This window comes from Azolla caroliniana, unplaced genomic scaffold (genome assembly GCF_043228905.1).
Source record: "Azolla caroliniana isolate FFs.n. ecotype wild unplaced genomic scaffold, voAzoCaro1.0.p SCAF_9, whole genome shotgun sequence".
NCBI lineage: Eukaryota > Viridiplantae > Streptophyta > Polypodiopsida > Salviniales > Salviniaceae > Azolla > Azolla caroliniana.
The window spans coordinates 3,219,789-3,341,684 of NW_028230444.1; the positions used below are offsets into that span (position 1 = coordinate 3,219,789).

At 38.5% G+C, this 121,896-nt stretch overlaps 12 protein-coding genes across 19 annotated transcripts in view; 6 read left to right on the forward strand and 6 right to left on the reverse strand.

The window, feature by feature from the left end:
* The window catches only part of LOC147859882 (uncharacterized), a 3,281-nt gene extending 775 nt beyond the window's left edge, over positions 1-2,506 (forward strand). For 2 of the 3 annotated variants that reach the window (XM_087324630.1, XM_087324632.1), the window contains 6 exons: positions 36-77; positions 164-226; positions 337-379; positions 496-1,268; positions 1,338-1,406; positions 1,946-2,506. In XM_087324630.1, coding sequence (XP_087180756.1) covers positions 36-77; positions 164-226; positions 337-379; positions 496-1,268; positions 1,338-1,406; positions 1,946-2,224 — 1,269 coding nt within the window. In that variant the 3' untranslated portion in view covers positions 2,225-2,506. Of the gene's footprint in view, positions 78-163; positions 227-336; positions 380-495; positions 1,269-1,337; positions 1,407-1,945 lie in introns of all 3 variants that reach the window. The other variant, XM_087324631.1, reaches the window with a different exon arrangement.
* A 961-nt stretch (positions 2,507-3,467) lies between these two features.
* LOC147859883 (LYR motif-containing protein At3g19508-like) lies at positions 3,468-5,736 on the forward strand. Its single transcript, XM_087324859.1, has 3 exons — positions 3,468-3,715; positions 5,231-5,301; positions 5,604-5,736. The coding sequence occupies exons 1-2, from the start codon at positions 3,527-3,529 to the stop codon at positions 5,288-5,290; spliced, it is 249 nt and encodes an 82-aa protein (XP_087180985.1). The 5' UTR covers positions 3,468-3,526; the 3' UTR covers positions 5,291-5,301; positions 5,604-5,736.
* An 11,052-nt stretch (positions 5,737-16,788) lies between these two features.
* LOC147859884 (hydroxycinnamoyltransferase 2-like) lies at positions 16,789-19,344 on the forward strand. Its single transcript, XM_087324586.1, has 3 exons — positions 16,789-17,415; positions 17,476-17,868; positions 18,088-19,344. Exons 1-3 carry the CDS (start codon positions 16,969-16,971, stop codon positions 19,327-19,329), a joined length of 2,082 nt encoding a protein of 693 aa, XP_087180712.1. The 5' UTR covers positions 16,789-16,968; the 3' UTR covers positions 19,330-19,344.
* Positions 19,345-62,101: 42,757 nt separating this feature from the next.
* LOC147859885 (rop guanine nucleotide exchange factor 9-like) lies at positions 62,102-66,261 on the forward strand. 3 transcript variants are annotated; one of them, XM_087324825.1, is made up of 8 exons: positions 62,102-62,378; positions 62,957-63,351; positions 63,640-63,756; positions 63,841-63,995; positions 64,081-64,155; positions 64,369-64,629; positions 64,936-65,307; positions 65,406-66,261. In XM_087324825.1, exons 2-8 carry the CDS (start codon positions 62,967-62,969, stop codon positions 65,820-65,822), a joined length of 1,782 nt encoding a protein of 593 aa, XP_087180951.1. In that variant the 5' UTR covers positions 62,102-62,378; positions 62,957-62,966; the 3' UTR covers positions 65,823-66,261. The 3 variants fall into 3 exon arrangements, with proteins under 3 accessions (XP_087180951.1, XP_087180952.1, XP_087180954.1); XM_087324826.1 differs by lacking the exon at positions 62,102-62,378 and adding an exon at positions 62,688-62,865; XM_087324828.1 differs by lacking the exon at positions 62,102-62,378 and having other exon boundaries at positions 63,226-63,345; positions 63,593-63,756.
* Positions 66,262-69,275: 3,014 nt separating this feature from the next.
* LOC147859886 (BOI-related E3 ubiquitin-protein ligase 1-like) lies at positions 69,276-72,079 on the forward strand. The gene is made up of 4 exons (XM_087324709.1): positions 69,276-69,367; positions 69,950-70,131; positions 70,583-70,959; positions 71,173-72,079. The coding sequence occupies exons 1-4, from the start codon at positions 69,276-69,278 to the stop codon at positions 71,734-71,736; spliced, it is 1,215 nt and encodes a 404-aa protein (XP_087180835.1). The 3' UTR covers positions 71,737-72,079.
* Positions 72,080-72,842: 763 nt separating this feature from the next.
* On the reverse strand, positions 72,843-76,902 carry LOC147859887 (uncharacterized). Its single transcript, XM_087324722.1, has 5 exons — positions 76,277-76,902; positions 73,792-73,854; positions 73,568-73,711; positions 73,054-73,229; positions 72,843-72,975 (listed from the first exon to the last, which is right to left on the reverse strand). The coding sequence occupies exons 1-5, from the start codon at positions 76,775-76,777 to the stop codon at positions 72,903-72,905; spliced, it is 957 nt and encodes a 318-aa protein (XP_087180848.1). The 5' UTR covers positions 76,778-76,902; the 3' UTR covers positions 72,843-72,902.
* Positions 76,903-78,484: 1,582 nt separating this feature from the next.
* LOC147859888 (histone H2B.11-like) lies at positions 78,485-79,090 on the reverse strand. Its single transcript, XM_087325041.1, has one exon. It carries the CDS (start codon positions 79,055-79,057, stop codon positions 78,617-78,619), a length of 441 nt encoding a protein of 146 aa, XP_087181167.1. The 5' UTR covers positions 79,058-79,090; the 3' UTR covers positions 78,485-78,616.
* Positions 79,091-91,462: 12,372 nt separating this feature from the next.
* Positions 91,463-92,163, forward strand: LOC147859889 (histone H2B.11-like). Its single transcript, XM_087324723.1, has one exon. The coding sequence runs from the start codon at positions 91,497-91,499 to the stop codon at positions 91,935-91,937; it is 441 nt and encodes a 146-aa protein (XP_087180849.1). The 5' UTR covers positions 91,463-91,496; the 3' UTR covers positions 91,938-92,163.
* An 827-nt stretch (positions 92,164-92,990) lies between these two features.
* Positions 92,991-96,507, reverse strand: LOC147859890 (putative protein phosphatase 2C 58). Its single transcript, XM_087324721.1, has 5 exons — positions 96,359-96,507; positions 95,922-96,173; positions 95,184-95,460; positions 94,631-94,785; positions 92,991-93,201 (listed from the first exon to the last, which is right to left on the reverse strand). The coding sequence occupies exons 1-5, from the start codon at positions 96,374-96,376 to the stop codon at positions 93,064-93,066; spliced, it is 840 nt and encodes a 279-aa protein (XP_087180847.1). The 5' UTR covers positions 96,377-96,507; the 3' UTR covers positions 92,991-93,063.
* Positions 96,508-101,420: 4,913 nt separating this feature from the next.
* On the reverse strand, positions 101,421-103,041 carry LOC147859891 (uncharacterized). 2 transcript variants are annotated; one of them, XM_087324144.1, is made up of 2 exons: positions 102,583-103,041; positions 101,421-101,926 (listed from the first exon to the last, which is right to left on the reverse strand). In XM_087324144.1, the coding sequence occupies exons 1-2, from the start codon at positions 102,840-102,842 to the stop codon at positions 101,638-101,640; spliced, it is 549 nt and encodes a 182-aa protein (XP_087180270.1). In that variant the 5' UTR covers positions 102,843-103,041; the 3' UTR covers positions 101,421-101,637. The 2 variants fall into 2 exon arrangements, with proteins under 2 accessions (XP_087180270.1, XP_087180271.1); XM_087324145.1 differs by having other exon boundaries at positions 101,421-101,908; positions 102,583-103,039.
* A 6,828-nt stretch (positions 103,042-109,869) lies between these two features.
* LOC147859892 (heat shock cognate 70 kDa protein 2-like) lies at positions 109,870-112,919 on the reverse strand. Its single transcript, XM_087324720.1, has 2 exons — positions 112,665-112,919; positions 109,870-111,700 (listed from the first exon to the last, which is right to left on the reverse strand). The coding sequence occupies exons 1-2, from the start codon at positions 112,876-112,878 to the stop codon at positions 109,953-109,955; spliced, it is 1,962 nt and encodes a 653-aa protein (XP_087180846.1). The 5' UTR covers positions 112,879-112,919; the 3' UTR covers positions 109,870-109,952.
* Positions 112,920-116,666: 3,747 nt separating this feature from the next.
* On the reverse strand, positions 116,667-121,574 carry LOC147859893 (auxin response factor 16-like). Of its 3 annotated transcripts, none has more exons than XM_087324297.1 (5): positions 121,480-121,570; positions 121,045-121,291; positions 118,919-120,308; positions 117,253-118,217; positions 116,667-117,182 (listed from the first exon to the last, which is right to left on the reverse strand). In XM_087324297.1, exons 3-5 carry the CDS (start codon positions 120,173-120,175, stop codon positions 117,107-117,109), a joined length of 2,298 nt encoding a protein of 765 aa, XP_087180423.1. In that variant the 5' UTR covers positions 120,176-120,308; positions 121,045-121,291; positions 121,480-121,570; the 3' UTR covers positions 116,667-117,106. The 3 variants fall into 3 exon arrangements, with proteins under 3 accessions (XP_087180423.1, XP_087180424.1, XP_087180425.1); XM_087324299.1 differs by lacking the exon at positions 116,667-117,182 and having other exon boundaries at positions 117,302-117,455; positions 117,608-118,217; positions 121,480-121,574; XM_087324298.1 differs by lacking the exon at positions 121,045-121,291 and having other exon boundaries at positions 121,480-121,573.
* Between the last annotated feature and the right edge of the window lie 322 nt (positions 121,575-121,896).

Genomic DNA, 121,896 nt, shown 5'->3' on the forward strand with positions numbered 1-121,896 from the left:
CTCACCTATATCTTGTCTTTTTCCCTCCTTTGAAGGAAGAGATTTTCTCTGCTATCATGGAACGGTTGCAGAAAATGGTAAATCTAATCTCAAATAGATGTGAATTTTTCTTGCCTGCCTGGAAAATTATGGTATTTCATCCCACTCCAAGTCTCTTTTCCAGGAGACAGCCTATGAGATTCTTGGGTCAACAATTCTGGACAGCTCGAAGGAGGTGGAGAAAATGGTGTGTAACTTACTGATAACCAAATATCATATCTATGTGGTTGAATTTCCTCACGTTTCTCCAGAAATTGCTCATCATTAATCACACATATATTCTACATGCATGTATAGGAAGAGGAATTTCAAATGCTGCAATTGGAACTTGTAACAAAGGGTATTTACCTTTTTGTTTTATAATATGCAACTCAATAATCAATTTATAGTCTCAAAAAATTGTGGGTTCTAATATCTAATATCTAATATCATTTAATTATGTTTTCCTTCTGTTAGGCTGCCCCTTGCGTGCAATCCATGAGATAAAAAAGGCAAAAAAATCATCTAATAAAAAATCAAAGAAAGCAACTCATTCAGACGGTGATGGTACAAATCGGGCATCAGAATCTGAAGTTTCATCGGCATTAAACAGTTCAAGACTAACTTCAGCAAAGTCTGATAAAGATGGTGGTAAAAACAATGGTCTAGATGAAGGAGAACAACCTCTAAACAAGGATGACACAGACGGAAGAAACGATGTAAAGGAAGGTAAAAAGAGAAATGATAATAAGGATAGGTCAAAGAAAGAAAAGAAGACGAATTCCTCTTCCCAGAAGGCTGAAAAACAAAAGGAAGTGAAGATCGATATTCGAAAGGGTGGAAACAGTGCTGAAAATTCAGGAAAGAATTCTACACAGAGTTCCAGCAGAAATGAGAAAACGGATTGGTCTGTGTCTTCAACAATGGTATCAGAGACATCTGATGGTAAAACTGTAATGATAAAGGAGAATGGGCATAGTAGAGTTGAGGATGCAAATGTCATTTCAGAAGAAGGAAAGAAGTTCTTGTTTCCAGACATTAAGAGAGTTGCTGATGATTTCTCAGAGTTCTCAAGACCTATTGAAGTACAAGAAAGCATGTTATGCACAGAGAATAAGGTGTTCCGTAGTAAAGATACCTGTAATGTGCCAAACGCTATGAAGTATAAGATGAAATCACATCGTGCGTCTTTTGGAGGATGCGTAGAGGAACTTGTGCAGACTGATGATGTTGTCATCATTTCACTAAAGGTTGGAATTTTTTTTCCCCCTAGCCATGAAATTAAAGAAAAATTTAAGTTCATCTTTCACTTTGTATAGGGTGGATTTGAGGATATACCTTCAAGTCAGTATCAACAAATGGACGTTAAAGATATGCTTGAGAATATGGTAATTATCTTATCCATCATCACACCAACATTATGTGGATTTTATTTTCCATATTCAGGTGTTGTCTGATATTTTCAAGGAATCCATCTGCCCTTTGCTTTAGAAAACAAAACAAACTATACAATTATACAAATGAGACACACTGGAACAAAGTATATAATAGTATAGAAAAGAAAGTACATTCTGCCCAATATGGCTGTATTGCTTGAGATGGATGAATGGCCATCATGATTCTTGAGTTCCTGATGCCACACCAGTTTGAATTTTCAGTTTTTGGTGGGATTTGATGACTTTCCTAGTTGGGGAGACTTGTGAATTGATGTTAAGGTGGAACTTCATGTGAACTTTTATTATGGGGATGAATAGAAACAAATGGAAGTGGGGTTTAGTAACATTGAAAAATGGTGGTTTATCTACTTCGTTAGGCAGCATCACTGGTGATTGGGATTGATATGTGTTTGTTGATTGAGTATGCTATGTTTCTAATATCTATATGTGGACAACTTCAGAAATGTTAATAATATGTTTTTTAATTCCAGAAAAAATTACAAAAGCAAGTGCAGTTCTGGAGGACAAAGAATTGGGCAGAGAAGCATCGTGAACATGGTCGATTTACACAAGCTCCAGTATACAGTTCTGTTAGTCAGTTTACTAAGCTTCATACTTCACCTGAGATGGGTTTGGTATTTTATTATAATCCACAAACAAGTATTTGTGCAATGAAGAGTGTATCGGATCTGGATTCAAGTATGCAACAAGCCATTCTGGGGCTTACTTCCGAGCCCAAGAAGGAAACATCGACAACCCCCAAGTCTTAGTTGATAACATGTTTTTGCTCAGCCTGATGTTTTGTAGAAGTCTTAGTATTTTTCATTAATGTTAAAAATAATGTTGTGCTTCCATTAGTTTTTGTACTGAAGTGGACTGTAATGATTATGTACTGTATTACTTCCTGGTTCTAGTAGAATAAGCCATAATTGCCATTAAATTTTTAATGTTTACAGTGCTTGATAATATCGTCTAACTGGGCAATGTTACCATGCTGTATCATACTTCTGAAAGAAAGCTCGTCTAATGTTAAATTTCTTTTCTTTTGGATTCTTCTTGATTAGCAGAAGTACTGTTTGGCTTTTGGTAATGCAAAGTAAAGTTTTCCTCTTGAAAGTGGAGCTTAAAGCTGTGTGTTCCCAATCCAATGCCCAATGTTTTTGTTTGTCTTTTTGCGGAACTATCCTTTCCTTTTGGGGAAGGACAATTTCTTTCTCTCTTTCAAGCGACCAACAGATTATTGTGAAGTTTAAAGTTCCATAAGAGAATACAGTGGGAATCCATAAAGATTGCCTCGTTCGGATCATTCTTTGCAACTCAAGAGCTTGAAAAAGTGGAATTGCTACTAATTGCATATCTTTGTATCATTCAATGAAAATGAAAACTTTTTGTCCATCTAGTTACATTTCCAAAGACAATATGGAAAGAGCAACAATTTAAAACTAGACTTCCAAATCTAGTAAACATTTGGAGTTTTGATCAGTAAATCCTATACTGAAATGCTTTAAAAAAAGCAACTTGGCAAAGCAAGGTAAGGTTTGCATCTCTGAGGTTGTGAACCCACATTGGGGCTATTGTTAGAGGTTTGTAGTCTTGATATATGGTGGATCAAGTTAACGCTAGATAGTGAGTCTTGATATACTGCATTATCATATCCAGTCAAGCTTGATGGTGACAAATATGTTGCACATAACGGAGGGGTTGTCTCAGGATGAAAACACGAAAATCCAATCGAGTCATATGTCGTGGCGATACAATGCTGGTCGGATCGAATCGAAGCCTTTTCGGTCTGAATATGACAATGTTGTGGCGACATAATGCTGACGGATCAAATCGAAGCCTTTCCGGTCTGGATATGACAGACAGACTGACAAAACAGATCATCGATGGATGGATTGAATGAGGTGTGACTGGATCGAGAGAGAGAGAGAAGATTCTATGGTAATGAGACCAAGACAGACGGCCGATTGATCGATCCGAAAGGCAATGAGTCAGTCAGTCAGTCAAGAGTCTGCAGATGCCAAAAGAAGAAGAAGGCAGAAGAGTAATTCGTGGGGACAGAGAAGACGGAGATGAAGCAGTCGCTGAGGGTTTACGCTGCGGTGCTGCGCCTTGTTCGTCTGCTTCCCTCTGAGACGCGCTCCTACTACGCAAGGTTCGCCAGGGAGAATTTCGCGACCTACAGAGATGAAGACGACGACGGTGTCATCTCCAACCTCTTCGATCGATCTTACCAGCATTCCTGCTGGATCCTTACCAAGGTACTCTTCATCTCCTGTCCATCCATCCATCCATTCAATCAATCAATCCTTTCATGTGTGTCTGTGTCTGTGTCTCACCCTCTGTCTTTGATTCTCCTTTTTTCTCTCAGTCAATTGTATCAGAGATTCTTCTTCCATACATTTTGCTCATACATCTCTCTTCATCCTTTTTGTTCCTGTCCTTTCTTTGGCTGATTTGCTGAAAATACCTTGCATTCCTCTGCAAGGTATTCACCTGCGTCTACATAATAATTTCTGCTCTTCTTCAGTTCAATTTGTAGACGCCTTTTCTTATTTCTCTATCCTGTTATCACGGTCTGTTTTTGTTTCTTGTTCTCATAGATACTTCACTGTTTTATTTACTTGCTTTCTTTAGCTTATCGAATGTAAATATTTCACATCTTGTCCTCCTATTCACCTCTGCCAGATCTCTGTTTATCTTTTTTCTCTATTTTCCTCTTTTTTTTCCCACTGGGTTCATTTGTTTCTTTAATGCATCTCCCATTTCCTTGTTCCTTCTTTTTTGTCTGTGTCAAATCATCCTTTTTTTTTCTTTGGCATATCCGATTCCGATCGTTATGCTTACTTTCCGTTTCTGATTCCTGGTTTTACTGTTTCTTCTTCCTGTTGCATTTCTGAATTCAAAAATTTTTATTTTCTTTCTTTCTTCTGGATGTCTGGATCAGATCTTCCATTTTTTTCCCTTTCAATGTACTCTTTTGCTTTATTTACTTCGTTTTTTACCTCTAAATTTCCAAAGCTTATTCAATTCTATCATTTTCTTACGATTGTTTCTTTAATGCTTCTCCCATTTCCTTTTTTTTTTTCTTGTCTATGTCAAATCTTTCCCATCCTTTTTTTTCTTTTCCGATCTTTATCCTTACTTTCCGTTTTTGTTTCTGGATTTTACTGTTTCTTCTTCCTGTTGCATATCTGAATTTAAAAAATTTCATTTTCTTTCTTTCTTCTGTATGTCTGGATCAGATCTTCCATTCTTTCCCTTCAATTTACATACTCTTTTGCTTCATCTATTTCGTTTTTTTCCCCTAAATTTCCAAAGCTTATTCAATTTTATCATTTTCTTACGATTATTTTGCTTGCCTGGCTAATCTTTCATTTTCTTCTTTTCTTTTGCGTATCTGATTTGAATCTTCGACTTTATTCATTTACTTTCTATAATTTATTCATTTACTTTCTATAATTTATTCAAATATATATTTGTTTTTCTTCCGTCCTCTCTTCATATCTCATTCATATCTTGCATTTTCTATTTCCATGTCGCATTTAAATATTTAATTCTCAGCCTTTTTCTGCATCTCTTGATTTCAGTTCATCCATTTTTTCGTCTCCTGTTTCCCTATTTTCTTTTTTCCTTCTGCATGTCTCATTCATATCTGACACATTCTTTCCGCCATTTCCAAAGCTCACTCAATTCTATCGTTTTCCACCACTATTTTTGTTTTAGGATAAGTGATTATGATCTTCTATTTTATCCTTTCTTCTGTTATTTTGTAGTATGGAGTTGACACAGAAAAAGCGGATAATCTGAAGCAGATCTGCAAATCTTTCTCGTAGACTACTAGTATGTCCTCTTTCCTATACGTTGCTCTTTACCTTCTTCCAAGCTTGGATTAGTGGTAGAACTTTCAGACATAATTGTATGGTTAGATAATATAGTATTCGAAAATGAGATAGAATTTTGCTGCATTTGCATTCTTTACATGCTTCCTCTTCTATTGTTTCATTCCTATTTAAGAGTGTGTTTTTTTGCTCACTAGGAACCAGTGCTGAGCTTTAGATTTGTGAAACGCTCTATTATTTGACTGATACGCATGAACCATATGCTCTGATTGTGTTCTAAACTTGGGACATAACAGGTCAGGCATAGCTCAAAGAGAGAGAGGTCCTTCAAATGATCGTTTAGGAAGGATGGCTTCAAATTAGAGTTTAGGAAACTGTTCGACAAACAATACTCAGAAATGGGCCAGATATGGCCTTTGCGTTTGAATTGTATTTAACAGTATATATACTCTTTTTGATGAATTGCGATGCCTCTACATAGAGATGATGAACAATCCAGTAAAGACTCTGAGAATTCAACTGTTAATACATGCGCAATGCTTGGGGTAGGCCATTAATTGGCCACCAACCACCACAGTGCTGCGTTCTTCATCGACAATCTTATGTCATGGCACCATGAACCTGTTATGTTTTTTTCTCTATCTACTTATCCTAACCCTATTCTAGGGGAATTAGGGAACACAACCATGTTTTTTTTCTTGTTTTCTACATTTACACATGTACTAAAAAAAAAAAACTCTCATCTTTCGGATGCTAACACCAATTCGACATGGAATTCCCACCATCATTCAATGATTACGACAGATCGGCAGGCAAGTACATATACATACCATACATACATGCATACAAATACAGATATATTCATCTATCATTGAAACATATGCGGTGATACAGTGTTGGGCATGAGTCTATGAACAGCCCATCTGCTCTACATGAACAACACATATGTCCTTTTAATGGGGACATCTCTTTCCTCAAAAAAGGCTGTCAAAGCAGGTAATGCTGAGAGAGAGAGAGAGAGAGAGAGAGAGAGAGAGAGAGAGAGAGAGAGAGAGAGAGAGAGAGAGAGACCATTCATCCTGACGTCTTTTTAGTAGAAAAGGTACTCTTGAAAATGACCAGAACTCTTTAAGAGTTAGGTGGCATTAGTGACGGGTGCTGCCACCATAGCCAGTGGTTGTTATGCCACTATTGTCACTTCTGAATCATAGTGAAAATGTATTCATGGATACCACCCTTGAATTTGTCTTCACTACTTCAATGTTTGCATGCCTGACAAAAGTTAACCCTGCCTTTCCCTTTCCAATGAAAGGGTGTGGTCCTCTGCTTTTATGGTTCCTTACAAAGCTGTTCCTCCTTTCCTCCTCAGGTAATCGGCAATGGTTCAGTTTCTGCTTAACCGGTTTTGGCTTTCTCCGAACCAAACTGGTTAAGCCTCAACCAGTTTTGAGTGTTTTCAAATCTTGAACCAAACCGGTTCCTAAACCAGTTTATTACACGGTTCTGTGCAAACCGTGTAAGCCTGAGCCAAATGGAACCGCCAAACCGTTTAAAATGGTTTAACGGCTCAGTTCAGGCTTGAGCCGAGTTGTTGCCGACTCCTCAAAAAGGATTCCTTTTCGAGATGTTTGTGTTCACATTATCACAAGTTGGTTGATGAATGATAAGATGCACAATTCATTTTGAGAGGGTCTTTTTTTATGTTGTATCGATTGTAGATCAATCTAAAAATGGCATACAAAGAATTCGATTTTCTCTAAATGTTATTTTTATGTGATAGCAACTTGTTATTTGTGGTGGTTGGTTGGTTACTCTATTATTTTGTGTGCTGTTGGGTCTCGAAATCACTCTCTTCTAGCCTATGTTATGTTTTGCACCTTAACCAAATTACAGGATAGCCTACATTACACTTTGTATCTTAAATCTTCTGTATCTCCTGTTAAACCAAATTCTTCTTTAATTTTGTCCATCTCCTAATGCAAAACCTCAAAAGATTACATCCTCACGTACATGGATCTGACACATTTGCAAGACAATGAAAGTCAACCGAATCTCACACACGTACAGTGACATAGCAGTTTATGTGATAATATTGTCAGCAACAATAGTCCAATGAACCAAAGTTTTTGCTTGTTTTTTGAGTCATTTTATAGATGGAAGTCTTTTCCAATGGACCTAAGTTTTTGCTAGTTTTTCGAGTGATTTTATAGATGAAGTCACCAAGTTACGCTAACCCTCAAGGAATAAATGGTATGAAAGTTTTGGGTACCCTCGAGAAAACATGCACAAATGTTGCACAAGTAATAAATAGGTATGAAAGTTTTGGGGGTCCTCAAATAAAACATGCACAAATGTTCCACAAGGAATAAATAGTATGAAAGTTTTGGGTATCCTCAATTAAAACATGTGCAAATGTTTGCATGTGATGGACATAAATAATTGGAATTTGGAAGATCATTTTACATATTTTAGTAATAATTAGGTTCTCTCTCTATACCATAGCATCAAAGTCATTAAATTGAGAAAACTTAGGTATGATACGTTCCATTGGCTAGGCCCCATCTCGTAGATTGCAATTGGCCTCTCTCTCTCTCTCACTTTGTGTGTGTGTGTGTGTGTGTGTTTCCAATGAATTGAATACAGTATACACTCTCGTAATTTTTTTTTTATGTTTTTGCAAATTTCCAATCAATTTTATTATCAATGACTCAAGAAAGGTGGAGAAACTTTTGTGGGTCTGTATCCAACAACACATAAACAAATCAAATGTATACATGACCATTGAAATGACTTTAAGTTTATGGTGCACTAGTATTTTAAGAACTTTTGGGCTCAACCTCGAGGCAATACAACCCTCAAAGCCATTTTCTATGATAGACTAAGTGGTATGAAGGAAATATCTTGTTTGGATGTGAATGGGTAATAGATTATAGTTATTTATTCCTAAGATGGGCCCATATAGATAAACATGAGAATTGGACCCTTACAATTGGTTTGTATTGTTGATATGGAAAAATGTTTCTCTACAAAATAAAGTAGAATGTGAAAGAACTTCACAAGAGAGTTAGTTTATAATGTCAAAATTTGACATGGATAAATGTTATCTTATGTGGAGGCCCACTGACTCAAGAAAGGGAGAGGACGACCATTGTTGGATAAAGGCTAATCGTTGTCTTTTTACTCCATTGGATCCACCCATGAGGCCATCGTATTGGCTCTTTAGAGTGGCTACAACATCATTCCATATCTCATGCAATAACACTGTTTAATCTACAGTTTGATTGAAAAAGACCCGTCAACACCGTTGTTTCCAGATAATTTAAAGAGCTATTGGGCTAACTAATTCTAGGACAACTTGAGCTTTGGCATTAATGGGAGTTGATTGGATATTGTCAATGGTGGAAAACAAAATCCCTTGTGCCTTTATCATCCCCTCCTCCCGATGTTGTATTTGTCAACTGGGGCTTGCCATGATAACCAACATACATCCCCCCACTTGATTGTGCCTTGCACCCGGTATAATTGCAATAGGCGGACAACCCCTGCCATATTCGATGGGTCTTTGGGTAGTCCCACAAAGCATGTCTGATTGACTCTATTTCATTTGGGCACACAACCACGCTCCAACCAGTATTGACCTATGTATTACTAGCCATTGATTGGAGCGTGGTAATTCGCCTAGCGTGGTGTTGTTTCTATTTTTTGCCAAAACTTGGTAATAATTACATGGGGAACATGATATGTGTGCCAAATCTTTGCAACAACCGGCTCTTGGGCGGTTTGAGCAACTAGAATGTGGCTTCCCAATCTAGTCATGAATTGGAAGAAAGGGATGACTTTGTTCCTAGACCCGCATAAGAATCGTGCCACGTCTATTGCAAAGGGGCCCAACTTACCTTACATAGTCATGTGTTTTCATGAATACACTTGTGTCATTCTGGTTTTACTTTGATCGGCTAGGGGTCTACAATCCATTTACGGCCTGTATATGCAAATACTCGAATTGCCATGTTTGATGTTGGTACCTCATTGTCTTATAGTTCATGACCTTGGATCATATCCGGTGTTTCCCTACCTCTTGGGATCAAGGAGCCCTCCTCCTCGTATCCTATCCACTTCTTTGTTGTGTTTGTTTGATTAACAACTTCCCCAAGCAATGGAGCGTTCATAATTTCAAATCTCATAGTCCATCCGAAAAGAAGAATGTTTTCTGTTTTAATGCTACTCACTTAAAGTCATAGTACAAGCAAATTATGGTGTCCAAAGTGTGGGGTCTTGTAATCTATGGGAATGTTACATAGTGAGGGCCTTTGAGTTTACATGGATTTCTAATTATTCTTCATGGAGATGCAAATATTTTGATGTTAACATGTTTACAAATGTTAACTTTAAATGTAATAAGTATGCTAGTAAGAAGATGAAGAAGAACATCAAAATATAATGAATTAGTCATGGAGAACAACTAACAATTCTTGGATGGTTTTGTATGGATAAAGGATGGTCACAAATGGATTCATACAAACATGTTGGGCCCAATATCAAGTATATAACATTTTCAATAGATTATGGGGCACCACACTTTGAACTCTTCGACATTAATATTCATCACAAATGGGTCATGGATGGTCACAAGTGGGCCATTGTGACGTAATAAATCATGTTTCCAAAGTCGTACACACGGTTTGGTTTTGCGAGATTGTTTATGGCTTAGTTAAACCCTCTACAAGAAAATGTATAAGCTTATTTGTTCATATTGTTGTCATTTATGTCTAAGATGGATTATGTAGGTGAACACTAGAACTCGACCCTCTCTATAGGTTTGTATCGTTGATATGCAAAAATGCTTTCGCACAAAAATAAAGTAAGTGTTCCACAAGTAGTGTCGGCTTATTTGTTCACATTATTGACATTTATTTCTATATGGGGTTATGTAGATGAATGCTCGAATCAGATCCTTTCTATTGGTTTGTATAGTTTATATGGAAAACCGTCTTTGCACAAATTAAAGTAAAACAGCTCTAGAGAGTATGAGTTTATAATTTCAAATTTCTAGATGGATATTATTAATTGACAAGAAGAATGTTTTCAATTGTACTAATACCTACATAGCACAATATGTACTAAGAATATCAATGTTGAGGGGGTTATGGGGTGGGGATCAGAGGGTGGGGTTCCAAATCTAAGGGAAGCTTAATTAGTCACATTGGGCCCTTCGAGTTTCACATGGACTTTTAATTATTCATCATATAAATGCAAATATGGTTTTGTTAGAATGGTGTATGCCTTAGTTAAACACTCCATTAGAAATAGTATAGGCTTATTTGTTCATATTATTGCCATTTATTTCTAAAGATGGATCATGTAGGTGACCATTAGAATTGGACCCTTTCCATTGGTTTCTATGTTGATATAGAAAATTGCTTTCCTACAAAGTAAAACATAAAAGAACCTCAGAACTTGAATTATAATGTCAAATTTTGACTTGGATAGTTATTAGTTGAAAAGAAGAGTGTTTTCCGTTTTAGAACTACTTACAGTAAATACAATCATAAAAATATTAATGTTGAGAAGTTACGGGGTGGAGTTCAAAGTGTGGCAAAATAAGTTTTTAGTTGTTCGTTATAGAGATGCAAAATAGTCCATGTTAAACATGTTTGGAAGCATTAATTTTTAAAATGATTGTCGATAAGCATGCTAGTAAAAAGAGAAAGAATCTTGAATTGCCATTGATTGATTGACTATGGGCAAGTCATGGAATTATCATATGTATTGATCATGGATGGATTGAACATATGGGGCATCGTGACCTAACCAAGAAAATGTGTATTCAAAGTTGTTCGCAATATTAGTTTCATTAGTAACAATTAGTGAGTTTAGTTTACCTCATAGTTAAACCCTCCATTGGAAACAATGTAGGCTTATTTGTTGAGATAGAGTAGACTTATTTGCTGAGATAGAATCACTTTAAATTGGCATTAAGCTAAACTCACAAATAAAAATCAGAACATTTGCATGCAAGCCATTTTGATTTTCTTTGCTTGATCACGATTCCCACAATCAAAATTTGGGCCCTCCATAAACGATCTACCCTGTAGTTGCTTAGCATACAACAATATACATAAAAAGGAAGAAGAATTTTTTCATATACTATTTATTGTTCCTCAAATACTATATCTTATTACGAGAAAGTATAGTTGATTGATCTTGTGATTATGTCAAAATAGTACGACTTAATTACCAATCCAAGATCAATCATATATTGGCATTCATATTAGTTTGAGCTCTCACACATGGTTAATAACATTATGCTCCCAAGAAACTATGGAATTCCTTACCACTTTCCACACTATCCCAACATTCAAAACAACGTCATTGCCTTTAAAAGATAATTTTGTGAGCAATATATTTAGAGAAGCTTTTACTTAAAATACTATTTCAAGATATGTAAGACAATTATATACAATTTTTTATCGAATCATGTAGCAATATCAATATTCGCACATATGCATATGAGGTTCTAAAGGCCTCAAAAAATTGAAGGAGTACGAAAAAGAAGGATCGTATCGTATTATATGTTTTAATCCTTGGAGCTTGAGCCCATGGGAGCTTCCCTTAATGTTTTCATTGAGAATTTATTTTGGCAAGCAAGTGGCATAGATGCGCTGCTAAACTCAAGAGCAGGACATACAATAGCTTTTTTTATCAACATTCATTATGTCATTCGAACTTAACAAAACTATAGAAACACATTACATAGAACTAATTACAATTCAAATTACTATAAGGATATGGCTACCTTAACAATGAGAACCATCAGAACAAAAGTACAATGAGAACTAACGTCATTACACATTTGTTGCTTTTTTCTAATAATTAAAAAAATAATCTTTCATTCAGCACTTAATTGGAACAAAGAAAACTTACAAGGGTCATGAAACGGATTCATGGATGAGTCATTGAAAGTGTAAAAACACAATTTTAAAAGCTTGTCTTTCATTATTCTTTTCCCTAAATTCATCTACCCCTTGTTTTCATTCATGAAACTCTCAACCACGTAGTTCTTTTGTTTTCATTAAAGTCGTGTATCATAATTTGCAAACCATAACAAATCAAACAGCTACTTGTTACCCAGTTTCCTAATTACTTAAATCCGTCACTATATTACGCATTGAAATGAGACAAGAGAATGGTAAATTGTTTACTTAAAATCATGTGAAGTTCTTAATGCTAGTTTCTTTCATCAAAATAGACATCTACATGTTATGTGCATGTACCACAATATAATGCATTACTTCTACCATTTTCTAAATACATAAATTGTGTTGTATATGCTCAAATTCGATGATTTATGTGTAATTTTCTATTGGTTAAACATTGTCTTTATTGGGGTGTCTTGTTGTTAGTGGAAGCTCCTATGACATGTTTTAACAATCCAATATGTCAAAAGGTAAAGTTGTGGTGAACGAGTGCCTCCTCAAACTTTCGGGTAACATATTCACTTTCACTCAACAATCACAAAAGGTACCATTGGTTGTTTTCACACTTCATGATTGAGAAATGCCCCTCTACTATTGTAACATGTCTCTCACACCAGTAGGAAATGACATTATCGGCCACAACTCTCAACACATCTTCTCTCCTCTCTACAAATTTTTGGCCTTAGAAGACGTTAATATATCTTTCGTTTCTTTCTTTCTTTCTACATATACAACAAGTAAAGAAGCACACGTATCTTTCATTCAAATTGTTTTTCTTCTAATGTCAGAAGTGCATAGCTAGAGCTTTCAAAAGTTACGTTTTTGTTTCCGTCTTCCAACCAATGTGAATAACTTCTTTCAAAGTGTAGGACTTCCTATTGGAGACAAACACTTTTATATGTTTAAAAACTAACGCATGATACATACATAGCATTTATTCGATTTTGCCTTCCATAAAGCTCCCATGAGCTTCGCATGTACCACAAAATAGAATCTAGTTTTTGACAAAACTATCACAATATGTCTTATGGTTATATAACACAATTTAGACCACCTAAATTGGAATCCACCTCACATGGGCCCGTAGTTCAAGTTTCCAAAATAAAATTGTGAAACTTCACAATATGTATGCAATACAAAAAAGATTGTCTATCAAATACATTAAGAGTGATATTCAACATAATGGTGCCCTTTGGGGTTGTCAAGTTCAATAAAAGAAAAATGAAGTGAACACATAAAATAAAATTGGGAAAAGTACCAGGATACCCCTAGAAGTTCGTCTATTTACCAGAATGCCCCTATAAGTTCCAAATTTACCAAACTACCCCTATGTCCAAAAAATTACACCTTATAAAGTAATTATACACTCAAATCTACAAGCCCTATTTACCAAAGATCGAAGAAATGGACCCAAACTAGCCCTATTTACCAAAGATTTGAGTGTATAATTACTTTATAAAGTGTAATTTTTTGGACATAGGGGTAGTTTGGTAAATTTGGAACTTCCAGGGGCATTCTGGTAAATAGACGAACTTCCAGGGGTATCCTGGTACTTTTCCCAATAAAATTTTGGTTCTACTCAAGTTTAAAACCATGTAATGCATTTGTGGGAAATGATCACTCTTGTATTAGTCTTGTGATTGACATATGCATTTTTTATATTTGTTTGTACGTTGAATGATTTTCCTAGAGTTGTCCTTGGATGTTCGTATGTGTCATATACATCCAATTGTATTGCAAACGGTATTTTTGCTAAACACTACATAAGACTTTCACCTTGCATTGGGTTTTCATGAGAAAGAATGGTCAATTTCCTTTTAATGGAGTAAAATCCACATCTTGATGCTAAGAATCCCATAACGAGTGAATATTTATGAGGACCCAACCTGATGGGCTTTCCCTAAAGTTTACCTCCTTCGTGTGTCCTTCGCCTCCTAAATAAATTCATTTCTCTAGTATACCAAGGGATCGTTTACAAGTTCTACAATCCTCTTGATGTTTATCATTCAAGTGCCACACCATCCACTAGCCTCTCTTCTCAAGTTTCCCCTATTTTATATGCCTTCACACTTCAGTTAGAAATAAGTTTCTTAATTTCTTTCCAATTATTTCAAGCTCCCTTTGATCCTAGCCTAATGGTTTTTATCTCAACTGATGACCCGCACAAGTCTATTACTTGTACTCAATTTGGCGTGTGTAGCATACTTCTAAATCCATGGGCTAGATATTTATTTACATTTGCCCGTCACAGATAGTTTTGTGTAACCATTTCAAAATTTATGAAGGGGGTTATCATTAGGGTTTCATTCCAACCAAGAGATAGGCATAAGATGTTAGTTAGAATGTACATGAACGTAGCTTGATAATGAATCAACTATGTCGAAGTTTGGTTTTACTTCCATTTCACCTATAGGCAAATGATCATCTTCTCTAAACTTCTGTGCATTTTCTTGATTGTTCATAAGATGATGGAAATTGAAATAAAACAAATTTGAAGTACTAGCAATTGTTGGGAGGTGTGATGATATATTGACATTCACATTGTTTGCAAAAGTGTGAATCTTTTTGAAAGTGTCAAGGGGAAGGGTGGACAAGAAATTGAGATCAATTTCAAACTCAAATTTTCTTTTATCGTAATTAGCTTACCCTAGTGGTAAGTTGTTATACACTACCAGCACTATGTCTAGGGTTCGAAACCCATATGGAATGTAGGGGTTGAACCCATGACCACTTGGTCTCCATTGGTCTCTCTCTCTCTCTCTCTCTCTCTCTCTCTCTCTCTTATGTGTGTGTGTGTGTGTGTGTGCACGCACGCATGGTCTTTATGAATATGTAGTAGCATACAAAACATAAGAGAGACCACTTGGTCTCTCTCTCTCTCTCTCTCTTATGTGTGTGTGTGTGTGTGTGTGCGCGCGCATGGTCTTTATGAATATGTAGTAGCATACAAAACATAAGAGAGATGATGGATAAAATGTATTTTTAATGTCCACCAAGTCAATGGGTAGAGAGAGATCATGCAACTTGGTTGGCTACCATATCCCTCGATTGTATTGGCCCATTGACATCATAGATAGTTAGGTGTTATGATTTAGCGAAGTCAGAATTTTCAATACTTTAGTTGTATGATAGTTGTCCTCAATCATTGCGTATAGGGAGAAGAGAGATCGTGCAACTTGGTCGCCCACCATATCCCTCAATTGTATTGGCTCGTTGACAACATAAATAGATAGGTGTTATGATTTGGTGGTGTCATAATTTGCGGTGCTTTATTTGTATGGTAGTCTACTATCCATGACCAATGCACATGGAGAGAGAGAGAGAGAGATTCTGCAACTTGGTTAGCCACCATATCCCTCAATTGTATTGGTTCATGGACATCCTAGATAGTTAGGTGTTATGATTTGGCAAACTCATAATTATTGGTGCTTTGCGCGTGCGCACACACACACACAGATTAAATTATTGTTTTCAGAGGTCAAATATGACTTATGAGACAAAAAATATAACATTTTCACGTAATACATCTAAAAGTGAGTAACAACTCTCGATGTTCAAAAACTTAACTACTAATGATTGTCATAATCGAGAATGCATACTATGATTGTGAGAGAACTTCGTGTAGGGATTGAGTTTGGTCGAAGATGTGTGGAAAACATAGTTGAATGCGATCAAAGGCAAGACGTTATATCAAAGTTAATACTCGGACTCCAAAACTTGTTTAGAGAAAAATGTGCATAATCCTTTACTCTTATCGCGTGGACCTTGTCAGTGTGAGTTAAGTTGCATGGAAGCATGGTTTCGATGCCAAACAAAGGGATGGGATCTAACATGTATTAAGGTGTGCAATTCCCTGTGTGGTGGAGAATATGGTTTTTTGGTTAGGTGCAACACGTAGTAGAATGTGTGAAGCGAGAGCCTCCATATTTTTCCCATGTCATGACACATTAGTGTAGCATAAAAAAGGCCATCTTCCAAACCATTTATCCATATCGATGCATCATGAAACGTCGCATCCCACCTTCCAAACCAAAATTCCATATCTTGCATGCAACCATAACAACGTTGCTATTTTTTGCAGCTTTGGGTTCTGTTCTAGAAAATCCTAGGAATAACAAGAACAAGAGTAAGGTTGGTTTGTTGGTGGGTTAGCACGTAAATCTGTTTGTTTTCTGAAATAAGAAAATAAAAGGGAGAAGGAAAGAAAGGAAAGAGTCCGTCCGTCCAATAGAGACGGGAAGGGCGGGCAACCATCTAATAGTAATAAATGGAGGGAGTGGATAAGGCCAGTAATACGCCCTCACCTTTGGGCAGGCAGCCCCTTCCCCCCCCCCCCCCCCCCCAAACCCACACGTGGATAGCGTTCAAAAATATGCACGAGGACATTGCCAATAACATGCCTCGTGATCCCACACACACACACACACACACACACACACTCTCTCTCTCTCTCTCTCTCTAATGATGGAAATAAGAATAAGAAGAAGCTGCTGGAGTCACAGCAGGCAGCAGAAGACCTCCTTCAGCTCCTCAGCTCAGCTTTAGCTTCCCCCTAAATAATTCTCCACTCACTCACTCACTCTCCACCTCCTCCACCTATCTAATCTAATCTAATCTAATCTAAGCCCATCTATCCATTACCGCCCCGGTCGGTCGGTCCACGCCCACACCCACCGCCCGCAATCACACAACACCATGGGCCTCGTTTCCGCGGTAGTAGCTCTCCCACTCCCGGCTCCCAGCGGTGCCTACTGCCACCAAACCAGCGCCAGCGCCACACATTACGATGATAATCATCATGATGACCAACCCCACCTCGACCATGATCCCGACGAAGCCCTCGGAGACCGGCTCATGGCCCTGCTGGCCGCCCCGCTCCCACCCGACCCGCCGCCTATCGATCACAACCATCCACCCCCACCACCTGGCCTAAATGTGGTCCTCTCCCCACCACCACCATCACCACCTGTTCGTCCGCCTCCCCTTCTCCACCACCATAGCTCCTCCCCACAGGACCTCCCCATCACCACCACCACCACCACCACCACCGGCGGTGGGCCTGCGCCGCTGCAGGAGCCCGCCCACGTCTCCCTGGATCGAATCTCCTGCATTCTGCCTGCAACTCCAACTGACTTCTCACCCCTCAACGCCGTTCCTTCTTCCCCTGATGCCGGCCATCGCGCAGGCCACCAACAACACCACCACCACATGTTCCTCTCCAGCTGCGACCTCGTCTGCCGCTCCTACCCTTACATCAACCGCATCTTCTTCTACGCCACTCCTCCCGCCTCCGCCTCCGCCGATGCGGCGGTGGCGGAATACAATGGCCACGTCGCATCCCTCAAGGACAGCTTGGCTCGAACCCTCGTCCATTTCTACCCGCTCGCCGGGCGCTTCACCACCGACGCGGGTGGCCGCCTCAGCGTGGCCTGCAACGACGAAGGCGTGGAGTTCGTGGAAGCCTGTGTCCGCGACCTCCCTTTCAATCGTCTCAAAGACGCAGGCTTCCAGTATTCCAACCTCTTCTGGAAGCTCGCCAGGCGGACAGAGCTGCTCCGCTCCGATTATCTGGACCAGCCCATCCTGTCTGTGCAGGTAGGTTGTGGTACCTACCCACCTTATCAAATCATGCTCACTTTGTGTATGTATGTGTGTGTGTGTGTGTGTGTGTGTGTGTGTATACATATATATATATACTATAGACCATAGATAGATGGCCAGATCCTGCATTTAGCCATGGATTTGATTAATGAATCGTGTTTCTGTCTTAAAAGTTGCCAATTTCCCTGTACCTGCCTGCGTGCATAATTCCAGATCACCAGGTTCCCAGCGGATCACGGCGGATTCAGCGTGGGCGTCTCCATGAGCCACGCCGTAGCAGATGCCCAATCCTTCTACGACTTCATGAAATGCTGGGCCGACACATGTCGCTCTGTGGCCATGAGCGTGCCGCCATTACATGTCCGCCCCTCCCTCAGCGTCGACTCCCTGTCCAACTCCTTCGACGAAACCCTGAGCTACATGATGCGGCGGGTGAAGGACATCAGCCTAATGTCGAAGCGCTGCAGGCAGAGGCAGCAGCAGCAGCAGCAGCTGGTGGCGGAGGAGGAGGAGGTGGTGGTGGTGGCGGAGGAGAAGCGAGGGGGAGCGATGCAGGAGTACGGGGAGAAGTTTCTGTCGGTGATGGAGGGGCAGCGGGAGGAGGAGAAGCTGTTCTCCGCGTTGGAGGAGCAGCAGCAGAAGCGAGGGGAGAAAATGATGGAAGAGATGGTGAGCAGCAATACGCAGGGCCGATCGAGGGGCGGCAGCAGGCCCACGAACCAGCCGGCTGTTGCCGCCGCCACCGCCGCCAGGACACAGGCACCCATCATGGAGAAGCAGAAAGAGCAGGAGGAGAAGAGAGAGGCCAGGAAGGATTTGGTGCAGAGGGTTTTCTCCTTCAATGAGGAGAAGCTGAAGAAGATCAAAGAGCTGGCGGGGGCCGGCGGGGGCCCGAAGGAGGCTTACACCACATTCGAGTCCTTCTGCGCGCATTGGTGGCGGGCGCTCATCCGCGCACGCCGGCTTCCCGAAGAGCAGGCGGTCTGCCTCCTCATCCCAATCAACTGCCGACAGCGCTTCCTTAAATTGCCCAAGGGCTACTTTGGGAATGCGCTGGACGGGGCCCTCGTGAAGCTGTCCGCGGGCGCCTTGTGCCGTGCCCGGCTCCCCGAGATCGCCGCCCAAATCCACCGCGCCATCACGGCCGTCACCGAGGGCTCGTTCCGGGACTACATCCTCGAGGCGGAGCGCCGGCGGAACGCCATCCCACACTTTGACCGCACTGGCCTCTTCCACGTGGTCGACTCCCCCAAGTACCCCGTGTACGCGACCGACTTCGGGTGGGGGCCCCCTAGTGCCGTCCGCGCCGAGGGCTTCCGCTTTGGGGCCGAGGTGCAGATCTTGGCGGGTGCGTCGGGCGGGTACGACATGTTTTGTGCCCTCGATGCCGACTCAATGGCCGCTCTCATGGACGACTCATCTTTCGTATTGACGGACATGGACAGCTATCATTAAAACTAGACAACTATCATTAAAACTAGAGATGGAGAAATGGGTGATAGGAGGGTTTTGGTTTGGGGGTTTTGGGGGGGTAAGGGAGGGTTAAGGAAGTCATTGGGCAAGTGGCATGAGTTTATGTCTACTAATTCATGTTGTCTTTCAAGTTTCTTAAAAAAAATAAGTGAGGGGTGTATTTGTATGTGTCTAGTGTGGGTCCTAAAGCTACTCCTCCTATGCAAGATTGATATGTAATTTGTACTTTTAAAGAGATGTGGTACATAGATGACACCTCTTGTTGGATGCATCTTTATTCTGAGCTCGCAAGAAATTATTATATAAGATGATGGTTCATATATGTACCTTTGAAGAAGATGTTTGAACACAATAGATAAAATAAATAAATAAAGGGGTAGCATCTTATCCCATTTCAGATTGGGATGCTACTCTATTTGCTAGCACATGGTGCATATCTTCTTCGCAAAAGCCCCAGAGAGTCAGGTCTGTAGATTTCGTATTCGTGGCTTTTATCGGCCTTACCAAGCGTTGTTGTCAATTGATTTATTATGGTAGCTTTTACGATGACTATAACAAACAAATAAATAAACAAGCATCGTTTCCCCTGCGAAAGATGCACTCGAAGTTCCTGAAAAACCGAGCTCAGATTTATTTATTTGGTAATACCTTTCCTTTCAAGGGATGATCAAAACTTGTTTGGATTTGATTGTTGCTCAGTGTTCTTGTTCTTTGCTCCGCAATTACGGTGAGTCAAGAAATTTTATAGTGATTGACTCTTAATTCCTCTTTGTTCAAAGTTTCCCTTGATTCAAGCATCAAATCATTCAATACATTGCATCATCTTTGATTAAGTTTCAAGTGTCCTGTCATAAGCGCCATTTATTCACAACATTCACTACATGAAATTTGGAGTATATAGTAATGAATTCACAAGTGCAATATGTCATTAGCTCTAAATGATGAGAATCATGAAAACATGATGCTAACGTCATGCCAATAATTCCATTTCACTCTTTGTATGTAATGCTAGAGGAAATCTCCTTCGCTATGGATTGTTTTATTGTGCCCTTGTTCTAGAAAATAGTGACATTACATAAGAAGAGATCTTAGGGGTAAATATAGACGCTACATTCTATTTAATGTTCTCCATAAGTTTGGAAATTTTCCAAGGTATTTGATAGATACAAAATGAAAAAGGTTGCATGCTGTCTTGATATGCAAAGGTTAAATAGAGTGTTGATCTCGCATTAAATAAAGCATCCCATCTCATCCTTTATCACTATAGAGAGCATGTACTCGATTGTAAGGATTGTATACACTAGTTAAACACTTAATCTTTAAACATCACATTGTGTGCCATACTTTTATATATACTATTGTTATTAATTGAAGGGTGGCAAGAGAAAAAGGCTTCTAAACCTATGAAATTAAACATAAATTGGCACTACACAACAAAATTGGCAAACTATTGCACATGAGTTAACATCCTCCTGAAGTTTCAATTAGCATTAGTATCAATGAAGAGTACTAGATAAAACACCTCATTGAATTCCATAAATCATATTGAAAACTGCATGCATTCTTGAAATACGGTCTACTCAAATATTGTCAAGTCTCGGGTTTGTTATTTTTATGGGTTGTGCTAACATTTCACTGGCCGATTGTGCATCTAAAACCCTCTAGAGATCATGAATGGTATGACACAATTGGCCATCACAAATAGAATAGATGTCTATTGGACAGGTAGCTTTAGACCATGCTCATAATATATGTGCAATTTTGTCAACAAAGTGTAAATAAATAAATAAATATATATATATATAACAAAAGATACACCCTGGTATTATAAAATCATAAGCAATACAAAAGTTGATGGCCGTTTCGGTGAGAAGAACCCCACCAAAACAAAGCTAATGCTAACCATAAATTCATCCATCCATTCATGAGGAGAAAGGGACCTAAAAACATTTTTTATTCATGGATATTTGCAGTCTCCATGCCGATGAAAGATGGCTGAAATAATACTTTGGACATCGGAATCGTTGTAAACCTGTAGTTATCACTCCATTCCACAATATAACATTTCAGCTTGACAACTTTCCGAGCAGTTTTTGTGCTTTGAAAGGAGCACCACCTTTAACATACATGCTGATCAAAACCGTTGCTACATATGAGCTTTTTCCAGCAACCCTTTTTCTCACAATATATGCATGTATTCTAGAACCCTCACAAAGATCCTTCCACCAAGCACAAGCTTTGAGAAATGACACAACATTGAAATGTTCTTTTGACATTCTCTTATTTTCTCTTAAATTTCCCCTATTTTAAGTTTTTGACCGATTCCCTTGTACTCTCATCATAGCCGATTTGTTGAGCATAGTCAACACTAGCAGCAACTTTCCAACGCCATTCCTCATAGTCGATTTGATGTGTATATGCAAGAACAAGACATATTTGTACAACATATCTCCAAGATGTTTATCGTCTACTCCTCCCAAACTGCAATTGAGCATTCAATGTAACCTATAGCACCCAAAATCTGTAACAACAGAATGTCCATAAACAAAGTTAGTAGACATTGTTTCCCAAAATCACGGGAATAGTATACATCCAAATTATGTGATCTCCATCTTCCCTAAAAATGAGCATAGAGGTCCATATCCTTTTAAAATGCATTTGCTTCCTGAAAATGGCATCAACATTGCCTATGAAACTTTCATACTGACCACGTAATGTATGAACAAATAACAAAGTGTAAATATTTGCGTAGATTTAATGTAACTTTCATTGGCATTCTATTATCCAATCAAAATATCAAAATAATATTACGTCGATCTATCCTTCACACAGTTGTAGCAAAATTCTGTAATTTCGTGTTCACTACCAATTGTGTGCACCAAGGGACATGACCAATTGTAAAAATTTATAAAAAACTAGGCTTTCTACTTTTTTGACTTCAATGTTCACATGCTTTATATTTACATGTTGGAACGTGCATCTTAGTGTCTCCATGATTACAAGCCAAAGATGATAAATTCAACAAACTCATAAAAAAATTCAAATACTAAATGCATTGCCCCCGACTCAAGATTGGAAGCTTAATTTATGTGTATATATATCAATACACGATAGCAAATGGATCTCTATTATACAACCTCTTGTAGAAAAAATTAAATTCATTAACGTGCAAGATTCTTTCAAATGTTGAAATATTTAAGACCACAAAAAATAGTAATTCTAGATTATTATTTTCAGAAGTTACAACTTCTCTTTCACTTTCTCTTCATGATTGCAAACTACTTTGCCACACTACTTAAAGTTGTGATTATCATGGGCATTGGCAAGAAAGTAGGCAAATGGAAACCACACTAAGGGGAAGGATAATGATTTCTTTTTTCTTGATGTATTGAATAATTTTCTAGCGATGTGGAACTACATGTCATTCACCTTTGCGATGTAGGGCTACGAGCATTATGAAAGTTGTGTTGATGTATCTAGCCACGTGTAAATATCATAGTTATTCAACGTAAGAAAATACTATATTTCAATACTTCATTTTACCACTCCATATGTGCCACTTTCAATGCATGTGCTTTCCTAGGGTAAATCCTTCACCTTCATAACAAGAGTGCTCAACCATGCTTTAGCTCTCACCACCTTAACAAAAGTTGACCAATCTTTTTATTACGACACTTGGTTTTATACGCCCTGTTGGTATTCTAAGAAACCTAGTGGTTCATGGAAAGTTCTATCAAGTAGGAATTTTATGCTTTGGCTTCTTGTGCCCCTCTAGCTTTTGATGGGCTCATCATTGTTGACTACATTCAAAGATGATGTATATGCAAAGTGTGTCCCATATTAATGATAGGTATTAGCATCTTCAATTGTTTATGTTGAGAAATAATTCGATTATATTATGGGGTGTATGGTTAAGTTAAAGTTACATATTGCAAATTACAATGTTGATCATAGCAATAGTAAGGTTGGTTGCCTTTATAGAGGGGGAGGGGTTATTTTTTAGGAAACGAAAGGTTATGATTGGGATTTGGATACAAAATGTCAAAATGTTAAAATAAGATAGCTTAACATCATGTTATCTTCAGGGTAATTAGTTTATCCTTGGACATTCTTCTAATCAAGTAAGAGAAGGTTGCGCATTAAGTTCCCTCTTATAGGCTTTTGATACAAATCCTCTTCTTCTACAAATGGACAAGTTTGTTCAAGTTGGCCTTTCTAGGGGTTAGAGATGTCCACTAGTGACCATTTCTCTATATATACCTACAGGCTACATCAATGATATTTTCTTTGTCTTGTAATGATCTCCACAATTTTGACATTTGTGTGAATGCTTTACAATTATACACCACTACACTGGGGTTCAAAGTGAACTTCATAACATCTAAGTTTTGCCCCACAAGGTGTATGATTGAAATTTGATACCAACAGAATTAATCAATCTAGATCAATTAATTAGGCTTTTCAACTATCCCCTAGGATGGAACATTTGTGGGAAAGTTTAGGACATTTTGATTTAGCTAGTCCTAAGTCAACCAAAATAGAGATCTATGGGGCAAGACAAGATCCACTATTCTTGGCGACGTTAATTTAAGGGATGTCACTAAGCTCCTAAGCCTACAAGCAAACACAAAGAACAAACAAAGCAAGATCTAAACTTAATATCCTAACATAGACAAATGAGCTTGAGCTCACTTAATCACTTAACATTAATGTTGAGAATCAAGCTCAACCTAGTCTAGTGTGTGAACACACCTTTTGAGAATGTATGAACATTCAAAGGTCAAAAGTCACCACTACTCTCTAAACATTAACTATATGTCATAGAATCATATTCTATAACACATAACTAATGAGTTTCCACATTCCCATGACCCATGAGTTCTATAGCTCTAGAGAGAGAGTGCGTATTAATGAAGAGAGCGGGTGATCCTATATAAAACACCCTCCTCCTACTTCATAGTGTCGGTTGTTGCTCCTTGTAATGCTACATTTTTGTATTTCATGTTTTCCTTGTTAATATATATCTTCTTCTTCTTCTTCTTCTTCTTCTTCTTGAGTACTTCATTTTTCTCTCATCTATCTACGTTGTGTCTCTCTTCTCTTCTCTCCCTCCCTCCCTCTCTCTCTCTAACACACACACACACACAACACATCTCTTCCGCTACACAGAATCATATCCAATTCTTTACAATTAACTATTATGGAAAGTCATGAAAAAGTTATAATTGACAAAAACACTTATGGTGGAAGCTTAAGCTTTAGGCTTGATAATAGGTAAGAAGATGATCTATTTAGAGCTATACTGTAGAAAGATATTACGATTCGGAGAGATTGATGCTCTAACTCGAGTTCTATATGAGTGTCCTTTTATAGCTTTTATAATGCCCTTTAACCTTTTCACATTGTGTTGCACACAAAAAAGGAAATATTGAGAAAACTATAATTGAAGTACCGGTGGTTGTGATGTATGTGTGAACAACATAACCAAAAATAGAAAAAATGAAATTAAAATTATAATGCGAAAGATCATGGGGTATTTCACTAGTCTAACCAAGCACATCGGCTATAAAGAGAAGAAAGTAATGCTTAATGGAATATTAAGCGATTCATCTAATAAAGATGTAATTAATATTGATGATCTAAATGGAAAAATATAGCATATGTGCCTAGTTCATAATCTAAGATCTAGTGATGTTGAACAAGTTAATATCAATATGTTTTTCAAAGATGGTATATGTCAGTATAAAAAGTGTCTACATTACAATGGATCGTTTACGTTCAAGAGATGAAGGAAATAGCCTATTAAGGTTAACCACAAGATGTAAGCCAATGACGCCCATTACAATATAGATCAAGGATATAATCACAAGCCTTTAGACTAAATAATGCAAAACAATGTAATGCATCAAAATATGATTACAAATAAACGAGAGATCTTTTAGATTTGATACTATGTCCTTGAGGATTTGAGGCTATCTTCCACCATTACAAGGGTGTCATGGATATATGTTTAGAATATGGTTCATCTAAATTTATATGGCAAAAGTCAAGAGTTGTTTTCATGGATTATAATTATCCTTATCTTGCCAAATGCCATCGCTTATATTTGGTCCTTTCTTTGATGATATATACTTGTGGAGATATACTATTATATACTATTTGTATAGTGCCTCTAGCCTTTTTAATTTTAATACCAATGGAGCATATTTTTTATGGAAAAAAAGTTGCGTGGTGAATTTTTAACCCTTGTTAAGCTGTGTGAAAATTTGGAGATAGTTTATGAAGGCAATGTATGTAAACGAAAGGATTTTAGTATGAAAGTTTCTTGAACCAAGAGATTTGTCATCAATTATTGAATTGTCTCTAGAAAAAGTTCATTGAGCACAACTTCATTCACTTATGGCTAGCCAATTAAATTAGGTCTCACACATCTAATTTCCAAATGTTATAGTCACGTCAATTGTAGACTTTGTAGAGAATTATACTTTCACAGAGAAAAATGAAACTCAATCCATGCATTGGTGGTCAATATAGGTAACAACCTTTATTCATTTAACTTATCATCGAGTCTTAGGTGATATAAAGAAGGGAAAAGTACCAGGATACCCCTGGAAGTTCGTCTATTTACCAGAATGCCCCTGGAAGTTCCAAATTTACCACACTACCCCTATGTCCAAAAAATTACACTTTATAAAAATTTACCACATTAACCCTGTATAATTACTTTATAAAGTGTAATTTTTTGGACATAGGGGTATTGTGGTAAACTTCCAGGGGCATTTTGGTAAATAGACGAACTTCTAGGGGTATCCTAGTACTTTATCCTATAAAGAAAGCAATCCATTTCTTTATATTTAATGGTTAAGAAGTATTACACCATGTTTGTCCAACATTATTTTAAATTACATTTGAAATAACTTCTTTTTTTTTCCAAAACAAAATATCCTTCCATTAGTTTTCAAAAAAACCTGTCAAGTACAAACTACAAAAGAGATGAAAAAGAAGAGGAAAAAGGACTATCCCAATGACTAGCCATGGAGGTATGACTACCCAGGTTTTAATATCCTTCTATTCTCTTCAATCCTAGGTTGCTTTTATTTCAAGCTACCATTTCTATATCATCATCCAACTGTCAGGGCCGTAGCCAAAGACAAGTTTAACATGAAGAAAAGAATGAGAAATAGAAAATAAGAGAGGAATGAGAGAGAAATAAGATATTGAAAATGTATTAGCAATGAGAACAAGGGTTACAAGAGTACGCCGAAGACTGGCGTTGAACCGGAATGGTTCATCAATAGTTCACTATATGTTTATATAGCATGCTTTGGATACATGCATGCTCGCCACCTCATAGGCACGCATGCTCGCCATTTGTCATTCATGCAAGCATGCCACTTGGCATTCATGCAAGCATGACACTTGGTAATCATGCGTTAGCCTATGCGGTGGCAACGTTTCACACTATTAGATATACTTCTTCATGATCTAATATAAGAATTTACAATTTAATAAATGTAATATGATGTATCCTAGTGGTTGAAGCCACACATTATCTTTGACGAGGTAATGGGTTTGAATCCTTATTACAAGTCTTGGAGTTTTGGTATATGTTCATGACACTATTAACATTTCATATTTGAAAAGTGTATTAACCTTGGTACTAACGGCAAATCCCTGTGCTCAGGCTTCAATTATTGCTCCGCATTTACACTACCAATCTCCGTTGAGCCATGCTCACCATATCTTGTAATAGATGCATTTCATAAGAGAACATGTTTGTCTGCAAGAATATCAATTACATCTCGAACTGAAATATCATCGACAGTTTTTTGTGTTTTTTCAAGATTGCCACATATAGCATACATGTGCAACAAAGCATTCCCAGGCTCAATATTGTCTTCTAACAACCTCTTACTCATAATTTCAATGTGATTTTCTATGCATGTCAATCACTCTTTCACAACCACCTTGGCAAACTTGTCAAGGCCAAAATCACTGCATCCCACATCCTTGTATCTCGAAATCCAAGTTGAAAATATTTCTTGTGCCTCACCAAATAAACCACAAAAAATCTCTGATGAGCCATGGTCCACCTATCTTGTAATAGATGCATTCCACAAGAGAACATCTCTGTTTGCAAGAATATGATACATCCAAGAGACCACATCTCAAACTGAATATCATTGACTGTTTTCCCCCCCCCCTTTTCAAGCTTGCCAAATATAACATATGTCCAACAAAGCATTTCCAAGGTCAATATTGTCTTCTAGCAGCCTGTTACTCATGATTCCATAGCGAGTTTCTATGCATGTTAACCACTCCTACAGTGCGCCCTACCTTTAGCAAACTTACAAAGGTGATTACATCGAACAAAAGTAAAAACATCATTTTGCATTTGTTCAACAAGATTCAATGTTGCATGGTCAAATCTGTACTAGTAATATCCTGAAATTAGTGCATTCTTAGAAGCCATAATCCGAGCCGGAAGTCCCTCTTTCCTCATAGGTAAAACACACAAGATGAGAGTCATCTAGTACATTTGAAATAACTTACATGACATTGGGTTTGGCCCAACATATCGTGTCGTTGTTTAAGGTTAAATGTCCATTCTATTTTGTCAAGAGAGATGCTTGTGACATAGGATTGGTGATTACATGAAACATTTTTTGGTCTAGCAATGGAAAAGGTGAATATGACAGAGCACGTGTCGTTATAAAGCGAGCACTTACTCATGAACAACTAAAGGCCAATGATATTGAATTGTATTGTTGCTCATGTAGTGGAGTATCTAAGAAAACATGTTGACTAATTGTGGTACCCAGATGGTTGTTCCCCGTTCCTTTTGTTGAAAGAGGTGCGTGAATGAGATGAGATACATAGAGAACAAACATGTGGGCTATTGAATGCAAATGATGTGTATGGATACTCTGTGGATAACTAAGAAATAGATATAACCAGGTATAGATCGGTTAGAGACATATGCGAAAGTGTAAGATAAATATGAGATGTCGCCCAAATGTAAGTAGACGTATGGTGGCGAGCTTTTATACAATCAACACAAGGTATATCGTTGTTGAGGATGATAGGATAATATAGGCAAGGACTACTCGATAAGGGGACTAAAGTTGTGCACAAAAAGACATATTTAACTAATGGAGTATATTCTTTTTTGGAAATAAAAAAACATGTTTTCTAATGCAACTATTGTTTACTCCTCATAGGTTTGAGATATCAAACGACTATTTTGGGACTAAAGCTAGATGAAGTAAATAGGGGGAAGACTTGGGGATGTTAGGGAGCCCTTGAACTATGATCTCTCCATTCTGTCATGGTTATTCTATGAATCATGTCATTGTCTTGCAGTTAGAGAAATAACATGTTTTTTGTTGCCATTGTGTACATAGAAATGGAAGCACTGTCCAAACAAAGCATATATTCATAATTGGGTGTCCAATGTCCATACATTGGTGAACAATAAAGTAAGCAAACCAAAACTGAAAAAGAACAACCCATCATCCACATATCATGGTTCTAGGGATGTGGTATATGTTGGTAATAGTTTTGTTGTAAATGTTGAGGATGGAAATTCAAAACATGTAATTTTTTACTTATTGAAGTGCATTTTTTCTAAACAATGTGCATCTCAAAATATTGTAGATGCATCGGGAAATTTTGTATTGGGTAAGATATTCTACATCAAACACATTTTCTATGAAAGAGTGGATTCCGCCAGGGCGGGCGTCTAGAGAAGAAAGTGGCGAACAAGGGCCCGAGTAGGCCAAGCAGAGCAACAAGAGATTTTATAATCAATTAGGCGTAGATGCAATTCATTATCCGAACGACTATTCGAACTTTCTAGCGCCCTCTCTGATGCAAGTCGAGAAACTTAATGTCGAACCTGCTCAATTGCTCGTTGTTTCTCAAAACGAATTGTATAGTTTTTATTGTCTTCTAATCTCTTTGGATCTTCATCAGTTGCATCGAATATGAATACGTTTTTAAGCTCTAAAACTCCCCAATAGTATCACAATATAGAAGTTGCATATAGTTATTAACAATCAATGTTAATGTGCACATGTGTATATACAACACTATGCCATGGAATATGTTGTCATTTGGATCAAATATTTTGTTCAATGGAACACCAATTGTATTTGGAGCACATTTGTTTTATAATATTGACATTTGGTAAACCTTTGCTGATTAAATTTTAACCAATTTTGACATAGTCTAGCATTTTGTATATGCATAACATCATTAAATCAATCATTAATTGAATAATATTCACGAGTATCCAATTCTATTGTATTGTAGTATTCTGCACAGAATCAGTTACTTGGTATTTTGCACAAGCAGCTAGTATCACGGTATGTATAGTGACAGGGAGAACCTCACAACCGCCGAAGCAATTTCGTAGAGAATGGGATCCATTAGTATTCGAACGAGGAAAAAAAGCAACATTTGCAAAGCATCTCTATCACAACCTATGTCCGTGTACGAACAAACCATACAGATTGAGCATTAGCTCCCTTGCACCTTTGGAGAATTGACCATGGAGTAACACAATATTCATTGTGATTGTCTTGCCAGCCTTGCAAGACCCTTGAAGAAGAAGTGCTCATCCATGCCACTTTTACATTCATCCCCTTAGATAGCTAGCATGAGGCTCTCATCGACTATGATTGTATGGTGATGGTGAGTACACTAGATCCTAAACGAATTAGCTAACCCAAACCCCACTCGGGCTCCTCACATGAACTTATTGACAATCACTCTCCCAAGCCCATCCCATAGAGTTGGTAAAGCTAAACTACAGCCCCATCGACACCCCTTATCACTCGTACTGGGTCCTCTATTGGTTGCTATCAAATAAACTCACTCTTAAAGTTTGCCGGTAGATCAAGTCACCTACATTACCATTGACCAAGAAAAGCAGTCAAAGACACCCCCATTGAGGCCGAAATCAAGGTGTACATCATGCCACATCGAACCATTACACCCGCACCTCCAACGCTCCTATTCACTGTCCTTTTAGATTCTAAGCTTATGGTCCAAGAAACACTCCACACCACCTTAGGTCTCGTAGAACTAATTCTTGCTTTAGGTGATGCATTTAATTATGACCATTAATGTGTGCGGACACTAAAGGCCCAACATACAACTCTCTTTACTCAACTGAAGGAAACCTCCAACGTAGTCCACTTCAAGATGTTACGATAATTAGCTATCGACAACACCACCTAGTCTTAACTCCTCAAACTTGATAGACTTCATCTTCCCTTGCAATCCATTCACATTAGAATATCTCAAGGTACTATGTCTCATTCTATTATCTTAATGAGGCTATATATGTTGGTCATACACTTCGTCCACCAAATGTTTCTTACGTAAGATTTGGTTTTATTGTTAGGGTATGTAAGGCTTCTTCACAGATGCTATACATATGCTGACATAATGTACGCTACACCGGAAATCCCTTCTTTCATTCCCATGGTGCTTACAAAATCTCGACAAAAGTCTTTCTTCATTTTTAACCTCCATCTTATTAGTATAACCAAGCCATTATTAATTTCATGCGTTTCGGTACTCCCATTTTTTAACTACCATAACAGGTTTGCAGGGCTTGCCCTCATGAAGCTACATATGTGAGGTGATGGTAGAAGGAGGGTGTCTGCTAGTGAAGAAAGGAATAACAAAAAATGGAAGAGATTTGGCCCAATGTCTCATCTAACGAGTCACACAAGAACTCATAGGCATTGTACAGAACTCATTTCTAACTACCTACCTGTTTGGCTGGTCCTCTCAGGGTGGAAAATAAACATTTTAATTGTTGTTGACCATTTTACATTCATCTTCCTTTCTTAAGTTAGTTCTTTCTTTCTTTCTTTGATGTTGTACACTCTTGTTCAGCCATTTTGGCCTCTGAAAGACTTGAATGCATCCATCTTTAATCAATCCATACATTCATGCATCTATTCTTTCATTAAGCATTACGATAAAGATGGAGATATTTATATATTACAACCAGTAAATTAGAGCTAATTAGCAAGATAATGCAAAGAGGAACAAAAAGACAAATCTTTTTGTTCTCCTTCTTCGTTTTCTTTTTTCTAGCTAGAAAGTAATATATCATTAAGATCAAAATGGAAGAAACTGATGTTTCGAGGTTTTCAAGACCTTAACTTGTAGATACATGGGACATTCCATTTCTGAAAGAGGTGCTGGTATAGTTATTTCTCTGCATAGCATAGAAAAGCAAAGTATAGGCATTCGAAATGGCAATTCGTTGAGAAAGCAGAAGGATCCTTAATCGTCAAAGAAGAATTCTACAGCGCAACCTTCTTTAAACCATTGATCTCCCAATCAAAATTCTCTTCAACCTTTCGAACCATCCTCAACGGAATCCATTTCTGAAACAAATGATAATATGGCTATTCGTGTTTCACAATAAGCCTCAGAAGATCATGCAACGAGGCTTCATCAAGGTTCCTTTGCGATAGCAGTGGGGGGTTCTCGTTCGAACATAGTGATATGAGGGGCGAAGAAGGCGGGCATGATGAAGACGAGAACGGGCCGGGAAGAGGGAGTGTCGCCATGGCCATATCTCTGCATTTCAAACTTGGTTTCACTGCAAATGCAGAACATGAATTTCTTTTATAATTATGAGAATGCCACTCTTCTTAACTTTAATGTATTTGCCAAAATGCCCCTCCCTTCTTCTTCTTCTTCTTCTGAAAAAAAAAAGGTACGTGTGCGGAAGCTTAAGAGACAGTCGACTCAGCCGGCACATGGAAGATACATAGAGAATGTGAGTGAAATGCAAGTGAGTGAGTAAGAGAGAGACTGAGTAGAGCAGACAACAATAAACTTTTATTCAAAATGTTCTTAGTACCGACACATGTGCTCATTAAGCACTTTATATACAAGTCCACTGTTAGGGGGTGACACAAGTACTGACAAGTACTTGAATGCTCTTTAGTGAGCCTCTAACACTAATTGCCTACAATATTCCTATTGCTAAAACAAGAATATAGGCCTCTAACCGCATGTTGGCTCCCAATCAATCGGACTTTCGACTTCTTTAGTCGATCTTTTAGTTGATCCAGCATGTTGAGCTTGTCACTCAACACTCCCTCTCAAGCTCAACTTGAGGTTCCCTTTGTCAGCTCCAACCGGTCCTCCTCGCTGGGTTCTCCTAGCTGCATGCCTTCTGTCCCACCATCCACGACCTATCTTGTCCCACGCTCCTCGACCCATCTAGTAGGCTTGTGTTAACCTACCAACAACCGACAAACACAATAGGTTGAACGTCTTACTACTCAAATCGTTCTATCAAGATGATTGTGGTTGGAGAGATGGGATATGCCGACACTCACTCAAAACTTGCTATAAAACGATAGTCACTCATAACCTACTCACTGAGAACTAGAACATATGATCCTAATCGATTGCTAGTTAAAACATAATTTGTGCAATAGAGAAAACTTCGAACATTCGACACAGTACACAAGTATACTCGGCAAAAATAACAATTAAAATCTATCTTTTCATATTGTCGACTCTGACTTGTCGACCTTTATCCTTCGAGTAGCCGACCGACTAACAGCTTGTCTGCTCCTTAGGCCTTCGTCGGTCTTCTTCCCATGCTTTCAACTCTGGTGCCCTTCGATCTGTAGTCTTCTCCGACTCAGCATCCTCTTTGGTTGCCCTCTCGCTCGATCAACATTCTCTTGATTCGGCTCATCCGAATCGGTTGTCTTCAATTCGTCTTCTCCTTCAGCTCTCCCCTTACCTTCGGTTGCCTCCGGCTTTGGCTTGTCCGATTCGTTGCTCCCTTTCTCGGTTGGTCTACCCTTAGCCGATTTTCTTCATTCATTTCTCCCCTCATCAGCTTCCGTTCTCCCCTCATCAACTCTCCCCCTCAGAGTAGTCAAGCACGTCAAGATCCTACAAGCCTAGCATCTCTGAGAAGTGCCATAACTTGTCAGGTATGAGGGGCTTGCTGAAGATGTTGGCCACCTGTCAATCGGTTAGAATGTATTTTAGTTCGACTTCACCATTGAGAACGCACTCGAGTACGAAGTGGTAACGCACTTCTATGTGTTTGGGCTGCACGTGGAAGACGGGGTTCTTTCCGAGTTGGATGCTACTAAGGTTGTCGCAGTAGATCGTCGTTGAATCGGCAACCTCCTCCCACAAATCCCTCAATAGCCGCTTGAGCCATATGGTCTCACACATAACGACACCCGCTCCACGATATTCGTCCTCAATGCTCAAGAGTACTATTGTCGATTGCTTCTTGTTTCACCACTCGATTGTCGCACTCCCCAAGGAGAAGGCATATCTCGATGTCAACTAGCGATCGTTGGTATTTGTGGCCCAATCGGCATTTGTATAGTCGACTAACCGTTTGGTTATGCCTGTCCAATACAACAACCCATGATCCTTCATGCCGCTAATATACCTTAGTATGCACTGATGGTGTTCGACCGTCGGCTTCGACATAAATTGACTGATCAGTCCGACTGGATAGCTAAGGTGTGGTTGGGTGATAGTCAAGTAAATGAGGCTTCCGACAATTTTCCAGAACCTTGTTGTGTCGCAAGCCGGTACCGAATTGTGACGAAGCTTGACATACTATCCAGAGGAGTTGAGACAAATCGGCAGTTTTTCATGCCGAATTTGAACATATTCAACACATAATGTCTTTGGCTCACCAATATGTCATCAAGGGTGTGGATCCCTTCAATCCCGATGAAGTAATAAATGTCCCCTAGATCTTTCATTTCAAAGGTTGCCGACAATTGAGACTTGAGCGGCCAATTTCTTCAAGGTCAGTGGCAGCGACGACCAAGTCATCCACATAAAGCAATATGCACATTGCCTCGTTTTGACATTGTTGAATGCACAAGGAGGAGTCTGACATTGACAACGCAAACCCCATCTTACACAGACTCTATGTAATCTTTGTGTTCCACACATGGGGGGTTTGCCTAAGGACGTAAAGTCACTTCTTTAGCCAGCATACGATTGACTTGTTCATGTTAGACTGAAATCGAGGGAACTAAACCATATAAACCTATTATTCAATGTCTCCTTGGAAGAACGTGTTCTTTACATCCATTTGATGTAAATTCCACCCCTTTGTTGCCACAACGGATAGCACCACATGCACCATAGTCATCTTAGCTATCGGCCCGAAGGTTTCGTCATAGTCGATACCATGTGTTTGTGCATAGCCCTTGGTCACCAATTACGCTTTGTACTTGTTCAAAATGCCATTGGCATTGTATTTCACCGTGAATACACATATGCATCCAATCGACTCGACTCTTGTCGAGGGGTCAACCAAGTCCCATGTCTCATTTTTTGCTAATGCTTGCAGCTCTTCCTCCATTGTTGATTTCCATTTGGCCTCTGTGTAGCTCTCTAACTCGCAGACTTTGGCCACTTTATAACCATGTACGCATAATGTTGCGACATGTATTCGTTGTATCTGTATCGAATCGTAGTGTTCTTGTGGTGAGTTGATCAATGTAACTTCTCGTTCGCCAATTTTAAGGCCCTCCATCTCTCTCTCTCTCTCTCTCTCTCTCTCTCTCTCTCTCTCTCTCTCTTTGTGTATCGTTCCAATTTTATCAGATGTCCCCGAAGGGACTCTCTCTCTCTTTTCTTTTCTTTTTCGTAAATGTATGTTTATATTAAAACAACATGAAAATACAAAAAAACCTTGCTATCAAAACTACATCAAAGGTAGCGATGTGGCAAGGACAACCTTCTAAGGTGTTGCAATACAAAGCGACACAAATGTAACTCGTTTGGGGACAAAGTTCCCATACAACATAATTGTGAAAATTGCCAAATCAACTTTCCTTTTATCCTACATATCTGTTGAGATACTCCAGAAAGCCCATCAAATAAGAAACCATTCCACAAGTTCCAAATATACCACATGCCCAAGTACCGCAAATAATCAAACACAATCTTATACTTGACGGGAACCTAACGTTCCTTATGCACGACGCTCAGCCACAACCGAGCGTAGAATGATACACAGAAAACGGGAAGAAACACACGACACAAAGGAGAGGAAGATATACACACACTACACAAGAGGTTTACGTGGAAAACCCCAAACTAGGGGAAAAAACCACGGCAGTCCACAGGCTGCAAACTGTCACTATGTAAGGATGTACAAAACAATGAGTCCACGGAGGCAATGACCTCGTGCTCACGATCTTCGCCACAGGCGGCGGTTACAACAGAGGCAACGACCTCGTTCTCTCTCTCTCTTTCTCTCTCTGTACAGTTACACACACTGATTTCGTGCAAGACAGAAATTGACAACAACTACAAACTATTAGTTTGCCCTAAGTCATATTTATACTAATATGACTTTCCGGCTATTTACAAATATAGCCACAATGGGCTCTCATAAACATATTTACGAATATGTCTCTTCCTCCGGTTCATACCGGGTCTGCACCATCCGGCTCTCCGTAACCGGGTACTCCTCATCCGGTTAATACCGGGCCTGCACCATCCGGCTCTCCGGGACCGGATACTCCTCATCCGGTTCATACCGGGCCTGCACCATCCGGCTCTCCGTAACCGGGTACTCCTCATCCGGTTAATACCGGGCCTGCATCATCCGGCTCTCCGGAACCGGGTACTCCTCATCCGGTTCATACCGGGCCTGCACCATCTGGCTCTCCGTAGCCGGGTACTCCTCATACCGTTTCGGCCTCGGCCGAGTTTGTTCGTCGGCACTGTTCTTCTCCCTTCCCATCTGGAGGGACCTGTCTCCCAACAATACTCTGGGGATGGTAAAACTCTATCACCTTCAATGAAAACCCATTGAAAATGTGACAAAACATTTCCAGTTAATGACCCCCACAATTGTGATATACCTATCCATATACTTTTAGTAACAGGGCAAGATATAAACCTGTGTCAAGAATCTTCATCAGTCGTCGTACAAAAGACACATGTACCACTACCAATGTGTCTTCATTTTAAAGCCCTAGCCAAAGGTAACCCACCAACCATAACACGCCAAAGAAACACCTTTGCATGGAAAGGAAGATGAGACTTCCATCCTGCATCTAAAACTCTAGCACACCATTCACTTCCACGGATAATGTGTCATGTATCCAAAACCTTGCTCTATACCCAAACTCTATCCTTAACCATCTTATGATAAACGTCATTTGTGTTCACTGCAAATAATGATTTCTTGTTATAAAAAAACCAATCTCTCCACGGTTCCACCACCACCAACTGTGGAATCGGTGATTATAAAATACGCAATTGTACTATTGTTTGCCAAATCTGACCATATCCAGGAGGTATATGAAATCTACTTCTCACAGTTCGAAAAGCCATCATCTGCCGCTGTGACTCTAAAATACCATCCTCCACAGTTACCAAACCTAGTTTTGCCATTCTATTAAACTTTGACTTTAAATTGTCTCTTCCATCCCATTGTAATAATCTTGAAGATGTTATCACCTCTGTTGGCAAAGAGTTGCAATCTTTTCTACAATCAGTTGGTTTCCAATTGAACAACTTCAAACTTTTTTGCCAAGAGACCACTAAATGTTGAACAATAGTAGATGGTGAACATCTAAATGATCGAGTGCTATTAATAACATGCCACCATGAAGTTCTAATTTTTGTTTTGCCATGTTGTATCCCCACTTTCTCCACAAAATAACAAATTATCTCTACCCATGGTTGAGAACCTGAACACATCTCTTTTAAGAGACTAAACCTTCGAGCAACCATATGATCTTCCAAATTGAGTAAACCGGCTCCTCCTAAATGTTTCGGGGTACATATATGAAGCCATGAAACCCAATTGATACCAATGTTGGACTCTTTCTTCCATAACGTATACCTAAGAGCACGAGCCAAGTGATCAAGTGATTTCTTTGTCCAAGGTAACAAAGGCAAAAAATATGAAATCATCGGAATCAGAATTGCTTGCACCACTTTGAGATGAGTAGCAAACGGCCAAGCTTGGGACTTCCAATATATAAATTTATCTGCTATGGTCCCAGAAATCCAAGTTAGGCTTTGATTTGGTGAAATATCCACACCAATCGGGTAGCCCAAATGCCGACAAATCTTCCCTTTATCTAATATTCGGCCACTCCAACCAAGATTAACAAAATCTTGTTCAATGCATCTAATCAACAATGACTTGTGCATATTAATATGTAAACATGATGCTAAGACAAACACCTTCCACACCTGCATGGCTAAATTGGCTATGTTACTGGGATGTGCCTTGAGAAACAAAAAAGAATCATCTGCCAATGCTTGAGCTATTGTCATGGCAAGACTCGAACCCATGACTTTATGCTACATGGGTCGAGCTCTTACCATTAGATTAGGAATTGTATTTTGTAGGATATTATTTTCATTTATACTTTATCATAGAAAATTGATGTATATTCCAGATCTCTCTGGAACATTCTAGAAGCTTCAAGATTATTCCTAAAAACACTATAAAAGGAGGCACAAGGCATTGTTTTGAACCAAATTGGTTCAACGCCAGTCTTAAGCCTTTTAGCCGCTTGTACTTATCTTTTCACATAATATATAGCTGCTGTCATCATCTCTCTCATTCTCGCTATCTCTCTCTCTCTCCTCTTCTCACTTCCTCTCTCGGGAATCTTACGCAGTCCCGTCCTCTTAGTACTAATAGTACTGCTGTTCTTAGTACTAATTCCATCTCTGTTTTAGTACTATTCCTGACAGTTTGAACCAATTTTCCCCTCTAGCCTACTTGTCACTCTCCCTCATCCTCCTACCCTTTTCCCTATACCATGGCTACTGTTAGCGCCCAAGAATACCAATCCGTTTTCTCTGAGCTACAGTGCCTAAAAGAAAAGTTTGTTGCCCTGGAACAAGAAAACCAACGGCTGATAGGGGATCTGCAACAAATCGCTCTAGAAAAACAACAAACGCAACAACAACATGGGGAGTTAGCGTTACGGGTACAACAACTCGAAGCAGCGTTGCAACAACAAGGATCCAGTCCCCAAGGATTTCATAAAGAGCCCAAGATTGGACTTCCTGTGAAATTTGATGGAACGCGTTCGCAATTCCGGGGATTCCTTAATCAGGTACGCTTAGTCATCCAGATGCATCCTTCCCGATATCCCACTGATGCATCTCGAGTCGGCCTAATAGGCACGCTACTTAGCGGCTCAGCCTTGGCATGGTTTGCTCCGCTTCTAGAAAAACAATCACCCTTACTTAATAACTTTGAAGATTTTATTGGTGAGTTTAAAGCCTGCTTTGGAGACACCGACAGCATCAGGACGGCGATCAACAAGATTCGGCGATTGCGTCAAGGCGATCGTCCAGCCTCTGCCTACGCGGCGGATTTCCGCCTACTTGCTGCAGATATACCTTGGGATGATCAAGCACTAATGGAGCAGTTTCGCTATGGCTTGCGAAACGATGTCAAAGATCTACTTCTAACTTTCCCCGAAGAACCAAAGTCTCTTACGGAGGCAATCAGTCGAGCAGTTCGATGTGACAACCGCCTTTTTGAACGGCGTTCAGAACGTCAATTACAGATACCACGCTCGAGGCCAGAGCCCACTTACGCCGCAGTCGCGGCTAAACCGTTTGCACGAGACACACCTCAAGCAAATACTTCGACACCGATGGAGATCGATACCATGCGTCGACGCGGCCCGTTATCGGAAGAAGAAAAGCAACGACGACGTGCCAATCGATTATGTCTTTATTGCGGTGGACCAGGACATATCGCCATCAATTGTCCCCATAGGCCAAGAAGACAGGTAAATCAAATCGTCGCCTGTACTAAACCCGAGTCAATTCTTCCCTTTGGAGTGTCTGATAGTATTAATAATACTAATAGAGTGTCAGATAGTATTCATAGTACTAATAGCCCAAGTATCTCAAATAAATTTGAAATCCTTAGTCAATTAGATGAAGAGTTAAACGATTGAGTCCAGCCAAAATAGGAGCCATTTGGTTGGACAGCAGCCCTAGATCTGTACAGCCCATTAGTGGTTCCATTCCTTCCAAGCAAGTTAGCAATGTGTTCCTAGCCCAAGTCATTGTTAGTACTAAAAGTACTCCCCCAGTACCCGTCCTAGCACTTTTAGATTCCGGAGCTAATTCCTGTTTCATGGATCGAAATTTTGCCCAAGCTTCTCAGATATCCTTAAGAAAACTTCCTTGTCCCGCATCTGTAGTGGTCATTGATGGTCGTCCCATTGCTTCCGGGAATATTGTAGAAGAATCAGAACCCATTCAAGTTGTCCTAGGTAGTTTTGTGTGTATAATATCATTTAATATAATTAGTAGTCCAGAGCATCCCATTGTCCTAGGATTACCTTGGCTTGAATTACATAATCCAGCCATAGATTGGAGAACAAGAGAAGTCCGATATCGACCACCCCAAGAATCAACTCACCGAGTTTCGACCATTTCACTCCATCAACTACGCGAAGAAGGACCCAAGGAGGCAATGTTCCTATTTGCCATATCAGTACATCCTTCTAGCACTATTAAGAAGGACTCCTCAATACAACTTCCGGCAAAATATCATCCTTATGCCGATGTATTTGACAAGGTAAAAGCCGGTACCCTTCCTCATCACCGTCCCTATGACTGTCCCATCGATTTACAACCAGGAACTGAGCCACCATGGGGACCAATTTACAACTTGTCACCCACCGAGTTAGAAGTCCTTCGAGCCTACATAGAGGAGAACTTGGCAAGCGGGTTCATCCGTCATTCGAAATCTCCGGCCGGTGCACCCATCTTCTTTGTCAAGAAGAAAGATGGCTCACTTCGTCTTGTCGTTGATTACCGCGGATTGAATAAAGTCACCATCCGGAATAGGTATGCACTTCCTCTTATATCAAGTCTTTTAGAGCGAGTTAATGGTGCCAAGTTTTTTACTAAAATCGACCTACGAGGAGCGTATAATCTGGTGCGGATCCGACCGGGAGATGAGTGGAAGACCGCTTTTCGCACGCGGTATGGGCATTTCGAGTATACTGTTATGCCGTTTGGCCTAACCAATGCACCCGCAGTCTTCCAACACATGGCAAATGATATATTCAGAGACCTCTTGGATATCTGTTTGATCATTTATCTGGATGATCTGTTGATTTATTCGAAGACCCAGGAAGAGCACGATTCTCATGTACTATTAGTACTAAAGCGACTCCGCGAGAATGGTCTTTATGCCAAGCTAGAGAAATGTAGCTTTGACTGCAAGCAAGTGGAATTTCTAGGCTACGTCATCTCCTCAAAGGGCATCGCCATGGATCCAGCTAAAATCCAAACTATACTAGAGTGGCAAATTCCACGGTCGGTACGAGATGTACAATGTTTTCTAGGCTTTGCTAACTTCTACCGTAAGTTTATACAGGATTACTCGAAGATTATTTTACCTCTCACACAACTTACGAAGAAGGGCCAAGCATTTCTTTGGTCCATCGAAGCAGATATGGCTTTTCGGCATCTTAAGAAAGCCTTTACATCAGCACCGATTCTAGCTCATGTGGATACAAGCAAACCATTCATCATGGAGGCCGACGCATCAGATTTCGCCCTCGGTAGCATCCTTTCTCAACAAGGCGATAAAGAAGAGTTGCATCCGGTGGCTTTCCATTCGCGCAAATTCAATGTCGCAGAAATCAACTACGAAATCCATGACAAGGAGTTATTAGCCATCGTGGATTCATTTGTACAATGGCGGCATTTCTTGGAGGGCTCTCCACATCAGGTCATTGTCTTTAGCGATCATAAAAATCTTGCTTATTTTCAGAATGCTCGCGTACTAAATCGACGGCAAGCTCGGTGGGCGCAATTCCTCACGCGTTTCAACTTCGAAATCACATATCGACCGGGGAAGCAGCAAGGAAAAGCAGATGCACTATCACGGCGTTCATATCTTGCACCTCGTCCTGGTGACGCAACATTTGATAATCAAAAGCAAGTAATCTTGGGACCAACACGATTGCACACGACGCGGATTTTTCACACCCCGATGGATTCACGGATTACCGATGACATACGTGCAACCTTGAAGACGGATAGTTTTGCTCAAGACATCCTGGCGCACATTGATACTTCTCGGGCATCCTGTTCTCAGTCTCAACAACCAGGTATTGACTACCGACAATTCGAATATCATGATGGTTTGTTATTCTTTAAAAAGCGCGTATATGTCCCCGATTGCTCCTGTCGCCTTCAAATCGTCCAACATTGTCACGACACCCATACGGCGGGACATTTCGGTAGTACCAAGACGTTGGAGTTAGTGCAGCGATCTTTTTGGTGGCCCCACATGCGCCGTTTTGTCGACGACTACGTTCGGACCTGTGATGCTTGCTGCCGAGCAAAGATGCCACGACACCATCCATATGGCTTGTTGGAACCTTTACCAATTCCAAGTAAGCCATGGCAGTCTATTTGTCTTGATTTTATTACAGATCTGCCGGTCTCGAAGGGGTTCGATGCTATCCTAACCGTCGTCGATCGATATACGAAGATGGCACATTTTGTGCCATGTACTAAAGCCATCACTAGCGAGGAAACCGCCGCTCTTGTTATGCGTGAGGTATTTCGGCATCATGGCCTACCAGACAGTATTATCAGTGACCGAGGCCCGCAATTTGTCTCCAAATTTTGGCAGCATCTCTTCAGGATGCTCAAGGTCTCCTGCAACCTCTCCTCCGGCTACCATCCTCAAACTGACGGACAGGCGGAACGAACAAACCAAACGTTGGAGCAATATCTCCGGTGTTTCCTGAGTTATCAACAGGACGATTGGGCCGAGATTCTCCACTTTGCGGAGTTTGCGTATAATAATGCTATTCATTCCTCGACTCGGGTCTCCCCATTTCTCGCTTATACCGGTTTCCATCCTCGCTGGTCGGTGATCGACACTCCGGAGCTACCTACCAACCCTCGTGCCGAGGACCATTTGGAGAGGCTACGCAAGATCCAGATGGATCTCTCTACTCACCTTCGTCATGCTCAAAACACACAGAAGACTTATGCGGATCGTCATCGGATTCCCTCCTCTTTTGCCATCGGAGATCGAGTATGGCTCTTACGTCGTCACATCAAGACTACTCGACCGTGCGACAAGTTGGATTATCGACGACTCGGTCCTTTCCGTATTACGGGGAAGATTAATGATGTCACCTTCCGCCTGGATCTCCCTCCGCAGCTTCAGATACATCCGGTTTTCCATTGTTCTCTTCTTGAACCTTATAAAGCAAACACCATTCCCGATCGTGTGACACCACCGCCGCCCCCGCTGGAGTTGGACGCCGGCCCGGAGTATGAAGTTGCTGCCATCCTCGATTCCAAACTTGTTCGCAACAAACTTTATTACTTGGTCGATTGGCTCGGTTATAGTCCGAGCGAACGTACTTGGGAACCCGTCGAGAATGTTGCCAATGCACAAGATCTTCTTGCTGATTTCCACCGAAAGTATCCGGACAAACCCGGTCCGCAGTTAGCGCCGACTCGTTCCACTCGTCGTCTTTAAGGGGGAGATAGTGTCATGGCAAGACTCGAACCCATGACTTTATGCTACATGGGTCGAGCTCTTACCATTAGATTAGGAATTGTATTTTGTAGGATATTATTTTCATTTATACTTTATCATAGAAAATTGATGTATATTCCAGATCTCTCTGGAACATTCTAGAAGCTTCAAGATTATTCCTAAAAACACTATAAAAGGAGGCACAAGGCATTGTTTTGAACCAAATTGGTTCAACGCCAGTCTTAAGCCTTTTAGCCGCTTGTACTTATCTTTTCACATAATATATAGCTGCTGTCATCATCTCTCTCATTCTCGCTATCTCTCTCTCTCTCCTCTTCTCACTTCCTCTCTCGGGAATCTTACGCAGTCCCGTCCTCTTAGTACTAATAGTACTGCTGTTCTTAGTACTAATTCCATCTCTGTTTTAGTACTATTCCTGACAGCTATCAGCTGATTCCCTGAGGGTAAAACAAGTCCCACTATATCTCAACATATCACTAACTCATGCATTTTAACCAAAATTGGGTGGGTAACAAGGGCAAATAATAATGGACTCAATGGACATCCTTGTCTCACTAACCTTGTTAATGATATTGCCTTAGTTACACCACCATTTAACATGACATGTGACATTGTACCCAATCCCAACATAAATGAGAGTCGAGACATCCTTGTACCAAAACCCATCTCTGGCATAAGTTGGGCACGAAATGACCAATTTACATGATCATAAGCCTTCTCAATATCCAATTGTATCATAACAATTTCTTGTTTTGATTCCTTCACATAATCCACAGTCATTTGATCATTTAAAATGTTATGAAGGATGTCCCTTCCTGTAATAAATTACAAAAATCCATATTGCATAGGATGTACAATAGAGGGTAATACCTTCTGAAATCTATTGGCAATTACTTTGGTATAAATCTTGTATAAACCACCCATTAATGATATTGGCCTCCATTGACCAAATGAAGTAGGAGAAGCAACTTTAGGTATAAGTTTGATGAGCCCAATCTTCCAGGAATTAGGCATGTTACTAGAACTCCACACTTCTTGAAAGATTGTCGTAAGGGGCCCTTTAAGATCTTGAACAAATGATTTAAAAAACTCATTTGTAATTCCATCCCAACCTGGACTTTTATCATTTGCAAGATGCGATAAGACATACTCCACCTCTTCTTCTCTTATGTCCTCGTCTATACTCATCACAACCTGTTGCCTAACATCACAACCTCCATCTCTCTCTCTCTCTCTCTCTCTCTCTCTCTCTCTCTCTCTCTCTCTCTCTCTCTCTCTCTCTCTCTCTCTCTCTCTCTCTCTCTTGGTGAAAACACACAATTATATTAAATTATAAATGTGTGTAAAAAACACTACTTACAATTGGTGTGACCATGAAGTATGGTCACCCACTAACTACATTACATAGGTAATGGAACATGTTGAATTGCCAATAGGCAAGATGAACATTCCACCGAGGAGGATTTCCACTTTCTCCAATAAAGAAAATTGCCACATTAGTACTCCCTTCAACTTTCGTAGATATGCTTTCACTCCATGTCTACCATTGAATACAAAAGCGTTGCGCATATTCCAATTATGACGCAATCCCCAATATCTCAAAAATAGAAAACCAATCTCCATCTCTGACTTTGGGTCCACCTGTGTAAATTGTGCAAACACCCATTGTCTAGGTGTCAAAACTTGCCAAATTTGAGAAACGTAACTCCAAATCAGAGAAGCAATCGGGCATTGTATAAATCGATGAGTACTATCTTCCATTTGAACTGTGCAAAAAAAGCAATTACCCGTTGCTAGTCCACGACGGTTTAGAGCTAATCCCAAAGGCAATCCTCCAATCAAAACTCTCCAAATGAAGACCTTTGCTACAAGTGGCAATTTAGAATGCCAACTACGTTGTAAGATTTGCCACCACCCATGATCAGATTTGTGTAATCTCCATTCTTCTTCAGCCTTAGATGATAACCATCCAAGAAACTCAACAGAGCAATGAAACAAAATATTAGTAGTCACTTGTAACAACAATGTTTGACCCTTCAAACACCAATCAATCCACGGTTGTTCTCCTGTTTGTAGAGGTAAGGGACCTTGCATCAATGGAATATTTCGTAGTTGTTGCCAAATAAACCCATAATTAGGTGGAATGCGTAATAATTGGCGTGCTTCAACAAACTCCAAAATTCTTTGACATGGAGCCTCAACTATATCTCCCACCTCTTTGACCCCTAAACGAAACAAACAATTAAATTGAGAGCGTGACTCTCTCTCTCTCTCTCTCTCTCTCTCTCTCTCTCTCTCTCTAAATTATGGAAAACTTTTGATACATATGCTAAATTGCACAAACTTGATTATCCTAAATGGTATAAAGGCATTCCCATTGACAAATGTGCTCACATGTTTACCATCCTCGGGTGGAGGAAGTGTGGTTGATTATGCATTAATGTTGGCATGTGATCTATCATTGGTGAATGTGTTTAAAGTTGGTTCTCTATCTCCGGACTCAGACCACAAGCCATTGTACTTAGAGCTTGCAATTCCACATTCCACTAGATGTCGTGAAGGGAAAGACGAAAAGAGATGTATCATCCGACCTTGCTACAAAAATGCTAAGATGTATGCAAATGAAGTGGAGAACCATTTGTTAAATTTTTCTGTAAGCAACGATGTTAAAGAAAATTCGCAACATTTGAAGGATATAATCCTTAAGGTTGGATATCAATGCTTTAAGAGACATGTGGGTGGGCATAAGGTGTGTAGTTTTCCATGTAATTCTTGGTTCAACAATGAATGTAAGATGTATCTCAAATGGTTTAAGTCCATAGAAAGGGGGAATGAAAATATTGTTGCATGGCACATATACAAGAAAGTAGTGAGGAGAAAGAAAAGAAGATATTTCCAAATGCAAGAGATGAAAAAGAAAAACTTGTTTAAGCTCAAACCAAAATTAGCATGGGGACAACTCAAGGGTAAGAAAGAAGATGTGAAAGGTGACTTTACAAATGTAGAGATGCTAGACTATGTACAATGGTTATATATGAATGAAGGTGTGGTTCCTATGGTTGAGAAAATTGAAACTCCATGCACTAGATGTATCAATATTGATGATGTCAATAAGGGACTAAAGAAGATGGCAAGTGGGAAAGCAGCAAATTCAACCTACGTCTCAAGTGAGCTTTTAAAATGGACAATGCCACACACTCGTCATTGGATAATGACAATTTTAGAGCAAGTTATAAAACAAGGATTTCCAAATGATTGGCTTATGAATTGGATTAAACCAATATTTAAAGGCGGAGATAAGAATCAAGTAGCAAATTATCGTACAATAATGGTCAACTCAACTATTGCTAATTATATAGTGCTATTATGGAGCAAAAGATAAGCACATGGGCTATTTATATAGTGCTATTATGGAGCAAAACACTCCATCGTGGATCATTTGGTCACATTAAGAGTAATCATGGAAGAGAGTCGACTTCAACAAAACAAAACACTTCGAGGTACGGTATCAAAAGCTTTCTTGAAATCAACAAAACACTTTATTGGTGTTTTGTTGATTTCAAGAAAGCTTTTGATACCGTACCTCGAAGTGAGCTTTGGAATAGAATGGTAAACATTGACATGCCATTAGAGTACCGAGTTGCGGTTGCACGCCTATATGAACAAGTTAAATGCCAACTAAAAATGGATAGTGGATTCTCAAAGAGCTTTTTAAGTAATATGGGGGTCAAGCAAGGATGTCCACTATCGCCCACACTCTTTGGCTTATGTATTGATAAATTAGAAGAAGTGGTGAATAAGGTTGCAAGAGAAGAAGGATGGAATGGCCCCAATTTGATGCAACATGTTATCTTATTGCTTCTATATGAAGATGATGTGGTACTCTTCTCATATGATGTTGATAGTATGCAACATTTACTTGGGGTATTAGAAGAATTTTGCCGTAGTAGTGGACTAGCAGTGAATGTGGAGAAAACAAAAATGATGGTAGTGCAAACCATCCAACCTCATCATTACCCTATGCTCGCATATAAAGGTGAACATATACAATTTGTTAAAAGTTTTAAATATCTTGGTATTGATGTACCCGCCACAAATAAATGGAGTGCATGCTTTGATTCTAGACTCCAAGCCGGTTGGAAATCATATTACCTTTTGGAGAACCAATGCAACCAAAGTGATACTTGTGGATGGGAAGTAAAATTAATGTTGTTCAATGCCATGGTAACTCAAGTATTGCTTTATGGAGTAGAAGTATGGGGTGGCACCATCTCTCTTAATGCATGGAACGAGATTGAGAAAATTCAAAAGATGTTTTTAAGGAGGCAATTAGGAGTTAAATGCATTACCTCTTACCAGGTTATGCTCTTGAAAATGAGTGTTCGACCCATAGAACTATTGGCACTCCAAAGAGTATATAAATACATTACAAAAGTCAAGAATATGCCGAATCATCGATTACCACATCTTTCTTGGAATGTTGGATGTAAGCTACAAAAGAATCATAAAAGTAAGATTCTCCCATCCGGTTGGGTTGTTGACATAAAGAAATGGTTTAGAAGATGGGGTGTGGATGATCTTTTAGAGCTTTCGGGCAATGTTATGCAATATGTAATGATTGAGGAAAGGTTGGTGGAATCATTAAGGATGAAGTGGGAGGATGCTAAGAGGACAAAGCTAGAATACTACATTGCAAATGTCAACCCTGAATGATGGTCTCAATATAAAGCAAAAATGTCTATTGATCGTATCCAACCTTATCTCATTACCAATATGAGTAGCAATGCTCGTAGAGCCCTTACACTACTTCGCACTCGATCTCACAAGTTAGGTATTGAAGTTCCATCATGGTATCAAAATGTAACGAATTTGAAGACATGTAAAGTAAAGGATGAATGTCACTTGCTCTTCACATGCTCGACATATAGTGCAATTCGTTCAAGATATGTTGACATACTAAGAGGGAGTGATAACTTAAGAGCCATACTTAAGACACCACCTAGAAGGTTGAGCTCATATGTGTATGCTTTATTAACACATAGAGACTTTGTGCTTCAACATATGAATACCCCTTCTTAGGAAGGAGACATATATCAAGAACACATGTATACTCTGGTCCCATAGGTCAAAATTGGCCTCTTTATGGATGATAAAAATTCTAATTCTAATTCTAAAATTCTAATTTTGTGTGTGTGTGTGTGTGTGTGTGTGTGTGTGTGTGTGTGTTTGGTCTGTATTCTCATCTCTGTTCTATCCATTTCGCGGATCTACTTGAGTCTCTAAGCCCGTGTGCTCATCTTCTAGAATCTGGCAGCAAGTACACAGTGTGAGTGAGTAAGAGAGAGACTAAGTAGAACATACAACAATAAACCTCTATTCAAAATGTTCTCAATACAGGCAAATGTGCTCATTGAGCACTTTATATACAAGCCCATTCTCAGGGGCTGACACAAGTACTTGAATGCTCTTTAATGAGCCTCTAACACTAATAAGAATATAAGCCTACAATATTCCTATTGCTAAAATAAGAATATAGACCTCTAATGGCCTGTCAGCTCCCAATCGATCCGGTTGTCGGGTTCTTCACCTGATCCTTCAACCGATCTGGCTTTCGGCTTTTTCAGCCAATCCGGCATGTTGAACTTGTCACTCAACATTCTTCATCATCTTCTTCTTCTTAACTCGAGAACACATATTTTCACGTGTGATGTCTTCAGTGTCTCCGATCTCGGAAAACTTCATATTTCCAAGTTTCTAGATTCTCTTAACCAAAAGTTTTATTCACTTAAACTACTTGATTTTCGTAACTTGTCACTATTTTGTACTATCCAACCATACCATACGGAGTCGAAATTTCTAGAAAAACTTGTATGTTTTCATTTTGATTTCGGATTTGTTCACAGAAGTTTAAATTTGTATCTTTCTACAAGGACAAAGTTGCCCATAATGATTACCACAAAACCTTATTCAAGCATCCCCATTATTTGGCCAAAATCCCATAAACAAGCAACCAAATATCAGCATGCACAAGCCCTTCCCTATGGTGGAAGCAAATAAGGAGCTATCTTCGAAGCCCTTCCCTAAGGAGGAAGTAATGAAGTGCTAGCTACACTCTTTCAAGCCATGTCATGATGGCAAAACAATATTCTTAACATGGAGCAAGAAAGTTGATAACCCACATGCATGTTATATATATTGCTCCTCTCTAAGTGGGCAAACTACCTATTTTATGGTAGAATATTTTAAAGATGGACTACAAATTTCAAAGAATTTGTGGAAGGGATATTTAAATTTTGGTATCAAAAGAGGCAAAAAGTGATAAGCGGATTTTATTTTATTTTATTTCTTTTATTTTTCCAAAAAAAAACTCCTTCCATTAGTTATAAAATTTTACATATAAGATTAGTATATACAAATCCCTGTAGGGACACGATAGGTTCATCTTATGTGGATGCCCACCGACTCAATAAAGGGGGAGGATGACCATTGTTGGATGAAGGCTAGTCGTTGTCTTTCAACTCCATCGGAGTCACCCTTGAGGCCATCATATTGGCTCTTGAGAGTGGCTATCACTTCACTCCATATCTCTTGCATTAACACTATTGGTTGCACAGTTTGGTTGGAGAAGACCCGTCTACATTGTTGTTTCCATAGAATCCAAAGAGTTATTGGGCTGACCAATTCCAACACAACTTGAGATTTGGCATTGATAGGAGTTGAGTGGACATTGTCGATGGTGGAGAAAAAAACCTCTTGTGCTTTTATAACCAAAGTCATCCCCTCTTCCTAATTCTCATATCTGTCAACTGGGGCCTGCCATGATAGCCAACATACATTCCCCCACTTGATTGAGCCTTGCACCTGGCATAATTGCAATAAGCGGCCAACCCCCCACCATATTCGATGGGACTCTGGGCAGTCCCATAGAGTGTGTCGTATTGATTCTACTACAGTTGGACACGCTACACAATTAGGAGAGTTGAGGTTCCCACGCTGCCATGCACCAACCGATAGTGACTTATGTATTAATAGCCATTGGAAAGTGGCGATTCGCCTCGCGTGTTGTTGTTTCCAAAGTTTTTGCCAAAACTTGGTGATAATTGTGTTAGGAACATGATATGTTTTCCAGACCTTTGCAGCAGCCGGATCTCGGGCAGATTGAGTGGCTATAATATGGCGACCCAGTCTAGTTGTGAATTGAAAGAAAGGGATAGGTTTGCTTCCTTGCACTGCGTAAGGATAACACCATGTCCATTGCAAAGGGTCCCAACTGACCTTACATAGCGATGTGTTTTCATGAGTACATATGTGCCAATCTGGTTGTACTTTGATCGGATCAAGATCTACAATCCATTTATGCCCAGTATATGCTAGTACTCGAATTGCCTTACGTTGTGTTGATGCCTCGTTGTCCTGCAGTTCAAAGCCTTCGATCTTGTCCGGTGTGTCCCTACCTCTTGGGAGCACAAAGCCCTCCTCCTTGTAGCCTATCCATTTCTCCGTTGTTGTCCTTTGATGAGCAGCTTCCCTAATCAGTAGAGCGTTAATGATTTCAGATCTCATAGCCCATCCGCCCCTGATTCCATGGAGGATGTTGGCTTGGTCTTGCATTGGCAATGACATAAACCATCTCCAACATTCCATACTTTTTCCTGGACCTTCTGACATGTATCCCCATGACAGCCCCTTACTTGATCCAATTAGTTGATTAGATTCATCCCTAATACATGGGTTCCAAATGATACGTTGACTGAGCCAGGCAAGTTCGGAATTGGGTTGATCGCACTTGAGTCCTCGTCTAATGTCACACCACGCCTTCCAGATGGATGCATTAAATCTATCCTCCAGTTGGCGGGAGAAACTAGGTTTGAGATCCATGTTTAGAATCCATCCAGTTTGGGGGGGCCACTTGGTCCCTTTTCGTGGCCTAAGTAAGTGAAGCATAACCGCAATAACATTTTCCAACAGTCATTCCCTGGTTGGAGTCCTCGCACCACACATTTGGTGAGTAGGGCTTTTGATTGTGAGAGGGGATCAATAAAACCCAATCCTCCTCTCGACTTAGGTGATGTGAGTATAGGCCATGCCACCTTGGCCCGAGTTGCATGATCTTCCTTACCAGACCAAATGTAGTTGCATACCAGTCGTTGAATCTGGTGTATACTTTCCTTGGAGATTGCCCAGCATGATAGGTTGTACCATGCTTTTGCGAGTAATACCTGGTTTGCCACTATGATGCGCCCTGCTAGCAAGAGTTTTTTCGAACTCCAATGTATTAACTTTTGTTGTATGGAGTCAATAACTGGTGTAATCATAATCTCCGGAGGCATGTTGAACCCAATTTGGAAACCCAAATATTTGGAGCTCTCACGTTGATTGATCCACTTGAAAGCAGGATCTGGGGGCCACGCAAGGTATGCATCATGAGAGAGCCATATTGCACAGGATTTGTGCCAATTGATCATGGCATTGGATCGCTTGCAAAATACGTCTAGACCACTTTCTAGCTTTTGTAAATTTTCCAAGTCGCCTTGCAAGTAGACTGAGGTGTCATCTACAAATTCTATATCTAGGAGGCTTTGGTGAGAATGCGGCACACGAAGACCACATAGGCTTAGATGTCACGAGTTGAGAAAGCTAGAGAGTGCTTCGGTGTATAATAGAAATAAGGATGGAGCCAATGGGCAGCCCTGTCGTACAGACCACAATATTCGGAAGAAAGGGCCCCTTTCACCTGCTAGTGAAACACAGCTTGTGGTGTTCCTATAAAGTCCTGCAATGCCTTTGATCCATGATTCGTGAAAGCCGAGTTTCCCCATCACACTTTCAAGAAATTTCCAGCATACCCTATCATATGCTTTCTCAAAATCTAGGAGCACCACAACTACCTTGTTGTTGGTACGCTTAGTAAGGGCTACTACTTCCCAAAATGAGAAGAGATTGTCTAGGATGATCCAATTTCTAACAAAACCTGTATGGGACGGATGAATGAGCTGAGGGAGAAGTGGTGCTAAGCGGCGTGCCACGATTTTTGCGAGCAACTTATAGACATTATTGAGGAGAGTTATGGGCCGCCACTTACTAATGTCATTGGCACTTCCACCACTTTTAGGAATGAGATGTATCATCCCCTATCCAAATTCCTCTGGCATGTTAAGCGGATTTTTATGCCAATCTACAACTTTTATGTGTACATGATATATCATATTTTCAAATGATTCCTTATCTAAAGTATCTATAAACAAATATTACATGTATGTGTCTATCCATGATCATATCTTAAGAAAACCTTCTTTTCATGTTATTTTCAAGATGATACAAGGTACCATTTTAGCTTCCCTTACAATAGTTTGCTTCCCTTTGAGCTCAAGTTGTGCAATCACATTATTTTCAAGCTATTATTTTAAGATGGTGTCACGTAAACACATGTGCACCTGCTATTTTATGTGAAGTTCTCAAGTGATAACATACTTAATAGTTATCCCACACCATAGAATTGAATATTACAATTCATACCCTCATTCCTTTTAGAATTGACCCACGTGTACTGATCACAAGATTAGGGAATAGTACATAAAACCTATGTCATGATCAGTTATGGTTATGCACATAACAAGGAGATCCTCAAGTTTCAGTGTAGCATCCCAGTAGACGACGACCACATTGCCTCTTGTCGTTGTTGGTCTTACATGGCTGCTAGATTTACAACCATAAGCCCATTCAAAATTCTAGCAATACGGTCATAACCATAAATTATCCCATGGTAAGTTTTATCGTAGTATTCTATACACGAGGACAAAGTGTGAGGATTAATCGAGAGAGTAAAGAAGGGAAGATTAATTCGTAATCCTACGAATTGAGAAAACCCATAAAGGCCAAGTGTGAACTTGCCTAGGGGGCTTAGTTTTGGCTATAAATATGAGGCCTAGCTACCCTCATTAGGGACATCATTCGACTACGTCGAGACTCTAATCTTGTGGTGATCAAACTCTTGTAGTGAGCGCGCAAGTACTAGGTACGAATTGATGCCAAGGCAGTGGTATGGGACGCTGATCGAGGCTCGAGTCTGTCTCGATCCCTTCACTCAAGAGTGGCCAGTTGGATCGGCACCCTTCTTTCTCTCTCCTTTCTTATCTATCTATCTATTATTTCCTTGTCATATGCTTACATTAGGATTAAGCTCTCACATAATGCTTCCCCCTTGTGCAAAAGTTTGACCCTCGACATTGAGCTTTCTTCTCCCTTATATAGATCTCTTGAGCTCCTCCTGAAAATGAAATGTTCTTTCTTTTTGCATGCACGTTAATTACCTTCCCTTAGTGCATGGTGTCAATCCATTTTCAATTCCCTCATTTGTTTAATTGAAGTCTACATAATTTCTCCTTGTCCGAACGGGACTCAAACCACTAACTTTTCGCTCCTAGTCCATACAGTACAGTTGAACCGCTAACCTTTCATTCCTAATATAACCTCTTGTTCCATACAAAACTCAAACCACTTCGCCATTTATTCCTAGTATAAGCTCCTAGTCCATACAAGACTTGAACCACTAACCTTTCATTCCTAGTATAAGCTCTTGGTCCATACAGGACTCGAACGCGTTATAACCTTTCATTCTTAGTATGAGCTCTTGAGTGGGTCTAGCTGAGCCAGAGCAAGCTCTGTGTAGCAGGAGCCATGGCGTCTAGAGAAGAAAGTGGCGGACGAGGGCCCGAGCAGGCCAAGCAGAGCTGCAAGAGATTCTGATCCCCTGCCTACCCCACACATTCTCTCTCAAAAGAGCTTTGCTTCCTCCTAACGTTTGCTTTCAGCTATGTCTTTTTGTTGTTATTGTATGCTATTTATCTGTTCAATAGGAAAAACAATTTGCTAAACCAAACAACACCCTCTATAGATAGATCAAATGGTCATCATTTGTCATTAGATGCTTGATATGATTACATAAACACCATTTCTAGAAATGAAATATGGGTTCTAGATCTACTGATGTAGAACGACAGAAAAGATGACTCCAATGAATATATATATATATATATATATATATATCCATCTCCATTGAATGAGTAGATCATGATCTCATTCTCTTTGAGAGATTATGTTGAATGACTGATTGTCTTCCTATTTCAAATTAGCCTGACCAAGAATTCAATTTTTATCATTTGAAGATTTGTTGAGTGTTTGTTCTCCTCCCGTCTTTCTCTACACCTAACGAGGTTACTTTCTTATCATATTTATGGTATCAGTTGACAATTAAGGATTTTGCATGAACATACTTCAGGTTTGTGTCATGCTTCTTGAGCAATTTCATCATGGTTCCCAAAGTATTGTTTAGTTTCTATATTAGCATTAAACTAAATCAATCACTCTATGTAACAAACCATAGATTATCATACATTCTTTGTGTGATCTTATAGGTTTAACAATTAGCGTTAAAATTTAAGAGTTTAAATCAATTATTGGAGAGTTTAAATATAGATACAACATGGCTCAAAACAATCTCCGTTTATAACTTAACTTGATTATAACTTTTTTATAGTAGTTACAACGTACAACAAAGTGAAGTGCAATGGATATGGTTCATTGAATGTAACCATATCATTTATGGCATATTCTTGGTTACAATACCTTAGACTCCACATTAATGTGCTTATAAACGGTGCATGCTCAAATTACATTATGAGTGTACTACTTCATGACTAGTCCAATGAATGTATGTTATGGCCTATCTTAAATCGTATTATTCTCACTACTTTTGTAATAGCTAATTACTATACACCTTGGTGGGCACATAACTTGAATCCACACAAGTTGCTTGCTAAGTCACCTTCTAGAGTCCAGCCCTTTTTACATTGCTATCTAAATTAGCAAGACATTGGCCTCACTTTTCTATAATAACTCCGTTTGTCAACTATCGTTAAGCCCTACATCCCATAACTAAGATAATAGTCCTATGAGACTTCTCTGCTTTTGGTAATAGTTTGCATGCCCTCCACGCTTGTTACTTGAATAACTTGAATCAAACGCTATCAATTCTACCTTTCATTTTGTGTCTTTATACTTTCATGCTCAACAATGTTGTCTCATCAATGTAAGTGGCTCCATTTGCATATTTGTATTCTAATAATGCTCAACGATATTCTTCTTGATTAGAATCTCTTTTTTATTTGTACTATAAAGTTCTTCTAAATCATATTACAATGTAAGTGGCTCAAATTTCATTTTGTTTGAAACACAAAAGAACACGATGTGGTAGTAAGCTTTTGAGGAAGAAGACGTAATCTTAATGTTTGTTCTTCGAATGCATTTTTTGCCTATAAAAATCGCCTAAATATACCCCTATGTTATAGATGTTACAAAAGTATGAACGATTATTTCTCAAGTTTACTAGAGTGTACTTGAACTAAGTCGAGGGTTCTAATCGCATGAAATTAAAGATTGAATACATACAAAAGGGGCATGATACATGTTTAGAGAATATGTTGGCTTCATTTGCCTAAAAATCAATAACCTAAGTGTGTAGTTTAAGCTAACATACCCTCTAAATATAACTTCTTTCTTTTTTCCCAAAAACCACTCTAAATATAACTTTTGTCCACTAAGACATTGCGTAAATGTACATTTCTTTTTTAGTAGGTGAAAGGTTTTGCAACTATGCTTAACATTTCTTTCCTTTTTTCTTTCTTTGCTTTAATGAACCTTAATAACGTTATATGAAGCATAGACCTTTGCCAAAACACTAACATGTATAAGTAATACATCTATTGCCCCCATTTCTTTAGTAAGGCAATGTTTATGAGAAGCTCTAGATCAAAGAGGTGTCATCTAGATTGGCATTTAAGGTTGCAAAGTACAAGTTTTAAGTTGAAGAATGTTAGAAACAATAATTTATTCTATCAAATTTATTGCAGAAAGCAATGGTCTTTTTTGTATTGGGCCACTTTTTGGCCACCATAGCCTATATAAACTACTAAATAATCTTTCTCACATATAATAAATTTCTTATTTCTCAACTTTCTTGTTTAAAAATGGTTTTAATCATTTTATGGTATGCACCTTTCCTACTATGAAATGGTTCATTCATTCATTTGTTGGTTTAATTTCCATCACGTAGTAATTTCTATTCTTTATGTTGTGAAAGGTAATGCGTCAGCATGATCTCAATTCAAAATTAAGATGAGTAATCAAGATGCAACATATAATTACTTTTCTCAAATTTTACAACAAGGTAAGTATGTTCATCAATCCACAAACAACAATGTATTGGGATGTATGAATCCTCTCCTAAGGATGTATGAAGATTAATACTTTCTCAATATTCTCTTCACCCTCATATTAATTCCTAGTCCTCATGGCAAGCATGTGTTTCACATTGTTTTTCCAATATTTCTTTTGAGTGAATATTAATTGATTTGTTAAAGTTACTTGAATGCCCTCAAGATAGTAACCTCAAGTTGCAAGGAGTCTTTCTATGCCATTTATTATTTTTGTCAAGATGTCTCCGATTGAATTTCTTTTTGTGAGTTGTTTACTATTCATTTCTTTTAAATAAACTAGGTAAAGTTTGCCACCCTTGTGGTATATACCTTCATTCATTGCATTTTTTCACAGCATTTGGAGGTTATATGCAATCTTTGTTTAATAATATTGATTTTATTGACAAGATTGATTATGTACTTAAGCACTCATCTTGATGTTATTTCGTATTTTTTGTAGATATTCCACAAAAAATACGAAATAAACAAGATTGGTTATGTACGTAACTTCTTAAGCACTCATCTTGATGTTATTTCGTAATTTTTGTAGATAATCTTTCTTAGAGAAATCAATTTGACCTTTATAAATAGACCTTTCGAGCAATAGTGAGGTCTTATACTCCTTTTGCTTCTTTTAAACCCGTTTGTCTATTTGTCTCCTTCTCCCTAAACTATGTTATCTCCAATTCTTTTTCCATTTGGTTCTGAAGCCTTACGTTTGTATCTAGGATAATTGGGTTTGTTCAATTTGTTGTATAGAAAGATTTGCATATGCCTTTTTCCAACTCTTTAAGTCATCATCTCCATGTTGTCAAGTTCCTTCAATGCAGTTTGTCCACATTTGTTTTCTTGAATGTCTCGTCATGCTTGACTTCCATAGGGAACTTAATAACATTCGATTTATTTTGATGTAACCCATCCATTTCTAGTCATGAGTTTTTATGTCCTTTCGGAGACAAATATTGGGTTAGTGAACATTGATCGTGTTATAAACTATTGCATGTCACTAGAATAAATGCTCATGTATTAGTGAGCTGAAGTACAAGAATAAATGTTCAATTGTAAGTTGCTCATGAACACTAGGGAATGCCACCCACTCTTGCACACACTTCAAGAGTTCATTTTCTGGGTTCTTGCATAGGCTTTGACCCTACACCTAAAACCACTTACCCTACACACCAATTGTACATTTGTCTTTCATTCTTACATATATTTTCTTGACATGTTTCAAAGATCCTCCACAAAGGGGGAAGTGCAATGATGTGACTAAATCCATATCTCTCGTCCAAATTAAGACACTATTTAGAATAGAGATTGTTTTGGCATTAGCTAGTCGAGTCTCAAATATGGCACTTCTAAGCTACTTTTGACCCTCGAAAACAAAAGGATAACTTGAAATACAAAAGAGTATAGAATCAGATTATACCCATTCCAAGAATCAAGTGACATATGCATACATGGAGTAGGTAGATGAATGAAAGGTTAATACTTATGTGTGTCCATAGTGTGCATAGGACATGTCTCAATCCATGCCTCAAGTTTGCATGTGTAATATATGGCATCGAATTGTTCAATCTTATCATAATTTGAAAGTCATGGTTTGCCAACAGTATGACATGGTGAAAAGGGTTCTTGTCACATTTATATATGAATATTGGTTGCGCCATCCAAATATACCACACGCATCATCTTTATCAATCACCGTTTGAATGCCATAAACTACAATAGGTTGAGCACATCCATCCATACATTAGAGTTGATGCACAATAACTTCTAATGTGACAGCTAAATTTCTTGCTCTCAAGTGTACCACCACGAGAGATGATTTCTTTGTTTAAGTTTTGACATTACAATGTTCATACCAAGCTCACACATTCAAACATGTTAGTTGATGTTGTTTGTGTGGGGGGTGAATCCAACATAAAAAAAAAAGTGCGTGATCATATTTCGTAAGCAATATATCTAAGCCTCAAATGAAAAAAAAACCATTATATTGAGTTTTCTGCGTTCATATTCAATTAGCTATATGTGTACATTGTGTAGGGCTCAAGCAAAAACAAAATACTCCTATAGAAGAACAATGTTTTACTTGGAAGGTGTGGTATTCACAATTTCAATAATTATTTTACAAAGTTTATAGTACGATTGAGAGTAACAATAGAATTCCTTATTTTCATGTGTATGCAATCATCATGATTCATGGCAATACTCTATACATAGCCAAGATAAACAACAAAAAAGATTGTATTACATTTTACATGCTATTTATGACGCTCTCTTGTTTGTGTTAAGTGATTTTTGTATAACCTAGAATTCACAACATTTCAACATAAATGATACTCTTCTCATGAAAGTTTTAGAGTCACACCAACAAACATTATGCACAAAAAACTTTAAAAGGATAATGAGTTGGTTTTTGAAATGATTCAAAAGAGTGGAAAAAATGCGTGAACTCTGTTGCATATATATATTTTTTAATTACTTTAATGGAGATTGTAAGGTAAGGCTCTATAATTGTAAAAGCAAGAGACCATCCTATAAAGCCCCTTCATATTTTCCTTCGTACAATATCCTGCATTCTTTGATTATTTTTGGGTAGGTAAAAAGTTGTGTGTTCGTTAATACCCTCCATGACTATTGCAAATGTAAAGATGGAGAAAGTTAACCGACATGGACATAGACTAACCTTACATACACCAAAACAAATATCTATTATCAATCAAAAGACATGAGTATGACTTTTGGGTTTCCATTAGGGTGATGTAGAATTTTTATTAAAAATATTATGTTGCACATAGAGAAGGCGAGCTAAATGAGAAATTTTCAAGCTAATGTGGCTGTTTCCATTCATGTGCAATGTATATGTTCCAATGGTGCAAGGTAGAATACTAGGCACTATACTATTTGTTCTCCTTGGGAATTGATCACCTAACGCATGCGTTCTTTCCACAAACACAAACATGAACATGATATGGAACATAAGTATACCGAAGAATCATAAGTATATGGACATAGACTAACCTTACATACACCAAAACAAATATCTATTATCAATCAAAATACATGAGTATGACTTTTGGGTTTCCATTAGGGTGATGTAGAATTTTTATTAAAAATATTATGTTGCACATAGAGAAGGCGAGCTAAATGAGAAATTTTCAAGCTAATGTGGTTGTTTCCATTCATGTGCAATGTATATGTTCCAATGGTGCAAGGTAGAATACTAGGCACTATACTATTTGTTCTCCTTGGGAATTGATCACCTAACGCATGCGTTCTTTCCACAAACACAAACATGAACATGATATGGAACATAAGTATACCGAAGAATCATAAGTATATGGACATAGACTAACCTTACATACACCAAAACAAATATCTATTATCAATCAAAATACATGAGTATGACTTTTGGGTTTCCATTAGGGTGATGTAGAATTTTTATTAAAAATATTATGTTGCACATAGAGAAGGCGAGCTAAATGAGAAATTTTCAAGCTAATGTGGTTGTTTCCATTCATGTGCAATGTATATGTTCCAATGGTGCAAGGTAGAATACTAGGCACTATACTATTTGTTCTCCTTGGGAATTGATCACCTAACGCATGCGTTCTTTCCACAAACACAAACATGAACATGATATGGAACATAAGTATACCGAAGAATCATAAGTATATGGAACATAAGTATACATGAACATTTATTGGATGCTAAGGAATTTCTAGTTGTAAATTCCTTAGCATCCAATAAATGTATTCAGCTTTTTTTTAATACTTTGAATACGTATTCTATAGATAAAATACGTAGAATACACTAATTGCATAGAATATGTTAAATACTTCTTATGTTTGTATTGCATCTAACAATTGTTATAGGTTTCTATGGAACACATGCATCCTCTTTCAACATCTAGGATTTGACTTATAGATGGTATCCTATAACAACGAAAATATCATCAACCTCCCTTTGGTGTCCGGCGAGAAACCACCAAAGACCTGCTTTGAACTAGAATGATTTAATAACCTTATAGCTTCTTCGTACATAATATCACTCAACCACATAGGCTTTGATGAGACTATTACTAGGATTCAATGACAAGTTGTTTACTTATAATGTATTTGTACACCGCATATATGTAGGTTAGGGAGATCTTTCAGTGAACCAATGATAAGTCCAAAAATCATCGTGTGGAATCCTCTCTTGTTATGATGTGACATGAGAACTATTTATCTACATGCAAGTGCAATTTGGCTTCTGACTACTCACCCTTCACTAGCATGAGGCTTTGTCCATTTCTCTTTCTTTGCAAATGCAGCATCTCTCGTTGTAGTGGTTCAAAATTGGACATGCATCAATCAAGCTCTATAGACAATGGCTATGGCAAACCCCCTAGAATATCCACTTTGTTTCAAGGGGGGAATTATTAAAATGAAAAGAACTCTATTCTTACTTTAAGCATGAAATATATAAGCTATATATGCTATTAATATAACACATGCTTGGGGGGATTATTAAAATGAAAAGTACTCTATTCTTACTGTAAGCATGAAATATATATAAGCTATATATGCTATTAATATAACACATGCTTGTGAAATTCACTTTTAGCATAACCAAGGAGCTTTGTGGAAGTAATGCTTAGCATACCAAGGATATCTTAATTTGAAGTTTCATATTATGCTCGCAAGTTTAGAAGTTAGAATAGGTTCGGAAAGGGCAAAGGTGGTCCTAATCTCATTTTAATATGTTGTACAAAGGCTTAAGTGGTCAATATGGATGCCCCATTTAGGCAACCTAGGGAAAAAGCTAGTGCTTGGGTGAAGATGACCATCTAGTGGATGGGTGGGTGGAGATCAAGGCTGTTTTTGTTTTGCCAATGTCACACCAAGGCACATGTAAGGTTCTAGTTTAAAAACATGAGCCGATAACAAAATAAATGTAGCTCAACTTTTGAACATAGCTTGGGGGGTTTCCATACATTTTGACCACACAATACGAGATCATGTCTTGATTCCTATCCAACATGAGACAACCATGGGCTATCAAAAGGGCATCTAGCTTGCCAAATCCGTTCGAGAAGGTATTGTAGTTTCTAGACGCATGTCAGAGTGTCTTCCAATCACGTTCATTTGTCACGACGCATCCTCACATAGGACGAGGCGAAACATGTTCATGAAGCCATGATGGATGTGGGGGGAGGGGGATGGAGGAGGCGTGCGCGAGATGGGGATGTTTTACCTTCTTACGACTTAAACTATAGATAGATAGATAGATAGATAGATAGATAGATGGAGGGGGTGTTGCCCAAAAGGCCATGTCTTGGGGTGTATATAATATATATATATACATATATACATACATACACGATGCATATAATAAGTAGTAGCATGTGAATGATCAAGAAGGAACCTCCTCCTCTGCATTACAATTACATACATACATACATATAGAATTGCATTCATTCATTCATTCATTCATTCATTCATGGTCCATGTCTCCTCACGTTCCTTCCCCCCCCCCCCCCCCCCCCCCCTCCAAACGTGCAAACCACTTCCAAGTATATGTAAATTAATTATGTATTACAGAAAACTAAGTGTTGGGCTCTTCATCTCCTCTCTCTCTCTCTCACTCTCTATCCCATCATGCTGTTGATTCTCCTCATTTCCATGATCTTCTTCTTTTCTACTCTCTCTCTCTCTCTCTCTCTCGTCTTGCCTTTCTTTGCCTGCTTCATCTGCCATAATCTCTCTCCCTCTCCCTCCCTCTCTCTGAGTTTTGGGTTCTTCTGAACAGCAACAGAAATCAAAGGCTTCCTTTCCTTTCCTCGGGATTTAGTATATATATATATATATATATATATATATATATATATATACATACATACATCTTCTAAAGAAAACCACCCACGAACATGAACCCTAAGGAAATGCCCGATGTGGGTTGTTGCTTTATTTGCTTTTTTATACTTCTCTGCGAATTGGGTTCTTGTGATTTGCCTGATTTCTGCGCTTTTACAAGAAGAAAGAAGAATTAAGAATTAAGGCGGAGGAAAGAAGACGAATTAAGACGAAGAAGAAAGCTATAAAGTGTTCTGACAAGGGTTCGATTAACCTCACCTTCCATTTTTATTTTTATTTTTTAAACTTTTCAGCGCAAGCCATTCGTTGTCATTCTCACGAGTAAGCATCAGGAAAAAGGTAAGCAAAAAACAGAGCTTTTTGTTTTTGTTTTGTTTTGTTTTGTTTTGTTTCTTCGTGTCTGCAATTACATTGTATACGTTTTTAAAGAATGCAGCTTCTCTTAAACACATATTCCTTCTTCTAGGACTAATATATCATGATCTACTCTGCTCGAGCTTCGTTAAACGCTTGTATCTTTCTTCTCTCCGTTTTACATGCATCTGCATAACACTGTTTCTAGTATTGTTGGAACCTTTATTGTGTTTTGGGCTTCATTCATTTCTAGGGGTTCTTTCTTCTCTGTTTTTACATGCATGCTTGTGCACAGACCACATAGTGAAATCTCTGTTTCTAGACTTGCCCGGACATTTATTGTGGTTTAAGGTTCCTTAATTCTGACTATCTTTCTTCTCTCTGTTTTACACATATCTACATACATTGGTGTAGCTAATGCTCTGTTTCTAGTCTTCTTGGAACCTTCACTCCGCTTGAGCATTCATTAGTGGTACAAGTTTTTTCCAGTGTTGTATGTGCATGTGCGTAGATTTCACTGATAAACACTCTAATTCTCGTTTTGTTGATATCCTCTTGAACAGGATTTATGCTATGTTTAAAGGGACTAATTCCCCTTCAATGCCGAAGATAGACAAGCATATATTTGATGTATTGCCTGGTATAGAATCTCCAGATGGGTGTCCATACATGAAAGGAATCCATCCGCCTTCCGGTTTGGATCACTTTTGTGATGAGCTTTTCTCGGATAGATCCTTACCATGCAGCCCTCGGGATGGAGGTGGCTATGAATCTACAACTAGTACTTCGGTGGAATCTTCTCCAATAGGATGGCTTCCACCATTTTCTTCGACATCTTCTTCGAGGGATAAATCTCGTGTTTGGAAGCTTCCAATGATGCCAAAATATGTCGAAGTCAGAGATATCACTCCGTCGGGGGATCAGTGCGAGCATAAAGTAGAGGAATCTGATGCTTCAGGTGAGGATTTCTGAACTTAAGTTCCATCTTGTTATGAACATACATGTAATAGTCATAGATTTATGGAGTCAGTTAGGCAACAGAAAGGTTCATTAGCTATGGTCAGATATGGGTGCAGAAGGTCATTTGATTGACCACACTATAGATTGCCATGTTCATTTGTGTTTTACTAAGATAACTTATGATTGGTTGCCCAAGATCCTTACACTTCATATAGGATTGATTTCTCTCATAACGTGACCTTCAGGTGGGATTTCTGAAACCTTCGTCCTTTTAATGTCCCCACAGAGTTGGAGATGATGAAGGAACGGTTTGCTAAACTACTTTTGGGTGAAGATCTCTCTGGTGGTGGAAAAGGAGTATCAAGTGCTCTTGCCATCTCCAATGCCATCACAAACCTTTCAGGTAGTTTACTCATAGATTATACACAAAATGCACGTATACATTTTGTTGCGCCCATTTCTGACATCAGTCTTGGGGTGATTTCAGTTTCTGTTTTTGGACAGCTATATAAATTAGAGCCCCTTGCAGAGGAGCAGAAGATTCGATGGCGGAGAGAGATGGGTTGGATCCTCTCCGTTAGTGATTATATAGTTGATTTCGTTCCTTCAGTTCAGCAAATGGCAGATGGTATCAGCACCGAGGTAGTGTCTAGTCTCTATGCTGGTTTTCAATATAAATATCATCATCCCCAGGTGATTGCAATGAGAATTCTTGTGATAATCATAGGTTATGGTCACAAAACTTCGGCAGGATATTGCTGAGAAACTCCCAGCTTTACGCAAGCTTGACAACATGTTGTTGGTAGGTATCATGCTCAATCTTTGTCATAACATAATTGCACCATGACCTTGTAAACCATTGTAAAGAGTTCAACTCCTGTTCGTGTCCATGCATCGGTTGTCACAAATGGAAACTCCCTGTTAGGACCAGAAAGAAAGAAAAAATAATGATGAGTAAGAAAAGAGACATGAGGAATCTTGATGCTCTACACACTTGTGGCTTATCCATTTACAGGAAGCTCTAGATAGCTTCAGATCAACGGAATTCTGGTACATCGGTGAAAAGGATCATGATCAAGCACGATGGAGGCAAGAAGAGAAATGGTGGCTTCCTACTCCTAGAGTTCCGTCCAATGGTTTATCGGCCGATGCAAGGAAGCATTTACAACACCAAAGAGGAAGTGTTAAGCAGATATTGAAAGCTGCTTTAGCAATCAATGCCCAAGTTTTATCAGACATAGAAATCCCTTCCATCTATTGGGAGGGACTACCAAAGGTATATTATTAATCAAAGGTGCTATAGTGCACACATTTAACTACTAGTAGATGAGTTGATAAAGGCTATAAATGGGCCCTTTAGGTGGACAGTGTGGTTAGTTATTATTTGAATCCAATGATCTTAGAATGGATATGGCAGTTGGTCAACTAGTCCTTTGTATATTCATTCCAAGGTCAATTGTGTTAAGGTCATAGTCATCCACATGATACCTTGATGGGTCAATCTCTAGCTTTCATCGGCCATTTTCTCAAGGCCATATCTGCTATCTTTTATATTATGCTCACTACTACACATTTTTTATAGAATGCTAGAACGATGCTCGGGGATTCACTCTATCGTTTGATCTCTTCGGAAAGCTTTTCACCCGATGCATTGATCGCTTCTTGGGACCCGAATCACGACCTCAAAATTGTAGAGCTCGTGAACCGTGTGGAGGGTGCGGTTAACATTTGGCAACGGAAACTTGAGGTTCGGCACATGCATGCACATGGTAAGGATGGGCGGATAGGTTCCAAGTCAGGGTGGGGACTCTCAAGTGATACTTATGCTTCAAGCGACCAAGAGAAAAGAGAATTGCTTACCGAGAAAGCTCGAAGTTTGTTAATATTGCTTAGGCATAAATTTCCAGGGTTACCTCAAACAAATCTTGACATACTCAAAATACAATACAATAAGGTGCATAGCCCTGTTTTTCCATTTCATCTCTTAATGTTGTCTCCCTATTACTGAAAATATCTTTGTTTTTCCTGAATGAGTTTTCGTTTCTTTATCAGGATGTGGGTCATTCTATACTTGAAAGCTACTCAAGGGTACTTGAAAGCTTGGCTTTCAATGTATTGTCAAGAATTAATGATGTTTTATGTGCTGATGATGAGGCAAAATACAATCCAACTTTGGTACTTCCAAGGAGCAAGTCATCAAACAAATCCAAATTCCGCCTACACATGGAAATTGAATGTCCACTATCACATTCATCCGGACTTCTGAAATCCATGAGCACCTATACTGTAAATGGTGCTGTTCATCTGCAATCATGGCAAAGCAGAAGTGTGTCCGACTTTATGCTTCTAAGAGGTGACTCTAAAGACTTGGGCCAGTATACAAAGTCTCCTCCACCCTCCCCAATCGCAAATAAGTGGGCATACTCGGGCAATATCAATGTTTTACGGAGCCCGCCGAGTAGAGATTGACATTTATTATTCTTACATCTGTCAATATACATGTGTAAATTGCATGGCCTTGTAGAACTAAGTCTAGGAGTGCCTTCCATGAATTTGTTACTTCTCGTGGAGTTTTCATACACTATTCAGAAGTTTGGGGGCCAATTTAGATTCACCGACTTGACCTAAATGAAAAGGAGATGTTGTGATATAGTTACAATTTGCATGGAGAATATCAGCCATGGCATATGTAGAGTAAGTTGTCTTCACGCTCAAGTGAAAGAAGGTCCATGTTAAAGGTGGAATCTTACAATAGTTTAGGAGATTATCTCAATTTCTCACCCTTAGAAGATCTGTATCTAGAGCAGTTGCAATGCCTGGTACAGGTGAACTTGATGATACTTAGTGATTTCCATATGCACACATGCTACTGTAAACCCTTATGTCTAACTAGATCGAACATTCATTCTTTTTTTAAGCAATTAAAAGCTCAATAGCTCATTATCTATGTCAATACGTTGGAATTTGAAATCATCCTCTTTGCTAATAAGGTTGTTAGTGTTGTTTCATTACATTTGAAGAAAAAACTTAAACTCATTGTGAACCTTTACAAAATAGAATTGATTGGTAATGCCAACAAGAGCTTGCATTTGTTTTCCTACTCTAGAGGTGAATTCCCTAAAAACCTTTGCAATTAAAGAGATACATTATTGTTACGTACATTGCAGTAGTTTCATGTGAATTACAAACGTTTCACATAATGCCAAAAACATAAATTTACATATAGATATTGTATGACACTTGTGAGGTAGGCAAAAAGGAGAAGTACTAAGGTGCGACTCAAGGACATTTACAAATAGAGCATTTCAAACGTGCACATGTGGAAGAGTTGGATGATGTTGACAATGAAGTTTTGAGATGTAATATATAGATGCAAATTTGGCTAGTGTCTACGTAGTTGTATTTAAGGTAACACCTCTAAGTCAAGTGAAGCCTAGGTTGATGTTGCTCCTACCACATTAGAGGAGAAATATTCAACTTTACACTTCTCCTTACTTAAGTATTATCTAGAATGAGAATTTGACATCTATTTATTGTTTGTGAAAGACATGTCACCTCCTAATAGGCTCCCTTAATAATCTTTTCTTCACTTAATTTTTGCGTGTTTTTTAATAATAAAATGTTGAGTAATCGTTTAGGTTTGTTGGGTTTCTGCAACTCGTTTTGGAAGTTCCGTGTGCAAGAATTGTAGGACAGTTTCTACAACTTGTTTTGGAAGTTCTACATGCCAAAATAGTGGGATCAAGTTGTTGGTGACTTAACTTGATTGAGCCTTCATAGCTTTACACTTCTCCTTACTTAAGCTTATCTAGAATGAGAATTTGAAGTCTATTGATTGTTTTTGAATGACATGTCGCCCCCTAATAGGTTCCCTTTATAATGTTATCTTTTCTTCTTAACTTTGCACTTTTTTTTTATTAACAAATGTTGAGTAATTGTTTAGGCTTGTCGGTTTCCACATGCAAGAAATGTAAGAAAATCTATGCAACTCGTTTTGGAAGTTCCACATGCTAGAATTGTAGCAACGAGTTGTTAGTGAAGTAACTTGATCAAGTCTTCATGACTTTAGCAAAGCATCTTGTGATGGTTGCTTGTGAGTAAAATTACCGCCTTCTCAAGGGTTCACATTGCCTCAGAAAATTAAGGAGAACAAGAAGTCTTGAAATAACTAAATAATTCGCAATAAACACTTTGATTTCCCCTTAATAGATCAACTCTCTATCAACCACTATAAATATCAACTTCACTTGTAATTTTGATGTTGGACACATACATCAACGTGAATATAGTTCAACCTTTTGCAATGTAAGCTCATTCTAAGCCATTTTCTCCTAAGCTTTGCTATGTTCGAGACATATCTCCAAAATTGGTAGACTTTGTATTGGCCTCACCATCCAATTAAGCATGATCAAAATCATAAGGATGCAAACTTACTAAGATTTTTGAAACGTCACAGACAATATGGTCATGAAATTATTTGTCAAGATCATGTGTGTACTACAGTAGTCTAGAGAACCTGACATATCGGAAGCTTCAAAAGTTGTCTTTATACTTGATGGTGTCGAACACCAAATCATGCATTGGTAAGGCATGCAAAGCCACACAGATGGGAGATTGGGCTCGTTTGCTTGACATATGAGAATGTCGAAAACCTTTGCAATGTTACCACACCACACATAGTTAGGTGTTGCATAGCCTCAAGCTCATAATGTTAGAACACATAGTAGGGAAGCAAACCTACGAAACAATGGATTGGATTCTCCCCCTACCCTACCCCTCCCCCCCCCCCCCCCCCACACACACACAGACACGTACACATGGGAATGTCTAAAACCCCCTCACTCATATATCCATGGTGCCCACGAAACACATGGAGAATGTCGACAAAACCACGGGCCTCACTTTCACCCATTGTCCACACACACACACACACACACACACACACACACACAAGAATGTCCAAAGAAACTTGTCGCTGGTGGCATGTATGTTAATGTCACCAAGCGAGCGTCTTCTTGCCATGCGTGGGCCAACCTTCCTTCTTCTTCTTCTTCTTCTTCTTGAAGAAATCCATGAGGAGTTGTGGGTGGGATTTTATGGGGTGTATTTCTATTTCTTTTTTATGGTTACACAGGATCTACTTACAACCTCTTCCTTCCTCTTCCTCTTCCTCTTCCTTCCAACTTTCTTCATCTTCTTTCTTTTTCTTTCTTTCTTTTTTGTGGCTTTCCTTTTGAACATCTTTTTTTTGGGGGGATTTTTTTCCTTTCCTTTTCTTCCCTTCAGTTGTGGTGATTGTCGTAGTTTCTATACCAAGCTTTTATATATGTACATGTAACATAACATATATGGGCGGAGGGGAGGGAAGGGTGGTTCAAAATTAACCCTCCGACGTGGCCATGATGGCCATGGCCATGCATGCATAACTATACATACATACATGTACATATGTATGTATATAACTAAAAACGAGATTTGGGGCGGGTAACACCATCACCCATCATCTTCTCTCTACCATCACCCATCATCATCATCATCATCTCTCTACCACCACCACCTCCTCCATTCTCTCTCGTATGTTAAATTTTCTTTCCTGCTTAACGCTCTCTCATGCACACACATACATATACATATACACATACACATACACATACACATACATACATACATATATATATATATACCCATTCTTTTCTGGCTTCTCTCTTTTCCTTGCTAAATCAGAGTAGAAACATATAGATTTTTATTATTATAGCTCCTATATAGATCAATCCCCTCCTCTGTCTGCCCCAATTACATTAATAGAAGCAGAGAGACATAGGCATCTCTTCTTTTGGTGGAGTTTTTTTTCATCTGCTTCTTCTTCTTCTTCTTCTTTTAATCTGAACTTTCTGTTGTTTGGGAAGCCTAGCTTTTACTTACATGGCTGTCCATGCACAACCCAACCCAAACACCAATCCCCCTTCCAACCCCACTACCGGTGGTGGCCTCCTTGCTGATCTCGCTAAACACAGGTGACATGTTGATTCATTCTGCATGCCTGCTTTCTGCATATTAACTAATTCTTCTTGTTAAATTTCTTTTTTAGTACAATCTCTCAGACTTGCTCTTTTTTAATGCCATCTCTACCTTCCCCTTCTTGATCTTGCTCTTTCTCTTGTTATTGTTCTCTCGATTTTTCATGCTTTTTCTCTTGATCATTTGTGTTTCTGCCTCAATTGCTCTTATCTCTCTTCCTGTTTCTACCACAATTGCTCGTATCTCTCTTCCTTGCCTTCCTTAGCTTGATTCTTCCGGTCCTAAATCTTCTCTCTGATTGATTTTGTATTTGGTTGTAGTTCTTTCCGTTTCTCTTTGATTCGATCGGTTCAGGTTTCTCTTTTAGCTTCTGCTCTCTTTGATTCGATTGGGCCAGATTTCTCTTTTAGCTTTTGCTTTTATTGATTTGCTCTTTCTTCTTGTCAATAATTGTGATTGGTAAGCACTGGAAAGAAAGAAAGAAAGAAAGAAAGAAAAAACCATTGTCTGGACGTTGTCGTCTCGATTTAATGATTGGTGGGGTTCTCCACATCGCATAAAATCTGATTGATTCGCAGGCCTCCACCTGTTCCTGTATCAGCAAATAATGTGGATATTTGTGATTTCGACCCTCGCACTCTCTTTGTTACCTTCCCTTTTGTGGGACAAGATGTGGCATCTTGCCAACAACAGCAACAGCAACAGCAACAGCAACAGCAACAGCAACAAGTCCTTCATCATCAAGCCATGCTTCAACCGGGTTTGTTTCAATCATCTATGTATTTCTTTCTGATGTCCTCTCTTTAGTATCTCTAATGTCCATATCTTAGCGGCTCTATATATTCTTTTTCAATAGTCTCCCTTCCCCTCTCTAGGATTTTTCATGTCTTTCTGCAACATCATTGTTTAGAATCAGGCTATGTTTGTGTCTAGTGTGCCTTGAATTAAGGTCGGTCATATCTTTATGTCTGATCCCTTCATTTTAGGGTACTCACATCCTCTAATGTCTTTATGTAGGGATAGCCATATATTTGAAGTCCGATTGTCTTCATTTAGACTAGTCATTTTTTTGTTTTTTGGGTTAGTTGTACTGAGGTTTTAAGGGGTTTGGATTTCTATAATGCTTTGAGTGTTAAAAATATTTCTTCATCATGTTATGTTACAGGTTCGTTGTCCTGAATTATCGCTAACATGCCTTCTTTCTTTCTCAGGCGGCAGCAGTGGTGTTAACATGCCGATTCCTAACTTTGCAGTCTTTCAGCAGCAGCAGTCCATCACCAATATAGAATTAACTGCCCCTCGGCAGCGAAAGAGGAGGATTAAAGCACAAACCAACATTAGGAGGCCATCACCTGACCTTAATCAAAGCCACAATGCATGTGTTCTTGCCGGTACCATAACTCCAAATAGTGGTGTATCTACTGGTCTCCGCCTGGCCTTGGATGATGACCTATCCACTGTCACTAGTTCTCGCCCAGATCATCATGTAGGTTCGATCTCTGCCTCCTCAATGAATATATTCGGTGATGACTTGTCAGTGCACATTGTACAACAACAGAACGAGTTGAATCAGCTCATCAAAATACAGGTAGGGGTAGAGTTTTTAGGGCAGAGAGACCAATTTTAATTTGTTTAATATTTTCAAAATTTATCCGAATCACCTCTCCATGAATGGAAATTCTGGGTAAATGTCAATAACTAATGTGGCTAATTTATGTTTATGTAAATGCATCCCTCGGTTTGAACAACGAAGACGTGGAATTTGATGGTACATTTTTATTTTTGAATATGGTGATTGCAGATTGAACAACTAAGGCATGCATTGGTAGAAAGAATGCAGATGCATTCAAAGGTTTTCCTTGCTACTGTGGAAGAGCAAGTATCTTACTTGTTACGGGATCGTGAGATGGAATTGGAGAAGGTAACCCAAAGGAATCTAGAGTTGGAACAGAGGATAAAACAGATAGGTTTAGAGACTCATATATGGCAGAACAAAGCCAAGAGCTTCGAAGCTATGGTGGCTATGTTGAGAGCCAATTTGCAACAAGCATTAATCAGTCAAAGCAGAGAGCAAATCCCTGTAGAGGGACATGGAAATAATGATGCTGATGATGCTGCATCTGAACATATTGATGGTAGTGATGAAGCTCAACAGATGAGAGCTTCAATAATAATGGGAAGAAAAACAATGAGTCCTTTGGTAGAAGTGAAGAGATCCTGCAGGAGTTGCAGGGCTATGGAAGCTTCTGTTTTGCTAGTACCATGTATGCATTTGTGCTTGTGCAGCAATTGTCAGAAAGATGTACAGAAATGTCCAATCTGCAATTCCGATAGGAGTGCATGTGTTGAGGTATACTTATCATGATTAAGTTTGGTGTGCTTACTGTGATGATCTAGATTCACTTCCGAACAATAAGCATAGTGTATGGAGAAAACAAATGTAGACCTTTTTTAATTATTAATTCTACAGAAATCAGGATACAGATGACCAAGAAATGCAATTCAGGCTAATACATAGTAAATCAAAGGAAGGCCATCAGTTCAGGAAATATATTTTACAGAGGAAGAGGAAGTATCATTTGGGTATTAATTCATATCTTGTAGTCCGTCAATATATTATACTCAGTTCCGATGCATTTCTGTGAGGCTGGAATTCATAATTCCGCATTTCTATGAAAATGGAATGAAAAGATTGTTTTGGGTGTGATGTGTTTCTTTCGTTTTTTTAATCATCAACATTATTATTGTTATTTTGTGTTCGTAAACGAAAGAAGTCCTCACCTCATGGCTAGAACAAAATAATCATGAATTGGGAAGGGTTTGTGAATAAAGGATCGGAGTTGCAAATTTATTCTACTAATAATGCTGTTTCTAGACCACAAAAAGACTAGGATAAAATGAGCTTAAGATTGGAGAAGAAAATTTTAGTAATAATGTTGTTTCTTGGAGTATGACAGTGTAATATTGAATTTGCATATGCTCATCAAACAAATCAAATGCATCAAATTCTGATCCAAGGTTACAGTGCTATTGTTAGTTCTAAGAAAATGCTGTGTGCACAATACATCAGGGGAAAGGGGGATACTTTAGTGTAGCTTTCATCAGGTGTGGCTTATAACTTTATTGTGACATGCAAATGTAGTGATTTAGTTGCCATGGATTACATTAATTGAGTTGCTATGTACTATTAATGATTCACATTAGGAGATCATTAATTTACAAGTTTATATTGTGAGATCCAAACGATCTCTTCAATTGTACTTGATTCTTAAATTACTAAGTAGTTTCTGCTATTATATTTGGTTATCGTATTATTCTGCTTTTTATTTTCAAAACAGTTCCAAGTTGTCTAACCATATGGAGCGGTACTGTGCACTGGAGTTGTGTCCACTTTTAATTTTACAAAACGTCATTTTCATGTTGTATAGACATGCCTTATAACAAATGAAGATTTTTTTGCAATGAGATCATCAGCCACCAATGAATATATACTGATATTGAGTTTAGAATGTATATATACAATTTCAGCATTCATATTAATGAAAGGAAGTTTTCCATAGCTTTGATCATATTTGGTGGCCATTGAAGCTCTGCACTGACCCATCTGATAAGAGGCATACATAGTGTTTAGCATACTGAGAATGCATGCATACTATCCATTTAAGTAACAATCAGAGCTCACCTAATATCTCTGTACAGAGGCTCCCTTCGCGTAGCCTCAGAAAACTGGCCCTCAGCTTTGCTAACCTCACCTTCACTCCATAGAACTGCTGCCAGGGCAGCATGTGCTTCAGCATAATTTGGATATTTCCGGACAAGTCCTTGCATCAGTTTCTTGGCATCTTCTGGCTTTTCAAGCTTCAAAGGTAAAAAGATTTTGAATGATTACAGAGTCAAATTCATCAAAAAAGTCTCCCAATTTATTATTAATGTCCTTCATCTAGTCTTTTGGCTCTCCTGTCTTTAAATATTCCACATGGCATCAATTTGCCGCAATATTTTCTGGTACAATGTAGTATTGTCAATTGGTATTAAATTGGACATTCTCAATGTTGATATTTTGAGTATGATCCACAAGATATCGTGTAAAATGGCAAAACGACTTAGTCATAGGAGAATGAAATTTATCATGAAACAATGAATATTTGCAATAACAAGAAGTCAACGAATGACCATTTTACACTTCAGTTCCACACCTGAAAAAGAGTTAATGCCTCCTTTAACCGATACCCAGCAATGCCTGGAGCAAGCAAGGAAGCTCTCTCATATGCAACCAAGGCATCATCAAACTTATTTATTCGTGTATCCACATTTCCAAGGTTAAACCAAGCTGCATATTCCTGAATGACAAAAAGAAGAGTGTAAAATAAAAGTGTTAAACCAAGCTGCATACAGTACCGCCAGAATTAAAAAACCATACCTCTGGGTCATTCTCGATCGCAGACTTACAGTCATTAATAGCTTCTTCAAATCTCCCAAGAGCCTGCAAGCATCATAATAATCCTAGACATTTTAATAAAAGAAGCAACACATATACATGTCCATTTGCATCTTCGCATTCTACCAACTATTGCACTCAAACGATTTTCAATAATAAAAAGTGAGCTGATGAAATTTCTTTGACTGAATAAAATGTAAAAAAATGGCCAATTACAACCTTATTGCTAATATATATGGTGGAAGTAGATAATAGTTGAATCCAAGAATTACGTAAAATAGGAAGGAATGATTAACTTAACATAGAAAACGGGTTATTACTATTGGAATTACACAGATGAGGTTTACAAAAGAATACCACCACAAGGGAGCTAATTAATGCTCTCACGTGCAACAAGGCATCGTTGATAATTATACCCGGAGATAATATGTCTGTAAAGGTTTCTAGCATATAAGTCATAGAATACGTTACCTGCATATGATTGGTTTTATACCACTTCTTTATATAGAACAGTTTTTTATACTATTTTTGGTGATGATTGTACCCTTTCAAGCTCAATATGTCTCTCAGTGACTAATACATTCTGCATTTGTTTACAAGTTGTTATCACAGATGACAACCACTACAACCCAGACAAAAGGGAGCAGTTGTGAACTGCTTAAACATCGCAAACTTGGATTACTAAATTCTGCATCATTGAGACGTTTAACCCTTTCATATAAAGAAGTTAAATAGGACACTTTACACCCCTTGCTTCTATAAAACATTAATTGACAATACATTAGACAATGATCCTATCCTACAGTTATTAGTCATAATCAGAATTCCACTAATCACTGCTCATTGCAGAGCACAATAGTGAGGACAGAGAGAGTAGTTTGTCTTCTTGAATTATGTTAAATAGAACAATTGGAATATGCTGCTAGTTTCTATAAAACGGCACTTGCTATATTTAATGATGGTCCTATAGTTATTAGTCATGGTCAGAGTATGCAACAACTATTGACCATACCAGAGAACAAAGGTAAGCTTAGCTAAAAAAGTGTGTTCGGTCAAATTATGTTAAATCAAACACTTTGAATTATGCTGCTTGTTTCTATAAAACTGCAATTGTTAATATGTTTTATGGTAATAATATACTATAGTTATTGGCATTACAGAGCCCGATAATGAGCTTTCAAAAAGCAGTTCTGACTTATGGAGTTCTCAAGTAGCATTAAGAACAGTTTTAAACTCCTCGAGTTTGAAATGTCTCTCAGTGACTAGTTTGATTCTGCATATGTTTACAAGTTGTCCTCACAGATGAATACCACTACAACCCATACAAAAGGGAGCAGTTATCAACTGCATAGACATCACAAACTTGGTTTACTAAAATATTGCATCATTGAGACATTGTGTACTGGCACAACTCAAAATGGGGGGCTCAGGGTTGGGGTTCACACAAGATATACTCATAAAAAATAACATCCAGAAGAGAGATATAGAAACAAACAAAACTATCACCATTTCCATGCACAGATGATGTGATCTAAATGCAAAGAATGTGTGCGCTTTGTATTTAACTTGGTGTTAGCACATTCATTCCATCTAGAACAAGAATCAATACATTACAAAGTTTTACTTTAGACATAAATAAAAACATATTTACTAAACTCAAAGGTTACTGGGGATGATTCTGCAAACTTTAGATTTAATTGTTGCAAATAAATTTTTACTAGATACGGAACATCAATCAACATTCAAAAAGCTCAACTAGGGCAGAAAATTAGGAAGATACTTACTTAACCTAACTTCTATCGCATGTTGAATAAGTTATGTTTGCATATGCATTCTGACTTCAATGAGAATAATCAATCGGCTAATCAATAAGCTCAAATAAGAGAGCAAATGAACGTTCAAAGTTGTGTATACTTGCTTCGAAATTAATCAACATTCAAAAGGCAAATTAAAAACGCCAAGGACATTCACATCAACCTCAAAATCTAATGCTGTGACTTCTGAAACAAAGCAGGCAGATGCTTTCTATAGAAGGTTGTTCGTTGCATATACAGTTAACAAAACCTTAACTATGAGGCCGAAACAAAGAAGAAGCTTCAAATCAAATGTTTGCAAAAGAAGAAAGCTCAAATCAGCGAGCTACAATAAAATCCGTGTCTACGAATTTTGATACAAACAATGCACGTGCTTTTCTTATGCTATAGCTCACATCAATTTTGCTATTCTATTCTGCATACATTCTAATTCTATGAGAATCAAGACTCCAAGAACACTTAACTAAAGAAAGAAAAGACAAAGAAGAAGAAACATGAATAGTAGTCTTGCGTAATGCACCTCTTTCCACGTTATAATTTACACAAAGTTCTGTTTTCATTTTTGCATATATATTACTTCTGTTCTGAGAATTAAAGCTTCACGAAAGTTTAACAAGGAAAGGACAAAGACGAAGAAGAATGTAAATAATAACCTCGAGAGCTATGGCACGATTGAGGAGCGGCACAGGAGCCTCGGGAGCAAGTTCAACAGCTTTGTTGAGATCAGACAGAGCTTCTTCAAAAAGTCTGAGAGATAAACGAACACTTCCACGATTAGACCAAACGCTCGCACTCTTAGGATCTTCAAGGATAAGCTCAGAGAATATCTTCTCCGCGGTTTCAAGGTCTCCGGCGACAGCAGCACGCAGAGCTTCTTGCAATTTCGGGTTCTCCACATCTTTTAGCCTGACTCTCTTCGAAACGGAAGAAGCTAGCGCAGGCGCTGTGCCTAGTGTGTGCAATGAAGATACTGCTGTAGCTAAAGAGAGTAAAGCTCGGCGATGGAGGTGGAGGCTTCGCTCTTCAGAGGCAGTGACAGAGCGCGAGACTGAGGAGGAGGAGGTGGAAGAAATGGCTACGGGCGGAACAGATGTTGAACCAAGGGAGACTGCCGGGTAGAAGGATGATGTGGTCATGGTCATGGCCATGGCCATTGCGAGGTCGATGAGACAGCTTCGTCTTGTTCTTTTTCCTCGCCGGCCGCTTCTCCTTCTCCTTCTCCTTCTCCTTCTGCTCCTGCTCCTGCTTCTGCTTCTCCTCCTCCTGCTGCTGCTTCTTCTTCTTCTTCTTCTTCTTTTTCTGCAACGGCTGAGGGGCCATGAGCCATGTCTATATGACCACTGTTATCTGTGGCCTATTTTCTAGGGCTAACCTTTCCATTATAACATAACACACACAGACACACATTTTACTGCATTGAGAAACACATGTCCAAGAGCTATAGAAAGTATTAGAGTCCCTCCGAAATGATTCCTCCGACAAATGACCAACGATTGTCATGATCAAACTTATTCCACCCTCCCGGTGAACAAGGACCTCGGCTACCATTACAAACTCAAAGGTAGATCCTTGTTTTTACGATGAACAAACCTTCCAAGATTGTCACGTAGAAAGAGAGAGAAAAGGCGACTCCTCGTGCCAAATTGTTGTATTTAAGTATCCACCATATGTGGTGCCCAAAAGAAAGTAGAGTAAACCGATCATATCGTTATTGTCACGCCCATCTATTTCTCGTTCTTGTAGACACCTTGGATTGCAGTACACACCATAATTTGGGCAATCCAATGCTCTCAATCATGAAGGCCCCTTCATAGAATCATCCTACCTATAGAAACATTCAATTTTTGAAAGGCTTCCTCGCATCCCAAGCAAATTTTATCGATCGGAAGCCTCATCGTCCCAACAATAATTGCTAGTCGAAATCCATCGACTTCCCAACCAAATTGTTGATCACATAATAGACTTGGAACTTATTGTTCATGTCCCATGGAATACACCAATCCCAACTTTCTCAAACTACCTTCGAAATTTAAAAATCCATACCACTTCATGAGTATCAAATATCACTGATTGCAATTGGCTACTTTTTTTAACTCTGAAGGCAAGCCTCACAAACATCTACTTATAAAAACTGTTTGTAACCGACGGTTTGAACACACCCAAACAAACAAACAAATCCTCGACAGAATTAAGAACTAACACTTCAAAGAAGGAATGAACATAAAATGGTTCCACCAGAAGAAAAAAAAATCAAATTGTTCCATTAAGTTTTGCCCTGATACACAACACATCGTCATTCCTATAGCTTCTATTCCTCTGACTTGCGGAATTCGTTATTTATTAAAGTGGTATGCAAATTATGCCGTTCCTCCATCAGTCAGATGCTCCATCAAAATCCATTTGAAGATATTAAATATTAGCAACCTCAGTCTCAAACACAATATCCAAGTAGAATGAGCGAATGAATACCTCAAGCTCAAGCTCAATGGTATTTTCACATAACTGCAATGCCAAATTGAGACTTCAATTGCAGATCGTTCAACATAAGCACGTGAAGCCATATTAAATTCCTCTCTCATTGTGAGGAAAATTGAACATTCTATAACTGAATTCAATTATAACGTGTTACCATCATCCAGAGTATAACAATACCCTACAATCCAGAATCATCCACATGCTCTTAACTATAAGGATCACCACCACCATACATCATAGAATCCTTCAACATACAAATCAAAAATTAAGTTACTTCTCAGACGAAAAACTTTAAACTTCATAATAGATGTCAAGAGGTAACACCAAAACAGAGGAACAAAATTTACATTTATGACAACCATCGCCTTTCACAAATGAAACAACACTGTGACTATTGTTTGACATGAATTACCACATAGACACAAACGTAACCGATGCGAGTGTGAAATTCACAGAAAAATGGTGGTGTTCACAAACACCTTTGTTTTCAGAGTATAGATGCTAAGAAAGCTGCCTTCTTAAGCACTGGTAAACTTGGTGACGGCCTTTGTCCCTTCAGAGACAGCATGCTTGGCGAGTTCTCCTGGGAGGATGAGGCGAACAGCCGTCTGAATTTCCCTACTAGTGATGGTAGGCTTCTTGTTGTATCGAGCAAGGCGAGCAGCTTCCTGAGCGAGCTTCTCAAATATGTCATTGATGAAGGAATTCATGATGCCCATGGCCTTGGAAGAGATACCCGTGTCAGGGTGCACCTGCTTGAGCACCTTGAAAATGTAGATCTTGTAGGTCTCGATGCTCTTCTTCACTTTCTTCTTCTTCTTGTCCCCCTCCTTAGCAGAGGAGGCAGAAGGCTTCTTCTCCGCAAGAGGTTTCTTTCCAGCAGGCTTCTTGCCTCCCTTCACAGACTTGATCGCCTTCTGCTCGGCCTCTGCAGGAACTTCTTTGGATTTGGGCGCCATCGCTAGATAATAAGGAGGGATTAAAACACAGAAAGACTAATTAGGATAGATGCTTAGGAGACAGAATAGACAGATACGCAAACGATGATGGAAGACGTCGCACTGCGCTTGGTTTTATATATTGAAATGGGGGGGTAATATTGGACCAATCAGATTTTGAGTTGAGCCGTGGGTCGGATCGACTGTATCCACCGCACGATCTACGAGCCTTCTCACCGTCCGATCTCCCCCTCTCCCCCCCCCCCCCCCCCGAGTCTTTTGAGTTTCCCGCCCACATCAGCTTACCAAATATTTTTTAAACTTTCAAAAATTGTTATAGGCCGGCCATGTGAAGACCATTGTGAATTAATTTGTCCTTATGCCCATCCCCCCCCCCCCCCCCAAAACACACACACACTTGTTGGCAATGACGCCGGCCAGAAATCCATCTTCACATGAATTTCACTCAATAACCCCTCCTCTTTGCAAGAGTCGTGCTAATAACGCCCCATGTCCTAAATGTGTCTGCTTCTTGCCCAAAGTTGTTTCGCGCATATTGTAACAAACACAACAGCAAAACATAAGGAAGCTTATGGCAGACGATGAGCTAAACATCCCTTGGTATCAAAACCCATTGTTGCAATCACCCCATGTAGGTGCTTTGCTAACAAATTGTTAATCTTCGGTTTCCATGATTGTGTATTTATGTACGTAAGTTTTAAGTCTGTACATCCTTTAATACATTCATTATTTTTCCTCAAGCATTCACTTCACATTTACCAAGTCTTTGCCCACTCTTGTGCCTCCTGACATGTTCGTTCTTCTTTCTATGCATTGTTGATGGTTGTACACTTTTCTAATTTAATAATAGTTCAAATGGCTCGAATGATAGTGGGTGTCCGAGTATTATTGTTTCCACACTCCACAAACATAACGAGAGCAATTCACACGTATGGGTTATAACAAGAAATAAATATGCCATAACTAATGTAAGTAGACCAGGCTTCTAGACATCCTCTATACGGTATGCATAACCTTCCCGTCCAATAATCTCCTTTACATTAGAACCCAGAAGCATGTGGTCATAACTATAAACATTGAAGAGAAGTTAAATATGTTCGTTTATAAGTCTTCAATAGAAGTAAAATTTGACCACGCATACAAGCTCATAATGTGATTGGCACTCGTTTCAATAATAGAAATTGATCAAAATTTAGTAGCATTTTGATCACAATCATTTAATAACAAATACGCATCACTTGTTGAAGTTGGTTGACAATGGTGAAAGAAGTAGTATGTGACTAATTGATCCATTTTAAACATCTATTTATCTTTCTACGACCTGTCAATACAATATACAAACCCAATGAAGGTTCATATTTAGTTATTGCCCATAAACTTTCTTTAATTTGACTTCCATCAATCATTATCAATTGGCCCCCTAAAATATGTTGACATCCATATTCCACCAAGTGTCAAATGTTAAATGTTTATTCTTGTAAACAAACATTTATCAAAATAGTCCCTTAGTTGGACAATAGGTGTTTCTGAACTATTCAAATATAATTAGACAATCCTTGCACGAGGAGTTGTGCCCCTTTGGAAAACATTGTAACCTCAATGTATATAGTTCATGAATGAACCTCCCTATCAAGTGCTCTCAATCATCAAAAAGTGAAAAATAGCATTAGAGTGTGAAGTTGAGAATTTCCTTGTCTAAGGTCTGTCTTCAACCTTCACCAACACAAATAAATCTCTTGCCCACCCTATTCTCGTGCATTCAAACTCAAAATTCCTAGTTGTACAATAGTAAAAATATGCATCTATTCCTTCATTATACTACATCCACATGGAAGCAATTATAAAGTGCATGTTGAATTCGTGAGCATGTTGGTGTAGCAACCATTTGACCATGTTACAATGACAAGGCTAAATAATCGCCCATTTGTAATGGCTCCCATGAGCTAGATGACAACTAATTCCACTTTCATTATTTGATGGCTTAAGTTCTGTGGTAAATCTATAACTCCTACATGTCATCAACACCAAGGCGATCTCGTAGTTCTTGTATCATCGGATTGATGAGGTCGATAACTCTAAATTTTGAACCCTTGATGTTATGAGTTCATATTTGACGTTGTGGATATATTGCCATTGCCAATAGAATGTGTTGGAAATCAATGATGTTGCTAAATAATTGTTAAATAAATCTACCATATGCAATGGATGTGAAGCAACGGTTGGTTATATATGCATGTCTAACGTCTAGTTATATGTAAGAGATTATGAATGGTACTATTATACATACTAAAACTACGAGTTACTCTCTCAAATTGCTTATTTTCTTGTTTAATATTGATGTATTGGTGAGAGAAATATGTATAATACATGCATAAAACATTATAATGTTAAAAAAATACCTTAAATATTATACTCACTACTCAATTGATTACAAAATAAAGATATCTTGATTACCACATCTAGCTATAGGTTGAATGTGACCTTTTTTTACCATCCACAAGGAGGCCAATTCTGACATATGGGGCCAAATAAACATATTACCTTGCATGCGTCTCCTTCCTAAGAAGGGGGATTACTACTCTATAATAAAAACTCTCAATGGGAAAAATGTATGGACATATGTGTTCGCAATTTTATTATTATAGAAGTTTTTCTTTAATAGTATTAAGAAAAAACGCCCAAAGGCTACAACTTGAACTTGTCAGCCCAGAAGGTTACAACTTTTTATGTACAATGATGTAAAATAATCCTAAGACCAAATATCGAACTTTGTAGAAGGTGTTGGAATTTGTTAATATTCAAGAAAGAGTCCATGGAAGTCGATAGTGTCATTGAGGCTCTTGAGTTGACATTATGAACGAGGGCAACTTTGTCCATAAGTGACGAAGCTTTTTCCTTCTCTTGTTCACAATCTTGGGGAACCATGCATATTATCATACTGGCCACGAACTACTGCCAACAAGTTCTCCCATATCTCACATAGCACATATGTGCTCGCCTTTCTCGGTGAAGATCTGAGTATGACATTTAAATTATCATGTTCATCTAACAAAGTCACCATACTTCTCTTGAATCAACTTATATGTTGACCATGCAATAAGTCATATTCATCCTCAACTAGATTTTCATTGCACGCCTTGCATATCTTCATATTCAGTTGATGATGTTGCGATGCCACCTGAACAACTAACTTGTGTGAGCAACTTCTAGTAAGTGTTAAGGTTTGTCAAGAGCCCCCCAAGAGCCAAAGCTCGAGGGGGTAGTAACATGCAATTGGATATGTTCTTGCTTTTTTAAACCTTGTTCCAGGGCCATCATCAAGGATTAACATTTGCAATGTGATAATATGATTTTGACATTTTAACATCTTACTTCATTCTTAGTGCCTCGAGCGATCTATCCTCGATGATCACATATTGCATACCATCACCTACAAGGTCCAATACATATTTTATTCCCTATACTTTAAACCATGTCAAGGCACAACCCACATGAAGGGATTTTGCGCTTATTATGTATTTATATCTTCCATGGCATAGTCTAAGCTTGTATTCTTCGTATATTGTGATATACTTATATACTCTTTGCATGACTAACACTCCTCTAGGCTTAACAATTATTTCTATATAGCATGAAATGATATATTGTTAAGGGTTGTATTCCAAAATTGTCTACATAAGAACAATTTTTTTGTTTTCTTTATATAAGTCAAAACGTCGAGTGAGATAGTGCTACCTTGCCTTCAACTCAAAAAATGAACATGTGGACCATCATACCATTGAATAACATCAAATTCACTTCCCATTCTCGAGTATCGCGTTGTTTGCATTGATTCTGAAAAATATGATAGGATCAAATTGTAGCATATTCTCTCACCTATGGTGTCAGAGCACCAAGATAAATACATTGTTGGGCATTTTCTAGAATGCAAAAGACACTAGAATTGGTTTTACAATGTTTTTGGGTGGCCTCAACATTGTGCTTCAATTGAATTTTTTATATCCAAAAAAATGTTACTTCACATTAGTTAGCAAACCGAATACAACAAAGTTCAACTCGAATCCACAATGGGATCAATATATACAACACGGAGGAACAACTCTAATGTTTATCCTGGGTCAGACTAGCCACAAACACAAGGTGTCCTTCCGTATCACTTCACCAAAGGGGTGGTTACCGGTAGGATGTTAACCGGCAGTGATAAGATACTAATCCGTTGTTCCGGATCGGTCCTGGTATGGCAATATATCCCTGTTTGATTAACACGTGTAAAATATAAAATAAGGCACGGACGGTAGTAGACAAGATACACAATACTGAAATCCAAATTCAACTTATATTACTTTTGTGTTCATTACATTGCTTTCCAGATCCTTTTATAGGCATCCGGTTCTGATTACAAAACGATGCCAAACTGGCAACCGACTATGAATCGGTCCGGATCCAGATCGATGCAACTATTCCGGATCCGTCCGTTCCTATTATAATTATCACTAATAACCAATACTAACATCCATTCCCAACTCATCCCCCACTTGTCCTCCATACGCTGGCCAACATCTAAAACCAACAAAACTCACACGGACCTTATCCCCAACAAAATTGAAACAAACCCCAATTTACACCATCTCTACTCATCCAAACGTACTCTTTTTTTAGCTATACCTACATATTTACATCCCATGTACAATATTGGGAGCCATCCGTGGAAACAACAACCTAGGCACCTGGTAGTTCCACTTTGGTCTCGTTGAAGATTTGATCGACATGGGAGAACCACCCCCCCATTTCAACACGAACTTAGACTTCGCCCTTTGTGCATCATCTGATCCCCCCTAAATCGAGTCATATCGTCCATGCAACCATGTCACTAGCTCAAACTAGATATTTAGCATCACCTCACCGCATGAGAGCTTTTGCCACTGAAAAACAAACTTACAGGGCCTGGTCCAAATGTGCTAGACCGATAAGCACACCACCATAAGCCAAATCTCCTCAAAATATTCAGAATTTGTGATAGGTCTCACCCCATCACATAGGAACGCGCTACCACTTTGCATTATAAATCCATGTCCCTATGGGTTTAGGCTTAAACTTGACTAGGCCTTCATTATTGCATGAACCGCCCTGTCCTCTGTGTTAGTCGGTTCTTTCAACTTTAGGCTTGAATTGAACAGTCACCACATATTTGCCTGCCAAGGGCCACCATTCCTTGGGCACCAAAGGTCGGCTCTTTTCCAAAGGAGCACCTTCCACAATTCTGGTCCGGTTTGCAGATTTGACACCATAAGCTTACCATGTAGAGCCTTACTTTGGTGAATATGATCCACCAACCCAAGTCCTCACTAGTTCTTCGCCTTGATTAAACAACCCCACACCATTTTAGCTAACGCCATCTCATTGTCTCTTCTCGACCAAAGGAACCCTCCCACCATTGCCTTAATGGTTTTGGTGCAAGCTTTGTCTAACATCCAACATGCCATCAAGTGCCACATGGTAGCCAACAAATATATGGTTAACCACAACCACCCTAAATGCAAGGGAAAGCTTTACTCATGCCCAAATACTAAACAACCATTCCATTCGGGACCCATTGAAAATCAACATCAGGACACCAAAGTGGTCATGGGTTTGAACTTACCAAGAAACCTCTTTCGGTCTTCTGTAAATTATTGTCATTGCCTTGCAAGTAGAGCATAATGTCATCTGCATACTCAGAGTCCAACATATCCTTGCTCGCGTGGACAACTAAACCCCTTATTCCTACATCAGGTATGTTCAAAAAGAAAGAGAATGCCTCTAAAATAAATAAATAAAGGTAGGGGGCCAACGGGCAACCCTGCCTAACAGACTTGCGTAACATAATCGATGGACCGCGATGCCCTATCACCAACACCCTACTCAAGCTTCCTTTGTAAAGGGACAACACAGTTGATCTCCATTTTGAGGGTAATCTCGGCCCCTCCATGACTTTTTCTAAAAAAGGACACTAAACTCTGTAATACGCTTTCTCAAAGTCCAACCAACATGAGATAAGCAATGTGTTGATTGGTTTTCTTTGCCAAGGGAATCGCCTCCCAAAATCTCAACACATTATCAGTTATGCATCTATTTTCCATGAAACCTGTTTGTCCAACATGGATTAGATCATGCACGTAGGGTTTTACCCTCTTGGTTAGTATATTGGCGAATATCTTATATATATAGTGTTGAGAAAAGTGATCGGTCTCCATTGACTTGCATCAGTTATTACACTTTGTACCTTAGGAATGGGAGCTATCATCCCCTCTTGACATTGCAAAGGTAAGCATCCAACATCCCATGCCTCTCTTAGCCCATCAACCAAATCAACCTTGATCACGTCCCAAAAAATTTCAAAAAAATCTCTTGATAATTCATCGGATCCTAGACAGGACGTTCTACAAATACCCACCAAAGCGTCCGCCACGTCTTCTTCCAAGAGAGGCCTTGAAAGCTGAGGTCGTGCCACATCTGAAATTCTATGTTGCATTCTCTCCAACACAAATTCTATCAATGCAGGTTGTTCGAGGATATTGGAGCTATTTGAAAGCAACTCACGATAGTGTGATGTGACCACCTCCAAGATCTCCGAAACATCCTCCAACATTGAGCCATATTCCTTAATCAACTTCAGCTTATAGCAACAGTTCATTCTAGGCTTTTTATAGATGAAATTACTTTTCCATGTGCTCCTTATCTTCCTTCTCACCTCCTCATCCTCAAAAAAAATTATGTTGATCCTTATATTGCATTCCCTTATGGCATCCTCTATCTTACTAGCGTTATCTTAACCGGCTTATGATCAGAGTAAGCTCAACCTGCGATGATTTCAACATTGGTTCCAAATTTTTCCAATTCCGAGCTTATGTAAATATTGTCTATGCGAGACATGCAAAAGTCATTCATACTATAGTTTGCACTTGAAAAGCTTAGCGAACTGCGTGGCTTTTTTAATACATGTCAAGCATCTTTCACACCCATTTGACCCAACAACAAATCCCATGAAACTAGCTCTAACCCCTGCACAACCATTTGCATGCCCCCCACCTTGTCCTCTTTGTACATAGTCATGTTAAAGTCCCCTTTGAGGATCCACGCATCTGCAATCGCCAGTCCATCAGCCAATTGCCTCCAAAAGAGGGCCCGCTTCATTGACAAATTAGGCGCATACACGTTTATTCTCCCGATAGATGGCACACCCCTCTATTATGGTGTCCTGTCCCAACACGACAACGTCTTGAGAATTCTTGATAAATGTAAAAACGCCCCCTTTCCTCCCATGCTCACCCTGAGTTGGGGACCAAACGTATGTCAATCCCCCTCAAGAGGATTGCCAATACTCAAGATCCTATTCGCACTCAGATGGTGCTCTTGCAACAACAAAATCTATGGGACCCCCTTGAAACTCGAGACTTTGAACTCTTGATGGAGGTTCTTCTCTTCCAACATACATTCACAACATCCTCTAGTTCCTGCACGTGGAAGTATAACACCTCATCGAGGGAGTCTACCCTCTCTTCTATGCATAGTAGCAATTGCTTTTTAATGCATGAATCATTGACCCGCCCACATATAATTCTAATATTCATCCACCTCACAATCTATTTATCCTCATTCCAAGTGATAGGCAAACTCTTAAAGTACTTGTGCACCCTACCTGCTATGGAGCTTGATATCCATTCCATATTGTTGGCTGAAACCTCTTGATCTGTCAAATTAAAAGATAAATATACATTCGGAAACTTTTTGCGTTCAGTGACAACTCATAAACCCTCAGCCCCGGGGCTTCCCCATGGCACAAGTCAGTCAATATCTTGAGAACATGTTGGCTAAACCTGCACACTTTTCAAAGTGATCTCTTACTGATCTTTTGGACTGAACAAAATTGACCGGGACTTGATCATCTACCCCCATACTTACTTGTCTTGTTGCTTGCAACTTCTGGGTTTCAGAACTAATGGGTGAGTTGTCTTGATACTTCCCATTGCGTAACCATTCTTTCACCGCTCTCGATAGTCTAATACTTCCACTTTATCAGGTGAAGGGGGAGCTAATGACATTTTCCCTACTAACATTTGCACTATTTAGCATGACATCGGGTGTGCACACTACCACCTCTTCAACATTAATTGTCCTTAGATCCTGTAGTAGAACCTCCTCTTCCCGCAATGCCTCAAAACTATTTCCCAACTTTACATGATGCATAGTTGTGGTTCGTTCTTGTTGCAATTGATTTTTACGTCCCAAAACCAGAGTCTCGTCTACTTTAGCCTTCTCCTTCTCAACCCCATTAATGGTGCTATGACCTTCCACCCCTATATTCTCTTGCCTAGCTACCTGCCCTTTGTCCTTTCCCACCCTCACGTGACCATTGATCTTCCTGGGGCATTGCTTAGCAATATGGCCCTTCTTTTTACAACAAAAACTTTGTCCATGTAAGCCATTGTATTCCACTTCCACATCTATCAGTTCCGCTTCTACATCATGAACCCTGACTATGGGGGGAGTTTGGACAAGCTTTGCATAATCACTCTAATCTTAGGGAAATCCCTGATTTTATCTACCATCGTGGCCTTTGAAGGACAAATTGTGCCAATCTTATCCCCAATCTTTGGCATCAAGGGGTATAATTGTCAAGGAAGTTTTGGAAACACCATGGAAATCATCTGAGGATTACCAAAATTTTTGTCTTCCTCCATAGCGTTGAAGTTAGCATGCGACTCCAACAAAAGAGCTCTTCCATATTTGAGCTCTACAAATTTCAGATCAATAATCCGCGATACATCACCCTCCTCGTCAACTTCAACATGGAAGAAAATTTGTCCCATATTATGCACATTCAGTATCTATGGGACCCTATCCATAAGAGCTACTTGCAGCAGGTCACGAACCATACCTCTATTAGACCTACCACTAAGTAGCTTACAAATGAATGAGCATTTCTTTAATATTTCAATCGCCGCATTCAGAATTTTGCTTTCTTCCTCAGACATAATAACCTCTAGTATCTCAGAGCTCACTTTCATGTCCATTTCTTTATCATGACCTGATCTTGGGCATGCATTATACGCCTGACCACATTCCTACAGAAGGTTTTCTACTTCCAACATGTCATACGTGGCTTAGCATAGTCCAATTTTTGTGACGACCTGCCTTGTAGCCCCTGCTGCCTACCCTCACTCATCACATGCCATAATGCATGGCTAGAGTGATCTCCCCCAATTGTTTGCCTCCCAACCTCATTATTCCAATCCTCTGCCACTCCCCACACTCTCGAGTCCTCGACACAGTGAAATATGGAGAGAACCATCTCCTTGCTGCTAAGAGGAGCCCTATCCTCCTCTTCCATCCAACCCGCATTGTCTATCAGATTGACTAATTCCTTACTCATTCTCCTATCTACGCCAATAATGTGTTTCCCTACTTCTTTTGGCATGTGTCCTACTTTTCTTCGACCCCCATTTTCAACCTGATGCTTCTCCCTATCCCTATTCCTACCTTGCAATGCATACCTCGACCCCACCAACCCTTGCCATTGTTACCTTAACTGACGTCATTGATGCCTTAACGCATGTTGTTGGCTCCTTCATCCAGATGTTGCTTTATCCTTGTGTAACCCTACTACTACCCTACACCCTAATTGACAAGACATACTTGACATTTGAGGAGGATGAGAGCTCAACATCGATCGAATGCGTTTGGAGCACACTTTGCAAGCCTAAACCCAGCCCCCCCATTTTTCGTGCATATACCTTGAGGATAGATTACAGTTGCTTCAATTGATAATTATCTTCATACATCTGATAAATGTGGTTCAACAAAGTTACTCCCACATCATCCCTGTGGATTATTACATCCATTGAATGATTCCAAAATCAATTTCCTTCAATTTTAATCGAGATCTTCCAAATTCTATGGTTTTTGATGTTACTGACATTAGAACAGTGCTCGTGATGCTTCAAGAATTATTAGAAGGATGATCGGATTGATATTTTACAATTTTGTATCTATAACACATGGAACTTGTTGATTTGAAGAGCCAAGATGGTATCATATGGAAAGCTTAAACATACCTAGCATATCACACCACCAAGTGTGAAGTATTAGAATAATTGCATTCTAAGTGCAATTTTTTCATAATCATATTTGTATGCATTATTGATATGCAAACATAACGTAGGTAAGGGTAGGTCACTAATATTTATAAAATTTAAGTGATAGGTATGTTCTCTAATATGATCGTGTAGTGTCATGATCTTTAAAACTAATGAATGGAGTCTTTAGAAAAACACATTTATTTGAGGGGATGAGGAAGAAGTATAAATACGAAGCTTAACTCCCCTCGTAAAACATATTACATAAGAAGGTTGAAGTTTTGAGGCACTAGTGATGTGGGCTAGGCTTTCATCGCAACAATCGTGTTACCTATTTGAAGGTACTAGTCATTATAATTTTTGTTAGTATGGGACGTCGGTGGTATGTTGGTTATGTCTTGATCATAGCTCGGGGATGGTTGAGAGGATCAAGTTCTTTAATCCAATCTATTCGCCTTTCTTCTGTTTTTATGTATTTGGTCTATTGATTAGTAAATTGTAATATACTCTTAGCAATTGCCATACATGACGACTCATTTGAGCAGTGTGGTTGGCATTCATCACATGCAAACATACGGGCACCAAGTGGCACTTAATCACATGAGAAGTCATGATTTGAGAAGTCAACCTATATGGTAATAATTAAACTTGCACCCATGCACTTATCTAGAAAAATAAACTCGAAAGTATTAGAAATTAGAGAATCTTCATTTGGAAATATTTTTCTTTTTCATTTTGTCATGTTCAAAGTGGCACGACGCTCAATAAATTGACCCAATCGATAATATTGTTGATGGCCCACTTGCAATGTGAGAATATGCTCAACAACACGATATATGATTCTCTCAATTAATTAGACACGAACAACACAAATATGTTGCTCTATTGGTGCAATCCACTCAGGCTTGCTCACTCAACCACTAGATTAAGGTCTTTTGTCTGATTAGCTCGACCACAAATGTGTTTAGTTCCAAGTTGTTGTGTGTTTCCATCGTTAGGCCTAAGCACATCCATCTAGATATAACCTCAACTTCCAACTAGCTTTAACCTCAAAATTTCTCCTTACGTACTTCCACTCTTCAAATCAAAGACACTGTTTCTATGCTCTAGGTCTCCAACATTGGTATTTACTTGGAATGCATCTTCGTGTATTATAAGAGTTACTCTAATCCTTGAAGTGATGATTACCAAGTCAATCTTAAATTTGATAGTTGTGAGTAAACTCTCGATGGTGTTGTTGCCATTATATCATGTTGCATTTCATGAAGAATGTAATACCGATTTACATGAAATCACGACCAATCTATAGGAATCATTCAAGGTTTTAAATATTTGTCTCTTAAAAACAAACATTTATTGGGTAGAAACTTAGATACTCGATTGATGCTCTAGGGAACGAGGTCCGACGCTCATTCTAGTTATCTTGCAACTAAAACCTATAGGATTTTCGAAGAACACTTGTATAGTGATATCCAATGTTGTCCTCTTCATAAATATTCGACAATTGCTCGTGTGAAGGACGCCAAACGCTCACAAAGAGGTAGTGTGACATAAAAATGCCTATATATATATAAGTTTGGATATATCTATGTCTATCTAGGCAGAGGATTTGGTTAAAAGATGCATCCATATGTATATATGCCCTACTTTATATATATATATATAAGTTTGGATATATCTATGTCTATCTAGGCAGAGGATTTGGTTTAAAGATGCATCCATATGTATATATGCCCTACTTTTTGGTTTGTTTGTTGCGTTTCGTGCATATATTTCTATTCGGCTAGTTCCACAGGACAACGTGGCCGAGGTTTGGGAGAATGATGGAACCATCTTTTTCTTGGGACATGGTAACAGAAGACATCCCTTGAAGCCTAGTTCTCAAGGACAAGTAGGTGGTCGCAATCCTTCATTTTTCATATGGGCGAGGAGAGCATAAGCATCTCCAAAGCCACCATTCCGAGGCTTCACAATGTATGTATGTACACACATATCTCTTTCTTTCGTTTGGTTTTTGTTTTGTTTTTTCGTCTTTTCTTGTTGAAATCGGGCCATTTTGCAATCGGACGGTGGAGATGCAAGCAAGTGGATCGTGCGGCGATAAGAGGGTCGATCCGCCCCAGGCCTCAACGCGCACTCTGATTGGTCCAACATATAAGATATGGGCTTTCTCCTCTACGCACGTCTGTATATAAACGAAAGCGTGGCCACATCCAATTCTGCTCCTGTTAATCGGTCTTCTACCTTCGGAACCTCATCTCTGTTCCTGCAGATCCTCTCTTGACCTAATTAGTTCCCAATCACACTCAATTCCTGCCCCTGCCATGGCGCCCAAGTCCAAAGAAGCTCCCGCTGAAGCTGAGCAGAAGGCCACCAAGTCTGTTCGGGGCGGCAAGAAACCTGCCGGGAAGAAGCCTGCTGCAGAGAAGAAGCCCTCTGCCTCCTCTGCCAAGGAAGGGGATAAGAAGAAGAAGAGAGTGAAGAAGAGCATCGAGACCTACAAGATCTACATCTTTAAGGTGCTCAAGCAGGTGCACCCTGACACAGGTATCTCTTCCAAGGCCATGGGTATCATGAATTCCTTCATCAATGACATATTTGAGAAGCTTGCCCAGGAAGCAGCTCGCCTTGCTCGATACAATAAGAAGCCTACTATCACAAGCAGGGAGATCCAGACGGCTGTGCGTCTTATCCTGCCAGGTGAACTCGCCAAGCATGCTGTCTCTGAAGGGACAAAGGCCGTCACCAAGTTCACCAGTGCATAAGGATTCCCGGGATTTCCTTATGTTCATTTAATCTCTTCATCCTCACTCCTGCGAACAATGGTGTTTTTTGACACCACATATTTGTTTGTAGGTTTTCTGACTCTCGCTCTAACTTGTTAAAAGCGGGATCTGCCCGACTTGCCTCAGTAATTTGGGTTTGCACACATGTACGATTACCATTGATGGCGTGTAATATAAATTGAAGATGATATTACACTTTAGATTACTCATTTATATCTACGCTGCTTGTGTTCCTTTTACTCTTTCTATTGTTGTATTTGCTGGTGGAAATTATTGCATAGTCGTGTCTATTCAATGGTTTCATGCGTAAACGGATCCCTTTTGTTATTTGCCGTCTAGCCTGAATGCGTGTTGCTGTAGCCATAAAAGAAATTATTCGTGTAGTCAGCCTTTTTTTTTCACTGGGATGAGGGAAGTACTCAGACATTTGAGAAACATGTAAAATCTTTTGTATTTTAAAGGCGGGTAAAGCTTTCATGTTAGCAGCACTGTTCAGATTTTGTTTAAAATTGGATATATAGTCACGGATACAAACACATTCAGTGATTTTAATAAACATATTTTTATCTATCGCTTTTGTATCTCACATTTTGACTATCGTATTGCTGTTCCATTTACCTTAATACTTGTTATGCTTAAATATTTAAATTTTCACATCTCAAAATATATGCCCTTACAAAAAGTTCTGCTTGGTAGCCCTTAACATTCTGTTCACATTTGGTATGAAGTGAACATAATATTGTGTATTCCTTGTTATCATCAAATTTTCAGCAGTATATATAGATTTAGCTGCATTGTTTCCTTGCTCTCTCTGTTTGTCTGTGTTTGGTTTTCAAGTGACACAATTTCTTCATTCCATGAGTGTCAAATATGAAATGTATCATTCCTCCAGACTTTCAAAGTTTGATAATAATTGTTTGCTCACGCTGATAAAAATATACACATGGCTACAGAACCCCATTAATATTTAGAATTTGAAATGAAGCCTATCTGCTGTGCTGAGAACCCCTCTTGTTCTCAACCCACATCATGTAAACAAACTTTTTAGGAGATGCTAGTTTTTTGAGATCATTATTATACGTATAAATTTACAGCGACAAAAAACTCATTTGAATCGAATCACAATGCATGATATGTCATCCTTGCTATTTCTTTCTAATGCAGCCTCTACCAGCATCTTGGCTGCTGATTCAGGATTTTTTACCTTACTTATCAGGTTAACAGCATCTTGATTCTCGATAACCTGGAAACAAATTACAGAAAAAGACTAAAGCTCGAAATAAATTGCTTCTTTTTAATTTGAATGAAACATGCTATAAAAAAGACCATTATTGAAACACAGTTTTTTGATAAGTGAGAAAAAATCATTGAAAAAGCGTATGTGGAAACCTATATCTATTGTTTTTTGATAAGTTGATACAAGTTAAAATCATAGGTGTTACACACAAATGGTTACCTCATTAATAATTCACGTGAGATCATGAGTTGAGAAAGTATTTTTTATCAATATCTATATTTCTAGTGGGGAACTTCAAAACGAAGTACATACCCACAATCTACAAACTTACAGTTCATAACAGTACTTGAAATAAAGTGTCTGTATAGAGATTTCAACAAATTTAAAACAATTACAAAGAGATTGTCTGAGAGAGTACTTAAGAAACAATGGTTAGTAATAGATGGCTGCCCAAATACAAGATGGATTCAGGTTACCAAAATGGTCCCAAGTGCCAAAAAAGGAAGACGGCCAAAAAACCAAAACAATTTTCCAAACTGTCAAACTGTGTTTGGAAACTAGAGTCGAGTTTGTTTACGCATAAAAGTTCTAGTCAATGAACAAGTCCATACCAAATGAAGCAGTGATTTCGATTGCGTATGATGTCTCAAATAGAAAATGACTAATTCTCCATTTGTCTAAGTGGAATTTTATTGAAAGTATACCTAATACGCATCACCAGAAGAACATCCTTTGTTTAAGCAGGAAATCTAGTTCGAAAGTGTAAAAAGTCCAACCCTTCCACCACACCTATGGACTAGTTATTTGATAGAGATCATTCACATAACCTTGAACCCACGGAGGTGGAGGTAGTAAAATGTAAATGTTATGAGCTGATAGTGCATTCGCACAGACACTTATGTTACCGTTCTCTATTGCCAATCACAGGAGTATATGTTATGAGCCTATTTAATGTCTCCAATGGTGGCACAGAAGCAACTGGAAGCAGCTGATCAAATATTCTGAACCATATGCATTTGTGATGTGGACCCAAATTATACAGCCTCATTGCCCATCCTCACTATGCACATCAAAGATAAGTTTGACACACACTCATTTGGCTACGAAGAATGGCATCGTCACTATGCACATCAGAGATAAGTTTGACACACTCATGTGGTTACGAAGAATGGCCAACTTGGCTCCAGATAGCGAAACAAGATACGGAAAGGGAACTCTATGGAGACTCTCACATCTCATGGACTTAACAACATCATTCCCCTGCCATTCCAACATGGATGCCATAGAACTACCTTCCAACCTCCAACCAATTTGGTGACAAAGGGACACTCTCTGATACGATCATCAAATGTGCCAAAAAATATTCCCACAAAGAGATTTCTAAACATAAAAAGTAAGTGATCTAGAAAGTATTTAGATTATGTATTTTACTAACCTTCCATAACCCGTCGCTGGCAAGGATGACAAACTCATCGGTTTGATCAAGCCACCTATCATCAATATGAGGTTCTGCACTCAAATGTTCCTTGAGATTCTTATCCCCAAATGCACGTGCTACTGCAAGCTGTCCATCGACTCTTGCCACATCACCTAGAAAAGAGAAGTGTGAAGTTTTCAGATAAACTAAAAACTCTTAAAGATCCTCATAAAACACAGCCCAAAGTGATGTGATGTATCTTATGTGCTCAATTAAAGATAAGTGTGTAGAAGCAAAAAAATTCCTTTTGATTTAAAAATAATAATGTTAGTGAATTTACAAAAGACATCTCTTTGTTGATAAAAATTCCATGGCTATGTTTTCACCTTTTAAATAAATAAACTTTATAAAAAGTTCTCAAATTAGGATTCTTAAAACAATAGGAAAACAGAGAGACAGCGGCTAACAAACAACAAAATCTGATAGCAATAGATTGTATTATCATTCTTGATGTCAAATATGACCAACGATACAAAAAGAAACATTTTCATGCAGTTGAACGAGAATGTACCTGGAAGAATACTCACATAGCCACCTCTACTTTCAATGTGCATCTTTTCTGACTCTGGTTCATGATCCATAGAAAGCTGAATAGCATTTCCACCTCTACAAAGAACTGCTCTTGAGTCTCCAACATTTGCCACAAGAAGCCTTCTTCCATTCATAAGCATAACTGTCACGGCTGTGGATCCGCCAACCCCTAGATCTGGAGATTTCTGTAAAATCAGATTGTCTGTCGATTCATATGCTTTCCGGATTGCATCAACTGGATTTGTCGAGAACTCGCTCTGGAAACAGCACAACCATTTATCAAGGGTTAGAACCATGAGTGGAATCAGAAGCTATTATGAAAAAAATTAAGAGCTATGTACAAGCCATCACAACCAATGTATAACGCCCGTAACTTCTTTCATGGAATCGTACATATGATCCTTCCAAACTACAGATTGCGACTATCTATCTCTCTTTCATTGGACATTAGCATATCATATTTAACTAAACAGATATTAAGAAAACAAATGCTAATATATGATTCCTTCTAATTCTAAACCCTAGCACCTATCACAAAAGAGAATCATATAGTACCCATCATAAAACCAGGCAGGAGAAACTTCAAAACCATAAACGATATGCAAGAGAACCATACACATTTATAAATAAACCATTAGAGATGACCCACACAAAACAATTAGCACGGAAAATGACTATATAAAAAGGATATATCTACAACAAGCAACAAAAAATCCACCTGGGAAATGATGGTCTGAAAGAGGTGGTTTTGCAGATAGTGAGGTACAGTATGGCTGAGATGACCATCATAGATCGCAAAAAACCCTAAGTCCAAACGATTGATTCTCTTGAATTCTGCATGATGATAATCTTCCATCAGATATTTTGACTTTCCTTTGACAAGACAGAATCCGTAGACAATGTTACTGTTCTGTTTACTTCTTCCTTTTCCTGTGTGATAAGCATTCGAAGACCGAAGCCTCAATGCAATCTGTGCAATGATTAAATTAATGGATTAGGTCACAGAAAGTCCATAGACTTCATCAAAATTGGGTACCAAAAAATCTGAGAAGAATTATAACAGGAGAAATTCCATGGATGATAAGAGAAGAAAACAAATCCAAGCACGGATGAAAAGCAGGAGAAACTCCGGAATTGGCACGGAGAAAGGCTTACTTTGATTTGTTTGAGCATTCTGTCTTCCTTTCTCGCGCGATTACCTTGACTCCCTTTCCCAAGCAGCAGGAAAGGTGAAGAAACGCGAAGCAGAATCAGGGTTCGGGTTAGAGGAAATGGTGGTGTGTGCACTGTGCAGAGAGAAAGGGGGGGAGATCGACGACTTATTCCAACCCAGACTTTAGCTTAACAGAATGTGGTCATGGATTAGCTGAACTGTCTCGGAATAAAGAAAGCAATAAGCAGTGAAAGTCGATACATAATACATATGTACCTACATACAATGATATATGCATACATACTCATACATACATACATACATGATACATGCATTAGCATACATACACATGCATACATATATAGTATATACATACATACATACATACATACATACATACATATAGACCTAGATTGTACACACACACACGCACGCACGCACGCGCACACACACACACATGTCAACGTCGATCAATTCTTCCTCAATTGTTCTTTTAGATCCTCGAGTGTGTGGCTCGCCTCTACCACCTTCTTTACTCGTGACTCTCATAAGCTTTATTCCTCATCGATAACTTACCATGGGCTAAACATCGGATTCCCCTTGTTATCAGATCACCCATTTGCCTCGTGGATGGCTTCGAGCTTTTAGAAGACAAGCCTCTCTCTCTCTCTGCATCGATTTATTTCCTTTGGAGAGAGAGAGAGAGATGTCAAACAATAGTTATGTATTTCCCCAAAATATGGATTCATTTGGGAGAAATTATAAGATATATCATTGTTGCATGGATCTTTGCCATTAACAACAAATGTTACACCTTGGGTAGATTGGTGGTTAAAGGATGGCACACGCTTGTTATGGGTCACTACAAATATATTTTATCACCAATGATGCAATGACATCATTACCTTGGCTATCACTAAAGCAGAGACGAGCACTAGGGTCAGGTACATGCTTCTTTTGCACCATTCTATTGGAGGATAATACACATAGGTTCATTAAATGTCCTATATAGCATATCAATTGGAAGTACTTATAAGTTATTTGACAAGTTTTAACCCGTTGTTCTTTGAGGCCTCAACAATGGTCCAAATGACGAGCAAGAGATATTGTTTTAATTTTTATGATATTGGGGACTGCAACAAAATTGGAATATGAGTAACACTTTGATGTTTGATAGTAGACATGGGGTGAAAACATATATGATGAAGTTGAATGGCATTCTTATATAGAATTTACGGATGTTAGAGCATGTGGGGATCATTTCCTCAAGTGCATATTTAGGGCTTCTAATGGATTTACAAGATATCCCTCTCCTAAATAGGTAGGTAGAGGAGACTAAGAACTTGTAACAAATAGATTTTACATACCATTAATATAATCTTGTGCTTTTAGAGAGAGAGTGAAAAATCCCAAATCGATCGATGTAGCTTGATTGGTAAGGCTGTCTAATGAAGACAAGGAGGTCACGGGTTCAACCACTGCATTCTATAGTGGCATCTAGTGAATTAAAAGAGATATGTATGGAGTATGTAACAGAGAGGTGAGATAATTAGGTTTTGAATCCAATACATAGTGCTTATAGTGTAACAACTTACCACTAGGGTAAGATACTAACATTTATAGATAAATAAAGAGGTGAGAAATGTGGGTTTCAAACCAATAGTGTAAAAGACTTACCTCTAGGGTAAGCTAATTACAATAAAAAAAAAGACGACGACTTGCTAATTACAACTAGAGAGAGATCCTCAATGATCTAGGTATGGCCAGAAGTTTCATGGTATATTTATTGTTGAATTGTTTGTATATTGGATATGCAGGTCTTCTCCATGCATGATCTTCATGTATGGTTGGATAGTATATTTATTGTTTAATTATTTGTATATTGGATATGCAAGTCTTCTTCATGTATGATCTTCACGTATGGTTGGATAGTTATGGTATATTTAATGTTTAATTATTTGTATATTGGATATGCAAGTCTTCTCCATGTATGATCATCACGTATGGTTGGATAGTTATGGTATATTTAATGTTTAATTATTTGTATATTGGATATGCAAGTCTTCTCCATGTATGATCTTCATGTATTCTTGAATAGTTATGGTATATTTATTTTTTAATTGTTTGTATATTGGATATGCAAGTCTTCTCCATGTATGATCTTCATGTATGGCTGCATAGTTTTAGTATATTTATTGTTTAATTATTTGTATATTAGATATGCAAGTCTTCTTTCTATGATGTTATTGTAAGGTCTTGAGTGTTTGGTCAACATAGAGATGTCCTAATTATCATAGCCTAACTACATAGTAGTTCCTTATTGGAAGATGTTTTAGACATCAATTTTACAATGGGTCCTTAAGGCTATGCTTGTTATTGGCTTCCCAATTGTCCTAACTATGAACCATTGGAATCAGCTTTTGAATTTGTTTGTAAAGTTATGGGCTCATATGGAGGTCAATAAAGAAGAAATGATGCAAATATGTCTCAACTATCTATCAATGCTTTGGTCGTCTTAGAACTATTGTCATACTAACCTAAAATCAATTAGTTTATTAGAAGAGAACCACAATACAAAAGACAAATAATTTAGTCATAATCAGGATGTTTGAGACGATTCTAAAGCTAATTGTAATGGTTTAAGGGTGGGAAACAACCAATCATAGGACAAACCTATAAAGAGCTATGACACATGGGAACACATGGTGGTTTAGTCAGCTTAGTGTTGGCCCTTGGGCTATGTAAACGGGACTAACTCTAACCCTCATTAAGATATCATGGGATGTTGAGGAGACTTCCAAGTTACGTGACAAGATGATATTCAATCATATAGACAATGATATTTTATTTTCATTTTTTGTCATTCTCTTGGGGGATGGTCAATGTGGTTAAGTACTAGACAATTATTCTTTTCTTAATCTAAATATTCATTCTTTACCATTAGTATTTCAATTTGTAATATTTGGAATGAGAGCTTTATAGTAATGGCTTTCTTTTCTAGTTTAATAATTTATTCTTGGACATTTAACAACGGTTGTTGATCAATCCTAGAAACCAAATCAACACAGAAACGATGTTCTTTCTTTAGTTTTTGCCATCGATTTTTTGTAACATCTCAATTTGCCATCCTTTCTAGGTTACTATGCTCACAGTTGTGCTTCCAACCATTTGTATGTTCCATGTTGAACATTTTTAAGTAATACTCAAAAAAACTTTAAGCCCATTGATGTCCTTATCCAAAAGTCGTTAAAGAAATATGAGGTTGCTCCTTGTTTTGGGATTTCAACAAGGTCTTTTCAATGTCACATCAGAGTTTCTACAACATCTTATCAAAATGACATATATAGATGTTTCACCATTTATCACGATAACAATTGGTGAATGGCAACTTAGATATCGATATTTACACCTTTTATCTTCTCAATAATTTGTGAATTGCCCAGCTAACATCACAAAGAAAGCCAAATATCACACTTAACGATCACAGAAATTAATCTAGTCTTGTAAGAGAAGATTATTTTCAATACAAATTCTTGGTGTGTCACAGAGAAAGCCAAATATCACACTTAGTGATGGAAGGAATCAATCTAGCCTTCTAAGAGAAGATTATTTTCAATACTTAGGGTTTAGGGTTTACGAGTTCTAAACCTCAAACGGGTTCACTCATTAGTTTTTTCAACTTCGAACAAATTAAGGCGTTGGGGAAAACATGAGCACACATAGCACAGTTGTTTAGGGTTAGCTGTGTTTAGGGAGACCACACCAATAGATAGGTTCACATGCTTCTGATCCATTATTCTATATTTCATCCTGTACTTTTTATTTTCTTATATACTTGAAATCAACATACATATATGTATGTAGACAAACCTGAACACGCAAACGAGTCTGGTAGTCCCAGACAGTATTGAAGACAGACAATACATCAACCAGTCTTCCTTGGAGTTGTACAAAATTACTTAAATACAGCGTGGAAAATGTGAATCCCTAATTTATATACCTCCGCAAATCCCTGATTAAAGATAAAACAGAGTGGAGAAGACCAAATCTTTATTATTATTTTCTTATCCAAGGTCACCACCTCGCCTGACACAACAGCTTTTGTTATCTTACCAAGACACAAACTCAGCAACGTGCAAATAAGATATTCAGACTTCAGAAAACGTCCAAGATAAACGAATTGACCAAACTTGATAGTAATAATTGAGTTATTAATAATCCCTAGAAATGAAGACTGAACTCTCAATCCTTCACAAAAACACCAATTGTTGCATACTGACAATTTAAATGCGTTGTTTGGTTCCAAGATAGCATGACCAATTGACAAAACAATTTATTGGCATTAATAGAAAAACACACCTTTAAGAAAAATTCAAGATCTTATAATAATAAAATGGAACGTCAAAAGTTACAGTTCACTAAAATTACACATTTGCAATGGCATTGCCAGTTGTACATTAAAAATAATCGAGCACATAATAATATCCTGGCAAGAAAGCATTAACAAGAAGATTGATTAAAATGATTCAATACAAGACCAGATTATGCAAGTTTATTTCTAATTGATACTTATTTAACAACTCATTTATTAGTTACAACTTGCTATCATGTCAAACACATAATAAATCAGCCGAGGCTTAGAATTACCACAAAAACCCAGGCTACTGAAATCAATATATTAAGCAAAACTATTATCAAAAACACTATAAAAATATACTGAACACAAATCGCCATATCAGATCCTGAGCAACAAAAGCAATGGATGTATAAGAACATACGTTTTCATTATCATGATACATATACATATAATACAATAGGTTAAAATTTGAGCAACAAAGGCGTGAATGTATTGAAACATCTTGCCTGGAAGGTATTCTCGAAGAGAAAAAGTAACGCACTGAAAAAACTTGAGACTATTAAATTGTATTTTTCAAACGTTAACAAGAAAAATATATAACACAAGCCGCAATGTCAGATCCTCAGCAACAAAAACAGTAGCGCGTTAGCAACAAACGCACTGGATATAGATAGATATATATATGTAATAGGTTAGGAGTCAGAACGTGAGCAACAAAAGCACTGGATGTATGAAACATCTTTCCGAGAAACAATCCTCGATGATACAAAAAGTAACGTACGTAAAAAAATGTCAGACTAACAAAATGTATTCTTAAACGTCAACAAAAGCAGCTAGATATTCCAGTTCTAGCCTGCCGTGAAAGGCTAACACGCTATTAACTTTAACTACATCATCTATTACTACTTCTGGAACGAATAAAAATTACTGATCCTTGGAGGGCTCCTCAGCTAGGGGTGTGTTTTCCCCTTCTTGAGCAACAGGTTGTTCAACTTGTTTCAGAGGTGTTCCAAAGCTCCATACAAAACCAAACGGATCAATGACCTTGCCATAGCGCACACCCCACGGCTGATCAGCAACTTCTTCCACTGACTTGGCTCCTGCTTCTAATGCCTTTGCAAATGCTGCATCCACATCATCGGTCACCACGTGTAGAATTGAACTGTTCCCCTTGAGAGATGCAGGAGACTTCACACTGCAAATCAAACCATAACTTCTATTAAGAAGTTCTATTAAAAGAAAAAGGTGGCAACAAAAATTTAAGAAATATACAGAGATTCGAATAATCAGGCACATCAACATTTACAAAGGAATGTGGGGTAAACACGACAAGTATAGACAAGCAACCTATGTTGCACAAGCATTAAACTTTGGTTCTTAACAAAGTAGCTGTAAGCAATACATGCAATAATGATTTCGAGAAAACAAACCTAACGGTCCATCGGACATTTCCATAAAAACAATAGACATCTAAAACCGTATGGATACATGGCGAATCATACGAGATACATAGCAAAAGGAGAGCCTTACTAAGGTGAAAATGGTTCGGCAACAGAGAAACACAGACGTGCTACTAAAATAGATACAAAAAACGAACGTTTTAGACGACAATGGAATAAAAAAGACAAATATGCATTTTAGAGCACAGACAATATGAATCATGCTAGAAGGTCTAATAAAAAACAGTATGGATGCCAAAATCAAGAAAACCTCCAAATAATTTCTCGTGTTTTATCAATATAACTGGTAAGCTTCCATGCACATAAGATGACAAACTACTTAATGACTTCGTCATCAAAAAGTTTACCCGAGAAAAGAAGGGATAGAGGAAATTAAGGACAGGACACTTGGAGATAACGTATTACTTACTCAGGTCCGGATTCCTCGACCTCATCAGAAAGCATAACTTCAGCGTTTCCGAACTTGAGATGAGCGTGGAGGATAAGAGGCAGTTCTTGGTCGGCCTTACGCTTAGTGTGGAGCGTCCGTGCAACTTCTTCGGCTCCGAAAGCTCTCTTGTAGAAGGATATGGCATCAGATGCCCGGGGAGCTTCAACGATGAGCTGGGGAAGACAGGCAAAATAGCCTACAGCAGCCTTGCAAGCTTCTACTTGTTTATGCTCCTCCATAGCCTCCCACAAGGATAACAAGAGCGTACAAGACGAGAAAGGAGGGAAGTATCGAGAGGGGGGAAGGCGAGGAGAGAGAGAGAGAGAGGGAACACAAAGAAAAGAAGGAGACGAACTTACGGTGCTTCGCGGCGATGGAGTTTGTCTTTCTTCTTTCCTTCCCTCCTTTTCTGTTGTTGTTTCTGAACCTTTCTTTTCACAGTTTAAACAGATCGTTCATTTCTTTGGCGGGTGGGGTGGCCCTATTCACACCAGGTCCTCCATTTGGAGGTCTATTCCCACGGATCCCTCTAATTAAGGGAGATTCACACCAGGGTTCTCTATCTAATCTCTAGTGCGGCCCATTCACTTGTGCCCCAAGCCCAATTATTTGGTGGCAAGTCCATCTATTCTCACCAACTCTTACATTCGAAAGGTTGGGGATAGTCTCTTTCACAATATTACCCATGACATGGCCATTCTGCGCTTGTCTATGTATTGAGCCTTGCCATATTCCTGTTCTAAGCTTATATGTCTCGACTGTTGGACCGTGATGCCAACTCTGGACCATGTTTGACACTCACGATTTCTCTACTACACTATCTTGATATTGTCTACCTACAATGTGTATGTTCATCATGTTCGTTCAATCTTGTCTTAATGAGTGCATGTCGCACTCATTAGAGCACTTTCAATATTAAGATTACCTCAACATAAGATATACTCGGATTACCTTATCATGATCATGCAGTCTTCAATATTCAATTGACCCAAATCTTTACCAACATAAGTGGCACACACAATAACATCATAAATGAGTGAAATTTCTATCTTTGATTTTGTAAGCATGTATTATCTTCAATTAACTAGTTCCTGATGGACAATTTCTATGTTTCTAGTCATGTAGTCTTCAATCAACTCAATCCTAGTGACTTTCACATAGCACATATCCATGCACAATGCAACATGGCAATTTTAGGGCACACACACCAAGTGTCCAACCAAACAACGAGAGGGAGAGATAGTTGTGAGAGAAACCAATAGGAAAAATGTTGCGGGTGGAAGTAAAGCTCAAACAATATTACACCTCTAGCAATTGAATAAAGCAATTGTTACTCTTGAAGCCCTAAAGTGAATCTTGTTATAGTTAGGGTTGGAGGGTCCATATGGTACTGTTCATTTGACAGAATGTCCCTTGACCATCTCCCACCAAAGGCCAACATAGTCAACAGTAAACTATTGAATATTACACTCTTGTTGGTGGGTCAAATCCACTACCTAATCTATGAACTATGTACACATGAACCACTTTCCACCAAATGGGCATGCCGCGTGATATGGTTCATGGTGTGCATCAATTTGCAATGTCAATGCATTAGAGCTATTTTTCTTACATGTGCACTTTAAGCTATCGTATCTAATTATTCTTCAAACAATCGTGAATGAAGTGACACCACACTTTTATATGTTTCACCTTCACGACACAAATTGACATCTTCATTGACATGACCAACATTGACCATCATTGTGGAGAGTAAAATTTCAATATATTTCTCATATGTCCCTAACCAAATTTAATATGTCTCTCATGTGTCCCTAACCAATTAGCGAGGCCCAATTCTTCATTGCACAATATGTATTCAACTTCTATTGTTGAAATGATGGTATATACTCCAAAAGACTTGGTCTCCATGACATCGTTCCTTCGATGAACTCAAAGGCATATCCTGATGTTGATTTCATGTTATCGGCACATTCAATATAGTTGGAATTATAGTACGTAAAATTTGTGTTCGTCTAGCATAACAGTCGTTTTCACACGTTGGAAAACGAATGCGAATGTTATTCAAACATTCTTGTTTTTTTAGGTTTATTTACCTCATAAGAAATAGGTGATCCAAAAGTATGGTATTTACCATTCTTTGAGTGTGTTTACCATGCTCGAATGTTTCAATCATATGGTTGGGATGGACGAAATTGGCTAAGATTGTTTCACTCATTCCATGCCATGCTCATTGGTTCCTTGTTCTACTCGTGTATTGCGCAATGGTTATTACTATATCCCAATATTCATTTCCTATATTTCACATGAAGTTTCTAGCCACTCATGTCATAGTACTACCACATTTGCAATATTGGCTTTATTACACTTGCCATACATGTACACGAAACTTTATGTACGAGTTATTTGGCAAATTCTAACTCTAACCAACTGTTTGTGCTCATTCACTATTATGTTTTTAGTGGCATACAGAGATGTTCAAGTAGTTTGGTGATATATTCACCGTTACGTAAAGGAAAGCCTTTTATTTTTTTTCTATCTCAAGGGATTGACAAACCTAATATATGGTTCTCTCCTCCTAGATCCTTCATGTCAAAGTTTTGGCTCATTTTTCATTTTGGAGCTTGAACACCATTTCATTGACTTTCCTAGAATTCGATGATGACATCACAAGTTTTTGGGATTAGATGGAATAAGATAAATGTTGTATGTACATGACCAACCATTTCCTCCCTTTCCTTCATCTAGGTACTAAAGAATTTGACAATTGAGGCTGAATGGATGAGATGGTATTATAGACAACATCATTATTGGAGTCCACATATAGATTATCCAAGACATTACGACAACTTCTAGTGCATTTTCCTTCAAAAGAAATCCACTTTGATTATTGGAATGGAATGGCTTCTAACACAATCCCATATAGGTGAATTACAGTGTTTTTGAAGCGTTGGTGCATTTGCTTCATGAGAGATATATCTTGAAATACTTTCATTAATGTCTTTGTTTCAACCCCTCGAAAACTATGAAATTATAGAAAGGAAAATATTGAATCTACATACCCACAGAGTAAAGGACATCATTCCATGATCTTGTTTAGGAGATTTAATGTGGGGTAACCCATGAGAGGAGGATTCACTAACAAGGTTGACGAGCCTATGGATATTTTTACCAACAATCAACCTCGAGGGTTCTAGTTTTGAGGAAGGATATCTATGTTGCCTTAGCTCTAATACCAAGCAATTCAATAAGTGATTAGGCTTTGAAAGACCTACATGATTCAAATTCTCATTTGTAACTTATGTAACAAATTTTTTTGGTGAGTAATTTAGATAACAATTACAAATAAGATACTAGTAACTACACAACCTAATAGTTCAGTTCTCGTTTTTTGTACATTGCAAATTGATTATTTAAGTCATACTTTAGTTTTAAAGATACTCGCCCGAAAGAGGAGAAATATTAACCTTCGATTGTATTGTGCCATTCATGTGCATTTGATTGGATATCCCTATATTCATTGTTTTGAAAAGCAAAATATTCACGCTCCATGTTATCTTTCCAATCCAATAATCTTTCTTCAATTGCAATTATTGACCGCCATATATTTACATTTTTGGAACCAGCATCTCATCCGCATTAAGATGAAGATTATTAAAATGTCATTGGCACATTTCTTGGTGGATGTGTAGGAACTCTAGCTATTACTCTGGAATGGTTCAAACTTCATCAAAATGTCAAATTTATGGTGCTGCCGTCAGGGTTTTTGCTTCACACAACATAAGCTCTTTCTTAGCCTACATACATTTTCCTCTTTCCCCACTTGCATAAACTTGATGGGTTGTTCTACGTATATCTCCTCGAGATTGTAAAGATTTGAAGAAAGTATAGCCTAGGATTGAGGTACATCCCAATCAAGAAATAAGATGCTTATGTGTTTGCATGTGTATATCTGTGGGAGAGGAACAACTTCACTGATTGTAGCTCAGTACATAAGGTTTTGTATTGAGACCATAAAGCCATGGATTCAAATCCCTACATTTTGCAATGGCATCCAAGAAATTAGGAAATATATATGGTGTACCGTGTAACATAAGAAAAATAATTATGGTGTAATAGAGACTTCATTTATATTCAACTCTTCTTGTGTACTTCATTTATATCCTACTTTATTAAGTGTACTCACGTAGAATCATAAATCAATCAATCATGATAGGAGAGCAGGCAAATTCAATGCAATATCAAATGCATTCAATACAAAGAATATATTCCCTTGCACTTAAGACAAAAGTAGAGTTTCATAGAGGTTCTCCTATACGAGTGTTCAACTTCACACACAATATATAGCTAACCTTATTCTCTTTGGTCTCAGCGATGTTGTATAATAATTAGTACAAGGGGCATGTTTCTATTGCACTCCCCCTTAATTTGAGGTGAAATAAATAAAGGTAAGGCTTTAAACTTTTACACGCTTTATTTGCTCCAATTGACTTTGTAAAAGTTCATGTTGTTTCATGACAGATGTGGCTAAGTTTGAGATAAACATTCATCTACATTTTGGCCCTCTTGTAGATGTGACAGTATACCTCAACGTGCTTCATGCGAGCATAGAACACTATATTTCATCGTCAAGGAAGTCCACGTGTACACGTGAAATGTAGAGCAGGTTCTTGAACCAAGAAAGAAGGATATGATGCCATTGTCGAAGAAGTTACGAGAGCAAGAAAATGAGTCTACACTTGTTTGTTCTTCTTTTGTTCGAGTTTCCTAGCTAGAATTGTGCTTGTGCACTTGTAAACACACACTCCATATGTGACAAAATATGTTGCATGTGTGAGTGGCACAAGCATAATCTTTTGGGTTGCATGTGTAACGAAGGATAGTGTGCATCAAGCGATGTTACTGCAAGAGATATGGAATGAAGTTATAGCCACACTAAAGAGCCAATATGATGGCCTCACAGGCAGAACCAATGGAGCCAAAAGACAACGATAAGCTTTTGTCCAACAATGGTCATCCTCTCCCTGTCTTGAGTCAGTGGGCCTCCACATAAGATGGAACTATCGCGTCCGTATTGGGATTTGTATATAATATTGACGTATGCAAAAATTATATAACTAATGGAATGAGAATGAGTTTTTTCTGGAAAAAAAAAAGACTTAGAAGGGTCAGTTTCACAATTAAAAAGTGAAGGAGAAGCTTAATATTAACTCAAAAACTTACACTAATATTCTCTTACATTATTTAGTTCTCTTCAAGGTGGCGACCATAAGGTCTTTGTCTCCTTTTTGTCTCTTGCCCCTTCTATTTCATCATAGAAAGGCATCTCAAGAGAAATGTTGTAAACCTTGTATTTGGTCAAATCTAGAGAACCTACAAAAATCAATCTCTTCATTAATTTGAGGATATGATAGACGTCATATAATAAATGTAAATTACTCTCCATCCACTAACTACATACTAGTAGGAATCTTCATGGGGATGTTATGGACATGTAGACCCTAAACTTTAAACCTAACTACATATGAATAATAATCTACCAATTAGATCATATAGCTTCATACAATGTATATCCTCCTCTATATGGGTTCATTGGAGTGATGTGCCCGATTCTACGAATTATGCTAAGTGAACCTCATCTATTGAGAGGGGTGTCTTGACCATTGTGAAAGGTTAACGTGGCATTTTAATATGTAGACATCCATCGCTATTTTATTTCATCTCACATTATGGTTTGAATGAACAATTATTTTTTATTAAGTAATGAAGACCCCGAATTTTGTACTTCCGGTTTATATACGAAAAACATGAAGATATTCGAGGCGACACGGACTTAGTATCCAGGGCATGGGCAACCTTCATTTTGAAACGGAGTGGAACGCCGATGCTACGTTTGCAAGGCGGAAATATACAATGGTGCTATTTCCCGCTAAATATGCTCTTCCCACCGAGGACTCCCCCCATGCAACATCCCCCCACCATCCTTGGACTGTAGAAGGATCCCTCTAAATTAGAGTTAATTGAAGCCACAAAGCTCTATACAAGGCATGGCCCTTGTACATATGATACCTCCTTTAATTCTTCCTAACTAATGGGTAACATATTATATCTCCTTTAATTCTCTTCCTAACTAATGGGTAACATATTATATCGGAAAAAAAACATGTAAAGCTTTTCACATATACATTTTTCAATCTTCCTTCTCTACATTCAATCACATTGGAACCTGTTTTTCATATTTATCCTTTCAAGACATGTTCGTATCTTCTTATTGGAAGAACCTAATAATTAAGTGTTCATCGTGGAAGAGCAGGAATGTCAAACACATGGTAAGAAGTACAATTCATCATTCCATACCTCAATCCTTGAGCCATACATACATCTTCATATTGGAAGCTTTTTGGCAAGTACTATAAAATAGACAACTCACAAAGGAAGGAACATTTATAAATGTGGTGTTTATTAACATGCTTCTAAGATAAACAACCTCCAATTTGGACTCTCTCAACCATTGGTCGTCTAGTGTAAAGTTCGTGTAAAGTTCATCCCAGAGAGAAACACCTCCCAACACTAAGACAAGCATGCCAAAATACATGAAAGACATTAAATATGAACGTGACATGTATCACTAATTTGATCCTTGTGGTGATTGTATTGGAAGGTGTTTCTCTCAACACCTTCCAATACAACAAGCATGCCAAAATACATTAAATACATTTATAAATATCTGTACACTTTCTATCCTTTAGAAAGTAAAGAACAACCTCAAATTTCAAACTCAAATATGTACTCAGTGAACATAACTAATAGCGCATAACTAGAATAAATCTTTAAACCAGATTTACAAACTACAAGAGAGAATTCATTGGGGCTTTATGCGAGGCACAAGGCACAAGGCACAATTTTAACTTGCTTTGAAAATGTAGCTTTTTATTAGTGCTAAAACACAAATTTATACACCAAGTTATGCCTACCAAGAAGGATATTAATGTAACAAGAAACTCTCTCCATCCCCTGGAAAAAACAAACGGAGAGGGAGGGAGAGGTGAGCTCTCTATTGATTTACCTATACCAAAGACTAAAATGGTTCTATTTCCATACTGTACTCAATTTTATTGGTGTATTGACAATTTTACTTTATTGGTGTTTTGATAATTTTACTCTATAGAAAGCTGGCTTTATCCTTAAGTCTACAGCTCTAATTTCACTCCAGCAACTAGGTATACCTCCTCCCATATGTTTTTTTTACAATACATATTATTAAAAACTGTATTATTGACTAGATACAAACAATAAAAACAACAACGCCTTTCCACTTTTTTTGGCCTTAAAACCCTCTTTCCACTTCCTTAGTCCACTTCTTCAATCTTTGGCCCAGAACCTCCACCGGCAGTACTACCACCATAGCCACCTCCATTGCCAGCACCACCACCAGGCATAGGCATGTCCCCTCCACTCTGATACATCTTGGCAATGATTGGGTTACAAAGAGATTCCAATTCTTTCATCTTATCCTCGAATTCATCCACTTCAGCTAACTGATTTTGATCCAACCACTGTATGGTTGAGCTAACTGCCTTTTCTATCTTATCCTTGTCTGAAGGATCAAGCTTCCCTGCTATCTTTTCATCTTTCACTGTATTCCTCATATTGTAGGCGTAATTCTCCAAACTGTTCTTTGCCTCTACTTTCTTCTTCACATCCTCATCTTCAGATTTATATCTCTCTGCTTCTTGAACCATTCTCTCTATATCATCTTTACTCAACCGACCTTTGTCATTAGTGATAGTAATTTTGTTCTTCACACCAGCTGTTTTGTCCTCCGCAGATACATTAAGGATCCCATTTGCATCTATGTCGAAAGTTACATTGATCTGAGGGACACCCCTAGGTGCAGGGGGGATGCCACTGAGCTCAAATTTTCCCAGAAGATTGTTATCTTTAGTACGAGCTCTCTCCCCCTCGTAGACCTGAATGAGCACTCCAGGCTGGTTGTCAGAATACGTGGAGAATATTTGCTCTTTCTTGGTAGGTATGGTTGTGTTTCTTGGGATAAGAACGGTCATAACACCACCAGCTGTCTCAAGTCCCATACTGAGTGGAGCAACATCAAGAAGAAGTAAACTTTTCACCTTCTCATCTCCTTCTCCGGTCAATATCGCTGCTTGGACAGCTGCTCCATAAGCTACAGCCTCATCAGGATTGATGCTTTTGCATAGCTCTTTCCCATTGAAGAAATCTTGCAACAACTGTTGAACTTTAGGAATCCTAGTTGATCCTCCCACAAGTACTACTTCATTGATCTGGCCTTTGTCCATCTTGGCATCCCTCAGGCACTTCTCCACAGGATCCATACACTGTCTGAATAGATCCATGCAAAGTTCTTCAAATCGAGCTCTGGTGATGGTAGAGTAGAAATCGATGCCCTCGTACAATGAATCAATTTCAATAGTTGTCTGTGAAGAAGATGATAGAGTTCTTTTGGCACGTTCACATGCTGTTCGTAGACGACGAAGAGCCCTGGCATTTCCACTAATATCTTTCTTATATTTGCGCTTGAACTCTTGAACAAAGTGATTTACCATTCGGTTGTCAAAGTCTTCACCGCCAAGGTGAGTATCCCCAGCTGTGGCTTTCACCTCAAATATTCCTTCCTCGATGGTGAGAAGAGAGACATCAAAGGTCCCTCCACCAAGATCAAATACAAGGATATTCTTCTCCCCAACACTAGTTGATTTCTTGTCCAAGCCATACGCAATAGCAGCCGCGGTGGGTTCATTGATGATTCTCATCACAGTAAGACCAGCTATGGCACCTGCATCTTTGGTAGCTTGTCTCTGAGAATCATTGAAGTAGGCAGGAACTGTGATGACTGAATTCTTTACAGTTGATCCTAAGTATGCTTCTGCTATCTCTTTCATCTTGACCAAAACCATGGATGATATCTCCTCAGCTGCAAATTGCTTTTGTTCACCCTTATATGTTACTAAAATCATGGGCTTGTCTCCAGGACCAGAAACGACCTTGAAAGGCCAAAGCTTCATGTCACTTTGGACTGAAGCATCAGTGAAGCGGCGTCCAATCATTCGCTTAGCGTCTGCCACAACATTTGACAGCAATATTCAGAATATATTTCTCAGCTCAACAGAGACTTGAATATCAAAATAACGAAAAACACAAAAATCATAGTGAAGGATCACAATATCAACAGAAAGCACGAATTCAGAGGCTTCCACAGAACCTGCAGAAACTTATATACAGCAACTCAAAAATTACGATTCTCTCGCAGAACAAGATCACACCAGCAGCTAATGGTTCAAGAACTCAAGAATCATATATATCACCTCACAAGACGACATTCATGTCAGATATCTTTTTTAGCAAATGCTACACAACAATTATATCAAAAACAGAAATGCTGCCTAAATTAAAACAATCAATTATGCTGCCAATACATCACAGATTAACAAGAAGAACAGACAATTAAGATCAAGAACCGAAATGCTGCCTAAATTAAAACAATCAATTATGCTGCCAATACAGCACAGATTTATATGAAGAACAGACAATACCTATATTTAAATTCCTTTCCATTAGTTTGTATAGACAACACAAAATTAACATGCATGCGCCAATGAAATGAATGCTTATGCTCTAAGATCATGATCAGAATGCCTAAATTTTCTATACAACACAAAATTAACATGCATGCGCCAATGAAATGGATGCTTATGCTCTAAGATCATGATCAGAATGCCTAAATTTTCCAAGAATAACTAAAGTGGAAAGCTCAAATATAGGTTTAGGGAGCGATGAAGGAACAAGGCAATAAGTATTATAAGTCAATAATACAGAATGCTAGATCATAAGGGTACGTAAATCAAGATAAAAGGCAAAAGTTTAGAGACTTAACTACAGACAGAAATAATTGAGTTCATTCAAGAACATAAAACAAAAAACGAAATTCAAAAGGCAGATCAATTGCAGAATTCGGAAGCCGAAGCACATGCAAGATTTAAACGAAACAAATTGTTAAAAAGACAAACATGTTATACACTTACCAAAGATAGTATTGTGTGGATTCATGGCGACCTGATTCTTGGCTGCATCTCCGATGAGCCGTTCTGTGTCAGTGAAAGCGACATAGGAAGGAGTGGTGCGATTTCCCTGATCATTTGCAATGATCTCTACACGATCATGTTGCCATACCCCCACACAGCTGTACGTAGTTCCAAGATCGATACCTATAGCTTTACCTTCGGTTTTGGAGGCCATAGTTTCTTATTTCTTTATAGTGCTGCAGCAATTAGATGTCGAACACGGCAGGCTTAAATCAGGATAAGCAAAGAGCCCTGGTGGCTATGGCAAGCTCGGTGTTCGGAACGATACAAGATCGAGGAGGAGTAGGAAGGAGAAAAGAAAAAGACTGATAGATATATAAGGTGTGCAGAGAATTAGGGTGTTCAAAGATGAATTAATGGCAGTAACTTACGTTTGCGCGTTTCGGATGTTGCCTGTTCTAAGAAGAAATGCGAAGGAAATATAAGAGCGCGCGGCGAAAAAGAAGGAAGAAGAAGGAGAAAGAACGAGAAAGAACGAGAAGGCGCTACAGAAGCCTAGAACCTTCGAGACACTCTCCTTCGGACACGTGTCAAAAGTCTCTCTGCACGTGCAGTAATGACACGTGGAAGCCTGCCATTTTTGGAGCCCCCCCATCTCTAAATGTAGGCCTTCTCACTCCAATATGTACAATGCTCTCTCACACGCGCACACAAGACAATGACAGAAGTTGCAGATCCAATCTAAACTTACAAAACTAGTTTCCCATTTATTCCAAGCTTAGCACAAACTTTGTATCTTAATCTTTTTCACCCTGTGAGCTACATCTATTATTGTTTTTACACTTATGACATGTTGTGTTCGTGCTAGATGCCACGAATTGAGTTTTGTTTTAACCTGTAGGGCGTTTTATGTTTTGTCTAGGTTTAATTTTATTTTTTTCTTTATCAATGCGTTGAATTATAAGATGGCCAACAATGTCAGCAACCTTCATTTGATTAGGTAAAGCCTAAAAAGATAAGAATCACCGCAACCTTGATCAATCAAGTTGTGTTTTTAACATGTAGGACGTGTTATGTTTTGTCCACAATTTTTTCTTATCAATGTGGTGAAGAATTATAAGATGCTTGACAATACTACCAACCTTCATTTCATTTGCTAAAGTTACAAATGATAAGAAATTCAAATGATTATAAATTTATATATCACAAACCTTCCTTGTTCTATCATTTTCTCTTCATTTCTCCATTTATTGTATTTATGATCAATGTTGCTAAATCATTTAATTCCTACACGTTCTTGCTCCACCCTCTATACAAACTTCACCACCATTTGACAAAGGATATAGCATAGTACGTAAAATTCGTGTTCGTCTAGCATAACATTCGTTCTTCTACGTTGGAAAACGAATGCGAATGTTATTCAAACAATCTTGTGTAATTTCCCCCCATTTTTTTAATGTTTTTTTCCCATTTTTTAGGCTTATTTACCACATAATAAATATTTAATCCATAAGTATGGTATTTATCATTCTTTGAAGGTGTTTTTCTTGCACGTATGGTACCTATGGTTCATACTATGGGATATAGGCTGCCCCTAGGAGATCAAATGTTGCTTCCACTTCAAAAGCATAGGAAATCAACTTATATCAAAACACAACATGGAACTATATCGCACATTACTTACTTTTTTCAATAGGCCCACATCCCCATTGACACCTTTTGGACAACCCATCATAGAATGTGCAAAGGAACATGTGATAAGTTATAACAGTGAAGACAACAAGTAATTGCATACAAGGCACACCTGCCTAACTAGATCATGGTGATGCATGCTTGTCATGTATGACCCATAGAGGACACAAATGCATATGAACTTTATCGTAGCCTCACTTTCATTACTCCAACCCTATACATGTTAGTTATGTTCATTTTTTTATCGCATGCCTTACGTGAGTGTCATGAACCTTTAGGAATCCTAGACCATCTATCTTCGCTTAAGTACGCATAACATGTGGCAATCCATATTTTTAATCATGATTTGTGTCATAGATCAAAACCTCGATGATAAGTTAATATCTCTCTCTCTCTAGAACATGTAACTTATTATTCAACATGAGCTTCTTAATCTCTTAAGAGAATGACAACTTCTCTATTCTTGCTTTCTCTCTCTTACCCTAATGGTAACTACTAACTCTAAGCTGTTGGTTCGAAGTTTGACTATCAACCTCTATTTTTCATCTAAATTTCAGCTAAGTGCCACTATGGAATGTATGGGTTGAATCTACGACCTCATTGTCTCACCAACTGAGTTACATTCATATGGGTTTTCTCTCTCTCTCTCTCTCATCATAATTTGGTTATTTTTCATCTAAATTTCAGCTAAGTGCCACTATGGAATGTATGGGTTGAATCTATGACCTCATTGTCTCACCAACTGAGTTACATTCATATGGGTTTTCTCTCTCTCTCATCATAATTAGGTTATCCTAGTAGTAAGTTGTTACACTACAAGCACTACATCTTGGGTTTGAAACCCAATTTTCTCACTTGGTCCACTCCATTACTTCATACAAATCTCTCCATTCACTAGAGAATGCATTGTGGAATGTAAGGGGTGAACCCATGACCTCTTGGACTACATTGGACAACCTTACCAACTAAGCTACATGCACATGGTTCTCTCAAACACACAATTACATTAATAAACATGCATTTTCTTCAATGATGAGCCACTTGGAACATAGAAAGGTTGAAATATATTGGGATGAGGCTCCCTACCACCATAGATGGAATGAACATGTTACCCATCGATCAAAATCAAGAATAAGGGTTTGTTATACATTGAAGCATATATGCAATAGTCAAGAAATCAAATGTTGAGTCCTCAAGAAATGTTTCTTTAGCACATTGATAACTTTAGTACTTCTTTATTGTTTTGAAGTGCCCAATGTTATTATCCCTTTGTCTAGGTAGAAAGAGTTTGAAAATGTCCAAAAGTTTATTGCAATCATGCTACAAATGCCATACATGCTCCTACTTGAGACTAGATCATTTCCTGTTGAGATCATGGCCATGGAAAAGGTTATTAAGTGCATGCTCAAGGTTCGTGATAGATGCAATGTATGAAAAAGTGATTTGGAAAATGATATGCATCACATCTGCTTCTTGATGTGTTAATATATTGCTCCACCAATGAGGGTTTTTTGCAATGCCAAATTATCACAATTAGGGAAAGATGTGGAAACTCACATTGTATTATATGTGTTGCACCAAACTACGACATGAAGTATATGTAAAAAATTGTTGGTCACTCTACACCATTGCTTCAATAAGATTTAGTTCATATTCTCTTGCATGTGAGACAAGGCACACTACATATAACTACATGGGAGTTAGCTTACCACACATATTCAAACCAGATTCCAATCCACTTCAAACACATACTCCTCAGTTGCAACATTTATTAGTCAATTTCTTGAAAATCCATAATTGCTACTCAATTCCACATGTAAATCATATTTTTATCTTCGAGTACAGTAATGAAATCCATCATTCACACACGCAAGTATCATGGCAACTATGGTTCTGCACTCTACTCGGATCATCTAAAATGTCCGACCGTCTCCATGTTATGACCCAAGTTCTCATTAATACTTACACATTGCACAGATCACAAGACAATCTATAAACAAAGATATAACATATGCGTACACTGCTATAATCCCATTAAGTGAAACAGAAACAATTGCTGCATGTAATTGAGGGCTTTATCGGAAAGCTTAATATGCAACACTAATCACATTAGAAAATAGTATGAGGCAAAACATTTGCTGCATACAAGAGAAAGAATTATTGAAAAGCTTGGTATGCCTGTGATCACTTTTGAGAGATAGTAAGTAGTGTTAAGGCGGAAGGATATCTCATAACATTTTTTAAGTATATGCAAAATAGAATGCAAAAATTGGAATTTTATAATAATCAAATCACAACATCACTCATATGTGGACAAAATAGAGAACCTCTTGAAGAGGTATCTGTTGCATACGTCTGTTGTATAAATACAATGTACAACAAAGCTTTGCTTTCGTTTGTCTCTAATGACACCTTTTCCAGGATAACTCATATGTCTAGCAAAAAAGATCTGTAAAAGAGAAGACACAATTCAAATGAGCTTAAAAGAGCTGTAAACAGTTCAAATGGCTATTGTAAGCTTTTTGAACCATGAATTCAAGGTTTGCTAGAGCATCGATTCAATAGGACCACAAAAGGATTGAGCAGAGAGAGAAAGAGAGAATTTGAACAATAAAATCTTGCTACTTGCCACAAGGGATGTGATAGTTTAAGATAAAAAGTACACAATGGTTGCATCGATGTTAAAATAATCGAGCCCTAAAGCTCTCATTATTGTAACCATCTATCTTATTGGACATAAAAAAGGACATTCAGTCTGACTTCGTGGCACTTTCACTGCTTGAATCTGAGAGAATCTTTAGTCTTCTTACATTCCTCGAGAAATCCCTAAAGGAATGTAGAGTTATTAGCATAAAATTCTTATAATTGATACTAAAAGTGAGCATAAAATGCTTACCAGTATGGCTCCTCTCCAACGGATCTAGGAAAGCCCATTGAGTCCAAATACACAAGGCGATTCAGAAATTGATACTTATCAGCTCCAAACATCAATTCTAGCCTTTCATACAATTCTTCAAAACATGTAAAGCTTGAAAGGTCCACACTCCAGCCAACATCATCACTCTCATTATAAACTTTGCAGTGGTTAGATTGAGTACCCTGAGTTTGTGAGCAAAAGAAAGGCTGTTTCTCGGCTGAGAGTAACATACCAACTTGACTAGAAGCTATAGAGATCTTGTTATTATATATTTCTACCCCTTTCCTATCTGAAACCGCATTATGGCTAATGCTATCTGGTGATTTGTTCCCACCTGAGTCAGAAGCATCTATAGTCTTCCCAAACAGCACAAATGTGGCCTTTTTAGCGCCTGGGCTTCCATCTCCATTGCAGCTAACCACACTTGTGGGTTGGCTATATGAAGTATTCCCCACAACCAATGATGTAGAAAGTTCGCTTTGAATGCTCGGACTGCTTCGCTGACAAAAGAAATCTCTTTCATAAAGCTCATCTGGAACACCTATGTTCACTGCCGATACATCTCTTTGTTGATAAAAAGTGTTCAACAGTGATCTTGTTTGTTGACATTTAGTGGGTTGTGGCATTGAGAGCCCATAATTTTGATTTTGATTTTGATTTTGATTTTCATGTTGATTTTGCCTGGTTCCCTGCATGCTTGTTGGCACACAGTCAATTGATCGATGCTGCCAACTTTTGGTGGGTCCCCTTATGTCATTAGCAAGGGAAGGCATCGATAAATCACTTAAGGTTTGCCCATCAAATTGAACCTCTGACGGCTGAGAAAACTTGAGCTTCTTCTTCAGGAAAGAAATCGGTGGCAGTTGTATTGGAGAGACAATTTCCACTTGCCAAGGACTCACCCTATTGATTCCTTGCAGCAAGTCTGGTTCATCCCAGGTAACCTGCGGTTGTACAAAAACGATGACTTGAGACTAACATACATAAATTCCATTGGGGCAACATCAACAACATCTAGATGTATTAAATTCCTGATAACAATAGTATGATGGGTAAAAATATATCTGATTCAGGTTAGATCTATGGTTTAAAGGCTAATAATACTGGCACAGTGATGCCATCCGTGAAACACTCATCCAAATCCATCCAATTATGATTTTTTTCATTACCCCCAAAAAACTCCTCTGAAATAGTAACTTGAACAAATGAACGTCAATCAATTTGAGAAGATTCAATTGGCATGAAGATACTAATTAAACTTAACAAACAGTCATGCATTATCCATGCCATTATATGAATATTTACTACGTTTAAATCAAATTAGACAGCAAGTGAAACGGTGTTGGGGATAAAGGTGTCCTCAAATAACTAAATAAAAAATTCGTTTTTTGAACTAAACAGTTTGAAATATTTGTAATGTTGACAAAATCCTGACAGCTATACATATATTTTCTATTAAATTCCTACCAATCTGCGAATTTTCCTCATTATTTCCTATTATTTCATGCATACGAATGGCGCTGGTTCAATTGTAATCACAAACACTGATATGAAGCAAATGCAAATGTATCATGAAGTGCTAATCTGATGATCTTCTGACTGAATTAGTTCACAGTATGAACATCTAAAGTATGAAGGTGATTACCTGAAGGATCTTCCAAGGAGAGTTCGGCCATCGTAGAGGATCTACCTCTTCTACTTTTGAGACACTGCCAACAAACCAGCTCACACGAGAGGCATCCTCAGTCTCCACTGCCATCTTGAAGCGCAATCCAGGAGTCCATCTCTGTTGCAAAGATGACCTCACTGCATTTGCTTTCACGAAGAACTCTGAAATAGTAGCCCTTGGATAGTAAACTACTTCAAAAATATCTCCCGATGCGGCCAGAGTCACAGCTTCAACAACAGATTCGGGTGGTACACGAGCTTGGTTCCTAGCAAAACTAGTTGAAGATGTAAGCATATCTGGTCTGGGTCTGCTAACATGAGGTATTCCTGAGCCATTATCCATAAAATTATAGGAATTGTCCACCATATTTGATCCCCGGCTCAAGGATCTAGTAGCCGAGATTGAAGCCGATGCTAATTGATGCCATGGTGAACATGCAGAAGATAAGTCTCCTCCACCACCATTTCCCTTTGTGGAGCGCCGAACACCAACACAGAGCTCTCCACTAGCACTACGCAGAAAAACAATGGCATCCCCAGCGACAAGTTTCTTATAGTTCACAAAATTGCTCCATCCAGTGGTGAGGAGATGGCGACGAGGTGTGCCCCTATAGATATGCCTGAATTTCCACACTTTTCCATGAACATCTTTAGCAAGAACAATCTGAACAGGTGGATCCTCATTGTAATCCAGACGTGGAAAGATAGTCTCTGCACAGTAGCGAGGCACCGAGAATCCTCCACCATTGTTTGCATCGCTCTGGGTAAGAGTTTTTGCAAATGAGACAATCTTCCCTGCGTTTGAAGCTGAATGAGGTGGTGATGCAGAATCTTCCATGGTGGAGCTACAGTCTGTGTTAGGGTTTTCTGGCTGGAGCCTTACACGAGCAAAAACCTCATCAGTTTCTCTGTCTGCGAGAAACTTAACAGAGAGAACACGACAAAAGAAACTACTTTTCTGACAGCCGAGAGAAAAATCTGGAGGTAACGCAGCATGTTCTCCATGCCCTTGAGGGAAATAGATGACAGACGAACCAACAGAAGGAAGCTGAACCTGTGAGCCCGCACATGCATGCCATAGCTGAGGATCAACAGTTCCCTTGTTAGAGTTATTATTGTCTTTTCCTACTGGTCCATCATTATCTTCCACTGAACTTGAATATCGTTCTGCCATTAATATATGATTAATGTTGAAATTACTTATAGTTGCTGGATGTGAATTAGGCCCGGGCATTAATCCAAGAGAGAGAGGACAAACGCTAACTGAGTGGATAAGGTAATGGAATGGATAGATCACAAAAATCAGATATGAGAGGTCGAATTTGGGGTATCTTTAACTGATACGTTGAGGGCCTTAATCGATCTACCTGCAATAACAGAGAGGAAAGTAAAAAAAGGACGAATTGGAAAAGAGAAGAACGGAAGAAATGATGAGTAACAGAAGGGAATATAGAAAATAGGTGAAATTGATGTAGAGAAGAGGGAGAAGAGAATAAGAATGAGCGCGAACTCCACTTAGAGTAGAGAAAGAAATAAGATGTTGCAGGAACATTAAATGTCAGCTGCTTTAATCTCCGCTGAGAGAAGAAAAAGAGTACAAAGAATCTGATGAAACATGTGCAAAATGTTCCGAAAGGAAACATGAAACCGTAAACACAAAACAGCAGATGAAGGGGAAAATCAGAAAAGATGAAGTGTGAGAGTTAAGACAGAAGACATAACATGCAGTTGCAAAAGCCTCGAAATTTTGACTGAACATATGCTTTCAAGTTAAGGGAGAGATTGAAACAAAGAGTCTGATAAACGTTGTGTCAGAAGAACATTAGAATAGTGAAGGAATTAATTTTTCTGTACCAGAAACACAGAAGAAGAAAGCCTGAGCTGGGATCGGCGCAGGTGACTCAAATTTCCACTTATTCACTCTGTGTGGATGAGTGAGAAGCAGACCGACGAAAATAGAAAACCAGGAAGACGCACATACCATTGCAACAAATCCCCATTTTGAATTGAGATTCACTCAGAGGAATACGAAGAAGAAGAATCTGATGAAATCTATAACAGAAAGAACAGAAGAAAACTAGGCGAGGAAATAGAAGAAGTGACCTGCCATTTCGATGAGTGTAGAAACAATCGCAAAAGCTTCAACTTTCACTGATTCACTTTTTTCTGCAGAGATGGAAGACGAATCAGAAGAAGAATGGAACAAGAGGAATTTCATGAAACCTGGGCAGAAGAAGAAGAAGAAGCGAGGAAGAATCAGAAGCAGTGCCTCAAATTTCAACTGTGATTCACTCTCTGAGAAGAAAGAGGCAGAAGAAGGGGGGGGGAAGGAAGAAGGATCTGACAAAACCTGCACCAAAGATTGTACAGGAACAAAATAAAATAAAATAAAACCTAACTTCATGAAAAAGAAGACAGCTAGACTGATCAAATGCAGTACATATAAAGCAAGAACATAGACAGACAAAGAGAGAGAGAGAGAGAGAGAGAGAGAGAGAGAGAGAGAGAATTAAATTGGCAATGGTGGTAATAACTTACAAAGGGAAGGCGCGATGCAGTGGCGATGGCTGCATTTGTGAAGAAAAACGGAAGCTCGGTGGGCAGCTCATACGCGTGGGGGGGGGGGGGGGGGGGGGGGGCAGGAAAGGTAGTTTCTTCTTCTTCCTCCACTTTCTGAACTTTCTGATCAGGCGTTGGTTTATTTTAGGGTTTACACAGACAGACACACAGAGAGAGAGAGAGAGAGAGAGAGAGAGAGAGAGAGAGAAGCAAAAAGAGATCAGTGAGAGCGAGCAGCTTCTGCGAGTGGTGGGGGAGGGGCTTCTCGAACACGCTCTCTCTCTCTCTCTCTCTACTCTCTCTCTCTACTTTCTCTCTCCCTCTCTCGGACATCTGTTTGTAGTCAGTCAGTCCAGCAAAATAAAACAAATAGTTTGCTTTTAGCTTTTCATTTTT

What these genes read in the sequence shown, in the direction of transcription:
- LOC147859884 (XM_087324586.1), top strand. Translation starts at nt 16,969, where the DNA reads ATGGGCCTCGTTTCCGCGGTAGTAGCTCTCCCACTCCCGGCTCCCAGC. An exon ending in CTCCAACTGACTTCTCACCC is followed by an intron (nt 17,416 to 17,475) that starts CTCAACGCCGTT and finishes CAACAACACCAC; the next exon opens with CACCACATGTTCCTCTCCAG. An exon ending in AGCCCATCCTGTCTGTGCAG is followed by an intron (nt 17,869 to 18,087) that starts GTAGGTTGTGGT and finishes GCATAATTCCAG; the next exon opens with ATCACCAGGTTCCCAGCGGA.
- LOC147859888 (XM_087325041.1), bottom strand. Translation starts at nt 79,057, where the DNA reads ATGGCGCCCAAATCCAAAGAAGTTCCTGCAGAGGCCGAGCAGAAGGCG.
- LOC147859887 (XM_087324722.1), bottom strand. Translation starts at nt 76,777, where the DNA reads ATGGCCATGGCCATGACCATGACCACATCATCCTTCTACCCGGCAGTC. An exon ending in ATCGTGCCATAGCTCTCGAG is followed by an intron (nt 73,855 to 76,276) that starts GTTATTATTTAC and finishes TGATGCTTGCAG; the next exon opens with GCTCTTGGGAGATTTGAAGA. An exon ending in AGGCATTAACTCTTTTTCAG is followed by an intron (nt 73,230 to 73,567) that starts GTGTGGAACTGA and finishes TTACCTTTGAAG; the next exon opens with CTTGAAAAGCCAGAAGATGC.
- LOC147859893 (XM_087324298.1), bottom strand. Translation starts at nt 120,175, where the DNA reads ATGCCCGGGCCTAATTCACATCCAGCAACTATAAGTAATTTCAACATT. An exon ending in CTCCTTGGAAGATCCTTCAG is followed by an intron (nt 118,218 to 118,918) that starts GTAATCACCTTC and finishes GTACAACCGCAG; the next exon opens with GTTACCTGGGATGAACCAGA. An exon ending in GTTGGAGAGGAGCCATACTG is followed by an intron (nt 117,183 to 117,252) that starts GTAAGCATTTTA and finishes ACATTCCTTTAG; the next exon opens with GGATTTCTCGAGGAATGTAA.
- LOC147859886 (XM_087324709.1), top strand. Translation starts at nt 69,276, where the DNA reads ATGGCTGTCCATGCACAACCCAACCCAAACACCAATCCCCCTTCCAAC. An exon ending in TCAAGCCATGCTTCAACCGG is followed by an intron (nt 70,132 to 70,582) that starts GTTTGTTTCAAT and finishes TTTCTTTCTCAG; the next exon opens with GCGGCAGCAGTGGTGTTAAC. An exon ending in ATCAGCTCATCAAAATACAG is followed by an intron (nt 70,960 to 71,172) that starts GTAGGGGTAGAG and finishes TGGTGATTGCAG; the next exon opens with ATTGAACAACTAAGGCATGC.
- LOC147859885 (XM_087324825.1), top strand. Translation starts at nt 62,967, where the DNA reads ATGTTTAAAGGGACTAATTCCCCTTCAATGCCGAAGATAGACAAGCAT. An exon ending in AGAGGAATCTGATGCTTCAG is followed by an intron (nt 63,352 to 63,639) that starts GTGAGGATTTCT and finishes ATGTCCCCACAG; the next exon opens with AGTTGGAGATGATGAAGGAA. An exon ending in TGCCATCACAAACCTTTCAG is followed by an intron (nt 63,757 to 63,840) that starts GTAGTTTACTCA and finishes GGGTGATTTCAG; the next exon opens with TTTCTGTTTTTGGACAGCTA.
- LOC147859891 (XM_087324144.1), bottom strand. Translation starts at nt 102,842, where the DNA reads ATGGAGGAGCATAAACAAGTAGAAGCTTGCAAGGCTGCTGTAGGCTAT. An exon ending in GTCGAGGAATCCGGACCTGA is followed by an intron (nt 101,927 to 102,582) that starts GTAAGTAATACG and finishes TCTTAATAGAAG; the next exon opens with TTATGGTTTGATTTGCAGTG.
- LOC147859892 (XM_087324720.1), bottom strand. Translation starts at nt 112,878, where the DNA reads ATGGCCTCCAAAACCGAAGGTAAAGCTATAGGTATCGATCTTGGAACT. An exon ending in TCCACACAATACTATCTTTG is followed by an intron (nt 111,701 to 112,664) that starts GTAAGTGTATAA and finishes ATGTTGTGGCAG; the next exon opens with ACGCTAAGCGAATGATTGGA.
- LOC147859883 (XM_087324859.1), top strand. Translation starts at nt 3,527, where the DNA reads ATGAAGCAGTCGCTGAGGGTTTACGCTGCGGTGCTGCGCCTTGTTCGT. An exon ending in CCTGCTGGATCCTTACCAAG is followed by an intron (nt 3,716 to 5,230) that starts GTACTCTTCATC and finishes GTTATTTTGTAG; the next exon opens with TATGGAGTTGACACAGAAAA.
- LOC147859889 (XM_087324723.1), top strand. Translation starts at nt 91,497, where the DNA reads ATGGCGCCCAAGTCCAAAGAAGCTCCCGCTGAAGCTGAGCAGAAGGCC.
- LOC147859890 (XM_087324721.1), bottom strand. An exon ending in CTATGTGAGTATTCTTCCAG is followed by an intron (nt 94,786 to 95,183) that starts GTACATTCTCGT and finishes TCTCTTTTCTAG; the next exon opens with GTGATGTGGCAAGAGTCGAT. An exon ending in CCAGCGACGGGTTATGGAAG is followed by an intron (nt 93,202 to 94,630) that starts GTTAGTAAAATA and finishes ATTTGTTTCCAG; the next exon opens with GTTATCGAGAATCAAGATGC.